The sequence below is a fragment of the Xyrauchen texanus genome, chromosome 10, assembly GCF_025860055.1.
Source record: "Xyrauchen texanus isolate HMW12.3.18 chromosome 10, RBS_HiC_50CHRs, whole genome shotgun sequence".
Lineage (NCBI taxonomy): Eukaryota > Metazoa > Chordata > Actinopteri > Cypriniformes > Catostomidae > Xyrauchen > Xyrauchen texanus.
In genome coordinates this window covers 41,635,009-41,779,187 of record NC_068285.1, presented here as the reverse complement: position 1 = coordinate 41,779,187, position 144,179 = coordinate 41,635,009, and the positions used below count along the sequence as shown (strand labels likewise).

Sequence of the window (144,179 nt, the reverse complement as noted above, 5' to 3'; positions counted from 1 at the left end):
GCTTTGACTGGGCCTGGCCATTTCAGACAGATGTTGATGCAATTTATTGCAGTCTACTGCAACTATTTGAAAACCAGTGTAATTAGAGGGAATATTGGATTTGGACAATGTTCTCATTGACAAGGTCTTAAATAAAGAAGACAAGCCAAACTACTAGGCTCAGAGGTGGGTAGTAATATGCTACATTTACTCCGTTACATTTAATTGAATAACTTTTTTGGGAAAAAAATTACTTTTAGAGTAGGTTTAAAACTTATATTCAGCAAACAGCTTCTTGCATCTTGCTTGTGAGAGATTGCTTAAATATAATATAATTATAATTGATATATTATCATCATTATAATGAACAATAAGTTTTACTAAACATTATGAGCCTAGTATATTTATTGCATGATTTATTTTTACAATCCACGGGTCCATAAATCGAGCTTTTATTTTGGCGGCACACTGAGTGAAACCCTTTTTGTTTTAGTGTATATTTCATGATAGTTTCTTACCTCTGAAAAAGCAGATTATTATACCCCTAAAGGCTGCGATTTAACAGACCCTTCACTAAGCTCCGCCCCCCTTGGCTACCATTGCACGCTCTGACTAGCTCTGCAGATTGCCGTGAACAGCATGGTATTTGCCATATATTTTCATAAACGGAATGAATAATATTATTACATGGGCTTGAATGAAGATTGACATTTTAAAGCATATTTATTTGGAAATTTTTATAAAATAAATTGTTAAATTACACAGTAAATTTGATTGAAAACTCTGCAGACTGTGAATCAGATTTGAGGCAAATGATCATCACAGTCACATAAAAAGAGAAAAGTGTCACTTGATAGCGATTACAAATCTCATAACATTAGAGTAAGTGAAAAGAACTGCTTATAGCATCTTATAACACACAAATTTTGCTGTAAACTTTTTATTTACTATCCCCTGTACTAAGACCAGAATCAATACGTAAATGAATTAATGTTAGGTTATTAGCTTTAATTTACGTTGGAGGAAATCTAGATGTCCTCGCTGATGCTATATACAAGCTCATTTGTGAATAAGAAATGACACACTTTAATCCATAGCATGCTCTTCTTAACATTTATTGAAAGATTTTTTTAAAAAGAAGGAAAAAAACATGGCGTGTGTCTTCTCTAGGTACCTTGTATCACTATTACAAGTGACCCAGCAACAAAGTTTTTAAAATCCCACTTAAAACTACTCAAACACACATTACTCCTAAAGTCTCTCATTGTAAAAAGGTAATGAGTAATGGCGGCGAGACAACAGTTGCTAAGACAGCATTGGTCAGAAATGCTTTTAAGGTGGGACTTAGTGAAGGGTCAGTTAATTAAACACATAGTCTTCATGTGCTGTGCGCTTTAAAATTAATGAATGCTCTGCTCTTTTTCATCTTCTGCACACACACACACACAAACACACAGAGCTCTCTGTTTTCAGCATATGAATGGCTTCACTGATTCATTCAACAGCGTGCAGCACATGCAGACTGTTTTAATGGGAAAGTTTATCAATTAATGGAGAGGCAGACTGGGGCTTGTTTGAAACACTCAAGGTCTGACGCAACAGGGTAGATTGACATCACAAATTCTTACTGTGTGTTAACTGATCAAACCACATACAGTATTTGTGAAAAAAGTCGGTGTGTTCTGCTGCTTACTACGCCCATTTTGTTTGCATTTTACAAAACTCTGGTGAGAACTGACTTGTGCTAAAAACATTAGCATTCATATCACTTTAAAACTTAAAACTGTGTAGCCAAATAGTGGAATTGCTTTGTGTCAATGAGAGCAACAAATCGTTAATTTTAGTGTCTGTCAAATTTGACAACATTTCTGTCCACAATGTAGAATATCATGAATTTTGTAAATGCCGTGGAGTTGCATCAGCTCCTTCAGAGCTTTGTGAATGGCTCAAACCCTCTGACAGCAGACTTCACATAAGAGCATCCTAGCTAGGCATGTGCATAGTAACCATTTTTAATGTTTAATGTTTTAAACAGTTATTTAGGTTTTTGTTGGGAGTCTGGACTCAGGAATAAAGAGCAGAATTCTTTTTTTCGTTTATTGCAATGTATATGCATCAAACACTACTCAAAATGGCAGGGCATTGAGTCCACTGTGACCTATGAGCTTAAATAACTCAAAACATGATATTAAATAGCACAACACATGAAATGACAAAATCACTCACATTAATAATTCAACTTTCACTGCCTGCAATATGGTATTCTTAACAAATGTAAAAAGTGTTATTTAAGTGGCAAACCTGATGCTCTGCCCGACATTTCTGTGAGCAGTGAACGCTAGGATTGTCATGTGCGTGGAGTTACACTGCTGCAGTTTATTAGCCTCTACAGGATGCTTTGATTTTGAAATGGTTTAGCATTTAACTTGTGAAATTATGGTCTGCACACCAGAACCAAAGGGATAAAAACACTGGCTTGCTGTTTGAGTGCTGAAACTTTTCCAGATGAAAAACAGGAATGTGGAGCCATGTGTAACACTGTACCAGTCAAAGTCATGCAGTAAAAAGAAATGATACGGAATGCAGGTGTCTTGGGATGCATTTATAAATGCATAAAAATAATTTTGCATTGAACTTGACATGATGTCTTAGAAATGTATTCCCTGCGCAACATTGTAAAAAGTGAGATGGGCGCAACAGTCAAAGACGTCTATCTAGCACATGTTTAGATAGAAAAACTATTGGTAAAACAGTGCAGAGACATGCAAAAACATGCATGAACAACATATATTTGCACATGTAGAATAACTAAATAGTGATTTTGGTATTCGAATACAGACGCCTCGAACGGTTTACCGAATAAAAACTATCTGTGCCTTCATGCAAAACTTTTCAGGTAATTTTACTTGAGCCGATTGCCAGAATATCAACAATGAGTCCTGTTCACACATGACCTCTAAACGGAAAAATCAACTATACAGAATTTGCCTATTGTAGACTTAGCGAATGCAAGCGTGAAGAATGACATATCCATGAGATCAGGTGCTTGCATCAGCGTTCAGCCATAAGGGGAGATTAACTAAAGTGAGAGCCGCCTAATGAAAGTATCTTTTGGCATGAGCATGAAAAGCTCCACCCTAGCTGGGTGTCTTTGAAGTGGAAGGATATGAACTGAAGCACTGATGCTGAATCAGAGATCTGTACAGACATGACGTCTACCGTGCTATTGTCCCATAACAGATTGTTACCAGAAAATAAACTCATGAATCTGATCTTAGATTAAAGTGCTACAACACAATTACAAACATATGTCGGACTAAAGATAAGCTCGGTGAACAGGGTGAGAATGAGATGCATATTACTTTGCGCTATTGCTAAACTTGAGTTAGTCTGCTATGACAGAGTGATGCTTTCTGCCTTTTCAATTTGCAACCTCAATATGTCAGCCATATACAATTCAGAATAAACTAGTTTTACGTTCGCTGAAGAAAATGTGCTTAAAACATATCCCCGTGTTGCTTAGGTGTTGTGGGTGGTTGCCAGGGTAAAAACAAAGAGTGTTTTTTTTAATTAGTTGCTGTTTGGCTGTGAGGACGTTATTAGAATGGTCTTGGTGAATGCTAGGTGGATGCTTACTGGCCCAGGTCAAAATAAACTACCCTTATGATATTCTGGTCCCTAAATGTGGCTTAGGTTCCTCCTTCAATGTAAGTGTAAGGTATATTGTTGCATGTTTTAGCATCCACCAGATGTCTGATGAGTTGAATCCAGTTGAGAAAAGTAATGGCACACTTTTCCTCAACAAGCCGCATGATTTGAGGTTCACCATTCATGTCCACAGCAGAAACAGTGCAAGACGAGTTCTTATGTGTAATACATAAGAGTTAAGGCTTTGTTCAAGTCCCTCAACTTCAGTATAAGCAATAGAATTATAGTGCTTGACTTAGCAAGCACCACTGATTAGAAATATTTATTTTGAGTTAGAGAGTGTCATCAGTCACAGATGATCTTCAAAATGAGATTCTTTAATACCCCCCCACCCCCATTGTTCAAAGAATGCAAATGGTACTAAAGGTGAGCCTTGTGGAACTCCACTGGAGAATGTCCTTTCCTTTGACACTGTTATTAACATATTACATCATTACGATAGCAGCACCTGTTTTGAGAGACCATAATAACAGGAACTGGGAGTAGTGAGCAAATCTGTATATGCAAAAAATGGAACTGGTTCTAAAGCTGAGCCTTGTGGAACACCACTAGAGAACCTCCTTACCTTTCATGCTGTAATGAAAATTCTCCAGCAATCGGAAAGCAGACAGTGCTAAAATCAAGATAACAGGAAACTTGGAGTAGAGTGCAAATCTGAACTGGAAAAGTCTTTCATGTAATAGTGCATCACAATAAAGCAAATTTTATAATGGTCTCAAACAACTTATGGTCATTCACAGGTCAGTAAATCTCTCATTGAGAGACACGCAATTTAACAATACTCTTCTAGGTTTAATCTAGCCCAAGATCATGAGGTATTCATCTGTGTAAGAACAGTGTATAGTAAAAGAGAGAAAACCTCTTTCTGTTGGTGTTACCGAATGGAAAAAATATGTCAGCTCAGATGAAAGCAAACACTTCATGTAATGAAGAGTCAAAGAGAGAGGTCGCGACATATCCTCTATCACTCTTTCTGCACACCACAAGGGGCTAAGACACTTCCGATCGACCTCTGGATAGATACATGTGATTCATTTTGAGGAAGTTAACAGGTGTCGGGCGAGAGAGGTTACTTCCTCCTGACAGCAAATGAAATTTAGTGTTTCTTTATATCTGTGTGCTTTTCTGGAAGCTTCACCTCACAGTTAATCCGGTCAGAGGTGGGAGAAGTTTATAGCAACAGATTCCGATTCTTTGAGTCTTGATGATGTTGCAGGTTAATCATTGGGAAACAGGAAAAGACAAAAGATATCGGGTTCCTAAGTCTATGTGTTTAACCACCAGGTTGGTGCCAGCTTAAGGGCTCTTCAAACTTACAGCATTTGCAGAAATTTGAAACAGGCTATTTGCAACTCCTAAGGAGCTCTCATTAGTCATGTTTCCATCCAAGTTCCGAATTTCATTTGCAGAAAATTCAGCATAATCGCAAAAAACAAAACAAAAGCGAAAAAAGCTGTTTCCATCCCATGTGTTTAAAATAACAAAATTGTAAAGAATAGAAATGAAAGTGAAAGTTAAAGCTACTGTGGCTGTTTTATTAAATGTAATAAATTTATACTTGCCGTTTAGCGCACAGACAAAAAGTGCTGATTTAACTATTTGCAATGTACCAAATGAACCGATATCTGTTCTTATCTTCCTGATCAACACATCAATCTAATAATGCTACTTTACCAAGATGGCTGTTATTAATATTTACGCATTTATACAAAGCAGTACACTTATTACAGGGACAATCCCCCCGGAGCAACCTGGAGTTAAGGGCCTTGCTCAAGGGCCCAACAGTGGCATCTTGGTGGTGCTGGGGCTTGAACCCCCAACCTTCTGGTCAGTAACCCTGAGCCTCAACCACTGAGCCACCACTGCCCCATGTTATGATGAGAAATCTGGTTTGATTCACTTTCACAAGGCAGCATCTCAAAACGGATCAAAATTGTGTTAATAAAATTCACATGTGAGCAAACTGTCCACTCACTGATCAGAATGTTTGTGCGCTGTTCTGTATTTAGCTTATACACTGATATACCAGTTAAAATGATAAACCTTTAGAAATGTGCAAATGGGTAAAACATTTTAGACCATTGTTTATGTCACGGTTAGGCAAAACGTCACCAAGTAGTACAGTGGTTCAAATCAGTGGTTGTGCTTCAAACAAACATTATCCATCTCTGATGGATGTGAGTTTCATCATGGTTATTTTTATCCGGCATTAGTTACTTTTGTATTATGTCAGCACTGAAAAGTTCCTTTTCCAATTGTAGAGTGAAACTGCCAGAACACAAAACGAACACAGCAAAGCCACCATTTCAAACCCAACACAGATTTAGAGAAAGAGAGAGTAGAGTTAGAAGGGTGTCCTGTGGCAACAGAGCCAAGGCAAATCCACAGCTTCACAGTTTGAGGATATTTACGGCACTCCTTAGTTACGGTTCTGTTTGGAACTTATGTACATGTTTCATAGCCCAATTGCCAAGGCACAATCCCCAAACCGCCACTCTGAGGAAAGAAATGAGACCGCAGCACGCTGCCTGCTGTTACATTCCTGAACCTCAACTTCCCCAACCCTGAGAAATCAAATCCCCATAAAAACAAGAGACCTCGTAGTGCACTGTAGCATGATAAGGATTCTATGTAGGAGATATCTGCACAGTTTTGTGAACCGCACAACAATTCTGCTGCAAAGCAAGCATTGTCGGAAAGCGCCAACCATGGAGGTTTTAACTATTCTGAGGTTGTTGTGGGATAAATGTTTTCATCTAGCAGGTAATTGTGGTGCTTGCTAAGGCAAGCATTCCTACTACTACTTTGAGTTAAGGATTTGAAAAAAACCCTAAAAGCCTTTGCATACTAAACGTGAATTTTCGCCGCAATTTCTTGCATAGTCCTATGAAGCCATTATCACCTGTAGCAAACTTTCGTGCATCAACAAAGCATGCTTTTTGATTTTTTACAGTGAGTGTGTCCATTTTTTGGCAATGAAATGCCCTGACCAATAAAATATCAGCTTTGGATCACATGTCAGAAGTTATCAAAACCAGTGCAACATGTGGCACTAAAGCACAGAAAGCTGTTTTAACAACCAAAAATAAACGCTAAAAAATAATTCAGTTTTAGTGCATAACTTCCAACATCTGCACCATATGTGCTGCGTTAATGAATGATACAGTACCTTAAATCTGTGGCTTGTTGAAGAGATGTGTACTATTCATTTTCTAAGCGACTTGACATACAATAAAACAATTGGAATAACCCCATAGACTTCTATTAAAGGAGCAGTCTGTTCTCATGAAGATTACGTGACATTGCCATAGTTCTCCTTACAAAATGGGGACTTTTTAGTAAAATGATATTACATGGTTCGTTACACGTATTGCGGCAGTTCCGTGGTGAAATGTCCACTGTATGGTGCAAAAAGCACATTTTAAATCAACAAAGCCTACCTCCATACCCCAAACCTTAAACCAAACTGATAGTGTCATGAAAAGCAAATGTGAGATAAAAAACACAATTACTGAAGCAACCAAGTTATTTTGTGGTGCTTCTATGACACTTTCGGCTAACGCGTCTTTTCAGGAATCGTACACCTGTCCTTTGTATCGCGAGTGCAACACACAATTGAGCAATTTGATTGCATTTGAACAAGCATGTTAATATAGTTGGTTATGTAATGCAGATGTTAAGATCAGTCTTACATGTGTCAAAGTAAAAGTTCCCCTTCTGTCGCTCTCTCCACGTTGTGTCAGAGAAGCGACACTAGGGGTCTCACTTCAGTGCCGATATTCACCTCTGAACTATGAAAAAAGGCCAATGAGAGTTGGCAACCAGTATTTGCATGTCCCGCCCCCGGACATACGGGTATTTACGTGGCGCAAATACGGGAGTTCATTCAGAAAATTTCTTCGGAGCCGATGGTCGTGTTTGCAGACTGCTGCGTTTTACACACCGAGTTCCTGCTATCCTCTGCTGCATGCTGTTGGATTCTACGGCGCACAACAGCGGCTTTCTCCTGTTTGCACGGCTGTGCACTTCCTGCCCCTGAGCGCATCGACAGTTGCAGACAAGAAAGATCTCTCACGAGTTCTTTCATTCATAAAAGAGTGATTTTATTTAAAAGAGTAATTTCCTCTAAAAGAGCAAAAAACACAGCGGCGTTGAACGTCCTTTTAAGGACGCATCTTTATAAAGATGCCTTTCCGCCCCTGTGTTGTTCCTGGATGCGGTAGAGTACTCTCCGCTTCCGACGGCCACTGGCGTTGTCTCGTGTGTCTGGGCAGTGATCACACTGAGGCTGCGTTTGTGCATGGTTCATGTTCTCATTGCGAGAAAATGATCATGACAACGTTGCGGTCGCGGCTTGCTTACAACCGTAAGCAAGCCACTCCAGCCGCCCCCCGCGTCGCTCCTTCTTCCCACGGGATTGAGGACGATGCGGCTGGCGATGGAGGCGATTCGGGATGGCAGCGGGTGCAGCTCCGCCGGTACGCCCCTCGGACCACCCGTGCCCGGCACGCTCGTTGACTCCCGTCCCGCTCGAGGTGGCGGCGACTCGCCTCACAGCCAGTCTGCCTACCCTCTTGCGATGGAAGCAGATGAGTTCGCCGCGACATCGGAGGGCGTGGGCTCTGATGCTGAGGGCTCCTCTGGGCTGCCGCCTTCGGGCTTGCACGCCCAGGAGGAGGCCGACGCACAGATGTCTGATATGCTTTCCCGGGCAGCCAACAGCGTGGGCCTGGATTGGAACCCTCCATCCTCCCCACAGCCATCATGGCTGGACGATTGGTTCTTGGGCGTGGGGCGCCACTCACAGCCTCGCCCCGGTTCCTTTCTTCCCGGAGGTGCATGATGAGCTGACGTCTTCGTGGAGAGCACCCCTCTCCACTCGTCGCACCGCCACCTGCTCATCCGCCCTCGCCACCCTCGACGGCGGAACGCGCCACGGGTACACGGAGATCCCCCAGGTGGACAGAGCTGTTGCGCTCCACTTATGTCCCGGAAGCACTACCACCTGGGGGGGGCCGCCCTGTACTCCCTTCCCGGTCCTGTAGAGCAACATCCACACTCACCGCGAAGGCCTACAGCGCTACCGGACATGCCGTTTCCGCCCTGCATGCCATGGCTCTCCTGCAGGTCCACCAAGCCAAGGCACTTCGCAACATGCACGGGGGTGGCCCTGATCCCGACACGCTGCAGGAACTGCGCTCAGTGACCGACCTCGCCCTGAGAGCGACGAAGGTCACAGCGCAGGCACTCGGGCAGGCGATGGCCACTCTGGTGGTCCAGGAACGTCAGCAATGGCTGGACTTGGTTGAGATGCGTGAAGCTGACAAGACTCGCTTCCTCAACGCCCCTGTCTCCCAGTTCGGCCTCTTCGGCGACACCGTTGAGGACTTTGCCCAGCAGTTCTCCCTGGTGAAGAAGCAGATGGAGGCCATTTCGCACATCATGCCACGCCGCAAGCTTGCCGCCACGGCCCAGGCCCCACCTGCTTGCCGAGGGCGTCCTCCCGCGGCCAGAAGACCTTCTGCTCCGCCCCAACCTGGGCCCAGCTCTCAGCCCCGGCGTCGAGCAAACCGCAGGAAGCGTACGCCCCCTGCCTCATGGACCCCTTCGAGGACCCGGAAGGCTCCCAAGCGTCCCTGAGACAGCGGACCCAGAGGGCGAGAAGTTAGCTCGGAGGTGGTAAGACCACTCCGTCCCCGGTGGAGGGCCGGGAGGAGAATCTTTGTTTTTTCATTTGCCGCACCCCTGACGGGGCTGCGGTACCAACATTCTCAATAAAAGAGCTATTTCCTTTACCTCTGGGTCACATGGCCCGCAAATGCCGTTCTCACGGCACTTTGCTTTCAGGCCTCAACAGTCTCGGCGCCCAGGATGCGGTGCTTCCGCCCTCAGCCCCACGACTGTTCCCCGGCCGGCCGGTTCAGGCGAGTCCAGAGGACGCCAGCATCAGACCTCCTCCTCAGTCACGAACCCGCCCCCTGCCGGGTGCGCGGAACAAGGTAAGTGCTTTGAGTTTATTCTCAGCACCAGAGCCTCGGGACGCCACAGCGCCTCCCGACGCCACGTTACCTGTTCCGCACCGCTGCGAAGCCCCGCCGGATGCGTCCAAAATACTCGTCCCTTGGTGCCCCTAGCACGGAGCTTAGAGGCGTGGCTTTCACTGCCCAGCTCGTCACGGTGGCTGCACCGGACCATCCGACTTCGATTACGCAATTCAGTTTGCCAGGTCTCCGCCCCCCTTCGTGGGCGTTCGTTCCTCCGCAGTGCACGGCGAACATGCCCACTCCCTGCGCGAGGAAATCGCCTCCCTTCTAATCAAGGACGCGATAGAGCCTGTCCCTCCGACCGAAACGAAGAAGGGTTTCTACAGCCCTTACTTCGTTGTACCCAAGAAAGGCGGCGGCATACGACCGATCTTGGACCTGCGAGTTTTCAGTCGGACCTTGTCCAAACTCCCGTTCAAAATGCTTACCCAGAAACAAATTCTATCTGGCGTCCGGCATCTAGATTGGTTCGCAGCGGTAGACCTGAAGGACGCGTACTTCCACATCTCAATTCGCCCTCGACATCGACCCTTTCTACGGTTCGCGTTCGACGGCCAGGCATATCAGTACAAGGTCGGCCTGTCTCTGTCCCCTCGCGTCTTCACGAAGATCGCAGAGGCGGCTCTTGCCCCGCTACGAGGAGCGGGCATACGCATACTCAATTACCTCGAGGATTGGCTCATTTTGGCCTCCTCGCAGGAATTACTGTGCGCACACAGAGACCAGGTGCTCGAGCACCTCGGCCGTTTAGGGTTTCAGGTCAACTGGGAAAAGAGCAAGCTCACCCCGGTCCAGAGCATCTCTTTTCTCGGTTTGGAGTTAGACTCAGTCTCAATGACAGCACGTCTCTCCAACGAGCGTGCTCAGTCAGTGCTGGAATGCCTCGCTTCTTTCGAACCAGGCACCGTGGTCCCTTTGAAACGTTTCCAACGGCTCCTGGGGCATATGGCATCCTCCGCGGCGGCCGCTGCCACTGGGGTTGATGCATATGAGAAGAAGAAATTGCCCTGAAGAAATTTCTTCCGTTGATTTGTGGCAAGCATGTCCTAGTCAGGACAGACAGCACCACGGTGGTGGCCTACATAAACCACCAAGGCGGAGTACACTCCCTCCACATGTCACTGCGTGCCACTCACATCCCCGGCAACCTCAATGTGATAGCGGACGCGCTGTCAAGGCAAAACTTGCCCGGCGGAGAGTGGAGGCTCCACCCCCAATCGGTCCAGCTGATTTGGGACAGGTTCGGCAAGGCCCAGGTAGACCTGTTTGCCTCCCAGGAAACCTCCCACTGTCCACTCTGGTATGCCCTCACAGAGGCTCCCCTTGGGACAGATGCTCTGGCGCACAGCTGGCCCGCGGGGCTGCGCAAGTACGCTTTTCCCCAGTGAGCCTTCTTGCACAGGTGCTATGCAAGGTCAGGGAGGACAAGGAGCAAGTCACTCTGGTGGCCCCCTACTGGCCCAACCGGACGTGGTTTTCGGATCTCACGCTCCTCATGACAGCCCCTCCCTGGCGAATTCCCCTGAGGAAGGACCTTCTTTCTCAGGGACGGGGCACGCTCTGGCATCCGCATCCAGACCTCTGGAATCTCCACGTCTGGTCCCTGGCCTACCTTCGGCCGTCATAGACACTATTAACCAAGCCAGAGCCCCTTCGACCAGGCATCTTTATGCCCTGAAGTGGCGTCTGTTCGTGGACTGGTGTTCTTCCCGAGCCGAAGACCCGCAGAAGTGGCGCAGTTAGGTCAGTGCTCGTGTTTCTTCAGGAGAGGCTGGAGAGGAGGCTGTCCCCCTCCACCCTCAAGGTGTATGCTGCCTCTATCGCGGCCCACCACGACACGGTAGACGGCAAGTCTCTTGGTAAGCACAACTTAATCGTCAGGTTCCTAAAAGGTGCCCGGAGGATGACTCCCTCCCGGCCTAACCTGTTTCCCTCCTGGGATCTCTCGGTCGTCCTTATGGGACTCCGGAGACCCCCCTTTGAGCCGCTTGACTCAGTTGGACTCAGGGCCCTCTCTCTCTCAAGACCGCCCTGCTGATCGCGTTCGCTTCCATCAAGAGGGTCGGGGACCTGCATGCGTTCTCTGTTAGCGACGCTTGCCTGGAGTTCGGTCCGGCGGACACTTTCGTGATCCTAAGACCGCGACCGGGCTATGTGCCCAAGGTTCCTACCACACCCTTCAGGGATCAGGTGGTGAACCTGCAAGCGCTGCCCCGGGAGGAGGCAGACCCAGCCCTTTCACTGCTGTGTCCAGTACGTGCCTTACGTATTTACCTGGACCGCACACAGAGCACCAGACGCTCTGAGCAGCTCTTCGTCTGCTTTGGGGGACAGCAGAAAGGGAATGCTGTCTCCAAGCAGAGACTCGCTCACTGGGTTGTCGACGCCATTTCCCTGGCTTATCACACCCAGGCCGTGCCCCCCCTTTGCGGGTCCGAGCCCACTCCACCAGGAGTGTTGCGTCCTCGTGGGCACTGGCTAGGGGCACTGCCCTAGCAGACATTTGTAGAGCAGCGGGCTGGGCAACACCTAACACTTTTGCGAGATTCTACAATCTCCGAGTTGAGTCAGTATCGTCCCGTGTTCTCTCAGGTACTGAGCCTGTAGAACTCGGTGGCACGTCCACGATCTGACCGGGTGAATCGCTTGCACCCAGCGCCCTTCCCCCTAACCAGGGGAAACAGTGCGCCTTCTTTCCCAGGAGATCCCAGGTTTGGGACACTGGTTGACTCCTCCCTAGCCCTCGTGGGTCGCAGTTCTGCGGAGGAACTCGCCGACCCAAACCACTGCAGGTACCGCAAGCTACCCTGTACTGGTATAGGTGCCCCACAGGTAAGGCCTCCTGTTCAGACTCCCCCTGTGTGTAAAACCACGGTTCTGTCCCCTCACGAGTTGACTCAGTGTTTCCCTTAGGCAGTTACAGCTGCCTCGGTTGCTGTGCTGTATGCTTCCCCCCTCTGAGAGGCTGGATCTACCACCGCACTACTTTTCCGCATAAGACCTAAGTATAGGCCATGCGATGTATTTGCCACTCAAAATTTGCCTCCCCTCCCGGGTAGGTGTGGCCTCCGCAGGGTCTTCTCCGCCCTAATAAGGGCTAAGACCCCCTTCCCTCAATGCGTGTAAGGGCCCCGGCCGTAGTTGCTCTATGCGAGAAACATATGGAGAAAAGAGGCCCAGCCAGGCTGGCCCATTCCCATGTTGGCGGCCGTCACCTTGTTCCCCCCTCCAGGGTAACGATAAGGAATCCTGATGGCTTAAATGGGGCATTGGGGAAGGGTACGTGCAGCCTGATACAGTTGGTCGTTCTGCACGTAGGAATACCTGCTCGCTCCTGTATCAGCGGATCACGTACACGGCTCAGCGCATGGCTCTTTTTAAGTGGACCCCTAGTGTCGCTTCTCTGACACAACGTGGAGAGAGCGACAGAAGGGGAACGTCTAGGTTACGTATGTAACCTCTGTTCCCCGATGGAGGGAACGAGACGTTGTGTCTCCCCTGCCTCGTCGCTGAGCCGAGCCCCTGTTGTGGCCGGACCATTTCCGGCTCCTCAGAAAAATCCTGAATGAACTCCCGTATTTGCGCCGCTTAAATACCCGTATGTCCGGGGGCGGGACATGCAAATACTGGTTGCCAACTCTCATTGGCCTTTTTTCATAGTTCAGAGGTGAATATCGGCCCCAAGAGAGACCCCTAGTGTCGCTTCTCTGACACAACGTCTCGTTCCCTCCATCGGGGAACGGAGGTTACATACGTAACCTAGACGTTTTTTGATGTCATAAGTTAGCATTATTTGAGGAACAGAGCGAAAAGTAAATGTTGATGAACGAATCTTATGTTATATTAGAAATGTAAGGGTTTTCTTAACTTCAGTGTTTTTGTGCAACCAGCAGAGGCTTCTTTTCTCTGAAGGTGTTTTACACAAAACCTCACAAGATTGACAGGAAATAGATGCAGGGAGGTGGTTTAAGAACAATTCTTAATGTTTATTTCTCTGCACCTGACACTTACATATTTTATGACCGTCTTTCTTTTAAACACTCCTTCCACACTATGACAATCTTCTTCTCTCTGTAATTTGGTAACACTGAACATTAAATTGAGGAGCTTGTCATGTCCTCTGTCCTGCAGGCTTGTCTTGCATGGCATCAGTGTGGTTGAGAAATAGTTTTGCAACAAAGCATTGGATTCAAATCACATTGAAAATCGGTTGTGTATGAGGAAAAAAAGCAAAGAAAAGTTATGCTGCAAAATAAATAAGACCTTTTTAAAATTCTGTACTTTTAGGTAACTAAAAAAAATAAGCTATTTTGTGATACTGACCATGTTTGCTCCTTTGTACAAAAGGTCAGATTTCCTTGCATTCACCGAAGCACACAAGATGCTCTTTGGATTCTTAAATCATCAACCTGGTCTCATAGAATCACGTTACTATACCTACATTTTTTCTAGACAGTTTTTTACGTGATATATTGTACCTATTAAAGAAGTTTCCTGGTAAAATAAACACTAGAGGCACTACAACAACAAAGACTTTTATTCACTTTCACACAAATCATGAGTTAAATGGCAAATAAGCAGTTCGATCTTTCATCACACAATGCTGTCTTATGACATCTGAACACTTTTACTATAACCCATATACATTAACTTCACTTCCATTGTAAGTGTCTCTCTGTAACATCGGTTTTTGCTTTATTTTTAATAAAAGGAGGGACAAGTCGAAATGAATTTTTGTGGTAATCATAATTATGCTAAAACTGCTGTTGATTGAGCCTAACTTGTATTGAACCTGGAATATTCCTTTAAATTGTGTGATATAGTTCAACTGATAAAGCATTGCACTTGCGATGTAAAGTACCAGGGAGCGAGTCCTTGAGCACGCAAATAGGCACGTGAAACGAAAGTGTCATTTCATATCTCTTTAGCTTTTTCTGTCACTATTGGTTAGGTTTAGGTTAGAGAGGATGGTTTTAACCCATTAACCCTAAAACCATCATCCGTTTGGGGGAACATTTAACTCACTTTTAGCGCCACACTGTGGACATTTCACCTCGGAACTGCCGCAATATGTGCAATGAACCTTGTAATTGCCACATTCACAGAATTTTCATGAAAATAGGCTGCAAATCACTCAGAGAGAACATTTGTGAAATTCTGAAATTCAGGTTCATGTTTCAATGCAAATTTTCACTTAAAAATTTGATATTTTGTAAAGCGCCAATGAATTAATAAATTAACAAATTAATGTATTTATTTATTATTTTATTCCTATATACTTATAAGTGAATTGTAGATGATATATTTCCTTATATACTACCCTAACCCCAAGACCCCTAACTCTTTTTAAACTTAACCCTAGGAACCATAATCTATGTAACCCCCTCCTGTTCGAATAGGTAGTTACTTAATCCCTTTTATTAAATACATTTTTACCAGGGAGAAAATTAAAGGAGACCTGTTCCCGAGCAAACCCCCCTCCACATTCTGGAAAACCATCTGGAATTGAAATATTTTCACCCCTCGCGTGGCATGACTTGAATCTGGTGGGCTACACCCCATTCTGGTTGTATTTAAAGATGGTCTCTGCACACTCCACTACAGTTCTGCAGCCTCACAGTGATCACCTACACACCAGAGAACCAAAATAAACGTGTGGAGTGTGTGTCTCAAGGAAACTCGCTGAAGAAATGGCTGGAACAACATTCATCAAATCCTGCATTATTGTCTTCTTGCTTTATCATATGGTGAGTCAACATAAACTGATGATATAGTGAATATTGCTGTATGAAATGCTACTTATGAAAACTCAGAATATACATTAAGTAGCTGATCATATTATGTAAGCAAGTGAGTTATTGTTTCACTTATGCATCGATTGGATAAATACAACAACCAGCAATAACACACTGTAACTAAACATCCAGTCTGCATGTTTATGGTTTGTGCTACTGACCGTATAGTGTGGCAGTTAGTTGGGGGTGTGGTTAAAATTGGAACAGTTGTTCTTGGTAATTGAGTTAATTGGCTCTTTTAACTAGGTGCTAATAAAGTTTCCTTATTAACATTTAATTTGGATTTTAAGTAACTGGTTTTCTTTTATGTTTGCAAACGTGCCTTGACGTGCTCAGAAAGAACTGTGATAATAATGCAAACAGCATTGACTGCAACGAAAAAGTTGTCTTCATTTATAACTCACATTGTTTACATTTAAGTTAAACACCCCAAAACATTTTTTTTTTTTTCAACAGATTTCTTTCTTTCAAACATTTTTTGTGTGGTTGTTGTCAGGGTTAGAGTAGTGTAATTCCAAAACATCACTGCTTGGATTAAACATCTGCCTCTGTAGTGAATGTTGTCTCCCCCTTGTGGTCATCACAGGTATTGTATATGGACAGTCCACTTAGATCACAGTGAAGAAATTATCACTGGAAACTGTTCTTGAGTTGATCAACTCTGTTATTTCTAAGAGGAGTCTGAACTATTTCTAAATTATTTCTTATAGTTCTGTTCATTCTTCCATGCAGACATTGTGTCAGGATTGCTCCCAGCCCTGTGACTGCCCGGCCGAGACCCCTCTATGCCCTGTAGGGACCAGTCTAGTCCTAGACAGCTGTAGCTGCTGTAAGGTGTGTGCCCGACAGTCAGGTGAGCCCTGCTCTCTCCTGGAGCCATGCGACCATCATAAGGACCTGTATTGCGACTATGGCGTCCTCAGTGACACTGAGATGGGCATCTGCATGGGTGTGTATATGAGTCTTCAGTTGCTTTTTGGAAATGTAATGCTAAAGTGTAAATTAACAATACAAAACATAATTATAAAAAAAAATGGAGTGAGGATGAATCTCACTCAAACATATCCAAGTCACATTTCACCCCAAAATCAAATGGAAAAAAAATAAAAAACAAAAACTGAATTATAAAGTGCGTCTGTAAGACCATTAAAGGTGTACTATGGCGTACACTGACACCTTGTGGTGTGGATGCTGCATTATTCCAAATCAAGTGTTTTCAGTTAAAGATGCCATTGTAGAAATTCACTGTGCACATTAAGCTAGGATTCATTTAATCAGTGAGTGAAAGTGTCCAATAATAGTTATCCTAACATGGCCCACCACATGAGTGTTTCAAAATGACTGTTTTTTTGACTGATGAAAGTTTGTTTCATCTTCACAAAGTTTGTTTGTGGTAACATCTAAATTTCATGATTTGATCGTTTAAAATATTATTTAACATCACTGAATCAACCTGACAACTTTATGTTACAACAATAAAATCAATTTTAAGGGTTAGATCAGGTAAAATAACTCCTTTACTACTTTATACAATGTAGACGGTAATGAGAACTGGTGGCAAAATTGGCTTAATTGTCATGATAATAATGTGACAATAGAAACAAATCTTGATGGATCTAAAAATGTACTTCTTTCTTTAACCAAAATCTAATTTCTTTCCTATGAATTTGGGGTTGAAATATGCCCTGAACATTTTCTTGACAGGTTTTGTTTGATTCACCTGGAAATGATGTTGTTGCTTCATCCATTACACTTCACCCCCTACAAGCAGCAATATTTCAACTTTGGGATTTCCTAATGTGAGTTATTATACCCAATGCAATGGTTTGGCTTCTCTTCTTTTGTAATGCAGCTCAAGAGGGTCAGACATGCGACCTGGGTGGTGTGATCTACCGCAGTGGTGAGACATTTCATCCCAGCTGCAAGCATCAATGTGTGTGCATGAATGGGGAGATCGGATGTGTGCCAACCTGTGCCAACAACATACTACTGCCCTCTCCGGACTGCCCCTACCCACGACGTATCCAGATCCCCGGCAAGTGCTGTGAGGAGTGGGTGTGTGACCAGATCCCTCAAGAAGACTCCTTCCAGTCAGCAATGGCTGGTAGGTCGACCGGCAAGTCAACCTTTTATCATTTTGCTTTCCTCTGCCTAAAAAGCTGTTGCCTTATGGAAGTAGAGCCATGACCTCTTCACTTTAAACAGCTAATATACAAAGCCTCTTAGCCTCTTTTAAAAGTGGAACGCTTTGATGTAATTTACTGTTAGCCTTGTAAACATTTAGTTAAAGAGATCTGAGTACAAATCTCACAACAGAGCTCAACGGCGAGCACCCACTTTCAGAAGCCTTGGTTCCATAAGTATATTGTCGTTCAAGGATTTTTATAAAAATTTTTGTTTTCAGTGAAGAATTTACTTTCTTGGTCCTGCCACAGAATAAAAAGTATATATATGTTTTAAATAAATCTGACTGACTGCAACTTTACAATTCAACTTTCACAATTCACTGTATCGTTATCCATACCATTCTTATTTAACTAGTCACGCTGCTTGAGAGTAATGCTTTCCATATTTATATTCGACGTATGATCATTGGTGCATGAATTTAACTCCCCTCTCTTACTTCAGTTTATAGAGAAGTGTCTCAGGGTGTTCTGCCTGAGAGCGCACGGGACAACTGCATCGTTCAAACTACTGAATGGAGTGAGTGCTCTGCCACTTGTGGAATGGGCTTGTCTTCTCGCGTAACCAATGACAACGAGCGTTGCCAGCTGGAACGACAGACACGCATTTGCATGATCCGCCCCTGCCATGCAGAACTGGAGAAGGACATCAAGGTAGGATGGTAGTGAGTACTAACCAAGGCCTGAAGCATACTCTACACAAGTACACGAACGCAAACGCTTCTAGCTACACTTCCTCAATTTCCCTTTGCCAAAAGGGACATTAGCATACATTTTATTTTTCTATGGTCAGTTTTATCAGGTCAAAAACTGTCATGGCAGACCAACAGTTTGAAATGATCTTGCTGAGCAATTTAGTTCAAGTAGACATGTTTATAGCTAGCTACTTGAATAAAAACCCATCCAATTTAATCCACAGTTTTCCTACCACTGGGCAGCACCATCATGTTTCCGCTGGACTGTTTTCTGGTTCCAGTCTCCATAAGAAGCAATGTAAAACTACCGAAATGAGCAATCCAGACAGAGAACAACAACCAAGTCTTAGTTAGAGTAAAAATGTTGGCTCCCATGTCACTGTCAAAAGACAGTCATCCCGACTCTGTATAGTGTCAGCACTATGGAGCCACCTTTTTATTTTGGCAATGTTTAGCAAATTGAAAATGCTAAACATCACATTATCTGCTAAAAACATACTCCAATGCAAGTGAAAACACTGGACATTTCAAGATCAAAACAGGCTACCATTATGAAATGTGGAACACGTCATCATTCAGGAAAAAGGTGGATAACAAAGACATTTAAACTCTATCGCCCCCTTGTGTTACAGCCAACAAAAAATGATAAAATGAGACTGTGTGTTTGCAATTTGTAGAGCATGTTTCTGGTCTTAATGTTAATTTTGTTGTAAACCCATAAAGAAACATCTTGTCGCATATTAAAAACACACCTCTTCCACTTCACAGAGAGGCAAGAAGTGTGTGCGTACCCCAAAGAGCCAGCGCGGGATGCGTTTTGAGCTGTCTGGATGCCAGAGTGTCAGGGTGTATAAGCCAAAGTTCTGCGGGGTGTGTACAGACGGCCGCTGTTGCACGCCCCACGCCACCATCACAGCCGAGGTGGAGTTCCGCTGTCCCGAGGGAGACTCTTTCAGGAGGAAGATGATGTTCATTAAGACCTGCTCCTGCCATTATGACTGTCCACGGGAGAATGATATCTTCCTCGCCTCCAACTCACGGAGAATGACTGGGGACTATGATAATGACATGTGAGAAGCTGTCTAGTGTAACACACGCACCCACACACACTGACAGTCTAGCACATGTCCACACGAGGCAGCTCCGTGTTTTACTGGACCCTGAGATTCTCACTTCCTGTGAGCATAAAAATCTCGAATGTTTGACTTTAAGTGGGCCTTGACTCTGACTCCACTGAACTTTTATTCTTTTTTTGTGTTTTGTGAAGCTCTGAAGTTATCTTGCTGTTTGACTGGTCATATATAGACTATGACAGACCCTAAGCACTGAAAACTAGACATTATGGACAATGAGTTCATATACACTTATACAAGTTTATTTCAAGAAGTTTTTCCTCAATACAGGAATACATTGAAATGACTCATGTAATCATACAATTTATATGTATTTTTTTATGTTTCATTTGCAAATTGTCGTTAGGGCATCAGTATTTACAATGATTTTTATTATAAAATGAGCAATAGTGTTTAACGACTGACCCTAATAACTCACTTTCAATGTTTATATATAATTTAAGCCAATTTGTCAAGCATTAAAATCCATTGCGAGTCCCAAAGTTATTTGGGAATAAAATAATCCACTACGAATGAGGCAATTATATGGTTTACTGTTTATTTATATAGAAAATGAATGGAAAGTAATTCAACAATGACAAATACACCTTGTGTAAATACTGTTAGAAGACCGTGTACAGTTTTGTACTAATTTATGTAAGTGTTGTTTAACTCTTCAATGTAGTTTTGAATTTGTACTGTATTACTCTGTGTTCATTGTAATCGCCTGGCAATGATCCCAGTGAAGTCTTTTCTGATGCACTTTTATTTGTTTTTCCAATAAAGAAATTATATTTTTATAAATATATTTTGTGTATCATTGGTTTATCAAGTTAAAAAGTTGGTGAACATTCAAACATTAAACCTGCATAACACAGTAGTCACAGAGGTTTAAAGAGGTTCTGTTGCTACATAATTAACACATTCATTATACAGTAAGCTCATGACAACAAATATAATAACAAAGCACTGCTTGTCCTCCTTTCCTCCAGTGCTTGTGTGCTCTGACATTATAAATGAATCTGAAGTTCTGACCAAACATTCAAATAACAATACACCTAAATAAATATGTATACTGTAATTTAAATATAGTGTTTCCCATTTATTGACTAGACTATGGAGGCCTGCCACAGTCAAAATTTCCCCGCCACGGTCTCGTAATGAATCAAAAACATTTTTACACTTCTCATCTAAAATATTTTTGCACTTACTAAGAGTTTGTGTTTTGCACTCTCTCTCGTGCACCAGTCAGTTCAGTCAGCTCCTCCGCGCTGCTGTAAACTCACGCCACACACACTCGCAGATATATGCACTGGAGTGCACAAAATCCTGTGGGAAACACTGAAATATGTATGCATTCATTTTAAATAATCAAATCAGATTTCTTTTTCTAATGACAATTCTGAAGTTCTCATTAGAAAAATAAGAATTTGAATTATAAGTATGTTTCACGTTTTATGTATTTTTGTTCATGTTTTGGGTTCATGTCTTTTATTTAGGAAGTCTAGTTCCCATTCTATATTCATGTGTTTCATGTGATTTTTTTGTGTTATAGTCATGTGTTTCCGGGTTATGTGATAACCTGTTTGTTCTTTGGTTGTCTTGTTACCCTTGTCCATGTATTTAAACCATGTATTTTGCCATGGTCCTTTGTCAGGTATTGTTAATGTATCGTTGTTTAGTTGTCAAGTCCAGTCCAGTCAAGTCCACGGTTTTTGGATTTCACGTTTATGAATAAACTGCACTTGTGTCCTTGACATCATCATCATCTTCATCTGCCTGTCTTTGCCAGCACATGCTACAGAATACCTGACTCACTCTGTGGACCCAGCAGTTCAGCTTATGCGCCTACATCAGGGGAATCGTCCCCTGGAAGAATACATAGAAGACTTCTGCGTTTGCCCAAACATGTTGTGTTTAATGGGATTGCCCTCAAACACTTCTTATGGGCAGGCTTGAATGAGCCTGGCGTTCGGAGTACCTTCAGCCTGGTGTAATACATCGAGTTCGCCCTACGGATGAGTGGTTCTTCTTTCACTGTGGAGAGGCTGACGAGGAACTATGCAACTATGTACCTTTTCATGCCATGTTACCACTTTTGCCTCGTCAACGGCCCTGCCTTGTTCCTCCGAGCCTCCGACTCCACCCTGGCCCTTCGAGCCTTCGGCTACTCTCCGAGTTCCCAGTTTCGCCCCTGAAGCATCTCACGGCTCCAACTTCCATGGCTCCACCTTCCACTGGCTCTGCCCTGGTCTCATGCTCCACGCCATGTCTTGCCAGGCCACACCCCACACCCTATCTCGCCATGCCCCGCCTCAAGGACCCCGCCTTCTGTTTTATAGTAATGTGTTTCCTGGTCATGTGATATCCTGTTTCCCTCCATGCTCATGTGTCTTGTTTTCATTAGTTAATTGTCTTGTTAACTCGTTCTCAGTTCTAGTTTGTCACTGGTTTAAGTTTATTAGTCTTGTTATCTTGTTTATATTTCTATCTGTCCATTAGTTGTCTTATTACTTGTCCATGTTTTTAAACCCTCATGTTTGCCATGGTTATTTGTCAGGTATTGTCAATGTATTGTTGTTTGGCTATTAAGTCTAGTCCATGTTTATGTTTCTGTTCATGGTTTTTGGATTTCACATTTATGAATAAACTGCACTTGGGTCCTTCACATCATCTTCATTTGCCTGTCATTGCCAGCACATGCTACAGTCAGCAAATATTGCTTAATTTACTGTCATTTCATTTCGTGAGTATTTAATATAAAACTTTAGTTGTTTTTTAAATAGGTTGCGAAATAGGTTAAAAAGCTATAGCAATGTAATTCATTTTTGATGTTGAATGTATGATTACAATTATAGAGAAATAATTAGTCATTTGCAGTGGATTATTTTTTTAAGTATTATCAAAGTAATATATAGTAAATGACCTAGCGCTGTAGATCACTACTGTTGATGTAAACTTAACATGGTAGCAATGCAATGTAAAGCTAAGAGGTGTGAGAATCCATGTAGTTTCATGGCAAAGCCATTCCTTTCAAATGTAGAAAAAGAGCAACAGTGCTTAATTTAGCTGTGTGGCTGTGTCTGAGGATGCACTGCTGCAGTTGGCCATGTTATTGAGGTTGTTTGGCTCACAGGCAGGCTGCAAGTTCAGTTAATCTGCAGAGTGGGTGTTTCTGTGCAGCTGAAGATCTATCCGTGTGCATTGTGTGATTTTGATGAAAATTCAGCTGTATGTTAGGTAATGGGGGATGATCACATTTATGTTGCTATTATGGGTCACGATCATAGTGCCACCAACTGGCAGCAGAAAGTATGGCATTTTTAACAGACTTTGAATAGCCCACTTATGTTTACATGATTTTGAAATTGTAAAGGGATATTTGATATCGTAAATAGTGTTGCCATGACAACGCATCCATTGTTATTCCTTTCTTCCTATTTTTGGGTGTTTGTGATGCACTTGCATGCTTAAAATATAAAAAGATATAATTTTGCACACACATCAAAGTCATTGACCATTAGGGCTAGGCAAATTGTTCACACATGGGCGTGTAAGACGGCCTCTGTAGCACCACCATTTTCACCTACAGTCAGCAAAATTGGTACATATGTAACGGGAGCCAGCTGGTAGAGAACTGTGCAGTGTGTAAACCTCACTCTCCTGACCTCAAGAGGTGCACTAGCGACTGACGCTAGAGGCTGTAGCCTTTAGCCTCCTTGTTAGAGCACCTGCCTCCCACGCCGGAGACCTAGATACCAGTCCCGTACGGAGCGGGTAGAACAAGAGCATCTCACATAAATACACTGGCTGTCCTAAGAACCCCTGAAAACATCAGAGTATTCTTTGGGAAGGTCAATAAAAACATGATTAGATGTTTCTTCTTTGTTTTTTCTCCAGCCATTCTAAGATTTACTTTTTGACCCAACTGTGAAAGTCTGTGTGTTTGTGTGTGTGTGTTTGTTTGTGTGTGTGTGTTCCTCTCTTTCAACTTTTTTTTCCTGTTCAGTATGCATGTTTCTTGTGAATTTAAAAGTGCTATTTAGTTTATAAGATTAAATTAATATGATGATGAAATTAGTATATTTGGGAGGAAATCGAAATTTGATTACTTTAAACCATCAGTGTTATACACCAGCGTGATTTATACTATACAGGTATATATTCAGATTTCTAACCATTTATTCTAATTTATACAGTATCAAAGTGAGTACACCCCCCACATTTTTGTAAATATTTGATTATATCTTTTCATGTGACAGCACTGAAGAAATGACACTTTGCTACAATGTAAATAAGTGAGTGTACATCTTGTATAACAGTGTAAATTTGCAGTCCCCTCAAAATAACTGAACACACAGACATTAATGTCTAAACCGCTGGCAACAAAAGTGTCCAAATTGGGCCCAAAGTGTCAATATTTTGTGTGGCCACCATTATTATCCAGCACTGCTTTAACCCTCTTGGGCAGCACTTTTCAGAGCTTCACAGGTTGCCACTGGAGTCCTCTTCCAGACCTTGTGCTCCTCCACCTTCCGTTTGAGGATGCTTCAGTATGTCACAGTACATGTTGGCATTCATGGTTCCCTCAATGAACTGTAGCTCCCCAGTGGCGGCAGCACTCATGCAGCCCCAGACCATGACACTCCCACCACCATGCTTGACTGTAGGCAAGACACACTTGTCTTTGTACTCCTCACCTGGTTTCCGCCCCACACGCTTGACACCATCTGAACCAAATAAGTTTATCTTGGTCTCATCAGACCACAGGACATGGTTCAAGTAATCCATGTCCTTAGTCTGCTTGTCTTCAGCAAACTGTTTGCAGGCTTTCTTGTGCATCATCTTTAGAAGAGGCTTCCTTCTGGGACGACAGCCCTGCAGACCAATTTGATGCAGTGTGCGGCGTATGGTCTGAACACTGACAGGCTGACCCCCCACCCCTTCAACCTCTGCAGCAATGCTGGCAGCATTCATACATCTATTTCCCAAAGTACAACCTCTGGATATGATGCTGAGCATGTGCACTCAACTTCTTTGGTCGACCATGGCGAGGCCTGTTCTGAGTGGAACCTGTCCTGTTAAACCGCTGTATGGTCTTGGCCACCGTGCTGCAGCTCAGTGTCAGGGTCTTGGCTATCTTCTTATAGCCTAGGCCATCTTTATGTAGAGCAACAATTCTTTTTTCAGATCCTCAGAGAGTTCTTTGCCATGAGGTGCCATGTTGAACTTCCAGTGACCAGTTTGAGGGAGTGTGAGAGCGATGACAACAAATTGAACACACCTGCTCCCCATTCACACCTGAGACCTTGAAACACTAACGAGTCACATGACACCAGGGAGGGAAAATGGCTAATTGGGCCCAATTTGGACATTTTCACTTAGGGGTGTACTCACTTTTGTTGCCAGCGGTTTAGACATTAATGGCTGTGTGTTGAGTTATTTTGAGGGGACAACAAATTTACACTGTTATACAAGCTGTACAGTCACTACTTTACATTGTAGCAAAGTGTCATTTCTTCAGTGTTGTCACATGAAAAGATATAATCAAATATTTACAAAAATGTGTAATATTCTAATTTCTAACTATATATTCAGATTTCTAACTATATATTCAGATTTCTAACCATTTATTCTAATTTATAACTATATATTCTGATTTATTACTATACAGGTATATATTCAGATTTATAACTATATATTCTGATTTATAACCGTAACACAGTTAAAGGATGGGCAAGGAGGAGGCGAGAACCGGCTTGTCAATATAAATAATATTTAATGAAAGTCAAAACCAAAACACACAAACATAAACACACACATGACGGACATGCCCGTAATTCTCTCTCTCTCGAACCGTCGTCACCGGCCGCCTTTATCCCTCACGCGCCTCATCAGGCCGATTGGGGACCGGGCACGCGATATTCCGACTCGGCCTGCAAATGGGGACTTTTCTGGCAGCAAATGGGGACACTCCTCCACCCCTGGCAGCAGCCCTACCACTCCGGGCAGTCGGGGCATTTCTTCCCTCCTCCCCTCGCGGATGGCGATCTCCCTCGACCCCTCCGCGTCTCTGGGGACGGCAGGGCACTCCTCCGCCCCCGGCGGTGGCTCCCTCGCTCCAGGCGGTCGGGGTATCCAGTCCCCACTTGCCCCGCGGACGACGGCCGTTCCCCGCATTCGGGCGGTCGGACTACTCCGCCACCCGGCAGATGGCAGCAGCGCTCCCCAGGGTGGACGGCAGTGTCGAGGACTCTGCGACAGGCATCCCTCCTCCCTCCCAGTTTCGGCACCAAAGTAACACAGTTAAAGGATGGGCAAGGAGGAGGTGAGAACCAGCTTGTCAATATAAATAATATTTAATGCAACTCAAAACCAAAACACACAAACATAAACACGGAAATGCCTGTAATTCTCTCTCTCTCGAACCATCATCACCGGCCGCCTATATCCCTCGCGCGCCTCATCAGGCCGGTTGGGGACCGTGCGCGCGATATTCCGACCCCGCCCCCCTCCGCTCCACAATAACTATATATATTCTGATTTATTACTATACAGGTATATATTCCGATTTATAACTATATATTCTGATTTATAACTATATATTCTGATTAATAACTATACAGTATATTCTGATTTATACTATACAGGTATATATTCAGTTTTATAACTATATATTCAGATTTATTACTACACAGGTATATATTCTGATTTATAACTAAATATTCTGATTTATAACTATACAGGTATATATTCAGATTTATAACTATATATTCTGATTTATACTATACAGGTATATATTCAGATTTATGACAAAATATTCAGATTTATAACTATATATTCAGGTTTATACTATACAGGTATATATTCAGATTTATAACTATATAAGTATAAATATATATATACTGGATCAACTTGGTGAAGGGCGCTGTGTGCAAGCGGAACACCTGGTCGGTTGTGCCGCGTTACCGAGTTCTACTGGCTTGGACCTGACAAAACACGGGACACGACTGACTCAACCCTGAGATTCTAAAATCTGGCAAAGGTATTGGGTGTTGCCCAGCCTGCTGCTCTGCAGATGTCTGCTAAGGAGGTGCCATGGGCCAGTGCCCACGAGGATGCCACAGGAAATAGCATCAATGACCCAGTGAGTTAACCTCTGTTTGGAGACGGCTGCTCAGAACATCTAGAGCTCTGCGTGCGGTCCAAATAGATATGCAAAGCACTGGGTCTGCCTCCTCCCGGGGCAGCTTGCTTGCAGGCTCATGACCTGGTCCCTGAAGGGGGTCGTAGGAACCTTGGGCACGTAGCCCGGTCGCGGCCTCAGGATAACGTGAGAATGTGCCGGACCAAACTCGAGGCAGGTGTCGCTGACAGAGAACGCATGCAGGTCCCCAACCCTCTTGATGGATGCTAACGCAATCAGTAGGGCCGTCTTCAGGGAGAGGGCTTTGAGCTCAACTGAATCAAGTGGCTCGAAGGGGGGGTCTCTAAAGGCCCGAGAGGACCACAGAGAGATCCCAAGAGGGGAACAGGCTAGGCCGGGGAGGGTTCAGTCTCCGGGCGCCTTTCAGGAACATGATAATCAAGTCGTGCTTACCTAGGGACTTGCCATCTACTGTGTTAAGTTGGGCTGCGATAGCAGCTACATACACCTTCAAGGTGGAGGGGACAGCCTCCCCTCCAGCCTCTCCTGCAGGATTGAATTGGCTAAGAGCGGCGCCCTGACCCGAGGAACCGATCGAGTAGCCGTGAGGGGGGGGCGGAGGTTTACAGTCCAGCCTCACGCTCATGGCGGCCAGGGAAAGCATAGTGGACATCTGCACGTCAGCCTCAGACTGGGCGAGCAGACCCAAAGGTGGCAGCCCAGATGAGTCATCAGCATCAGACACTGCTGTCACGCTCTCCGATGCAGCGGCGATGTCGTCATCCAATTCTGGGGGCTCAAGGGAGAATGCCGGCTGGCCGCGAGGCGAACCACACTCATCTTGAGCTTTATACTATACAGTTATATATTCAGATTTATAACAATATTTTCTGATTTATACTATACAGTTATATATTCAGATTTCTAACCATTTATTTTAATTTATAACTATATATTCAGATTTATTACTATAAAGGTATATATTCAGATTTATAACTATATATTCAGAATTCTAAACATTTATTTTTATTTATAACTATATATTCTGATTTTTTACTATACAGGTATTTATTCAGAATTATAACTATATATTCTGATTTATTACTATACATGTGTATATTTAGATATATATTCAGATTTATAACTATATATTCTGATTTATTACTATTTATTCAGATTTATAACAATATATACAGATTTATAACTATTTATTCAGATTTATAACTAAATATTCTGATTTATTACAATACAGATATATATATTTAGATATATAACAATATATTCAGATTTATAACTATTTATTCAGATTTATAACTATATATTCTGAATTATTACTATACAGGTAGGGCCTATATATTCAGATTTATAACAATATATTCAGATTTATAACTATATAATCAGATTTACAATTATATGATGTATAATTTATTAATTATTTTCGTCCAGTCTTTCCCACAAAATCCTGAAGTCTTGAACAAGGGCAAGATTCGTTTCTCGTATTTGAACCTACAACCTTTAATTTTCCAGCACAGGTTTTTCACCACCACGTTACACCACCCACACCTAAAGAAACGAATCGTGATTTCATGATTTTGAACATGTTTCAGTGCGCGAGCATCACCGGAGGAGAGCTGTGACGCTCTACGACAGCGCACACCATCGACTAAACGAGTGTTTGTATACTGGAAACAGCAGACAGGATACAGTGCAGCGCCTTTTCGTCGCCTCAGATAAAAACGTACAGTTTTTGATTCAAGGGGTTGTTATAATATCAACTTGTTTAATGTAAAATCAATGACGAGTGTCGTTATTTCGGTGAGATGCATCGGTGGTGCGGCGGATGAACGCTGAGGTAAGTGTGACGGTGATTGACAGATAATGTTGCTATGGTAACAGCAGTGACCGTTACGTGCGCCTCGCGCTGCCAGGTGAATCTGCGCGTGCTTTTGACAGATCTAAATAAAACATTCGTAGATTGAGCTGGATTTAGGTGCCGAGAGCGGTAGAGATGATCAGATATCTGCTCTTTGGTAGCACGGTTGCTTTTGCATTATTCTTGCACGAAATCTATCATTTCGTGTTTTTATTTGTAATGAAGCCTCGTGTGAAACCATTTCTGTCAGTTGCAATCGAATAGAAATAAACACTAAGCTCATTTTTTTTTTTAATTATTATTATTTTTTTGTTTGTTTGTTTGTTTTTTATGCATGTCTCAATTTTTCGTGTTATTAATCGTGCTACAGAGAAATGAGCAATCTCCTGCGCATGTCCCCTCATCCCGTAGATGATTGCTAGTCTCGTGCGCGTAGACATTAGGTCGAGATAATACATTACAAAAATCAAATATCAAATTACAAAATAGCAGTAGCCTGTTGTTTCTTAGTTATAGTTCGAGACAGATAATAAAATATCACAAATAGCTTCTTCTGATTTTGGCATTTGTTCACGAGTGCACAATTTATTGGTGAATGGGTTCAGTGGTCAGTTGAAACTCCTGCGCATTTCACCTTTATGTCAGGTTAAATCACAGGGTCAGGACTTGCATATTCATTGGATTTAGTCACATATTCTTGTGGCTTAATCCATGTATTGCTTAAAATCATATAACACATAAAAAAGTAGTTACATAACAACAATCAGAGAGGAGCATTCGTTTAGTTGGCTGAATGATAACAGGGCATCACAAAAATCTGAATGTGGTAATTCGATGACCTTTTTATACCAAACATACAATCAGATACAAGCACATAACACATGTGCAATACAATTAAAGTGTGTGAATTCACAGCCACAGATGTAGCCTACAGTATAATCAACGTTATGTAATATTTCAAAGTGCAATGCATTTTGACTGAGCTGTGATGGGATGATAAGTGCTAGAGGGAAAACAGCCTTAAAGGGATACCACACACAAAAATGGAAATTCTGTCATCATTTACACACCCTGATGTCTTTCCAAACCCATATGACTTTCTTCTGTGGACCACAAGAGTAGAAATGTTGAGCTGTTGATGCTGCTCACTTTCCAAGCAATGAAATGTAGCTGTAAGTCCCTAACTGAAAATAAATGTAAACCTGAAGATGTGCTTCATGTTGTAAAATCTAAATGTAATTGTTTTGTACCATGGTCTGTTCGAATACTCGAGTCTGATTGGATGGAATGTGTGTGTTAAATTAGTTTAATGCACAGGTAATTTGATACAGTTTTATTCACTGTTCTATATTAATGCGCCTTCTCTGCTGTCCTCCATAATGAGACATTGCGAGAGTTTTATGCCTCTGTTCAAATGACTTTCGGACGCGAATATGGTCTCAAAACAACCTTATCAAGTCATGGTAATTATCATACACAAAGGTGCAACGTATTTCATGAAAGAAATACAATCCCATGAAGAATTGCAAATGGTGTAATCCAATTTAAAACAATGGAAAAAAGCTAAACTATTGATTTAATGTTGTTTGATACAAAATGGTCAAATACATGCTAATATACTAATAGTTTGAGAGTGTAGGGGGACCGACTCGATTGCGTCATTCTTAGTGCTTCACGGAAGTGGGCGGTCGCTGCAGAGCTCTTTTGCCATGGTTTGTTTGCTCCGTATCTCTGATTGGTGGATTTTCCCCCTCAGGATCATGGGTAGTGTAGTTCGGCATCAGAAATTCCACTGTTCAACATGATAATAAAAATAAAGTTGAAATATAGCGGACTGATGGCTTCAGCTGAAGCATATTCCAGAGATTAACATCCTCGGAGCTTATGGTGGGTTTGTATTTGAAGGTTTATAAGGTATCGTTAAAAATCTATTTACCAATGAAAATAATTTATGTGATTATTACTTCCAGAACCAGACCTTTGCACTATAGCATATGTGCACAAGGTTGTGTTAGTCTACGTGAAGGCAACAAATAAAGGAGCAAGTGGCAACATTAAAGTAATCAAAAATAGATTCTTGGTAGCATATTTATTAGAAACATAGCTTTAAGATATAGGACATTCACACCGACAGCAATTTTGTGTGACAAAGCAACTGGAAGACAGTCATTTTCAAAGACAGTTGACGATTTCAGGTGACAAAAGTGAGAGCTACTGCTGACAATGTGATGAATCTGAGCAGAGTTCAGCTTTATGCAAATAAGTGCTGACCATGAAACCATCGTGATCTGCACTCAACAGAACAGAGACTCGCAGGCTTGAGAAGTGAAGTGGCTGTCAGTATGAAAGCAGCTGGTGTACCTGTCTAGACTGGTGGATTGTACACACTACAGTTAAAAAAATAACAATTTGATTTTTAATACTCTGGACCTTGTCTGTCCATCCATCTCCCAGAACCATACTGTTGATACAGCAAGCTTTCAGTTCCCACCAGAGGATAAATTCATGTTCTTCGTTATCTTTTGGAAATGGAATTCAGGGAAGCAAAAAAGGGCAAATTCTGGGCAACATTAAATATTGAACATTACCATTGAGTGATAAGAACAAGAGAAAGTATTTATAGAGACCCACCATATTCTCTCATTTACACAGTCTGCTGAGGTCGAGAAAATTGTATTTGTCCTCAGATAGTTAACTAGATTCATTCAGAGGAATGCAGAGTCCTAAAGTAAACTGAAAAAAATAAAAAATCAGTCTCCTCTTTAATATGATCAACTGACCTTTTAACTGACACACACTTTTTAATGGCTAGTGTCAAGTGCTATTTTAGCAAATCCTTAACATTTCTTCCATAATTCTAAGGCTACATTCACATAGGCAGAAAAAATTATTTTTTTTTGGACGCTGTCACTCAAATCCATTTAGGTTTTTGTTGTCTGAACAGGACAACAAATTCAATCTGATGTTTCTTAATGCGTCTCAGTCTGAATGGTCAGATCGGATTTCATGTGTTAATTATTCGTCATTTTTTGTGCGCAAAGTTGTTATACGTCAGGTTTTGCGACGAGAAAAACATACTGCGCTCTGAACGGCAATATGAATGCCTTCACAGGGCACTTTGAATTTAATACAATAATGATGGCCATGTAGTAGGATCATTACAAACTGAATTTTCAATGAAAATGACTTTTTATAGCAAAAGCGACTGTTGTCTGAAAAGAAACAATCTGATCTGGCCACATATAACTTGCAGGTTGAACAGTCACGGATTTGAGGAAAAATCGTTTTTTCCTGCAGTGTGAACAAAGACAGGAAACGCAAGCTCTGCAAAGCAATATCGCAGGAAAGTTCAAGTTTGGTCAACTCTGACCTGCATGCGAATCTGGATGACGAGAAGATGTGTGATCAAAAGAAGATCGAAATTTCACACACTGACCTCTTGGCTCAATAGATCATGTAAAATAAGGTCTGTAGTAAACATTACTAGAAGATACTTTTGTTCTACAGCATAATTTACACACTCATACCCCAAACAGGAATTTTGAAGCTGCCATGTTTTTTGTTTTTTTAAAGTATGTTTCTAACAAGTTGCTAGATAAGGGCCAGAACAAAACTTACAAGTGTCATTAACACAGACCTTATTTTACTCATAAACTGAAAACTCCCATTATGAAAACACATGACGAACTAGCCATCTGGGTGCGCCTACAAATTCTTCTTTTGGTCAAATGTCTCCTTGTCATCCAGATTCATAGGTCAACATTGACCAAACTTGAACTTATTTGCTGTGCTTGAACTTTTCAGGCTGGCAGACAGCTGCAGAGGTGGGAGGGGGCGATGAAGGGAAAAATTTAGCACAGCGGCATTTGATAGAAGATAAGACGATGAAATATTTGCTGACATGGGAACGCGCTGTCTGGAAAAAGTCCAGAAAATTACTGATGTGACCCTTTTCGGATGGGATTAAAATCGGTGATAAACTGTAGCAATTATTACATTGCCCCACTTGAATTATTGTTTATATCATCACATGGCTTGCTGGTACAGATTTTAGTATTTTGATTTTACTGATATGGCGGGGGATTAATATGAAGAAGGAGATGCATTTTTTTCTATTTATTATATTGACCTGTGCTGTTCGTCACTATTATAATCCCTCCCTCCCTGGTTTTGGCTTCTAGCAGGTGAGTACACTTTCCTGCTAGAAAGTGTACCCATAACCTTATGGGCTGACAAATAGCATCAGAGGTCAGAGTGGGCAGTGAAGGGAAAAGATTAGCACAGCGGGAAAAGCACTGCTGAGACTGTGGGAATGAACGATTCTCTCATTATTCGTTGCAAGTTTCTCATGACAGAAAAAGAGTACAGCAATGATCATAAAAATAGTAGGCTAAGACTAATTATCGGGACAAAATGTGCAGCTTATAAAATTTGGTCTGTCCCAGTTTTATCAGGGTTGGTCACTAGTTGGGATAGAAGAGAGTAGGCTACTGACCTGTTCACCTCAAGCACTGATGATTGGATGGTTGATCAAAGCGCTGGTTGTTGTACGGTGTTTGCAGAGAATGGTATTATTGTTTATAGGGAAATGGTCCCTCACCTGATATCGATCAGCCAGCTTCATGTGTGCGCTTCAGTGTCGCTGTCACACGGATCATGTGACATGCAATGCAAACTACAGTACATGTTCAAGCCATATTTCATTTTGGATAACTGTTCACTGTTTTTCAACCGAGTCCACTCAGTTAACTGTTGTTTCTTGACAGTGCTTCCTGCACCGTTGTTCTTAGGAAATTACCAATTATAGTTCAGAATTTGGCATGGCACCTGGGGTGGCCAATCAAATTCTAGGGGTGGACAGGGCCACCCAATGCTACCCATCTGGACACGCCCCTGAACAGCTCAAAGAGTACATATTTAAAAGCTGCATCATTTTATTGTTGCAGGAAAGTAGACAGTCAAGTCAAGTTTGATCTGTATAGCGCTTTACCAACACACATAGTTTCAAAGCAGCTTTAATGAATTTACGCTGTAATGTAGTCCTAATTGTGCAGTTTATATGAATAACACAATTGAAATTCATGCTTTAAGAATTATTTGTATCTAGGCCACCAGTGAGCAATCAAAGTATTGGGGAGAAACGGACCTTACAAAAAACCCTACAGGAATCCTGTGGGAATATTATAAAGGAACGGAAATCATTTTCTGCATGAATTCGATCCTGCAGGAATTGTCTTGCAGGCCATTAAAACACCTTTATTCCCTGCAGGAATATTGTGCTGGGTAGATTTCAAATCCTGCAGGACATGGCAAGTGTAAAACCATACTCATTGTGCAGGAGTTTTCTACAGGAACTATTTGGATGTATCCTGCAGGATTTGATTTCCTCTTGGAGAATCAAACTCACAAATACAACAAGAGTCAGTCACACCTAGAAAACAGAGAATTAAACAAGCTAACTAATTCCTGACAACTGTGAAAAATAGATCAAAACAATGGTGTGAAATGAGGTCCTAACAGTGTAAAATATATATAGCAAGTTTTTAGGTGGTAAGTGACGTGCACAGAAAGGAGGCTGTAGGGGTGCCGTTGAGAAATTTGGAACATGATTTCATGGGCCATCCCCTCCTGCAGCAGTGCCCTTCAAGGAAGCAAAAATGCAGTTTGAAATTAAATTTGCAAATTAAATTTGCCCCGGAACATCAAAGTGCCGTTGCCTCAGAAGAGTAACAGGTCAGATAAAAAGTCCACTCTATGTATTGTAGTCTATGTCCATCAAAAGAATACAACTTAATTGGTTTTCCGACATTGCAGAAAACTCTAATTTCAGACATTGCACACTTGCAGTGTAGGCAGCCTTTATCATTATAATGGCAGCGTTTGTGTTGCTTTCAGTGTAGAAAGAAATTCGGTACGTCTTAAAATATGGTCATAAAATGAAGGATCTGTCTGATTCAGCCAAAACTAGATTGTTTTTGTTAAAACTAAAAAGCCATTAAATTAATCATTTTCATAAAAAGTACCACGGTATTACTATTTTTTGTTTTTGGACATGTAGGCTACAGTACCAAGGTAATTATTCAGAACCATGGTATTATTATATTGACACCATCATTATACCATAGTTCTGCCACATTATTGCTGTTAGGTCCTAAATATTAATGCCAGAATTTTAGTAAAATATATTAATATGAAATGAGATGAAGAGAAAGTACTATAAAAATTGTCAGTTTTAAAAAAGAGGATGATGAGGTCAGTGTGTAGCAGAGATGTGAGAACATTAAGAGAATAGTGATGAGAGAAGAAAAAGACTTTGAAGTACTTTGGTTTTACCAAGGTAATACCATGGTACTGAACGATCATATTTCATGATATTGTAATGGTACTCCAAAGTACATAAGAAAATACCAAGGTTGTCTAAAAAAAAACGTTGCAATACCATGGGGCTTTTTGTGATAGATTACGGAATAGGTTTTGTAGCTCTCTTCACAACAACACAAGACATAAGTAGGTCAGTTCTTTGAAATGGGAGTTTATTAATTGGGCACGTCTCTGATGCATCCACTCCTAGCTCACGCTTTAGACACCCTTCATTCACGCCGTGAGAACTTGTTGGCTGCTTGCCATGAAAAGAGGTCCTTGAGTCTCTAAGAGTTTCCTAAAGTCCCTTTTTCAATGTCTGCTTAACTTCCGACATTAGTAATTAGGAGCTTAAATCCAATATAACAGAGCCTTGTGAAGCGTCTGCTCATCCGCAGTCCATCTGGAACTTTTCTACTTTTATTTCCGCTAAAGGCAGTGAAGCGTTTTTGCGCCATATTTAATTTTATCTGTTAACAATGAATTTATTATACAAGAAATAACCTCAGATTTGAATTTTAAACCTACATCAAATAGATTATTTATTACATGAACGTATGGAATCAATTATGAATCAATTATCAATTGTGCATCATAAACAAAATATTTATGCAACAGCATTTACACTCCCACCAAAATCACTCATTGACTCGGAATGTGGGATTACCTTCTAAACAAAGATGAAAGAAACTGCTAAATGTTTTGGACCTGAATGAGTGTAACCTTATTTATGTGACTTCAAGTAAAGTAACTACCTTGTGAATAGGCTTTTCTAGATAGACTGATCTAGTGAGTGCCTTTCCTTTTACAAGTGTAGTGTCACTGACTAATAGCTTCAGTTTTCGCACAATGACGTCTGCACAAGGGTGAGCTTCTACCACTCTGGCAAGCTTCCATTCATTTCTTTGTGCGCTGTCATCTTGTAGAATCACAATGTCGCCTACTTGTGAACTTCGTGATGTTCTTTGCCATTTCCGTTGTTGTTGGAGATTTAGCAGGTATTCCTGTTTCCATCTTTGCCAGTTCAACTTGGCCAATTCATTACCTTTTACGTAGATAGAGATCGTCTTTGCCGAACTGTCCCGGAGGAGGCAGAATGAAAACATTCTTTCGACGTCGCACATTATGGCTATATGACCCTTTCTAAATCGACATAGCTCTCCAACTAATGTGTTGGTCAGGTCAGGACCAGTTAAGAGGTGGTCATTTAGGGAGGTTGCTTGGAAGCGTGCTGAACAATCAAAAACTACACAGATCTTCCCTGGTTTGTGGGGATGGTAGACTCCATGGTGCAGAATATACCATGCTGGTTGGTTGTCAAGTTCGGGCTTTGGAACCCTCTCAGCATCTCTTTATTCAGCCTACTTCACAATCCAAAGGTAGTGGAATCTTTTCTGCCAATCGTTCCAGATGAGGCCATTTTAGAGCTGTTTTTGAAGTTGGAATATGTAACCTGTTCGCCGGTATGAACTCTCATGTGAAAACTGATGGCAATGGAATCCTTTTGTGTCGCTCTCCATGTCTAAAAGCGCATAGACAAGGATTTCCTGATCTGGTCGTTTTGTGCATGAGACCCAGACTGGTATGATTGTGGATGTTTGTGTGCTTAGGCTTTCTTGTGTAACAGCATTGTAATTGCTGCTGCAGCTATTTCTCTGTTGTCTGTTTTGTCCTTTGAATTGTCATCTCCCTTCGGAGTTGCAGATCTTTCTTTGCATGTATTGCATGTCACATGATATGTGTGACAGCGACACTGAAGCGCACACATGAAGCTGGCTGAACGATATCAGGTGAGGGACAATTTCACTATAAACAATATTCTTTGAACTTGTCATCATGCAAAAATGTTGGATGTCTCTTCTGACACCTTTCACATGTGCTCTTGTTATCACATCTTCTTGAATGATGACCAGTCTGCAAACTTCCAAAGCAAAGCTTCTCTGCACGCACAAACTTGACACAATCTTGAACTGTCTTCTCACCAAACTTTCTACACTTGGCTAGGACATGTCCTGTTCTTTAACAAAAGATGCATGATGCGATATTATTCTGTTTTGTGTTTGTGTTCAGTGTCTTTGCATGAATGGTTTGATTTTGTGGATTTTTTTGGTTTCTTGATTTCCAAACTCTTAAGTGCTTGTATAGAGGATACGGGATCGCAAGCGAGATCTGCTTCCTTTGATAGAAAGTCTACAAACTCTTTGAATTGTGAATTGTCCCTCCAGCGTTTACTTGTCTGACTTCCATAACCTTGCGGTTCCAACTGGACACCAACCAGTCTGGCAATTTCAGCAGGATTTTTTGATTCTCGTTGCAGTCGTTAAGAACTTCTAATGTCTTAAGGTGGGGCATTGCAGCTTCACAGCTCTTGAGGAAATCTGTAAATTCTCTTAGTTCGCAACCATCCTTAGAACTTATCTTTGGCCAGCCATGCAGCTTGTCTCTGAAGGACTTGCCAATTATAAATGGGTCTCTGAAATATTTTTCCAACAGCTGCCAGGCAGAGTCGTATGCTACTTCTGTGCATAGTAGGAAGAATCCTTCAATGGCTTTCCTTGCAGCTCCACCTAAGTACTTTCTTAGGTAATACAGTTTTTCGTTCTTTGGGATGTTTTTCCTGTCTATTAACGTTTCAAAAGATAGTCGCCAGTCTTTGAATTACAAAGGGTCTCCGGTGAACAATGCAGGCTCTGGTGTTGGAAGACGGTTGGCACTCATAGCTTCTGCTAGCTCTTTGACCAAATCAGAGCTGTTTTGCACTTGAGGCACAAGCATTGAAGTTGGTGGAAATTGAGATTCCCATTGTGGAATTAGGGTATCAGGATCTTGACTTGTAACCACTAGAGATTGAGGAATGAAAGGGGGACTTGAGGCCTGTAGGACTTGGGTCATGTCTGGCAAGAATTGAGGAATGTCGGCCAGGATGGTAAGGTCAGGAACTCGAATCTCTCCTGCTATTCTAAATATATACTTAAAACTAGTAGCATAGAAAACATGCACATTGTGGCATAGTTTCCTTTGCTGTTGCCTGCTGTTGTGTTAAACCGAGTGAATACTAAAGAAGACCCTGGTCTCTGTGTGAACTGATTATTTTGTAGAAATCTGTTGAGTATAAAACAATTGCGTGAGTGTATAAATTGGGAAGGAGTCAGAGTTGTGTTAATATATTTAACGTTTTGTTTTAAAAAATATATTTTTAAATAAATAATAATGAGAAGTGGCCTTTTGTTCCACTTGAGCCCCTGCCCCCAAAATGTCTGTGCACGTCCCTGCTGGTATGTACCTTTAAACAAGACATACACACAGGATGCATTCACGTACAAAAACCAATATGGAGCGCAACGAACTGGGACAGAACACAGCGATCTTTTGACGTGATTCAAACACGCGATGCTAATGACCCAAGCCGCGAGCAATGGCTTTAATGGTACAATCCAGATTATAAAGCGTCACCTTCACTATTTCTACATTATTCTTACGGGCGATGGCCACCTGGTCGAAATACGGGTGCCTTCTTGAATGCCCCCGTCTCCCTGCTCCGTCCATTCGGTGGCACCATTGACGACTCGGCCCAGCAGTCCTCAGTGGTGAAGAAGCAGACGGAGGACATTTCACACATCCTGCCCTGCCGCAAACCTGCCGCCAGGGGCCATGCCCCGTTTGCTCGCCGAGGTCCTGTGGCTTAAAAAAAATGTGCTGCTCCGCCTCAACCAAGAGTGGGCCCAGCTCTCAGCCCCAGCGTCGAGCACCCCGCAGGAAGCGCATGCCCCCCCGTCTCCCTGACCCCTTCGAGGACCCGGAAGGTTCCCAAGCGTTCCAGAGACGTATGACCCAGAGATCGAGATGTTTGCTCCGGAGTTGGTAAACAGACCACTCCGTCCCCGGTGGAGGGCTGGGAAGAGAACCTTCAGTTAAAGGTATTTTTTGCACATTTTTCACTAACAGAGCAATTTCCTCTTTCTGGATCACCTGGCCATTCTCACGGCACTCTGCCGCCACACCTTAACAGTCCCGGCACGCTGGACGCGGATCCTCCTCCCTCATCCCCATGACTGCCACTACAGGACCTCTTCCTCAGTCACTAACCCGCTCCCTGCCAGGTGTGCGGAGCAAGGTAAGTGCTTTGAGTCCTTTCTCAGCACTAGAGCCTCGGGACGCCCTGCTCCGCCCTGCCGGGTACATCAAAAGTAATCATCCCCATAGTACCCTAGCACGGAGCTTGGATGCATGTCTTTCACTTCCCAATCCGTCACGCTGGCTGGCCAGGACCATCCGACTCGGTTACGGAATTCAGTTTGCCAGGCCTCCGCCCCCTTCGTGCGTTCACTGTTAACAACACTTGCCTGGAGTTCGGTCCGGCAGACACACACGTGATCCTAAGACCACGACCGGGCTATGTGCCCAAGGTTCCTACCACATCCATCAGAGACCAGGTAGTGAACCTGCAAGCACTGCCCCGGGAGGAGGCAGACCCAGCCCCTTCGTTGCTGTGTCCGGTACGTGCTTTGCATACCTACTTGGACCGCATGCAGAGCTCTACATGTTCTGAGCAGCTCTTTGTCTGCGTTGGCAGACAGCGGAAAGGGAACGCTGTCTCCAAACAGAGGCTTTCCCACAGGGCCATGGATGCCATTTCATTGGCCTATCACACCCAGGCCATGCCCCCCTTTTCTGCGGGTCTGAGCACGCTCAACAAGGAGTGTTGCGTCCTCTTGGGCACCGGCCAGGGGCACCTCCCTAGCAGACATATGTAGAGCAGTGGGATGGGCAACACCTAATACCCTTGCGAGATTTTTTCAATCTCAGGGTTGAGTCAGTATCGTCCTGTGTTTTCTCAGGTCAGTGCCAGTGGAAGACGGACTGGCCGGGTGGATCGCTTGCACCTAGCGCCCTTTCCCTCGGCCGAGGTAAAACTGTGTGCTTTCTCCCCCAGGAGATTCTGCATATTCGGATCCCTGGATGATTCCTCCCTAGCCCTTATGGGTCCGCAGTTCAGCGGAGGAACTCGCCGACCCAATCCACTGCGGGTTCTTCAACCCTGTACTGGAATAGGTGCTCCACAGGGCAGGACTCCTACATTGACTCCCCCTGTGTGTATTATCCGTGGTACGGTCCCCTTACAAAAGTGGACCCATGTCTCCCTTAGGCCGTCCCAGTTGTCCTCCGGTCGCCGTGTTGTAGCAACTCCCCCCTCCTTGAGGCTGGATCTACCACTGCGCAACTTTCCACATGTCGCCTAAAAACCCATGTGATGTATTCACCACTCTTACCTCCCCTGCCGGGCAGGTGTGGTCTCTGCAGTGTCTTTTCCCCCCTGAAAGAATAGGAAACTGGGTAAGACCCCCTTCCCTTGATGCATGTAAGGGCCCCGGCCATTTATTGCTCTATGCGAGAAACATAGAGAGAAAAGAGGCCCAGCCAGGCTCGGCCCGTTCCCAGGTTGGCAAGCATCCCCTTGTTCCCCTGTCTAGGGTAACCAGAAGGATTCCGATTACTTTTTTGGGGCATTGGGGAAGGGTACGTGCAGTCTGACACAGCTGGTTTCCTGTGCACGTAAAATACCTGCCCGCTCCTGTGTCAGCTAGAGGCGCTATAGACGCGTTGAGGAAGGCGTCCTTTTCCATTCCTATTCTTTCAGGGGGAAAAGGCCATGCGGAGACCATAACCTGCTCAGACTGGGGAGGGGGGGGTAACTTGTGGCTAATACACACAGGAGTTGTCCTGCCTGACAAGGAGATGCAGGTCCTGCAAGCAGGGGGACCGTATCGTGGAAAATACATCACAGGGAGTTGCCTGAAGCAGGAACTATGCAGGTGGAGCCCAAGCCCAACACGGAGCACTCGACTCGTGGTGGGTCTTGTGGCAAATTCCTCCGTTGAATTTGCCGGCCAGAGGGCTAGGGAGGAAGAGGATCCAGGAAGTGAGAGCTTAGTGTCTAACCTGGGAATGAAGGCACACTGGATCAACTTGGTGAAGGGCGAAAGGTGCAAGCAGAACACCCGATCAGCTGTTCCGTATTACCGAGTTCTACCGGCTCGGACCTGATAAAACACGAGACAAGACCGACTCACCCCTGAGGCCAGTGCCCATGAGGATGCCACACTTCTCGTAGAGTGTGCTCAAACCCGCGGGGGGCACGGCCTGGGTGTAATAGGCTAGGGGACAGCATCAACACCCCAATGAGCTAACCTCTGTTTGGAGATGGCGTTCCCTTTGTCTGACAGCAGGAAGGGATGATTAACACACGGTATGTGCCGCTGCGCCATGCCCATCTCTGGACTTGAGTCTGAAGCCAGTGCTGAAGCAGTCTCATATTCCCTCAGTTGTGAGGTCCACTGCGAGTCAGAATGGAGACGTGAAGTACGCGTCCTTCAGGTCTAGTGCTGCGAACAATCTAATCCAAATGCAGGTTATAATTTGTTTCTGCGTGAGCATTCTGAATGGGAGTTTGTGTAAAGTCCAGTTAAGAAATTGCAGGTCCAAGATTGGCCGCAACCCACTATGGGTACGATGAAGTAATGGCTGTAGAGACCCTTCTCCATCTTGGCTGGAGGGACAGGCCCTATCGCATCTCTGAGTAGCAGGGTCATAACCTCTGTACGTAAGGTGCTGGCATTTCCGGCGCGCATGCAGTGGAGCAAATACCACAGAGACGAGGCGGGAGCCCGGTGAACTTAATTGCGTAGCCGAGTCGGATGGTCCTGGCCAGCCAATGCGACGGTTGGATAGCGACGTCCAAGCTCCGTGCGAGGGGCACTAATGGAACGTTAATTTTTGACGTACCGGGTATGGCTTCTCAGTGGTGGGGGGTAGGTAATAATGCGTTGGGAGGCAGAAGCGCGTCCCGAGGTTTGGGTGCTGAGAATGACTCAAAGCACTTCCCTTGCTCCGCGCACCCGGCAGGGGGAGGGTTAGAGACTGAGGAGGAGGTCCTGTAGGGATGTCTTTGGAACTCGTCAGCGCTGGCCTGCCAGGGCCGCACTGTGTCCGGGGAGCCGGGACTGTACGACTTTGGTGCCGGGGTGCCGTGAGAATGGCGCGCACCGGCTAGATGACCCAGGAAGTGAGAGAAATTTTATTAACAATGTGGGTACCACTGGCCGAAGGGGGTGCGGCAATGAAGAATAAGCAAAACAAGGGTTTTCCTCCCGGCCCTCCGCCGTGGGACAATCTCACACATCAGAGAAAGATGCAGAGAAAGCTGCTGGAATTCTCCGTAGATCCAACAGCAGTGCTTATTGCCAGTAGAGGTGAGTGGAACAGTGGTGAACTCAGCTTTGCTGTTGCACAACCGCTCGGCTCCGAAGAAAAAATCTGTCTGACAGTCGCTCGCCCGCTCCCCTTTATAACCGTATGCCTGGGGGCAGGGCATGCAAATTCTGTCTGCAAACTTGACATTGGCCTTTTTTCAAGTTCAGAGGTACGCAAGGCTCTCAGAAGAGACCCCTTGTGTCACTATAATCAACACAACGTGGGAACCCATTTTACGTACATTTGTTTTGTTATGCGTTTTCAATGGTCCTAAGTGATGTTAAAATATTTTTTTTATTTCCTAAGAAAGTAATTTGTACCAAATATGGTTATGAAAGTGTATGAGATGATCATTCTTTCATTCTTGGAAAATACAGTCCCACACGTAATTAAAATTTAAGCCATAACACAAAGAAATTGAACCACAACCTAATGAAATTCAGCTGCAACACAAATAAATTAAATCACACACAAATAAATTAAGCTTCAACACAAACAAATTAAACCACAACACAAGAAATTAAGCTGCAACACAAAGAAATTAAACCACAACACAAAGAAATGTATCTAATCTGTTTATCAAAAAGAAGCGAAGAGTCAAAAATGATTCCAAATTCTTAAATTTCTTTTGGAAGAAAGTGGACCTAACTGGGCTTCCAAGACAGGAGAGGAATACATGGGACAGTCTAAAATCAACACTTAAGTTTTACCTTAATTTTAACTGCAATAAGTTATTCTCCATCCAAATTTTAATGTCTTCAAGGCACTTCAACTGATTTTCAAATGGGCAGTTAGTGTCTGTTCTAACTGGAAGGTAAAACAGGGAGTCTTCAGCACAGCAGTAATAAGTGAAATTATATTTCCAAATAATTTAGCCCAGTGGAAGCATATAAAGGGAAAACAATAATGGACCTAATATGGATCCTTGAGGGACACCACATGATAATGGTGCTGATGACGAGGACAAAGTACCTAAATTTGCAGAAAAGGTCCTATCTTTCAGATAGAAAACAAACCACTGCATGGCCAGACCCTGGATGCCAACCATACACTCAAGGCATTTGAGAAGTATGTTGTAGTCAATAGTCAAACGCAGCGCTGAGATCCAACAAAACTATATATGAACATATGAGTCCAGAGCTAGCAAGGTATAATTTGTGAGGATCTGAAACTGGACTGAAACGTACTAAAATGTTTAGTGTTCAGGTAAGAGTGAAGCTGCGAATAAACAACTCTTTCTAAAAGCTTGGAAATAAAGGGCAATTCAGAAATTGGCCTGTAATTACTTTGTATTGCTGAATCAAGATGTTTTTTTTTTTTTTTAACAAAGGTTGCACTAGTCCATTAGCTAGGGAGCTATTGATTGTCTTAAAAACATTTTTGAAAACACATGCTGGAAGAACATCAAACTTGCAACCTGAACATTTCATCGTTGAAATTACATCAGCTAGCTGGGATGGGGAAATTAGTGGAATGTGAGACAGACAGCTGGCAGGTGGAGATAATTGTGGAAATGCCAATTTAGAAGGTAAAATAGTAGAATTTATATTTTTTATTTTGCAAATAAAATATTATAAAAAATGTTCACTGGTCTCTGTGGAAGCATCGGGATAGACGTTAGTAATAGGGTATTAATAAATCAATGATAAGAAATTAAACCAAAACAAAACACAACCAAATTCAGCCACAACAAAATTAAGCTACAACACAAAGAAATTAAGCCAGTTTTCTATAGCAGTTAACTACAGAAATGTACTTTTCTATGTGACATTTGGTTGCATATTATTGCTGACAAGTTTTCTCTGCCTCTCATTTTCTCTCTCATTTCCCGGACTGGAACATCCTTCATTGACTGCTGATGCCCTTGGAAATGGTCTGCTGTGATTGTGGTGAGTCTGTCAAATTTCTTCCACTTTTTACATTGAGATTTGGAAAGCTCAGCAGGAGAAAAAAAGAGAAAGAAATAAACTGGTCGTTCATTGCTGCAGGTCACAGTATGACTTACTTAGTGAACTTTATTTGATTATGCAGTGTGGCATCTTTATTTGCTGAATACTGAGTGTGTAAAGCACTAATGAGGTAAAATTATGTATTGCTTTTTAAACAGGCACAGAAAGTATCAATTTTGGTATTTTACTTTGACTTAAAGGGACAGTTCTTTTTTATTATTATTTTTTATTTATTTACTCATCCTCATGCTGTTACAAACCCATATGACTTTCTTTTCTCAGTGGAACACAAAAGTAGATACACCATCACAACTAAATTGTTCTGCTTGCTGCTTTTTTTCAGATACCAATGCGAGTGAATGGCATTGTCATTCAGTAGATAACATTAGATAGTGCTGAGACAGCGCTGTGCTAGGACTCAGTCTTTTGATCGGAGATCAGTCTTATCAGTCTTATGATCTCAGATCAGTCTTGATTATATGAGTCTCTGTTGTCAGATGACTTCAGGGTGATAAAGAGACTTAAAGGTTATCATCACATCACTATAAAAGACTTCAACAGTGTTCACACAGTGACAGATTGTGGTCACAGTGAACAACTGATAGATAAAGAGAGTGGAAGGCGATCATTTACAAGATATGGCTTAAGAAAGAGTGTGTACTTTCATTAACAAAAAGACTTCTCTGATGATGTTTACTTTAATAAAAATGATTTCCAGAAATAGCCTAATTCAGTCATTTTTTAAAATTCTGTCATAATTTACTCACCCTCATGACTTTCTTCCGTGAACAAAAAAAGCATATTTTATTGAAAGATTTGGCGGTTCTTTTCCATACAATGAAAGTGTGTCTGGACTGGGGCTGCTGAGCTCTATAAATGACAAAAAAGCACCATAAAAGTAGCCCATATGTGTCTTCTGAAGCCATATGATAACATTCTGTGAGGAACAGACCAAAATTTAAGCCGTTATTCACAATTAATGTTCCTAGAAAATGGGCTCATTCGCCACACTCAAATTTGGTGTGTGAAAATATGTTGTGTCAGGTTTGACATCAATGGCAGAAAACGTCATTGGTCCATCTTTGACATTATTGCCTGAATGGTCTTGCACTCACAATTCGGATAGCTTATCGGTATACAGATGTTGACTCAATGTCCATTTAGTTTTACCAGGTATACAGTGGTGCCTGAGAATATGGCCATTTCTGGAACTACATTCATAAATCTAAGAGCATATTAAACAAAGGCTTAATAGCCTTCAACAGCCCTCTCAGCATGACTCATGCAACTTAATTACGTTGTATATGAGAGAACTTTAATAAATATATATTCTAGTAGCTCAAAAGAGGAGAGAGAATTATTTTATGTAATAGTTTTATCCTTAGCAATGAGGGGAAAAAATATGTACATATCCAACACTGTTTGCTGTTAATTTTATTTGCTTCATATCGAGAACTTTATATAATGAGCACTGGTGTAGTTTTATATAGCATCAGGAGATGGCAGCAGAGAGTAAACAGTGGAAACGGAGGAACAGGTGGCCAGTGGCTTGAGCTCAGGATTAATAAATAACATGCAAACAGCACAGCCAGTCAGAAAACAACATCATCCAGGGAAAGACATGACCAGCGGGTGTTTTTAACACATCACCCTGTTTGCACCTTTTAAAAAAATATTTTCTAAATACACAACAATTTAAAATAATAAAATGAGACATTTGTGGAGATGATTTAGAACAAATATTTAAATAATATGAAATACAAAATGTTAATATGATTTAGATGAATATTAAAAATATATATATTTTGGGCCATTTACATTTATTTTACTTTGATGCACAGCTGTTAAACAATATACAATATTTCAGTTTTTAGGAATTGTATTATTATTCAACAACTTTTGAGCAGACTATTATAATTATATTATTAGTTCTTTTTCTTTCTACTTATTTATTCATTTCTGTTTTATTTCTTATTATTTACTTTCATTAACTTCATTATTAAGTAACATTCAAATATGAATATATGACTGTTTCTTTAAACTTCGGGCACTTTTAACACAGTGGACTTCTAGATAATAAAGTCTTGATAAAAATTATTTTTTTGTTTACATTTTATTTTTCTACTAGTTATGTCCAATAGTGTTTGTACATGCATCACAGGAGATTTATTTATTTATTTTTGAAAGTCATGTAAATTCCCAGCACATCTGTCAGGAATAAGAGGCAGGACCCAAAAGTTAGAAAGAGGATTTATGTATAAAAAAAACAAAAAGTAACATAAAACTCCCACAAGGGGGGAAAACAAACAGAAACTAGCCCGAAGGGGAATAATATAATTCAGGCTGGAGAATAACTTGACACAGGGCACAGGACCAACCGGATCGGGCTACAGGAACAGCGATGAAACAGGACCGACAGACAGGACCGACATGGGAGAACTATCAAGCGACTGGAAAGAAGACGAACTGGCACTGGACAGCAAACATGAAGAGACTAAAATAGGCATGACTAATAAACGAATAATAAGCAAACAATGAGGTGGGGTATGACATAAGACAGAGAGACAGGTGGCGATACAGAAACAAAACAAGCAACGTGCCCTCACAAGACAACAAAACACCCAAATTACATTATCGCTCATCGTCAAGACAACACGACAAAATATGCAAACAAAGCGACGCCACAGATTCTCACACTAAATGAAGCCTGAGCGTACATCATGAGGCAAACGCCACGCAATGCACACAACAGGCGACAAAAACATGACAGAACACCTGTGCGAGAATTCAGACAAATACACACCCCAGACCGAAGTGACCGAACCTCAGCACATGAAGACAGCTCGCGACCCAGGCACACAACGCAATGCGAGCGTGATGCGAGGTACAGCCATGTTTGCGAGAGACAGACAAACTATTGACGCAAGTGAATGCTGCCAAGATGACACAAGCGCAATACACCCACAACAATAACAGACAGACATGGAGCATGAGTGTCCGGATCCCGACACAGACCGAAACCGAACCAGACAGGAAGTCAGGACCCTGACACCATACTCCAGACACGAAACAAGACCGAAGAGCGCACGGCAGGGAATACAACCGCTCACACAAATACAGGCAACAAAACACATGATAGAACATGGGACGATGATGCCATGGTCCTGTCAGACAAAAACACAAACTGACAGAGTGACAGGACCGTGACACATCTCACATTCTGTCTTGTGTTTAATACAATTCTGTGCTGGAAATGACACTGATGAAAATGACATTTTTAATGTTTATAATTTTAAAATCAAGTGGCCTACCTCTTTGTCTTGCTAAGGTTAATTTCATTGCTAATATTTGATGTATCCTTGTAAAGAAGTTCAATGGAAAGGAGGAGGCGAGGACCGGCTTTTCAATAAAAATTATAATTTTAATGATAAACTCAAAAAGACAAACACACACACATGACGGACATGTCCGTAAACTATCTCTCTCTCCCACACAACCCTCCGAAGTCGGCCTTTATCCCTCTCGGAGGCTTGATGAGCCTGACAAGGGACCGGGTGTGCACAATCATGACAAGGCCCCGCCCTCTGCCCTGCCACATTCCTCCCTCGTTCTCTCAGGCAGGGGAGCCCCTGGCATGACGTACACCCCCCTTTCCTTGGGGAGGGGCGTGCCTTTTGCCCCATCTGCCGGCAGGTCATCCCCGTCTACCTGGACTAGGGAGGGGACAAGGGGAGGGAAACAGAAATAATTAAATAGGGGGGTACTTCCTGTAACAGTGCAGAACCCCCCCAAAAAACACTGTAAAATTTAAATGAGAGGGAAAAGGGCAACGCGGAGAGGCAGTGAGAGAGAGAGAGATAAAAAAAAAACACTTACTCACCAGTTCTCCGATACACCGTAGCTTGTTCCTCGGCCACTCCTCCACCCTCTAACAGATGACAGCCGCGCCTCTCCGTGCGGATCGGAGGCAGACCTCCAGCCTCTGGCGGACGGAACGCCCCGCCGCATTCTTGGGGAACAGAAGGGGTCTCCCCCGCCCCTGGCAGCGGTTCTCCCGCTCCAGGTGGTCGGCAGTGAGCCCCTCCCCGCTCGCAGTCGGCGGCCATCGTCGGCTTCCAGGTGGCCGGGCTCCTCGTCCCCTGGCAGATGGCTGTGGCTGCTCCGTTGGGGTGGACAGTAGTGGCGAGAACTCTACTACAGCGTATCCTTCCTCCTTCCAGGGTTTCGGCACCAGGGTAAAGAAGCCCAATGGAAAGGAGGAGGCGAGAACCGGCTTTTCAATATAAATTATCATTTTAATGATAAATTTAAAAAGACAAACACACACACGACGGCCATGTCCGTATACTAACTCTCTCTCCCGCACAACCCTCCGCAGTCGGCCTTTATCTCTCTTGGAGGCTTGATGAGCCCAACAAGGAACCGGGTGTGCACAATCACGATCTGGCCCCGCCCTCCACCCTGCCACAATCCTAAATACACACAATGAAGTAACGTTTGCAAAATTTCAGCTTGACTGGAAATTACGCATAATGAAACTATTCTGCTGACAAGTGACATTTACCTTGACATTTCTTTGTTTTCTTCAAACATCACTCGTCTGGTTTGACTTGGTTAACAAGTATACTAACTTTTGGAGAAAGATAAATGAATAATTAGTAGGGCCAACATTGTTTGATGTGGTGGAAATGTTGTATAATAAAAATAAATAAATAAAATGGATATAAATAATTTTAACACAATAAACACTGAATGTTTTTTGTTTATTTTACTCTTTGTTTAGGTTATTATAGTTTTAAACATGTAATAATTTGTATTTTTATAATGGATTTTCATAATTTAATATTGAATGTCTGGGTCTGGGACAAGGCTAAAACTATAAAATCTATACATAAAAGGCATTTGAAAAGTACCAAAAATAAATAAGGAAGGCAATTTGACAAGTTTCCAAGTCAGTTTTAACTTGACCATCATATAAATCATGTTTAAATCTATACATGTAAATAAAAATCAACCCATGGGACATGAAAGTGCCAGAAGTTGAAGAAAAACCCATACATTAAAATGCATGAATCACAGTTTAATTAATTTGCAACTGTTTAAATGCGTATTTTTTTCAGCTACACGCATAATGTAATAATGAAAAATGTAAGTTATAATAAAATGTTACTTGCATTAGTGTACCCAAATATAATGCAATGACAAAGGAATCAAGTTTTTGGAAACAATCGCAAAGGTGATTTATCATTTGTGATGTCCTGAAATGTCTTTTTATACAACTTACTACATTTTAAAACACAGTTAGTAGGTGTTCAGTTCAGAGCTGCGTATGTACAATCCTCAAAGCCTCTGCCACATAATGCTGTGACCATGTCTGACACGACATGATTCGTTCTCCGTTAGGAGGTCTATATACGGATGGGTTAGAGGTATTTGACTAATGATGTATTGGTTGACAGAGTGGTAATTAAGGGTCTCATACCCAGCTGGTGCCCAGTAGCACAGATGTTGATGGAGAAGATCTGGGGGCGGGGGTGGAGAGGCAGAAGGTTCTGGAAAGACGGGGTGGGTGGGGTGGGGTTTGTGTCATAGTCTCCCCTATGTCGTGTCCATCTCTGGGGACTTCAACTGTCTGGTGCTGTCGTTTTGTTTTAGCAGACGTATGGCGATGCACCTGCCCTTTACATTAGCAGAGGGAAGGGCCAATACTCCTAATGTTAGAAACCACAGGAAACAAAAGAGAGAGAGAGAGACAGACAGACAGAGAGAGAGCGAGAGAGAGAGAGAGAGAGAGAGAGAGAGAGAGAGAGAGAGAGAGAGAGAGAGAGAGACTTATACTGTTTAACAGGGAACTAACCCATTGTCCTTAAAAGAGCACCAAAACAGGCTTTTTAAGGTTAAGAGGTCCCTCTTATTAGTTTCTAACAAAAGCAATGCTATTTGTGGCATTTTTAAAGTAAATATTAATTATTTAATGAATTCTTAGAAGTGCAGTCTACATTATGCATGCATTTTGAGTTTAGTTTTATTTACACTAGAACAAACAATTGCGAACAAATAAATGTGCACATTACAGTTTTTGTCAGTGCAATTGTGTGGGCGGCACCATCATTCATTATTTACTAGTAATGATGGATGTTGCCGTGTGTTGAGGCCTGTGCAAACACACCATGTTTATTGTGTGGCAAGACAAAACGCTGAGATTGACTACAATCCTATGAAAACTTTATATGACCTCTAATAGCAGGAGACACACATGTTGCTGAATATAAACTACACCAGACAGTTTTCACCTGAAATTTGTGACATTATTTTTCTTTTCATTTTTTATTATCTATTTATTTATTTTTGTTGTGTGTGATATTTACTGAAAAATATTAATACTGGTGTTTGTTCATTTCTGTGGTATTTCTTTTTTTTTTATTTTAACTTTTGTTGTGGGTGATATTTACTGAACAACATTAATGCCACAATTGTTGTTGTTAAATTTTCAGTCAGTTCAACCTGCTGAGATATTTACAGACAGAATCCAGTTGAGCAACCTTTATCAGACATTTTATTTATTTATTTCAATAAATTTTTTTGATTCATTTTTGTTGTGGTTGATTTTAACTGAACAACATTAACGTCAAATGTTTTTGTTATTAATTTTTCAGTCAATTTGTTTTTGTTTTTTGTTACATTTTTAATTCAGTTTTTATTAGATTTTATTGTGTTTCCTTTGGGTGATAAGCAAATATTTACTGAAAAAATATGAATATAAAATTTGTTATCATTACTTTTATTAGTCAGTTCAACCTATTCTAGAAACAAAGTTGCAGCTAGCTGAGATGAAACTGTTTACAAAATGAGTGTAGTTTCTGAGTCTCCTTAGTTACGATGCTGTTGCTAGCGCCAGGGACTGAAGCTCAGTGCTCTCGCCTTTGATTGGCTCATCCCCCCCTGTGCTCATCTCCCATTGGTCACTTTTTTAAATACGTTTCCCTCATTGCATAGCTAGCTCCCCCTTTTTACTAGAATCTAAACACCGTTCAAAAAAAAAAAAAGGTTAGATAATATAGTACATGGGTTTGCCCGCCTGATCTGTGGAAAAGCAGTTTTGGGATATTTTGTAGTGGATTATTTCTACCCGTTGATGAATTGAAAAGAAAGGTAAGAGGGAAATCTTTCTGCAGGATTATGTATTGTGTGATGCTCGCAAGGACGGGAATCTGTTGACATTTTTTTTCTCCACATTCGGCGCCATTTTCAGACATTCCATTCACGCGCACCTGCTCACCCATTATGACTGACGAGTTCAAATTTATTTTGATAGACAGCTGTCAAAATACCACAAAAGGGTTAACATTACAGCTGTTTGATGAGTGTTGTGATTTATTGCTTTTGTTTCGGTGCACTGTTGTGGGATAGTCCGTATATCCCTTATGGATTGGTTAGTTCAGACTCCCAACACAAGTAAATGTCATATTTTAACGGAGAAACTAGCTTTCATTGAAAATCAAACAGCTTCTGACTGTAATTTGAGGTAACGGCTCGAGAAAGCGACCAGTCCCAGCTGCGTGGGAAATTGTCGCAAAAGGGAAAGAATACAGCGCATGTTTTCTTCAGACTATCAGCCTGCTGCCCCCCCTAAAACACTATGTTGCTATCTTATTGTTTATACTAAAGCTTGGTGTGCATAATACGGTTCTTACGCGGGTTGAGTACTGCTTATTAAAAGGCGCTCACGTTACCTTTGTTCCCCTTCTCATCAGTGTCTTTGTTTGTGCAAATTATGGATAATGTTTGATGGTTTGCAGGGACTGAACTGTGTTTTTCTGAAAAAAAAAAAAAAAGTTCAACATTTTGCTGTCTCTTTGCATCTTATGTGCATCCTTGGAGTCTATTGGATATGCATATTATGATATTTGGCTTTGCTAAACGGGATCTTCCATGGTTAACACTCTTGCGAAGTCAACAAATCACATGCAGTGAGTCCTGGAGACTTTACGTGGACTCCTGGTTAAAACCCACAGGGCATGTTATTGTAATCGCTGCCTTCAGTTTATTGTTTCTGTGCTTTGCCCTCAGTCTGCGACCATTCAAAAGTGTTATGCAATCAAAGCCCATTTATAAATGAAGTGCTGGAAAAAGTACAAAGTTGGAAAAAATACAGAGAAGCATAATAAAAACCGTCTTTTCTCCATGATTGAACAATGTTATGAACGCATGTGGTCTTCGTTGTTGTTCTGCCATGCTGCAAAAGCACTTGGGAATATGCATACTTATGACAGTATAGTGACATCCCCTTGTCTGCTGGGAATACACTACAGTTACACATTCTAAAGTCTTTCATGTAGTCTGTATGCTTACATGGGCAAAGTGCATATCATAATATAGTGCAGCATTTAAGTGGAGATGGAAGTTAAACGCCATCAAGCGTGTGCTTGTGAAGCATGACTAGCCATGTTGAATTAGAAATGTAGGTAACACTTCACTATAAGACGGAACCTTATGTTTTAACATTAATTAATGTATTAGGTATCATAAACAAACAATTAACAATATGCATTTTTTTTATAGCATTTATTAATCTTAGTTAATGTAAGTCAAACAAATGCAATTGTTCATTGTTAGTTCATGCTAGTTCATGTTAGGGATAATGTACAGTCAGCCAGTTGTTATCACACAATAAACCCTGACAGGGTTTGTTGTGAATTGGAGGGGTCTTGTTCTGTTGGGGTTTATTTTGTGAAAATGACCGTCTGACTCATTATTCAGCTTTTTACAAGACTACTTGCCAAATAAATAAATAAATGCACATGAAACATTGAATTGTGCTCAAATTGTGCAATTAGGTGGGAAGAAATAAGTCGCTTAACAGCTGAAATCCGCCTCTGGTTTGCCTCGGTTGTTACAGAGCAATATCTGACCAACGGATGGCACCATTGAACAATCAGAATCGAGTATTACAGAGAGCTGTGTAATAAAGTGTATTAACCAATGTTAACTTTAAAAAATTTTTTATTAGTATATGTTGAAATGAATAAATGATATGATTAATAAATGCTGTAAAAGTATTGTTCATTGTTAGTTCATGTTAACTAATGTTGATAACTAATATTAACAAATGCAACCTTATTGTAATGTGTTACCGAAATTACAGCTTTCTCATCACTGTGTGTGAGTTCATCATCCTGTTGCACCTGAAGTGTTAATTGTTCATGAATGTTTTATTGTTTGAGGCACTGGGTGTTATTATATTATACTCAAGTATAATATAAAATTATAGCCTATCATTTCAATTTTTCGATATAATATTCTTTAATATCGCTTTATTTATACTCATTGATCAGTGTTGAAGGTAGAAAACAAAATTTTATTCTCATAATCACATTTTGAATCAATTTGCTCTCTTGTTAGTGGCATCTGTTAAGGTTAGCATCACTATTACTACATCACTGTAATGATAGTTTGGTGTTTTTTTATGCTGACTTGTTTCAAATCACTGACAATTAATTACACAACTTTGAAAGAAATGTAAATATTAGCATAATTCTCTATGTCTCTACTTGTTTTCCATGTTTCAGGGTAACTGGTAATGGATAATAAGAGTAACAGATAATTGCTTTTATCAGCTGATACCAATGTTTGGGCATAAAATCGGTGCATTTCAGAGTCTCTTACTCGAAGTATTATACTTTGGCGTGAAACCCTTTCCTTTCAGGAGGTGAGGTGTGCTATTCCTAAAGTGTAAGTGTTGCAGGTTTTTGCTAGATAAATTATAAAATGGACAAAAAAAAAAGCCCATACATTTACACTGAAGGAGGGACCAAAGCCAGATCTAGAGACCAGAAGAAAAGAGTGAGTTAGGGAGGGACCAAAGCCAGATCTAGAGACCAGAGGGAGTTAGGGATGGGCTAGTAAGCAACCAACTAGCATCTGCATAGTAATGTGCTAAAAAAAAACCCAAACAGAACCTTAGCAACCACACAGCAACTTCCCGGCAGTGACTTTTACACAGACAAGCACAACTTACATTTTCTTCAGAAATATGTATTGCAATGAGATGATGAACTGCTTGCATTTCTAAATAACAATACATTTATCTCTCTTGAATATGATTTTGAACCTTCCTAATTTTGAATTTCTGTTAATATTCCCACTCTCAATGGAGCGATCTCCCCTATCCATGTGTCCATGGAGATCAGGTGCACTGTGGCACCCTGCATGACCATGTGGCCATTGACTGGTTTGATTGTTCTGAATTCATCCTCCTGAGCCCCAGTGTGTGTCTTTGTGTGTCTCATGACTCCTGTAAGGCACTTACCCTTACTACGGTCCCAGGAGGAACCTCTCTGTCCTCGTTAATTTGATGAAATTTGATCTGTCCATCAGCCCTTTGCTGGAATTGTGGAATCTTGATTGGGTCTGTCATATCCTCTTTTGTTTTTTGTTAAATACAACCACAATGGACTCTATGCTTGGCACGTAACCTACATATTTCTGCTAAAATCTCAGGGTGATAATAGGGTTGGGAACCATGAAATGGTTTACGTTCAGAACCGGTTCCGTTCTTTAAAATAATACAGGAATCCTATGATCTTCGTGACTTTCTGTTCCATTAACGGTATAACGTCCTCAAAAAGCACATTTTCCACAAGAGCCTCCAATGATCAGCATTACAAGTAACGTTTGTCTAGCTCTAGCGTACATTAACAACTACTAAGCGGAAGTGCGGATAAGATGTGGCTTGGCATAATGGTGCCGCTCATGGAGAAGTCAGAAAAAAGGTGGTTGAGCTCCAATAAGTTCAAATGCACACGATTTGAAGCTTGCAGAATGGACGAGCACTGCTGTTTCATTGTGCTTCCTCTGTGTGCAAAGTGTTTCAAGTACATAAACATCCAGTGATTGTACTGCAATTTACAAGTCAGGAATACAACAAAATAAGCCATTCATGTAACGGAGTACAAACAAACACCAGAAGATGAAGTTAGGGACTGTCCGTTGCTCAGCTGAGGTTTAAGTGTCATCCGCAGAGCGATGAAATGTCAATGAGAAAACTAGGCTATTCGTTACTTATTTTTTTATTATTATTATAATTACCCCTGAGTACACGATTAAAGCACCATATTCTTCTGAAAGAAAAAAAAAACCCAAATACAACTTTTATAAATGACGGTTATTCTGAAAGTGAAATACATATTATACTGGATAAATACAATAAACTTAACCAATATTGACCACTATTAGACACATTTTATGGTTAAAGTAAGAATCACTGTGGTAAGAAATACATTTTCGTTCACTTCTACATTTGCTGTGAAGTTGAAGTATCATCAATTGTCATATTATACAAACTTATAAAATCACAGGAATATACTTTATATAGCAATATAAACCATTATAATTACATGTGTAATACAGTCGAAAACAGGGACATTTTCTAAGCCAGTGCTGGCCTATGGTTTGTTAATATTCACCCTCATTGTGGTCGATATAACTTGAAATACACATTGTTAAACCCCTTCTCTTTACTGAATGAAGTAACTGCTGTCTAATGTCTGTAACTTTGTCCAATGTCATCTGCACAAACTCCTGGATGAAGTAGGAAGAAATAGTTTCCTGTGCTGCGTTGGATGTAAGCACGCCCCCTCAAGCAAAACGTGGAAGTGACTGCTTAGAGTCTATAACGAAAAAGTTGGAACAGTGTGGAAAATGATAATCAAAACAAAAAGGAGTGATATTGAAATTATATTCACCCTGTGCTATATTAGAAGCTAAGCACTACAACAACACAATATTTTAGGGTTTACCTTATGAATTTATTTTAAAAGTTTTTAATATAAACTAATTTCATATCAGATGATTGCAACACACTCCAAAAAAGTTGGGACAGATGATTTTTTCTTTTTCTTTCTTTTTAAAAATCTTCTCCCCTTTTCTCCCCAATTTGGAATGCCCAATTCCAAATGCGCTCTAAGTCCTCATGGTGTCGTAGTGACTTGCCTCAATCCGGGTGGTGGAGGATGAATATCAGTTGTGCCTCCGCGTCTGTGACGTAAATCCGCGTATTTTATCACGTGGCTTGTTGAGCGTATTACCGCGGAGACTTAGCACATGTGGAGGCTTCACGCTATTCTCCGTGGCATCCACGCACAACTCACCACGCACCCCACCGAAAGCAAGAACCACATTATATGACCACGAGGAGGTTGCCCCATGTGACTCTACCCTCCCTAACAACCGGGACAATTTGGTTGGTTAGGAGACCTGGCTGGAATCACTCAGCATGCCCTGATTCAAACTCATGACTCCAGAGGTGGTAGTCAGCATCTTTACTCGCTGAGCTACCCAGGCCCCTGGGACATTTGATTCTTTACCACTGTGTAACATCACAATTTCTACTAAAAACACTTATTAAATGTTTTGGTACTGAAGACAAAAGTTTTATAAGTTTAGCAAGCAAAATTTCCCCCCATTCATCCATTATGCAGGTCTTCAGCTGTACAATTGTACGGAGTCTTCGTAGCCGTATTGTGTGCTTCATAATGCACCACATATTCTCAATTAGGACAGATCAGGACTGAAGTAGCCCAATCTAGCATCTGATTTCTCTGCTTAAGCAACCAGGCATTTGTAATCCAGGAAGTATATGGTTTGACATTGTCTTCCTGGAAAATGCAGGGACATCCCTGAAAAATACAGCATCTGGATGCCAGCATATGTTGCTCCAAAGTTTGGACAAATCTTTCTGCATTAATGGTACACTCAAAGATGTGCAGGTTGCCCGTGTCATGGGCTCTGGCACACCCTCATACCATAACAGACACTTTCTTTTGCACCTGTCACTGATAACATCTTGGATGGCCTTTCCCTCTTTGGCCCGGAGAACACAGCGTACCACAAAAAAACAATTCCACTGCTCTGCTGTCCATCTTAGATGAGACCGAGCCCAGAGAAGTCAGTAAAGTCTCTCTAGCGAGTCAGTCCACTAGTGGATTTGCAGCTCCTATCTACAGGGTTTCTGTCTTATAAAGTCATAGTCTTATAAAGTCATAAATTGCCCTTTCGCAAATTAAAGCCTTAAAAAGGTCTTAAATTGGAGCAACGAGTCTTACATTCATAAGGTCATGTTATTAAATGTTGCATGAGGGATTGGTTTCTCATTGTGTTAAAGTCATTTTAAAGTAAGGAGTAATTTCTGGGCACAAATAGCCCCCATACAAAATTTGGGGTCTCTAGGACGCACTCTGTAGCACCATCTACAGTTCAGAAATTCACTTTTCTTTTGTGCATATCTTTTAAATTTAAAGTTCATGTTTTTATTGTCATGTGCGTATGCTAAAAAGTTACACTGTTCAATCAAATTGTTACTTAGTTTGTCAGCCCAATGTTCAGCAATAATAATAAAAAAATAAAATAAAAATATGACAATAAATGCAGATCATGGCAGCCATTTGTGTTTAACCATTTGTCCTAGAAATAAAATTATTTTTGAATGAAATTACGCTTCTCCTGTTGATAAATGCACAGTACATTAAATTAAAACTCCACTCATTACAGTGGCCGCCATCTTGGATTATGATGTTTATCATTTATTCACTACTTTTCCTTCAAACTTTGCCCAATTTGCCTAAACAGTGACTCCAGACTGATCCTAACAGAATGAATAATACATTCTGAAAAGTAATGTTAACACAAATGTAACATGATCGAAGTAAAACAGGAAGTGGGGCTATATCTTGGCAACTGTTTGTTGTATTGAAATTAAACTATGCTGTCAGGACCATGATCTGAGGGTACATGCAACATTTGGTGATAGCCCTACCTACAGGTCAAGAAATACAAAAAGTATATTTTTGCATGTAACTTTTGAACCATAGGTCCTAAAATCATGAGTTTGGTATTTATGGATTTCTTGGATCATGAGGATGTCAACGATACCCATATCAGCCATATATTATTTTTCCCATATCAGCCATACTGCCTCTCCTGCATATTGATAATTATCAAAACGTTAAATGTCTTAAGAATTCATTGTCAGATTTAGAAGAATTTGTGTATGCATCATTAACATCATGTCCTGAACGCACCTGAGCATTTTGGAGACAGTGCCACCTATAGTTCAAAAGATAAGAAGGTAAAAGTTTTTTACACATTCTCGTGGTTGAGGGCAGAGGTGTTCAAGCCTTATTATGTTACTTTTTTGTAAAATGTATTAAAAAGTAATGGACATCTGTTAAATTGCGTTTTTAAACTGTGAACTGTATACATAATTTATGACTGTTCTTGTGCTCCCTAGGAATTTCTGTTTACAGAATGATGTGATGACATATTGTTCCCTTGGACTTATTATCTAAATTTCCTTTAGTCGGTCTGAAAAAGGTCTTAAAAAAAGTCTTAAATTCACCTTCATAAAACGATTTTAGCATTCTGAAGCTTTTACATGACTGAGCCATTGCATTAGCCACGCCCCCTCATTCCAAAACCCGCCCTCCAAAGATAATTTGAAGGTTGTTCCCATGGCTGTCAAATTCAACAGTGGCACAATAGCGCCCTCAACTGACACACATAATGAATCATATCAGCCTCAATCATCCGCTTTAAATACAACACTATTAGAATGAGCAAATAGATTTACACGTAAAAAGCATCAATGTCTGCGGACACATTTTTGTTTGCTGTTTACAAAGTCTACAGCTGTCACAGATGGTGAGATATCTCATTACACTTATTTCATTAATATCTTTAAAGGAGTAGGAATATTTTTGTACATTTTTCCCTGAAAAAAATAGCTTACAGCCCATTTAACCCCAGAACTGCTGCTTTTCTTGTAATATAATTTTGCATAAATGTCGCCACAGTTCCATAATTTTTATGAGATCTGACTCATTGAAACATACTGTAACACAGTTAAAGGATGGGCAAGGAGGAGGCGAGAACCGGCTTGTCAACATAAATGATATTTAATTAAACTCAAACCAAAAGTATAAACAAACACACACATTCTCTCTCTCTCGAACCATCGTCACCTGCCGCCATTATCCCTTGCGTGCCTCATCAGGCCGATTGGGGACCAGACGCGCGATATTCCAACCCGACCCTGCCCCCCCTCCGCTCCACACATACCAACTCCCTGCATTTTTAATGTGTTTTCCTTATTTCTGTTTATATAGCATACATTGGGGTCAATCAGGCAAGAGTTTTCTGTGTCATTCACACTGTCACCGAGCCCAGGGTGAGCAGAAAGACAGGACTGTGAGACATCCAGCTGCTTGCTCTCGCTACATCAGTACATCTATTGAGAGAGAGATAACCTCTGTGTAATCCTGCACAGGAGCAAGATTAGATTTAAAGCGGCTTTCCAGTCTTAAGCTCGCTTTTTGCATCCAGTTACAAAAGCCCACAACAGTCAGCCTCTGTACTACACTGTTTACTCACTGTCTTTCTGACGTTTAGTGTCACTATCTCCTCAAAGTGTCGATGTGAGTGTGAACGCAGTGTAGATGAGATTCAAGGTGGGGTAGCACTGGGTCAAGATAAGTTCTATCAGAAAGTATCGAGATAATGGGAATAATATGAACAAAAACTTATCGACTGTATTTGGCGGAAGCTCTGTCCTACGGTTCAGGGCTCTGCTGCTGCATGAAACGTCAGATCCTGCCGAAGGCATTGACGGCAGGGGAGCGGAGCTAAACCCCGCCCAGGATGGGACCTAAACTGGTGGAGATGGGATGGGATGAGTTGTGAAAACACGGAAGTATGTGAACAATGAGAGTAGGGTTGCCAATTTTTAAGTTGTTAAATAAGAGACACATAAACGTGGGTGTGGAGTTGTGGGGGGATCACGGCCTAACCATGTCCTCCACTGTTTTAGCAATAAATGTGTTTAGATTTAATATGTGTTATTAATAAACATTTGATATCCTTTCTTATATGCTAAAATGAGAACTTTCCTGACCCATGACTTTTAAAAAAAATTCATATTTTTATGTTAAAAATATATTTATTTTAATTTTCTTGATTATTTGTCTTCTTTACCTTATTCTTATACATTTTGGTTGGTTTATATGTATTTATTTATTTTTATAATTTTATCTATTTTATTTTATTTGTTTCTTTTTTTTTCTTCTCCTGTAATTGTTTTTATGACTCAGTGATTGTATTCATATATTGTTTAATCTTAATGAACATTTATATAGAAAGAAATCCACAGTTCCCTTCTGTCACTCACTCAACGTTGTGTCGAATGAAGTGACACAAGGTGTCTTCCTGGGACGGCAAACGTACCTCTGAACCTGAGAAAAGGCCAATGTCGCGATCTACGGCACTTTTCTAGCTGGCGTTCTCTCTCTCTGCACGCTGTGCAGTCTACGCCCCTGGGCGCTTCGACAGCGCTTTTCACTGTTAAAAGAATGTTCTCCTCCTAAAAGAGTTTTGATTTCTCTAAAAGAGTGTGAGTTTTCCACTCACAAAAGAGCAATACACAGTGGCTTTGAACGTCCTTTTCAGGACGCGTCTTTTTCAAGATGCCTTTCTGCCCCTGTGTTGTTCCTGGATGCGGTCAATTTCTCTCGAAGACCGATGGCCGCCTTCGGGCCAACCCGCCCAGTCTGAGGCGGATGCGCAGATGGCCGATGTGCTTGTCAGGGCTGCCATGAGCGTGGGCTTGGACTGGAACCCTCCGTCCTCCCCACAGCCTTCGCGGCCCCGGGAGGAGGCAGACCCAGCCCTTTCGTTGCTCTGTCCGGTACGTGCTTTGCGTATCTATTTGTACCGCACGCAGAGCTTTAGATGTTCTGAGCAGCTCTTTGTCTGCTTCGGTGGACAGCGGAAATGGAACGCCGTCTCCAAACAGAGGTTAGCTCACTGGGTCGTTGATGCTATTTCTTTAGCTTATCACACCCAGGCCGTGCCCGCCCCCTTGTGGGTTCAAGCACACTCTACGATAAGTGTGGCATCCTCGTGGGCACTGGCCCATGGCACCTCATTAGCAGACATCTGCAGAGCAGCGGGCTGGGCAACACCCAATTCCATTGCCAGATTTTACAATCTCAGGGTTGAGTCGGTCTCGTCCCGTGGTTTGTCAGGTCCAAGCCGGTTGAACTCGGTAATGCGGTACAACCGACTGGGTGCCTTCTATCCCAGGTTAGCCTCTAAGTGCCGCTCCCTGGATGTTCTCCTCCCTAGCCTTCTGGCCTGTGAATTCAGCGGAGCAATTCACGTCCAGACCCACTACGAGTCACAGGTGCTCTGTACTGGGGTCGGGCTCCACGGGCTTAGTTCCCTTTTCAGGCAAACTCCCTGTTATGTATTCCCCGCGGTACTTTCCCTCTGTTGGCAGACCCGCGTTTCCCTTGGGAAGCCCAGCTCGGTCGCGGTGCTTGTAGAGTCCCCCCTCATTTGGCTGGACCTACCACCGCGCCATTTCCCACGTACGGCTTCACAACCCTCGTGATGTATTTGCCACATGTAACCTCCCACTACACTGGGCAGGATGTGGACTCCGCAGGGTCTTTTCCCCCTGAAAGAATAGGACCGGGAAAGACCACCTTCCCCAACGCTTTTCATAGCGTTAAGATAGCCCCAGCCGCTTCACGTCCTATGTGAGAGACATAGTGAGAGAGAAGACCGTGGCTGCTGGGCTTGCTCCCATGCTAGTCATGTAGCACCTGTTCCCCGCCTCAGGGGTCGGGGAATCTAAGGTCTGTATGTGACATCTCTTTGGGGGCGTTGGGGAGGGTTACGTGCAGCCGACACAGGTGCCTCTAGCACGCAGTAGCCTGCTTGCACCTGTCTCGACAGTTCACGTAACACGGTCAGTGCGTGCCGTTTTTATATGGGACACCTTGTGTCACTTAATTCGACACAACGTCGAGTGAGTGACAGAAGGGGAACGTCATGGTTACTGTTGTAACCTCCGTTCCCCGAGGGAAGGAACGAGAAGTTGTGTCCCTCCTGCCACAGCACTAGACTTACAACTGTAAACGGCCGTACCTTATTTTCGGCTCCTCAGTGTAAAATCCTGACTGGCACTTGCTGCCCCGCTTACCTTTATACCTGTATGTCTGGGGCGGGGCATGGAAATTCTGTCCGCCAACTTGACATTGGCCTTTTCTCAGGTTCAGAGGTACGTTTGGCGTCCTAGGAAGACCCCTTGTGTCACTTCATTTGACACAACGTCTCGTTCTCTCCCTCTGGGAACGGAGGTTACAACAGTAACCATGACGTTTTACCACACCCTCCACAGCATTAGCTCATTTTAGCGCAATGTGTGGACATTTCAGATGGTCCCTTACCCACCGTAGGGCAATTTACAAACTTATATAAATGTTAAATTAGCGGCCTGGAAAGATTTCAACATGATGCCATCTGACCAGCTTAAATACAGGGCAATTCACATCCCGTATTGATTCAATACGGGACGCATCATTTTATCTTTAAATACGGGACGGCTTTTAAAGTGGAGGCTGTATTGTGATTGGATGTGATGCTTGATGAATGAATCCTGAGATCTTACATTTACATTTTCATTTACATTTATTCATTTGGCAGACGCTTCTATCCAAAGCGACTTCCTGCTAGAACTACGCTTACGCTTACATGGATATTAAATGACTGTGTGCACATTGTACTGATGTGTTATAAAGGAATAGTACAGCCAAAACAATTGTAGCTCAACTGATAGAGCCTTGCACTTACATGCAAAGGACCGGGGTACGAGTCTTGAAGAGCTCGACACTTGAACCAAAAATATCATAGGAGTACCACAAAATGACATAGTTGCTTCAGCATTCACGTTATTCATGACACTATCGGTTTGGTTTAAGGTTTAGGGTAGTGAGGTTAGTTTTGTTGATTTAAAACTCAATAGAGCATTAACCTAAAAACCTAATCTGTTTGGGAGAACATTAAATTCACTTTTAGCACCACACAGTGGACATTTCACCTCGGAACTGCAGCAATACGCTTAAAGTTATTTTGCACAAATTTCAACACAGTCAAATTATTTTAAAGAGATGAGGCTGTATAAGTACTATAAAATCTTTACTACTTCTGCTCTATATTCCAAGTCTTCTGAAGCCATACAAAACATTTGTGTGAGGAACAGACTGATATTTAAATTATTACTCACTGAAAATCTTCAAAAGAAGAAGTTGCCAAAACAGCGCCAACCCGCATCTCAGAATAGCATTCTGAGATTATATTCTTCTCACCACATTACTTAAACCAGCCCATCTGGTACCAACCAGAGCATGTGAGCGAAGCGGAGCGGTGTGACGCTCAGCTCAGTATTCCGCTCTATGCACGTGCGCTCCACTCAGTCGCTCGCGTCCCAAGCGAACGCTCCACTGATGAATCGCTCACGCTCACCGGTAAAACAAATCCCGCTCAGATCCCGCTCAGACATAAAATGTCTCTGTAGGCTACTTGCTTTCTGTTTGTACTTTGTAATGAATATCTGGAATACATGTATAAATTACAGTAGCTAGGATTGTAAATAGAAGTTATTTCGGGGAGATTCTGAATAAAAGTCTGTTCAATTTATTCATTTAAATGCATTAAATTAACTTAATTATAAAACATGTCTAGCCCTTTGGCAAACTTGCCTATTAAATGCAATAACTGAAAAGGTATATTTGATTTTCGTTATTTTATTTCCTTGAACATAACTGCAGTTGCAAAACAGGCATATTAAAACGCGCACGCACACACAAACAAGATGAAATGCATGTAGAACTTCACAAAACACATCTGGACTATCATGCTCATAAAAGCACACACAGGTGAAATGCACTTAACAACATCTTATCAAAGCACACCTGGATGATTTACTGGCATTAGTAAAAGAAATGCGCGTTCTAAAGTTTAACTGCGGGTAATTGCGGTCTATTTAAAAACGTCTCAATCTTTACATCACTTTAGAATTTACTTTTAGAAACATTAGCTTGGACAAAGTATTAGGTTTCAGGCTCATGCGGTGTGCCCGGGACAGTAATCCAGTGGCGGAAAACACGCGCTGAGAACTGGGGAGTCTGGGGACGCAGGAGAGGAAAAAAAATATTTATCTCCCTTTGATTGGTAGTAGTTTTTTCTGTAAAAACTAATTTGCGTACATTATAATAGCGTACAGTACATTTTCTGTTGCCTAGGCCTACATCTAAATTATAGGCCTACCTAATTATTCGGGTCAGTTTTTTTTAAAATTTAAATTTAACAAGTGGTTCAATAACTTCTGTCTAATTTCAACTTAAAAATAGGCTACATCAACTACAATTATGTAGGCTAATTCATATTGTGAGTTGGCTATAGGTTATTTTTAGTTGCACTGATATGATGATTGCATAACGAATTAACAATTCGTTCCAACCTGACTTCAGCATGTTTTAATAATTAATTTCCTAATTTTATTTAAATCGTACAAAATTAACAATATAATATTTCGATCCATGTTTTAGTAAATCGTGACCACGTTGTAATAATTTGTTTCCTTGTTTTAATGAAACGAGAGTAGCCTACGAATTAGTTCAACATGGCCACGATTTACTAAACCAGGGAACGATTTAAGAATTTGTAGAAACAAATTTAATTCATGGCCACCCTAAATGAGAGAACGAATTCTTAATTCATGGGAAGTTGGGAACGAAATGTTAATTTGTATATTACAATATATTTTTGTCTGCATGTCATGAGAGGGGCTCAGTACAACAGCCTACCTTACCCATTTATCTATTAATTTATTTTCGAATGGTATAGGCTATAGCTCACCTTTTGCTGCACTACCATGTTTGCGTAGCACATCCTCCTGCTTTCTGGCAATGTGACGCTTTATATTCCAATATGAATCTTTGCTAACTCTCACAGTCTCTCCACACTCCCTTTCAATTTCTTCTCCCTGCTCGTTCTTAACTGTGATTTTTACTGTGCATTTATGCATAAGGCTCGCAACTTCCTTAAAACAATATTTGAACTCCATAACCAACCCACTATTGCTTTAGATAATTCACCGATTCTCGAACTAGCAAATCACAATAGGGCATTCCGGGTGGAGCGAGCGGCGCTGAGCGGACGGAGCGAGCGGAGCGGAATCTTCAGAAAGGCGCTCTCCGCTCAGGAGGAAGTATTACCGCTCACCTCCCCGCTACGCTCACGCTCCGCTACGCTCACATGCTCTGGTACCAACAATCATCCATGCGATTATCTAATCAGCCAATTGTGTGGCTGCATTATATAAAATCATGCAGATAAGGGTCAGGAATGTCAGTTAATTTTCACATCAACCACATGAATAGAATGGGAAAAAAAAATATTTTAGTTATTTGAACCGTGGTATGATTGTTGGTGCCAGATGTGCTGGTTTGAGTATTTCTGTAACTGCTGATCTTCTTGGATTTTCATGCACAGCAGTGTCTAGAATTTACTCTGAATGGTGCCAAAACAAAAAACATCCAGTTAGCAGCAGTTCTGAGGATGGAAATGCTTTGTTGATGAGAGAGATCAACAGAGAATGGCCAGACTGGTTTGAACTGACAAAGTCTACAGTAACTCAGATAACCACTCTGTACAATTGTGATGAGAAGAATATCATCTCAGAATGCTATTCTGAGATGCGGGTTGGTGCTGTTTTGGCGGCACGAAGGGGACATACACAATATTAGGCTGGTGGTTTTAATGTTGTGGTTGATCAGTGTATATTATACAAATATATACATATTTCTAAATTAATTTTCCCTTTAAGATGAAAGTGGCAGGTTTGTGTTGCTGTAGCTTTAAATATATTTGTGTGATGTCTATCCATGAGTTAAATCTGTGTACTGGCACTGTCAGTGTCATATGACTCCTTGGACTTGTGCACACCCAATCCTGGGGATTCCACTTCCTGTTTTATGCCCTATCAGCATCTCCTGCCCCTGCCAGCTACTCAGAGAGCAGAATTCCAGTGCTGGAGCTGTTATTCCTGGGGATTAAACCTGAGATTTCCAGCACACTCACTGTTACTTTTTCCTCTCACTCTATTTCTCTTTATCTCGACTAAACTTTGTAGATAAAGTTTAAAGCTCATGCCAGTGCTCTACAGTATTAAAATGCATGTATGTTTAAAATGTGTATTAAAGATCAGTCTTTTAGCCAGTCTCAGTCTCATGGGTTCATAATAACTCACACATAACATACTGGCTCACTCACAGCACTGGCTACCTTGGACAGCGCAGATACACTCTAATCTCTGCCAAGTTCTGTTGTTTTGAATACAACGTCCAACTACAGTAAGCCCAGGATAACAAAATTAGCCTTTTCTGGTTGAGTCCAATTTTATAGAAGTTTTGTTTAGTGTTCACTTGGGCAGACTTCAGTGTTTTTACAACACCGCAATAGACTGCAGATGCATAGTGCAGATTTTAAAAAGGCAGCACATATAGAGATTAAAGGAGATTTTACAGTTTGTTCTAGATGTGTTTTATCTGTAGTTTTCTGAACATACAGTACATTTCATTTAATCAAACATACTTTTGGTATCCAGTATCATTTACTTGACTTTTGGAGATTTTGTGGCTTTAAGTTAGGGTTGGGTAAGGAATTAAGAATGATTCCTGTTCTGATGTCGATTCCACTTTACGATTCTGGTTTCTTTACAGTTCCATTAACAACTCGTTTAGTACTTCTGAGGAGGGCCGGCCTGTTGGTTTGTGGGATCCTAGGTGAAATCCTTAAAAAAGGCCAACCGGTGTAAAAATTATCTAATGATTTAAAACATCCATAGAACCACTGCAAACATGATGGGTTTTTTTTTTAAGAGAAAGGACTTAAAAAATAAGCACTAGCTCGATAGATAACAAATAATGTATCCAATTTTGGGAGAACTATCCTTTAATTCAATAACCAGTCCAAGTAATGTACAAGTGTTTTTGATTTACTAAAAAGAACCGACACACAAGAGTCTTTCGTTCGGGAATGAGTCTACTGTACACTGGTCATGCTGTGTGTTCCAGTTCTCGGTTCCCATTTTGTCCATTGAATTGCTCTCTTCAATGGGAATGTGTCTCTCCCTAATATCAATATTTTAAAAGTTAAAAGGTGAAGAGTGTCATTTTTTGAAGTATGTCGAAGTGGCTCACATTCTGATATGATTGACCTCTTCATCTCACACGAGTGGTAAAGATACATATGTTTCAAAATTACTCTTCATTTCTTTAGAATTAAAACTTTTTAAATGAGGAAAAATTGCGGAGTGAATCTTTAAAGTTGAAGTGTGTAATTTGTTTTATAAAGAGCCAATAAACCAATACAATATAGAGGAAGAGTTTTGGAAGCTTGCATAAAAATGATCATTATTTCTGTAATTCTGTTTGGTACTAGTGCCACAGACATTACAAACTTCAGCTTTAACTGTGAAAATGGGTCAGATTCCATACTGAACTGCTCTTAGACCATACCATAAAATGTATCACGATTTCTAAAGGTTAAGCTGACTAGAATCTAGTGGTTTGTAAATGTGTGCAGATTGGATTTCAGGTGCATTCTTTATTCTGATCTTCCAGAAAATTGCAGAAAGAGACTAAGGATAAAGTGTGAAGATTAAAATTCTTGATGTGTCCAATGTAACCAGACCCTTTGAAAGTGACTCATATGTGGAGTCAATAATTGTTTGTACTTCTCAAAAGAGGGTCTCTGAGGGTCTTGGGCAGGTCAGAGGCGAAGGGTCTCGCACATGTTCACTTTTCATGGTCTCTGGGGGGCCAACACCCCCCACACACACACACACACACCATCTGTCACCTCTGCACCATCTGACAATATGAGCTAGCTGCTGCAAGTTTGTACAATGTTGTTTTGTATGTGTGTTTCCTGTTCCTGTTAGAGTGCATTGAACTATAACAAAGTTTTTGAGTGTATGTAGCAATCTATAATTAGATGAAGATGGTGTGTGTGTGTGTTGGATGCATAAGAGGATGATGGAGTGTTTGTGTGCAACTGTGTGTTTAGATGAGTTGTAAGTAGATGATGTTGTGTGTGTGGGCAGGCTTGTGTTTAAATGTGGATGATGTTGTGTATGTGAAGTATATAATTGAGTGAGCTAAAATAAGACAAAGTTGTGTGTGTGCACATGCAATTATGGGATAAAAGTGTTTTGGTTCACAAGAGCACTTGTGTGTGTGTTTTAAAGGAGTTTTAAGTGATGTTATTTGCATAAGAGAGTTGTGTGGTGAATTGATGGATGGCAGATGCAGCTGAGAGATATATCTGTGTGTGTGTGTGTGTGTGTGTGTGTGTGTGTGTGTGTGTGTGTGTGTGTGTGTGTGTGTGTGTGTGAGGGGAGGGTATGTTTAGGAGTGGATTAGTCTCAGCACAGCGGTGTTAGTGGCCACACAATCTAAACAAAAGCAGAACTAGATATAGTTTGTATTGAATGTATATTTTATTTTGTATATTGTTATTATTTTTATTAACATTACAGGCATCTTATTTTGTCACTGGTTTCTTTATTTCAATTTCTTTCTTTCTTTCTTTATTATCAGTACTAGCACAATTTGTGTCACCTTGTTTTTATTTAGATGCTTTGGAAATATAATATTTTAAACTCATCAATGTTTGTGTTTGGTAAATAGTGCTTGGTTTGCGAATAAAGGCATAATCTATAATGATTGACAGTGACTTGAAAGGTTAGTTCACCCAAAAATGGAAATTCTCTTATCATTTCTTATCTCATGATATCCCAGGTGTGTATGACTTTCTTTCTTCACCAGCACACATTTAAAAAAAAAAAAATAATACAAATATCTCAGCTCAGTAGGTCCTTAAAATGCAAGTGGATTGTGATTCGACTTTTAAAGCTCCAAAAATTATAGATAGTCGGCATAAACATCATCCAATGTAGCGGTTAAATTAATGTCTTCTAAAGCATTATGATAGATGATATGATTTTTGGTGTGAAAAAGATCAATATTTAAGTACTTTTTAACCATAATCCAATGCTTCCGTTACACTTCACGAGAGGGTGGAAATCACGCATTCTCTCGTGTGATGTATACGTGTTGCCATGTTACGGACGTAATCTCACGTCAAGTCTGAATTTCTGAAATTGTGCAAAATAATAACAATAATTTATTATTAATAATAATAGTATTATTATTAATTTAACAAACAACAAAATAAATGATAAAGTTTCAAACATTTTAAAACTTTTGCATATATGAATTGTCTATTTTAAATGACTGTTTTAAATGGTTTAGGGATTGTTTATAAGGCTACAGACAACAGTTTGCTTGAATAAGTAGGCTTACATTCTTACATTCAGAGAAAAGAGAAAAATGGTGAATACATCCATCTGAAATGGCATAGGAATAATTAATAATGTTTCTCTCAATCTAGTTAATATGGCAAGGAAATACCTAGCGTACTGACGGAGCTAGGGCTGGGTATCGAGTTTGATACATTTTAGGCACCGACCGAATTGCCTCTAAACAATCGAGTATCCAAAAATGTCTTGTCATTCGGTACCACCGGGAAAAGCAGTAATGATTCTGAATGTGTCAGAAAAACCAACAAGAGACTGTCTGAACATTTTGTTAATTTATAGAGAAATGCACATTATTGAGCAAACAGACGATGATCTCGGGGATCGACGATGGTCAAAGTGATCGCCAATAGCTGATGCCTTTGACCATGTCAAGACGATGTTTGGCTTGTTTTCCCATTAATCTATTAAATTATTATTATTAGACTATTATTATTATTATCAAATTAATATAACAAATAATTTTCCCGTAGACACAAAGACACACGTTTGAAGAAACACTCTTTATTATATTATTAAGTACAGATGACAGAAAAGCCGTATATGGGCATATATGACGCGCTAATACGGAGGCGTGCAGTCTCCTGGAACACACGCATCTAAGGATCTCACTCTTTGTTTCTGCCTTACGATTAGTATTTTTTATGAGTGCTGCAAATGACCGCAGACATCTCAGCTCAAGAGGTGCTTTGAGTTCAGTTCACTTTATTTCCACAGAGCGGTTTATTGTGAACGCAACTCTGCAGCCTGTAAAATAATACAAACTATATAAAATAATACAAAAACACATTCACCTCGAACCATGATTTATATTTCAGTGATTATTATCATCATTATAATTATTATTTTTACATTTATAACTGTTTTTATGTCTTCATTTGTGCAAGTAATTTTCCACCTGCATGTTTAGACAGATTCTTGCCTGGCGGTAAATGGAAAGGTGGTTACGATATATATATATATATATATATATATATATATATATATATATATATATATATATATATATTATTTTATCACTTTATTTATTTATTTGCTGTTTCGTTTGGAGTGCAATTTGAATTTAGAAATGTATTTGATTTAAGTTTTTCGTTTTTTAAATAAATTATTTAATTTTCAATGCAAAATCAATAAAGCTATGGAAAATTTTGAAGGAGGGAACTAAATGATTTTATTCACACACAATATATTTTCCTGGATAACGAAATACCCGACAGGTAGAGAATGCATGGATGAAGCCTCTTTACCAGAGAGATGTTCACAACTGTTGTAAAGCCATCTTTCAAAAAGTTGAACAACATATTTTAAATTCACTTATTTTTTTCCAGTTTCATTTGAACTTTTAGTTAAAATAAATAAAGAAATAAGTTCAAAGTTTGAAATCAAGGTGTCTTGCTTTATTGTGTAAGCTTAACCCTAACATCCAACCAGCGCTAATACTGGTGTTCATCGTTTTACTATGGAGTTGTTTTCGACCAAAGTACCAAAAAAAGTATCGTTTTGGAACCGGTATTGAAGTCAAGGTATCGTATCGGTATCGACATCGAAACTTTTTGAACGTTACCCATGTTGTTACAATGAGCAGCACGTCTGAAACCTGTCCAGTAGTAAATTACATGCACATATCCTCTCTTACTGTCAGCTAACAACATAAAAGCACCTCTTAGACATGTTTTTTGTGCCAAAAGTATTTTATTGATATCAAGTGTGAATATCTGTATAAAATATAGGTAAAACCGATTATTGGTCGATCTCTAGTTAGGGCTGTCAATTGGGCAGAGAATCTAAATTGAAATGTTTACCTTAAATATTTTCAAAATTCCAATTAAATTAGAATTTTAAAGTCAGCTGATTTTTAAATTGACGTTTTTCCTTGGTCCACAAGAGGGCGCATTGAATACATAAACCATACAGCACCATGTTATATTATTGCAAAGAACATTCCTTGATGTTAAAAAAATAATTTAATTATCAACTAATGTGCATAAAATAAATAAATAAAAAGCTTTTGTCATTCATATTTTCCAATTTTAAGTCAAAAGTCAAATGAGTTGGGTAAATGCTTCAATAGGCAGTCCATATGGTGTCACACTTGCACTGATGCCACAGTATACTACCCCAGACACAAACTATAAATACAGTGAAATACCACATTGTTTTTTTATTCATTACAGTTGTATGTAGAGTAGCAATATTCCAAGATAGCAGAGGTATTAGGCTGAACTTGGTGGTGAAGCTGCTCAGACTATGAGCACAGGCCAGGGGCTGTTCAATCAGAATGGAACCGAATGCGAGGATCTTGAGACACACATTTCCAAGTTGAACATCTTTCCTGACAAAATGTTTAAAAAAACTCACTGTTTAATCTGAGAAACACTTATTAGAGAGCAAGACGCAACAAACAATTACCTCCACCAACTCTAAGGGGCTGTTCACACCGAACGCTTTTGCAACCATCTATTTGTTTTTCTATGTAAACACGCGCTAGACAAACGTCTTTGTTTCCATTTGTTTTTGTTTATTCAGCGTCTCGGGCAGGACCGCTGTTTTTTAGATGATGCGTCTAATTATAAAGAAATTTAAAAAGCATCTTGAGACACCTGCTTTCTGTTAAACTGTATTTGTTGCGCTGTGTCTAGCCTTTTTTGCGCAATAATGTGATCGTCACTTCTTGGCACACATCCAAAATTCAAATGCCCAGTTTTAGCATTTGAATGTCCATTTATTTCTTAAATTCAACGAAAATTCGAATTTAAATTTGACAGCCCTAGTTTGTGTTGTTGTCTTATCAGCATATCTAATGTCTCTCTCTCTCTCTGCTCTTTAATGTGTTCATTTCAGACATTGTTGTTTCAGTAATCTGTGCTGTCACGACACCCACCCCTCCCTCCTCCACCCCACACCATTATTAGCCATGCACCGTATAAAAGCACCGTATCACAAATGCATGCGGACAGGCATTATATTGTCAGTAAACAGGATATTAGCAGCATAACAGGGCCTGTATGAGAGATAATGTTGGTTTGGGGGAGATACTGGTCAGCCTAGGAGGAAAAAAGCCTTGTTTTTTTTGCTGTTGCAGGGTTATAATAGTTTTTAAGTTTTGTTTCTTATTTCTGTTCTGCCTCCGCATTTTCTTTTCTTTTTTTTCCCTTCATTTTAGTGTAGAAGAACCCCAGTTAAAACTGGTCTGGTCACTTCTTCAGTAAAAGAAGAACCTCTCTGTTCTGCCCTATCAGAAATCCCCTGGACCGTTCTGCCGGCCCCACCCTGGGTTTTGTTGAATTTTATCCTTTTGTTTTTGTTCTTTAGTTTTGTTGGTCCCTGGATAATATCAGGATCCTAACACTCATGTTTTTGTCAGGATCAGGATCCTGTCACCCGTTTTAGTCTTTGTTTGGTCTTTTGTGTGTTTTATTTCTCCTTTCTCTTGTGTCTTGACTCCACCCCCTCGTTTGCCTTGTTAGCATCTGATCATTAGTTGATTTGTCTCACCTGTCCCTCTTGTTTTCCTCCTGATTTAATTCCCTTTGGAAATCTTGTCTTTTGCTGTTTCCTTGTTACTTGTCCCAAGCCACAAGGCTGCGTTATTGCTGTTATCTCCCTTTTGGGGTATACGCCCAGTCTCCCCTCGATGTGTGCTCAAGGGCTAGGTTTTTGTGATTAGGATGTGCTGGGTAATCTGAAGAAATGGACCTTCTAGGAGGTGGTTGAATGTGTCTGTCAATTTAAAACGATGGAGCTCCTACTCAGGGAATGGGTCCCTATCTATGACTATCCCACCACCCAGGTTTTGTTGGTCCCTCCTGCATGACTGGTGCAGACTAGATGTCGCTGGAACCCCCCATCCCCCCCCAAACCCAAACCCCACCAATGGTACAATGCCCACCCTCCCTCAGACTGTTCCACTGATGATCCCCTGGTCTGTCCCATCAGCACCTCCGTCATCCCCTGGTCTGTTCCTTGTCTTTCTGCTTTCCCTACCTAGCAACCACAAAGAACACACAAGCATTGTGGTGAGCACCAATCACATTTCCTCCAGACAATATAAATAATGTAGTTTGGCTAAGTAGAATTGGCAGATGCTTATTATAGAGAACAAAATCAGCATTGTGTTGAGCTGTGGTGTTGGTTTTGTGTGTTTGTGGCGCTGTACGGTTCAGTCATGGTAGAACTTGTGGTGGGTGTGTATAGTGTAGTTTGCTGGTTGAGGGCTTTAATAAGATAAATGTGGAAGTTGCGAATTTCACTTCCTTTATGGGCTAATTTCTGAATGCAATGTGTAAATTTTACGTTTGGCAGTTATGTCACATATACACACACCTGCACTCTCAATAAATAGTATGTTATATATCACAGTGTTTTTTTGGGGACAGAGGAATTATTAGACACATTTAATTACCTTTTAATTTGGTGTTAAGGGAGATAAAGAAATAGTTCACTCAAAAAGGAAAAACAACTTCTGAAGACTCAGTGACACTTTTATGATCCTTAAAGCATGAAAGTGGAGTCACTAACATATGTAAATTTTTTGGGTAAACTTTACATCTTCGTTCTACTGTAGCTGCAAAAAACACACATGCACGCACACACACACACACACACACACACACACACACACACGCACAATCTTGTTTAGTCTAGTGTGTTAGGGATGGGCATTTTGGTCTAGTTACTTTGGACTAATTACTCGAGTTCTCGAGGGGCAATGATATGAACATAATTGTATATATAATAACATTTCTGACAAACCTCGTTACTAAACTATTTGTTGTGTGTATTTTTTGATGTGAATGTGTGCAGTGAATTAGAGCAGCAACTTGGTATTTGCATACTGAATAAAATATTATGACCATTAATCATAAAATCTAACTGGATAAAAGCTATGCATAGTATATTCTGTATTAAAAAATATTCTATATGTTTTGTTTTTTTGTTTAGTTTTTTGCTATAAAGAGCACTAAGAAGAATTAATTTCTGAATTTGCCAAAGTTTTTAAGGCTCATGGCATGCAGTTAATAGCAAGTAAATTAGATATCCATGAGCAGAACGTCTCGGTTTCTTGCATAACATTGGTTCTTTGAAAGTAGGGAACGAGCCGCTGTGTCAGAAGCTGACACTATGGGAGAACCTATCAGGGGACAGGACTTTGAAACGTTATGCCATCATGCTGATTTTATTGCTTTGTACTTTGCTCTAATGCTGATGTCATTGTAAGCATATAAGCAAAGCCCAGCTTCACACCGATAGGATTTTCAGACTGAAGGGAAGGAGAGCATATCTGCCGTCCTGTGACAGCGAAAAATCTGTAGCTGCAGCACAGCTACACAGCGTCACAGTTATGCAAGAAACCGAGGTGTTCTCTTTCAAGAATGTAACTTCAATGCTGCGTCCAAGGCTGATGCTATGGGAGTCATATACCGTTACGCCGTATCACTGATGTGCAATGCCTACTAGTCATTATAGTGTAGTTAAAAGCATTGCTGTAGCCACACCTTCATGATGAGAAATAGGAACGAGGTGGAAATAATAAACCAACAGCTCGATGCCAACACAAAAACTAGTGATGTCCTGATCAGCTTTTTTGCCCCCGACCCTGATCTGATACTTGTATTTGCCTAGATAATAGATCTGCAGGCTGTTTTTTTGTTTGTTTACAAAAACAACTAAGTAAACAAAGTAACTAAAAGATGTCTTTAGCTTAATGCATTTAACTTAGCGCAGCTAGCATTTTTATAAAACTCACATATAAAATCAACTTCTACTTAATGGTGTAATAGCTTATTTTAACTTTAATATTCAGGTACAAAAATAAATCACAAATAAACTGAGTTCTGTATGGATGAATAGAAATCTTGCATACACTTACACTTACAAATGGTGTAAACAGCTTGACTTGAATCAAAAAATGTATTCCATAAAAACTAATTCCAAATTTCGCAATTCCACGTAAAATTGGCGTTACACTTGAAGAGGCCCAAGTTCAACAATAATGAAACGGTTATTAATAGTTATATTGTCAATATCAAAATGCCATTGTGACATACTGACAACCAGTAACAACCATGAAAGCATCACACACCGCAGAGATACATACAAAAATAAGACAAATATATTCATAACGAGCTCTAAAACTGCAGCTCCAGTGAGAAATCATTATTATCTATGGTCTGTTTACTCTATTTGAGTTTTGCTGTAACACAAATCACTAATTATTAAGCAAATGCATAAAGATATGGTGTTGTTATTGAAGGTTAAACCGATATATTTATTATTAGTGGTATTGTGACCAACATTAATCTGATTTAAATTGGGTTGAGTGACTGATGATGAGATATCGAGAGCAACTGAAGAGTGCATGGCTTTGACTGACACAGAGAGTGCTCATGTTAAAGAGAGTAAAGCAAAAAGCGCTCATGATTGCTCAAACAGTCTCCATCACTCATCACAACATCTGCTTGTCACAACTCATGTCATGTATTTGCAGTTTAATTTGTTTCTAAACCTGTTAGCAGCCTCTATATACTCTTCCTGTTCACTGTGCAACGAATCCAAATAACTACCGTAACGACATGTGAATTACATCATATCTGAAAGTTTAAATTCGTAAATGCTTAGAACTGCCAACAACTCACCCTCCATAGGCCATTCTGTCATGCTTCAAGGGATGAGAAAGCACTCATTCATTAGAGGAGAAGTGTATGTGTGATTGCCTGCAGGCACGATCGGCCGATTGAAGACGAATTATCGGCCGATTTTGTTTGTCGGTCGATCGATCGGGACATCTCTAGTTAAAAGCATTGCTGTAGCCACACCTTCATGATGAGAAATAGAAACAGAGGTGGAAATAATAAACCAACAGCTCGATGTCAACACAAAAACACTAGCCACGGCTCTGTTACACTTCACATTTAACATCTTCTCGATAACTCCCCTAAGCACATCTCCGCCACCATTTTGGAAGTCTGTTCCACTTTGATAAGTGAGCAAGGGAAGTTTCTGTTGACAGACCCTCAACCCCATGATTTTGACAGAGGGAGTATGCTTCAGGCAGCTCCATATCCCACAATGCAACTCGATTGTGACATAACAGCAGACTGCACTTCATAAACCCCACCCCCACACAACTCTAATGTATAATGGAAGTTAAGTTAATTAAACAGTTTAGATGTTATATTGAGGTTTAACAGCATAATTCTTACTGTTTATCACACAGTTATACCCTGTGATCCTTTCTCACAATTCATTCTAATGAAAATAATTAAACATAACGAGATTTATACATAAGCCTCTGAAATCAATCTCAGAAAACATTGTTTTCTCAGGTGCAAAAATCACTAAATAATTCCACAAATTGGCATCAGCCTTCAACGCGCTTCATGTGATCAAGGGTTAAGGGTGTTCCAGTTAAACCCACTGCACGTCTTCCGTCAGTAGTGGACAGTAGTGACATACATACGAGTCCATGTGATGGAGTGAAGTTTGCGAGGGAAGGGGATACAATTTTTAAATGGAACGCAGCCCATGTTGGGTAGTGGAGCAATGTCTCAACACCTATTCCCTGTTAACGGGAAAGGTGGGGAGAAGAGTAATCGCTGGGCCAAGGGCTTTGGCACAATGACACTAGCCGACAAAGTATTAAAATGTACACAGGGTTTGAAATAAACTTTTCACCCAAAAAGTGCCTGGTAGATGGAAAATTTACCAGCCAAAGTGCTTACCGGCCAATTTATTTTATTGCATTTTACAAGCAGATTGTACCAATATAAGAGACTTTTTTAAAGAATTTTATTATTTTATTATTTATAAAATATTTAATTTCTCAGATATTCCATTTAGAATAATTTTTCAGATTGTTCACTTACTCCAACAAAATTAAATTAGTGTAAAAATACATGTTGTCATATGAACAACCAGTAAATTACTCTTAACACAGTAACAGTCCTTGGTTTATTTAGAGTGTAAATATCCCGAAATAAAAGTTAAGCTCAATCGCCAGCATTTGTGGCATAATATTGTTTACCATAAAAATATATTTTGACTTGCCCCTTATTTTCAATTTTTTAAGAGCAAATGTCTGGGTTACAGTGAGGCACTTACAATGGAAGTGAATGTGGCCCATTTTTGAATGTTAAAATACTGTTTCAAAAGTATAACAACAAGACATACATAATATGTGCGTTAACATAATTTTCATGTGATAAAATCACTTACCTTTTCTGTTTGATGTTATAGCCAATTGCCATGACGATTCAATATTAACAAACCATAAAACCCCAAATAGACTGTGAAAATTTAAACTACTTTACAGCTCAAATAATCCATAATTTTTAACAGAAGAATATATATATTTTTTTCTTTTTTTTTTTGGTTAAGCTCACAGCTCACACTTTAAAACTATAGAAATCCCTTCATGTTTCAATTTGTTACAAAATTATCTAAAATAAAGCATTTTAATAAAAATATTTTTTTTTATTAAATATCCAGAACTGGAATAAATTAAAACGTGTGAATTCAAGGAAAATCTTCCCCTTCACCCATTCCAATCTGGTGGCACACAACAACGTACTTTGTTTACAGTAGGCACACCTGACACTATATAAGGAGAAGGAGGCATAGAAGAATACATTTCTTCTTGTGTGTATTTCTCACAGCTGCAGATTTAAATTAGTAAAGGTGAACGAGACTTGAGAACTATAGTCTTCCATGCACTTTGTGTACCACTGCTTTATGCTTTAAAAGTCTGGCCTGACTTGACATGCAACTACAGTCGGAGGATAACTGAAAATGTTCTGACATTCACCACATTTTAGAAACATTGACAGATATTTCTAAATGCTTCCTGTAATTTTGACTGAAATAAAATAAGGTTAGATATCTGTGTTTCCCTAGTTTAGAAATGTTCCTATTGAAAATAATGTAAATAGGGATTTTAAGTGACAAAAAGGAGTGAAAATAAAGTAAAAGTGCCCTGTGAACATAAAATAAGTTCACCAAAGTCTAATAAATGAGTTCAGTTAGTTCAGTCTAGTTCATACGTCAAATATAAATTTATCAGACAGCGACCTGTGGCCTGGATTGTTTGAGTGCTCGCTGAAATCAACCTCAATGAATCGGTTGCCTGGGCAACCCAGGTCAAGCTCCGTCAGGTTTGGTTACAGGCTGCTTAAGACCACCTACCCAAAAATCTTGTTTGTTTGTAAATCTGCTGTGATGTCACAAGGGCTTGACAGCACGCCAACTGAAGATAAGCTGTTAGTCCGCACAAGTACCTTGGATTAGATTTAACACTGGAAAGTGTGATCTTGTGATAATTGGATATGCTTTTACTGTTCATTTCAAAATAGACTGTTACGGTCTCAAAAAGTACACAAGATCTGGGCATAGTCACTTTATCACTAATGCTTTACATTATGTAAGTATTATGCAACAGTGGATTTTACACATGCATCGATCCAATAACCAACGGTCCAATGTTATCGATACAACGCATAAATTATGATATAGACATTTTTTAAGATGTACCTTTATTTAATACTTTCATGTCAGCCACATCCTTACGCATTTCCATCAGGCGATGAAGCAACCGTATTACATGAATTTGACTTTATGAGCATTAAATACGCTTTTCATGTGGGACACGGATGTGCGTGGGGTCTTTGAAGCCAAATTGTGCTCTGTTATCCTTGCGCACACATCAACCGGGCTTCCCGCGAAATGTCAGCTCCATTGACAAGATCAGTGCAAGCACGTCAACCAGCCACTCCTTAAAATGTGAGCTCTCGTGACAAACGCAGAGCAGCTCACATGCGCGATTAATTCAGGCTTTCGTCTATATCGTTGCGCATGCGACCCATTTTAATTTTACATAACAATTGTGAGTGAGAGTTGTTGGCTGCTGCTTTCCCCCTGATTGGTCCTTCCTCTTCCCTTGCAGGGGTGGGGTTCTTCTTCGTGGAGAAGAAGAATGACTGGCTTAGCTTGTATTGATTATCGGGGGCTGAAGTGAATAATCGCTATACATAACCGTTGATATCTTCAGCTTTCAAACTCTTGCAGGGGGCATCCGCATTTATGAAGTTGGACCTACGCATTGCTTATCACCTGATTTGGATCAGGAAGGGGTATGAGTGGAAGACAGCTTTTAACACCCATAGGGGGCACTTTGAATATTCGGTCATGCAGTTCGGATTGGTCGACACCACCGCTGTCATCCAGGGGTTCGTGAATGACGTGCTTCGGGACATGGTAGATCTATTTGTTTTTGTTTATTTAGACGATATTCTAGAACCATTTCTAGTATGTCAGGCAGGAGCTTCAGCGACTGCTAGAGAACCAACTGTTCGTTAAGGTGGAGAAGTGTGTTTTTCATACATAATCGTTCCGTTCCTGGGTTTCATCGTCTCGTCCAAGAGGGTGCACATGGACCCTGTTAAAGTTAAAGCAGCTTCTCATTGGCCAGCCCCAGACTCCCGCAAATCTTTGCAAAGGTTTTTGGGGTTTGCTCATTTCTACCAACATCACACCCCTGATGGATCTCACCTCCACCCTTACTAAGTTCTGTTGGTCCTCGTGGGCAGAAGCCACATTTTCTGAATTGAAAGAAAGGAGGTGGATGTGTCAGAGGTTGGGGTTGGGACTGTCCTGTCTCAGCACTCTTCCTTGGATGGGAAGATACATCTGTGTGCCTTTTCTCGCAGCATCTGTCCCCAGCCGGACGGAATTATGAAGTCGGTAATAGGGAGTTGTTGGCTGTCAGACTGGCCTTGGGGAGTGGTGTCACTGGCTAGAGGGTTCGGGGGTACCTTTTGTGGTCTGAACTGATCACAAAAACTTTGAGTATATATACAGAGCTAAACGTCTTAACTCTAAACAGCCTTGTTGGGTGCTTTTCTTTTGCTGTTTTGATTTTATTTTGTCCTACTCTACTGGCTCCAAAAACACCAAGCCTGATGCTCTATCCAGATGTTTTGAAGTCGAGACCTCCACCACCCCTCCGGATACCATCCTCCCCGCCTCCTGGGTGGTGGGCATGGTGTCCATGGAGTCTAAAGTTGGTTCAGTGCTGCATAACACCACCTTGCTTTTCCGGTGGGGCCACTTGTCCAACGTCACCTGTCATCCAAGGGCTGTTCTTACTCAGGCGCTCATTAGACAGCGATACTGCTGGCCGTCGCCAGAGGCGTTTCCAGCATTGAAGGACATCCGGAGCTTCAATGTGAATTCTTACCCACTTCTTTCGGAAAAATCCCCAAAGCCTCATTTGCTTCATTTTTGCTATCTTTCCTGCTAACTGCTGTTAACTCGACACTAAGTAACGTTAGTTGATGTCAATGACTGTGCAAGCTCCTCCCCTACCTGCTGCATATTCAGCAGAGAGGAAGAAACGGAGTCGCCCATAAGCTACCGACAGCAAAGGAACTTATTCTATAGGCTAGATTATGCCTATGTCTATTTTTACAGGCTGTATGCAGTATGTGCAAAGCCAAAGCACAATGAAATAAGGCAACTTATGATTTCGGGGGTTTACATAGGCTATTGTCCGGTTTCATATTTGTCAGTCAACTTTTCAAAATACATTCGGGGCTACACTCAAAACATTCGGGGCTGAAGCCCCGGCAAAATCGGCTGCCGCCGCCTCTGGCCGTCGCTGGCGCAGGACGTTCGCCGTTACATGTCCACTTGCTCTGTTCGATCATTCCAGCTGAAGTGCTGCGGGTGAGCAGCACTTCAACGCCATTAGGTCCCTGGCTAAATCTACCTCACTCTGTTTTGTGTTCGTCACTCGATTGTTTGTTTGAGTCCTGTTGCTTATCGCTCTCTCCCTCTGCCCTAGTATCATGTTCTGTTTATTTGTTACCAGTGTGCGCCAGGATTGTTGTTACCATCCTGCCTGTTGCCTCGTCTCTTTTGACACTCTCCTGAGTTTCTACTGAGCAATACTGCACCGGAACTGCTCAGCACACGACCGTTACTCACATAAGCCTACGAACATACTACTCTTTCTGGATTCCTTGAGGATCTATACTACATGACCACTACGCACACAAGCAGTCAGTGCCGGGGTTCCCTGATTGAAGCATTGCTGTGATTGTTATATAAATATCAGCTCATTGTCTCAACACTTGGATCTTTTGTCTCATCCTTCCTGAAAAGAAGACCTTGTAATGCATTTTGTGATGCATGTATTTTTTCTGAAGTCTTCGTTGATTTTAGAAAGTAAAAGAAACAATGACTGTAAAGCAGTTCAATTGAAAGGAGGAGGCGAGAACCGGCTTGACGACATAAATAATATTTGAATGATTAACTTAAACAATAGACAAACACACACATGACGGACATGTCCGTAAACGATCTCTCTCTCCCGCACCATCCTCCGCAGTCGGCCTTTATCCCTCTTGGAGACGTGATTAGCCTGATAAGGGACCGGGTGTGTAGAATCCCGACCCGGCCCCGCCTCCGCCCTGTCACAATGACGTTTATGTTGTTGCTGATATTTCAAAATGAGTATTTACTAGGGCTCTCGATTTAAAGTGTTAATTCAGTAAAATTACATTCAAAATACATTAATTGTGTATTGCTAACATTTATTTGAATAGTAAACAGTTATGAATAGTTCTGTTGTCTCTATAAAAGATCATCATAACATATTGCTTATTCATTGTAGCAGTGTGTGAATAAGTGTGTGCTGCATTTAAAAAAAAAAAAAAGATTGACCCTGTTACTAGGCATGATCGGACGATCACCATTCACAGATTAAGGATGATGATCAATTAAACTTTATATGTGTAAGGTTGTGAGTTTTGATGTTAGAACACAACAATTGGAAAAAATTGCACTCTTGATCTGAAGGAAATGGCACGAATGCCAATGTATCAATATATGATTATGTCGGCACAGCACAAATGTTGACCTTTAAAACATTTTTATATAACAAGCTAATTTTTTGAAGTGTTTTGTTGAACATGTAATTATATTCAGTGATTTAAAAAAAAAGCTGAATTCATGACATAAACTGTAACCTTTGATCCCTTCTCCTCTTCTCACAGTGGCTGCCATGACGACAGACGAGGCGGAGAGCGTTAATACGAAACAGGTGTGCGAGCAGCAGCAGGAAGAGGAGAACCCCGCTGCCCAGGAGCCCAGCCCCACTGACACAGCTCAGGACCGCCCCTCTGGCCCTTCGTCGCCCCCTGGGGGCTCAGAGGACGAACAGCAGCTGAAGCCGCGGCAGCGCACCTCCACTGGCCGCGGCCTCTCCCGCCTCTTCTCCTCCTTCCTGAAGCGCCGCTCGCAGTGCTCGGAGGGTGAGGGGGTGGAGACAGAGAGGGTCCGGGAGTCGGAGGGCCAGTACGAACCCAAAGCTCCCATTGCGGACCCCGAACCAGAACTTCGCATAGAAGGCGATGTTGCTCTAGACCAGCACTCAATCAGCAGTGCTGAAAACCAGGTGAAAAAGAACGACTGATGTGTCAAATGTACCAGGCTTATAACCCACATAGGTTGAAGTGTCTAACAAATACTCAGATTTCAGGTTAACAGAAATATTTTTTTCTATGTCTTATCCTTAAACTCTTACCTTCAATCCTAAATATGTGGTTACAGAAAGTTTTGCTGCTGGTCGTTCTGTGCTTATTGAAATTCAAAGCACTTCCCCCAGTGGCCAAAGCTGGAAGTGATGTTGAATGTATGAGCTTCAGTTTCCATGTGAAATGTTTCCATTGTATAAAGGTGTCTGGAATTTTTACTGTCAGGCAGAAGATGGCCCACTCCCATATCCCTAATCCTGACCATATGAAGCCTGTAAGGCTGAGCAGCATGCCAGGAACAACTTCAGTCACCTTTTTCCCATCTTGTGTGAAATGGCCATAGAGTGGCCAGAGTGGGTTGTATTTTAAATTATGCAATACAGTTCACATGAGTGCATATCTTGTTAAAGGGATAATTCACCCAAAAACGTACATTCTCTCATGATTTATTCACCCTCGTGCCATCCCAGATGTGTATGACTATCTTTCTTCTGTAGAACACAAACTGAGATTTTTAGAAGAACATCTCAGCTCTGTATATCCATATAATGCAAGTGAATGGGTGCCAACATTTTGAAGCTGAAGGGGGGATGGTGCTTGTTTTCAGTGTATCAGCTGAATGGGGTTGATTTTAGTGCACATGAACTATCAGAAAATAATGTGCAAAAATGCCTTATGGCTTTGGCAAGCAAATTTCACATTATTTACAGGCACTATTCTTGTTCTATTATATCTTATCTATTATATTATCTGTAAAAACTGTATCACTACGATTTTTTTCCCCATAACAGTGCCAACTATTGATCTTCCAGTGTAAGTGTAAACATAATGAAATACTGATGCTGTAAAAGAAACATGTGGTCAAATACTTTCACGATATTACTTTAAATATGATCTCAGAATGATCTAACCATTATTTTTAAAGGGGAAAAATGGCACAGCTTAACATAGTTGAAAAGAAAGAAGAAGAAAAAATGTATTGAGCATTTTAGGGGGAAAAAAATGCGAGCACATTTTAATTTTAATAAAAGCTCGTATTTATTTTTGTTAATCAATATTACCCATTAGAATGTAATGGTGATAAATTACTTGCCTGTCCCTTGGCAAATAGGCACTGGCCGATTAGTATACCCACTGGGCCAATCAACAGTGTTCGTTCCCCCATGTGTCAGTTTCAAAATCTGCCAGCAACCTTATCAGTAGAAAATCAGATTTTCTGTTTTATTAAATCTCATTTCCCATCATCATGTACAGTATACTGTATATCAGCACCATCTTGGCATCAACCATTGAAAAACCTATATCAGTCAATCACTGCTTAAAACATTAAAAAACTAATGAGCATAACTAAAATAATGCTCATCCTACTACTGTGTGGGGTTACTGAGATTTGAGTTTGACCTGAGTGTGAATAATTTTGAATGTAGTGAGGGATGTATAACTAGATGTTATTCCAAGGCAACTGGCCAGTAGAGCTTTGCACAGCTCATTTACACACTTGTGTATTAAGTTCTGAGGTTGTGTGTCAAAGCTTGTTTATACACCTCTCATCTGTTTCATCTCTGAAGAACAGCAGAGTACGCTAAAAGCTTTCTGAGAGGCTGTTCTTACTCAACGGCAGGTATTTTAGGCATTTCAAAATGCTGTCAACATGCTGCAGCTTTTTCTCTATTTGCTAAATTTAAATTATTAATTCTGTGAGCTCATCGTTTAACTATACTATAGTCAGGAGTCTTGTCTTGTATAAAGATGTTCCAAAACCTATTGAGCTGCCAACATAGACAGCATTTTAAGACATCACAAGTACAATCCAAATGAAAAGCTGTTCCGAAAGGGAGGCGTAATAATGCTGCCTTTCTAAAATACTATCTTTTGGCCAAGTACTAAGGCAGCATCATGAAGGCATTCTCAGAATGCATTACTACAAATTTGACAGTATAAAAATGCTGACTCTGATACCTGACCTTGTTAAATGTGTTTTGATTTGCTTCATGGTAGCCTGAAAGACTTGTCCTTTTCAAACTTAAAACATTTACTTGAGTCCAAACCTGTATTCGATTGTCCACCTCTGTGCCTGCCCATGCCGGTCTACATTCACTCTGCATTACATACAGTTTCAATTTAATTCAATCTGTAGTATTGAACACGAGTATCATTGGAAGCACTTTATCCCCAGTTTTGGGAGTAATGTGATAACAAAGTAATTAGTTACTGTAATATAATTACTTTCTTACTTAAAAAGTAGTGTAATACATTACATTTCAAATCTTTTATTACAGTAACTGACTTTCAATTTAGGTAATTACTTTATACATTTAATTAATGTAGGTCTGTTTGCGTTTCTATGACAGCTAAAGTATATGTGACAATAAATCAGAAAATACAGATTTTATTTTGAAAAAACAAAAATGTTTCAGTGTTTTAGAAAGTAACGTAAATGTAAAGTAATTAGTAATATGATTATTTTTGACGAAATATCTAGTAATCTGATTACAGAGATGTAATTAGTAATTTGTTGTGGATTATTTTTGGATTCATTTACCTAAATATTCTTAAAGGAATAATTAACCCAAAAATAAAAATTATTTTATAATTTACCATCACGTCATTCCAAACCCGCATGACTTGCTCTCTTATGTGGACCACAAAAGGAGATGTTTTAAAAATTATAATCTAATTGTAGTTGTGATGTACTTTAAAGCTTAAAACAGGATCCAAAATGATCATAAAAGTTGTCCATGTGATGCTTGCATCATATTCCAAGTCTTCAGAAGGCATTCAATATGTTTTAGTGGTAAACAACCCATAATATAAGTCATTCTTTTGTGAAAATCTTGATGTCCATTGCACACTAATCAGCGCAATGTGAGAGATTTGTTCACAGTGATTTTCAAGTTTGCATGAGAACTTGTGTTGTTTTTAGTGCTAAACAACACAATTTCTCATGTGAACACGTGAGCCACTGTGAATGACCTTATAAAAGTCGTCCCTGTCTATCCCTACTAATGTAGTGGCATACAAAATCCTGATTTGACCATTGTTTGGAAATATTGACGATAAGCTAAGCCTTAGATTGTTTAACGTGTCTTATTTTGTCTTCCTCTAGCAAGTCGTAGCAGATCAGAAAGAAAACGCAGAGCTGGAGTCTGTAAAGGGAGAAAAGGGGGAGAAGAAGGAGAAGAAGGAGAAGAAAGAAAAGAAAGAGAAGGAGAAGAAGGAGAAGGCAGATAAGGAGAAGACTGAGAAGAAAGAGAAGACAGAGAAAAAAGAGAAGGCAGAAAAGAAAGAAAAGAAGGAGAAAAAAGAGAAGAAGGACAAGAAGAATGAGGACAAGGCCAAAGCAGATGAGGCAGAGAAAGACAAGGAGCGAGAGAAGGTGAAAGAGAAGGAGAAATTAGAGCCCAAAGCACAAGATGCAGCAGCAGCAGAAACAGAAGCAAAGGATGAAGGAGAAAAAGAGGCAGAGAAAGAGGAGGAGAATGCTGTGGTGGTGGTGAAGGAGGAGGCGGAGGAGGACGAGGACGAGGGAAAGAAGCAGAAGGCATCTCGCCGCCCCAAGATCATGCAGTGCAAAGTCACACTGCTGGATGATACCTTCTTCGAGTGTGAGCTGGATGTAAGCAACACACACACACACACACTCACAGCGCACATATAACCACTGCTTTTGTTGCTTACCGAGTGAGGAGTATTGTTGTCTAGTCCCGGGAGAGAGACTCTGAGACTCTAGTGTTGCTCAAGGGCTTTTACTTCCTTTGCTAATTATCTCTCAAACTACAGAGAGACTGTCTCTGCTGACGTGACAGTTTGTTGTGTTTTTGTTGGCATCTTTCTCTGTGGCTCTGTCTCAAAACCGACTTACCTGACTCAGCACAGACAACATCCTAAGCGAAACAGAACCTTACGTCAGCATGTAGCTAGCTATGCTTACAAGTCAATGACTCACACAAAGTATTGCTCAATATTCACAGGTTAATTCTTGTAGCCAGCCAAGCTAAGTCATTGTTCAAGACCAGCTTAGTGGCTTGCCAAGTCCAGAAAACCTCTTTAAGATGGTTTAAATTCTTTTTTTTTTTTTTTCTGCAGAGCTTACAGTATATTTGCCAAGCTAAGAAGGAGATACTCTAGTCTCTTACAAGAACAAAAATGTATATCACTTATCAATATTGGATGAATTCATACTTCCTTAATTAGCTTTAACTATTTCATAATAACCATTATGTTTTTGAAAAAATATATAAAATATATTCTATATAATAAACAATTTCCTTAACTGGTATATATATATATATATATATATATATATATATATATATATATATATATATATATATATATATATATATATATATGTTTTTTTTTTGTTTTCTTTAGTTTTTTTTAGTAAAATTGTCTAATGGTTGGTTAGATTGCCTCAAATTTTGGAAAAAACTGTATTATGAATCTTAGGAGCATAACTTACCTACAGTTATTGCATAGTCTTACAGCATCAGACTTTTGACTATCAGCAAAGTCTATTGAACAATCTATCAAGGCTTGGTCCACTTTAGACTGACCAAGTACTGCCCACTTATATAAGAAGGGACCATCTGAGTGACATGTAAAACACAATGCGTTGCTTTTATGTGATGTTCAGGGACGGGTAAATCTTAAATCGACGCTAATACAATAACAGACCAGTGTGCAAGTTGCAGCTCATTCAAATAATGACACAACAGTCTCTTTAAATTATTGCACATACAGCAAAGACATTTTGATCCGAATTTCTGTTCAGCTAAAATAAATAAGGACTAATTATTATATCTCTAAAAACAAAGGCTTGTAATATCTTGCTTATTATACTGCTAGCTGCCTCAAACTATAATCTTTAAGATTCAATGCTGTATAAATGGCAAACTTTGGCAGATACACGTGAGGAATACTACAGGTTTTGTTTTTGTTTTTTTTGGTTTGCTTTAAATAACAGCATTTCTTTGTTTCCAGAAACATGCCAAAGGCCAGGAGCTGTTCGCACAGGTGTGCGACCACTTGAATCTTCTTGAGAAAGACTATTATGGCTTGGCTGTATGGGAGACGCCAACTGTAAAGGTGCCTCAATCTTTTAGAGCTCTCTCTCTCACCCTTTTATTATTACTTACACTCAGTCTTTTTTCACAGCCTGTTTTCTTCAGTCTTTAGCATTTTGTCAAATGAATGTGTATGTTTTGTGCTAATGGGCATATTGTTAAATGGCATTAAAATCTACATTTGCTTTCTTCACCCTTTCAAGGAGTTGTGAGTACATTAAAGCAGTTAGTTAAAGTATTGTTTGTCTTTCAGACATGGTTGGACTTTTCCAAGGAGATCAGACGGCAAGTACAAGGTGAGTAGCATCATGCTGTTCAATTATTTGGCATGTTACAGAGATATAGTTAGTAACTTAGTAACACCCAAACAGTGCCCACGGAACTATCGAGGATGCCCTAGCAATAAGCCATATCACCCTAGCAATGCCTGATAACCTATAGAAACACCCTAGCACCCTCCAATATACTACCAGAGCTTCCTGGCACCTATGTAGAACACCTTTTAGACCACATGCAAGGCCCTGGCAACCATCCAGAACACACTAACAATGCCCCAGGAACCATTGAGAATGTCCTAAAAACCAACCAGATCACCTTCACAACCATCTAGTAATGCCCTAGCAAGCACCCATATCATCTTAGCAATGCCTGGTAACTACCAGTAACACCCTAGCAACTACTTAGTAATGCCCTAGCAACCATGTAGTATAGAAAACCATAGCGACCTCTTAGCAATGCTCAAGCAACCACCCATATCACCTTAGCAATGCCTGGTAACCTTTATAAATGCCCTAGCACCCTCCTAGAAACTACTAGAGCTCCCTAGCACCTATCTAGAACACCTTACAGAACACCCTAGCAACTACAGCCATGGCCAAACGTATTGGCAGTGACATACATTTTTGTTTTGCATGTAAGCAACACACAGTAGTTTGTCTGAAGTTGTCTGCTTCAGTTGTTGTGGTGTTGATTCACATTGTTTCTAGATTATTTTGCAGAGTGATCAGATGCATTTTAAATAATTGCAAAAAGCTTCATTGACCAAAAAACTTTATCACAAAAACCCAAATTTCACTGTTTTTTTGGCCCTAGCACAAAAAGCTAACATCATTTCACTAATCATATCAGCAGCACCTGGGAAAGTGTGAACGAGTACTAGTCAGGTGAAATCACTCTATTATTCTGATTGGATTATAAAAGCAGACTGATTGCTATAAAAGGAGGGAAGAAGTGCTTCCAATCATTGTGTTCTTGTTGGCAATGGTTACCTCTAAAGAAAGACGTGCAGCCATCATCGCTTTGCTTCAAAATGGCCTCACATGCAAGGAAATTGCTGCAAAGAATATTGCACCTGAAAGAACCATTTACCGGATCATCAAGAACTTCAAGGAGAGAAAGGTTAAACTGCGGTGAAGAAGGCTTCAGAATGTCCCTGAGAGTCCAGCAAGCAGCAGGACCGTCTCCTCCTGAGGAGTCAGCTACAGAATCGTGTCACCACCAGTGCAGAGCTTGCTCAATATTGGCAGCAGGTTGGTGTGAGTGCATCTGCATGCACAGTGAGGCGAAGACTTTTGGACAATGGTCTTGTGTCAAGAATGGCAGCAAAAAAGCCATTTCTCTCCAAGAAAAACATCAAGGACAGACTGAAATGTCACAAGGCAAGAGTGATAATGAAGTGGCTCGGAGATCATTACATTGAAATTTTGGATCCGTGGCCAGGCAACTCCCTGGATTTTAATCCCATAGAGAATCTGTGGTTAATCCTCAAAAGGCAAGTGGACAAGCAGAAGCCCACAAATTGTGATCAACTCCAAGCACTAATAAGGCAAGAATGGATCGCCATCAGTCAGGATTTGGCCCAGACACTGATATCCAACGTGCCAGAGCGAATTGCAGAGGTTATGAAGAACAAAGGTCAACACTGTAAATATTGACTCTCTGCCTTTATTTAATGTTTTTGCCAATAAAAGCCTTTAAAACTCATAAAAATGCTTATCATTGTTTTCCAGTATACCATAGAAACATGTGAAAAAATAATCTACAAATACTGAAGCAGCAAACTTTGCAAAACACAAAATATATGTCACTGCCAATACGTTTGGCTCTACTTAGTAATGTCCTAACAAACATGTACTATAGAACACCTTAGCAACCGCTTAGCAATGCCCAAGCAACCAACCATATCACCCCAGCAATGCCTGGTAACCATCAGGAACACCTTAGCACCTGCCTAGCAACTACCAGAACACCCTAGCAACCACTTAGTAATGCCCTAACAACCATGTACTGTAGAACACTTTAATGGCCGCCTGTCAAAGCCCAAGCAACCACTCAAAACATCCTATCAATCCTACTTCACTTTAACATTGTGGTAGAGATTTTTGCACAAACAAAAGCCCCTCACATTTTCATCAAAATCCCTGCTGAAAAGACCAGCATTGCTGGTCACCAGATTATGCTGTTTTTTGGGTGCTGGTCCCTCAGCGAAGAATGCTGGTGACCCTACCAGAAGTTTTTAAACTAGCTTAACCCACTTCATAAGAAAGATCATGCTGGTCAAGCAGCTTCACCAGCTAGGTTTTGCTGACGAAAAGCATGGTAGACCAGCATAAACCAGCTCAGTTAGGGAATTGCATGCTGGTTAAGCGGGACTTTGTAGCAGAGATTGTGAAAATCTAGTATTCTTTGCAGTCATCTCTGTTTTATATCTTCATCTTTGTATTTGTCTAGGCACCAATTATGATTTCACATTCAATGTGAAGTTCTACCCTCCCGATCCAGCTCAGCTATCGGAGGACATCACCAGGTGAAGATCACTTCCATTTCCATTTTACTTTTAACATTACCTGTCCATGCTGTCAAAATTCAGTGATATACACTCGCTCAATTATATTCTGATCTCCAATACTTGCCAGATTAAATCATAAATAAAATGCAGAGCCTCCTGCTGTTACTAACCAAGCGCGCAAGCTATTCTCTAGCCAGTTTCATTATCACACTCATAAATTACAAAACCCCTTTTACCCTAAATAATTTTGGCAGCACACTAACATCATCTTTTGCTTTACTGTTGTCATGCAGTTTTAGACTGAACTGTATATGACATGATCCAACAAGCAGTGAATTGTCATGTTGGCCTAATTGACGTGGGTTTTTGAGCAAACAGTGAAATTATTTGTGCTGTGCAGGTATTATCTGTGTCTGCAGCTGCGTAAAGATATCAAGAGCGGTCGCCTGCCCTGCTCTTTCGTGACTCTGGCTCTGTTGGGCTCATACGCTCTGCAGTCTGAACTGGGCGAGTACGACCCGGAGGTCCAAGGCACCGACTATGCCAAAGAGCTCCACCTGATCCCAGGACAGACAAAAGAGCTCGAGGACAAAGTCATGGAGCTTCACCGCACCTACAGGTGGTCATGACGGTTTCTGGTTGTTGATGTGGTGATCATTTTGATGTATGTTAGGGATGGCACAAGTTCTCAAGTGAAAGCAGTGATCGATCATGAAAACACAATGGATTCCATTCAGTAATATGTATTTTTAGAGATGTTTGGTTTAAGAATTTATTCTGTTTTTCTGTAGGTCTATGAGTCCAGCTCAAGCTGATATGATGTTCCTGGAAAATGCCAAAAAACTTGCCATGTATGGGGTTGACCTCCACCAGGCAAAGGTATAGTATATCAACAGAAAGCACTTTCAATAAATGGTGTTATAAATAAATGCTTTTCTAAGTAGGGGTGGGAAAAAATATAGTTTTTCAGATTAATCGCGATCTTCATTTGAACTTGATCTTTTACTTGATGTCCAACCCTCTACTACAATGTGAGGAAATAATTAGCATTTGCAACCAAATTTCATGCTATGTGACTAAATTGAATATATTTGGGAGCTTGCTGGTAAATGTTTAGATTTCACTCACCAGTAATTGTGTAGGTTAGTCATGAAGTGTTCAGCAGCAAGATCCTTTCACAGCGTGTTGAGAGTAAAGTTGCTCCGTGTAATGTGTGTCCAAAGACAAGATCCACGCAACCCATTTGTCATTGAATACTGTCTCTTTTATTACCCTTTCTTTTCTTTACAGTCAATTGTTGATCAAAAACAACAACTACAAAAAACAACAACATTTAATTTAATTCCAATCATGTATCGCACAGATGAGGTAAAGCCTCATTCGAGTCTCTCTAGTTAACATGCACTCATTTAAAGGCGCTGTTCACAGAAATGCAGTTTTTTGTAAAAGAGACAGTTCTGGTTTTAACATGTGTTCAACAAATCAATGTAAATACTTGTAAATAGCACAAATTATGCAATTTAACAATTAATATCTAACAAAAATAATGTATGAAATATAGTATCTTATTTATTGATTGAATACCTTTAAAATACTATTTATTTTATATGTAAGCAAAAGGGACATTTAACTTAAACAAACACATATAATTTGATATTGAATCGAATCGAATCGAGAGCTTGTGAATCAGAATCGGATTTAATCGGTAAATCTGTATCAATGACCAGCCCTATTTCTAAATAATATGTTTTGAAAACTGTAACAAATGTATTAATATATACAGTACAGTATATTTATTTATTTATTTTCAGATTTGGCCAAAATTGAATTATCACTCAATGGGTGAATGCTAGTTTGGGACCAAATTGTTGTAGTTATTGATAAACATATTTTAAACTTATACAAAAATACATATTTGTAAATGTATTTTTAAAGTCAGCAGCAGTGTAAAGTGATTTAAAATGTATTAAAAATTACATATTGCAGTTAGACTTTGGACAAAGTGACTTTCCCAGTCATTGATTAAAGACCCTGCTTTATGTGAAGTCATGAATTTCAGTTGTCATAAAGACATCAGTTTGACACAAGAATGAAATGTCCTTCATATATCACTTGAGCAGAGTGCTTGTGTCTATCCTGATAAAAAGCATTGCGTGGCCTGTCATTGCTCAGATTTAGCTGCTGAAATCTGTTTGCATCAAGCCATGGATTTAAATAAATTATGAAATTCAGTATTTTAAAAGATAGGGCAGGGACGCCCTCTGGTGGTAGAGCGATGTGATTACAAAACGTATGTTTGTAGACTGGGGCTATGTTTGGGAATAGCATACTACCATACCACTCTTAGTATTTCTGCAGTATGCAGCGCGTGTGTGTATGTGTGTGTGTGTGTGTGTGTGTGCGTGCGTGTGCGTATAACTGCAGGCCACTCTCTTACTAAATGCTGAATAATGATTCACAAGAGTTGATATCTGCAATAAATTTTGTTTTGATTTCTCTCAGGATCTGGATGGGGTGGATATAATGTTGGGTGTTTGCTCCAGTGGTCTGATGGTGTATAAAGACAAACTGAGGATTAATCGTTTTCCCTGGCCCAAAGTTCTCAAAGTCTCCTACAAACGTAGCAGTTTCTTCATCAAGATCCGGCCATGTGACGTATGTGTGCACACACTTAAACACAGAAGAGTTATTCTCATGAAAAACTGTGTTTGTTCAGGTCACATGAATTAGATATGTTTATAAATAATTATTTTGTTTGGTTTATTTTTGCACATAAAAGGGGAAGTCTGAAATTATTGTAAACATTCATTTTATGACGTTTTTGTATATTTTATGGCACAAAATAAATGTTTTCCTTATATTTCTTTAGATATTTTCTGGAATAAGACTTGATAAAATCTCATTTCCGAAACAGAAAAGAAAAAAGAAAAATAAATAAATAAATACAAATAATGAATTTAACTTAAAGCTCTAAAAATATTTAACTGTAATTTAACAATAATTATATCATTTGAAACTCATATGTATTTTTGCAATTTTAACAATTGTTTCATATTATTCAGATAAACTTTAAATATATATATATATTTTAATTTTACATTTAAAAATGTAATTTGTTGAGGTAATGAGAAATGAACTGCAAATTGTTGCTAAATACTTTAGATTTTTTTATAGCATATGAATATGCATGTGTATATACAGTAATATAGTTTTGTTGTTTTTTTATTTTTTGTTTTTACAATAGATGGAACAATATGAAAGCGCCATTGGCTTTAAACTGCCCAACTATAAGGCTGCCAAGAAACTGTGGAAAGTGTGTGTGGAGCATCACACATTCTTCAGGTAGGAATACCAAGCAATACATTAAAATGTAGCTTATAAAATGCATTTGGCATATTCACGTTTTAAAGGTCCAGAACCTGCTCTGTAGCATTTTAGTTTCACATAAAATATCAATCAAGGTTTCTTGCAAAAGTAAAGCCATAATTTAGGTTTAAATGCTAATTTTCCAGGAACACAATTTTTACAAGTTGCAAACACTTTGTGTTATGAATCCTGTTCTGACACATTTCAGAATGCAATGATTCATAGCTAGAAGCATGTTCAGTCATATATTTTTGTAGAGTATGTTTTGGGTCATAGAATTAAACAAGCTGATGGTGCCTTAAAAAGTTTTATGTAATTGATCTCTGTTACGATTGAACCTCTGCGTACTGGCATAATTCACACTGTTGTTCATCAGTGAGGGCCAGGTTGCTGAATATTGTTTGGTGTTGATATGTAAATGTTGTATGTTAGCGCTGTGCTATGGCGCAAAGGCTGTGTGCTACGTTTTATCAAATTTTTGTGTGAGTGCTAAATCTACCCTCAATTTTCATGCCAGCGCAGTGCACAAGTGGGTGTGGTTGGGAGCGTTTGTGCTATTGTGGATGTATTGCATGTTAATAAAGTGCCGCAAAACGCAATTTGCTATTTTCCTGAGAAATAGGTCATTGCAATAAGACATTCCAGAAGCAGGTTTAATCTCGCCGTGAAGTTCCTGCATTTGCAGTTTGGAGATTCCACCAGCAGGTGCTAATATAGTTCATGTTCAAACTCTGAAAATATACAGTAGTGGATCATCAAATTAAGTCCTTGACAATCACAGTTGTAGCCGTTTTATGAAATGCAAATGTATGAAATTTGTGTTATAGGTCATGGTTTATTTTTCAGTTATTGTTATTATTTTTACATTTACAATTGTATTTCTGATCTAATTTGTGATCTAATCCACCTGTTGTCGTAGAGTGATTTGTAAGTCACTGCACTTCAATCCACTGTTTGGATTTGGTATTATTATTTTGACCATTTGTTATTTTAGTTATATATTTTTAATTTGAATTGTGATTTGAATGTATACATTTTTTGGTTTAACTTTTTCGTGTTTCACTAAATTAATTTAATTTTCCAAATCAAAATCGATTTTCACTGTTATTACTAGCCATGATTTCTTACAGTAGATGAAAATTATGAATAATTCTCACATTCTCTATAATTTAATGGAGCGTACAAATCCTAATGAGAGCCACATTTTCTGTGTATAAAAGGAACGTGTCACTGTCATAGAAATACACCTGACATTCAACAAGGAGATAATGCACAAAAGAACATAATTCATTGCATACAGCCCATTTACACTACCAACTTCATATGAATGTGCTTTCTTTGTTTATATCACTGGTGTTTGAGGGAATGGACTGTATAATAGGACGCAGATGCTGCAATAACCGGAGAAGAACATTGCGCTAATGGGCTGGGTAAAGTGCAATCAGAGTTAAATTGCACTTTACCCAGCCCATTAGCGCAATGCACGCATAATTTCACCAAACCCACTTGACTTAGCCTAGACTTAGCGCATGCTTGCACGAAAATATCCAAAACTTCATGGCCATGCCCATTGACTTTGCTTTTATGACGTATAGAATAGCACTGCGCTTAGTGCTAGTGCTCTTAAAATCAGGCCTTCTGTATATTATCAGAAGATGTAAGCACACTCTTGTGTCTCAGGTTGACGTCCACGGAGGTGGCCACAACTCCCAGGAAGTTCCTTGCTTTGGGATCAAAGTTCCGCTACAGCGGGCGTACCCAGGCTCAGACCCGTCAGGCCAGCTCCATGATTGACAGACCCGCCCCCCATTTCCAGCGCTCTGCCAGCAAGAGGGCGTCCCGTAGCTTAGATGGAGGTATGTCAACATCTATGGGATATCACTTTGCTGTATTCTTTAAATTTGCTTTGGTAATAGTGCAATTGTGACCGCAGTGATTCTGGAAACATTCATCAATTAATTTTCTCTGTAGGGATTTACAAAAAATCTTTTAAAACCTTAACCAGACCAACCAGCTACGAGATAAATGACAATATTACAAGAAAAGGCTAAAAACTTTTAAAAATCAGAAAAGAGATAAAGGTACAAGACTGAGTGAATTAACTACAATCCCATTGTGAATGAAGTAATCAAATAAAAAATGCAGATACAACTTTTGCCTTAATGTCATTAATTATAAATATATAAACAATATATTTAGCATTTATTGCAAAATTATTCAAATATGTACAAATAAGTAGCTGTAGAGTATAGGATGACTGACTCAATTCTGTGGTTCGCAATGTTTCATGCTTCATTTTACCGTGAAGAGTGAATGTCTTCTCTGATTGGTGGAGCTCTCTTTAGGATTATGGGTAGTGTATTTCTTTACCAGGAATTTGTCTATTTATAAACAATTTAAATGAAGTTTAAATTCACTCTGACATATGGCTTCTACAGAAGCATATATCATCACCTAACAACCTCAGAGCTCAGGATAAGTCTGTCTTCAAAGGTTTTATATGTTAACGATAAAATATAATTTCTCTATGGAAAAAAATGTATGGGACATTTACTTTTTTTCTGATGGCCCACGGCTACAGCCAGTCAGATTGAAAATGATGGCACATGATTGGCCCTTTTGTTGGATTTTGGACAATCGCTGCCTGTTGCCCTCAGGTAGTTTGACATGAAAAGTTTGACACCATTTGTAGCTCTTGTTGCCATCTCATTTGCCAAGATCTCTGTTTTTACCTCTCTCTCTTGAGCTCTCTCATGCAGTGCCCTTGGAACGGCTCAGTCTCTTTATGTAACTTGTACTGCAAGCATCGGTTTTTATTTGGACTGTTTTTACCTGCTTTACATTGAAAGACAGAGAAGCTCAGCATTTAAGATATTCCCTCAGTGTTCCCAGCATGCAATTCTAAAAACAACCTGATGTTGAACTTTCACAGATCTTCCATTTCTGCTATGACAGTCCCATGACTGAGCTTAAGACATGTTGAAAATAATAAATGTCTGATTTATGTATAAATGTGTCTCAGCACTAAGCTTGCTGAGCTATACGTTTGACCAAACCTTTTCAAAAATTGTGTCTGATATTAAAGCCAAATAAAACTGTATTTTTCATTATTATTTTACTTTCATAATGTGACGTAGAGTATATTCAAGTAAAACAGGATACTCAATTAGACAAAATGATAGCTCAGTATATTATCCATCTACGTATAATTGATTGTATTGTGAAAGTTGTCTAATTTAATTTTAAGGATTGATAAATAATAGTTATTACCCAGTATTTGCATGTGCTATGTGTATTTATGTGCTTATTAGCGTATCTAGTTGTTAGCTTAGCCACAGAAATTGACTGGGATGAACTGCAGGTTTTCTACCCGACATAATGTTTCTAGCTTCAGTTACCAGTCGATTGGGGTTGAGTCTAGCAACAGGGTATTGTTTACTGACTGAATTCGGCCCAAACGCAAGAACAATTCCCAATTGGTTTTTAAAAGTTAAGGTTAATAAAACGTGTAATTGTTGATTTCTTCTAACGGCATTTTGAAAAGGATTTTTGTTTCTCTCTCCCATCACTCGGCCAGCAATGGTCTCGACCCCGGATAAGAACGCCCGTCCTGTTAGCGCTCCCATCATGTCTCCCATCTTCCTGGGCGATGCGGCCCCTTCCCCAGTGGTGACATACGTCGCCCGCACGGACCGTAAAGAGACATCCACGCCCACAGGCCGCCCGCGATCCACTGAGAGAAAGAGTGAAATGAAGACAGATGCACATGTGACAGACAGCTCCAAAACACATGGCACCAAAGCAGAGGGCACACCTGAGATCAAGGTACACACTCATAAATGCACAAAAGACACTCAAATATATATTCACTTTTGATATGAAGTCATTAGAAACACATTTTCAAATCATAATTTAAACAATTGTTTTAGAACATTTCAGTGCCTAAAGCACTGCAAACCTAACCACAGATTAAATCATTTATACAACAATCAAATAATTCATCTGAAGTACTGACTCATACTTGACCATTTAACTACTGACCTTTTGCTAAGCCCCGCCTCCTTGGTTACTGTTGCTAGGCCTGGCAATCTTTTCTGCTAGCTTTGTCAAACATGGTGGAAGAAGTGATGAAATTGTGTGAATCACCTCTGGAATTATAAAATAATGTCTGGATTATCTGTGCCTTCATTTCCAGTAGTTATATCTAGTTTCTAGTGTATCATAGAAGGCTACATTCAAAATGTGAAATTGGCCAAAGTAATGCATAACAGAGAGGTTTGCTTTAGAACTGGGGCACATACTGTACTTATCGCAGTCAGATTAAAAGAGAGGAGCCTCATTTGATAGTGAATAATTCATTTGTCTAAGTGAACAGAATTACTCACTATGGCCCTATAAACTCCTTGTTAAAGTGATAGTTCACCCAAAAATTAAAATTCTCTCATCAACTCACCCCTATACCATTTCAATCTCATATAACTTTCTATCTTCTGATGAACACAAGCGAGGATATTTTGATAAAGATATGATGTTTATTTTATTTTTTTGTCCATACATGCTCCAAGCTTCAAAAAGGATGTAAAGGCAGCATGAAGGTAATCCATATGACTCGAGTGGTTTAAAACTATCTGAAAATGTAATTTCGACCAAACTGGCCAAAATGTAATTTCGATGAAGTGCGAGCGAGCTTCAAATCATGACTACAGATGTCAAGATTTATTGTGAATAAGCAGTTACATTTTGGTCTGTTTCTCATGCAAAGCCGATTGGATTGCTTCAGAAGACATGGATTAGACCAGTTGTATGGAGTCGCATGGATTGCTTTTATGCTGCCTTTATGTGCTTTTTGGAGCGTAATTTTTTGACCCCATTGACTTGCATTGCATGTATATAAATGCATCATATCTTCATTATAATTTTTTTGCTTGTGTTCTGCTGAAGAAAGAAAGTTATACACATCTGGGATGGCATGAGGGTGAATAAACGATCAGAGAATTTAAATTCTTTGGATGAACTTCCTTTAACTAATCCTTTAGTAGCGCCATTACTGTTAACTGAAGCAATACATCAATTGATTAAATAAAATGTATTTATTTATATATATTTATTTGGAGTAAATGTTGTTTAAGAAATAGCTGACCGTTCTGAAGATTTATTTAGAGGTTAGGAAAAGGGACAACAATACTTCATGTATTCTCTCTTGGCCAAAGCTTGTGTAATGATATGGCAGACACAACAGTTGCTTGTAGGATTGAACAGTAGCGTTTTCAAGTTTGGGCTTAGTGAAGGGTCAAATGCACTCTTATGGATAAAAAAGCAGCTTCATACACAACCATAAATGTAGTCTTTTGATAGCAAGAGGCCTTTCTTGTGACCTGAAATGCAAGAAGGACATAATATTATAATATTTAGGTGCGTGTGAGAGAGTAAGTGTGTGTATACTGTCTCTGTGCTGCTGCAGACGGTAGCCCGACGAGAACGGCGGCACCGTAACACCCCGGTGGTGACGGCCACCAATGGGGAGAGAAAGAGCCAGGTTTGTGCTCAATTTCAACCAATCCCAACAAGAGCATGCATAACAGTGGACTTACAGTACTTTAGTGGGCATGTTCACTAATGCCATTACTACTGTGACCCCAACAAGTTTTTGAACACTGAAGTCAAAATATCATCACTTTTCAGTGCCATTTTTGCAGTTTGTTTTAAGCAACAAGTGTCAAGGTGAAATCAGTCACTCTCTTTATAATTTCTTCTCCGTGCAAGTAAATTTGTTGCAAAATGCTGTGTTTTATTTAAGCATCGTAGGCGTCATACTTGACAATTTAAAAATTGAAATTCTTTTTAACTCTAAAAAGAAGTATTTTGCAAATGCAAAATACAAAAAAAAAAAAAAAAACCCATATGCAATTATTATAAATAATTTATGCAATTAATAATGTCCCTGGACCCGAATAAAGAATATTCCTACCATCGATTAAAGGTCTTCACGGGCCTTAAAATTAATCCTGAACCTGACCCGTACCCGAGACTGTGTGGCCCGACATTACCCGGCCTGAACGATATTGTCAGATGTTAAGCCAAAACCCGAAATCGCTTACTATCTCATTTCTTCTCCTAGCAAGTACTGTATTATTTTATTAAAGCATATATGCATATTCGTAACCGTAATGAAACCTTAAACATACAGTTTTAACAAGTCACAGCAGCCCCTCAGTACACCTTGAGCAGAAGCGAAAAAAGCATTGACTTACCGTTTATTTGCTGAAACTTCACCTGGGGCAGAACAATCTGGAATAAAACGAAACAATGCAACAGACCCCTCTTTACAGCCTGAATCTTTGTGACAACTGCGCTAAAACAATCTAAACAATGCGTAAAAATTTAAACAGAGCGCAGGTATCTCGACATGCGTTTTTGACAATTTGATGTTCTTTTTACTTGACATGGTGTTTAAAATATGCCGATCCTGCACGAGACGCTGAAGAAAAAGCGAGACGCGGTGCAAATTTCAAAGATATCCGTCCAGCATGTGTTTAAAAACTGGGAAAACAGAACAGACGCAAACAAAACACATTTGGTGTGAACGGCCCTTAACTCTTCCGTTCGCGCGTGTCTGATTGAGAGCGCATGCGTGACAAGTATGGTAAGCTTGTTTATTTTTTCATTAATTATAAAGCCGAACGTGAAGTCCTGTTGAAAAACTGACCCAAACGACAGCACATGATGAGGACGCATTCTTCAAACACGGCTGGACAGAGCACAATTCCAAATGCAGGGATCTCTAGGTGTGTTTTTCTGAATTTCAAACTATGCTTAACTTGACAAAGTGACCTAAAACTGCTGTTTATAACACAACACAAACAAAGTGAGACGCTCAAAATGCGTCCGTCTTACACATGTGTACATCTATCTCAGACAGATTGACAAATTCAACTGCAAAATGGATTACTGTTGACTGTAGGCTAATGATTGGTTTATGTTCAGTAATAGAGAAACAAACAATATATTGCCTTCTAAAGCCTCTTTTGTATGGTTTCATAAATGCTTTACTCGTCATTTGCCACAATAATGTAATGAATTTGAATTATCTAAATTGTTGTAACTATAATATATATTATATTTATACTTATTTAAATACTACTATTTAGTCATTATATTATTATATTATATACATTATACATTATATTATTGTTATTCTGTCTCAGCAAATGTTTACATATGTGATTAATTGTGATTAATTCAATTAATTAATTGGCAGCTCTTGCAATTTTTTCGATTAAAAACTTTAATCCATCAACAGCCAAATCTAAAGCAATTACTTTTATACATTTTAAGTGTGGTTTAATTATTCAAAAACCTTTTGGGGCCACTGTATGCAAAAATGCTTTATGCAATTGACAAGCAGTGATTTGACTTTCAGTGACTGGTCAATATAACCTGAACCATTAGTTTAGTCATCTTCTTAGTGCATGCAGTATACTAGAAGACATACATTCACTAACGGCTGTAAAATAATTAGATCTGATTTAATAATTGTGAGTGTGTTTGGGAAGAGATAACATGTATAATGGACACTCGCATGTTTCCATCTTCCTTCCCCTCGTGGGTCCAAACAGTCGCCACGGGCGGACACAGAGGTGGTGCGCATGAGGAAGGTCAGAGCTCATTCCCTGCACTGGTATCACAGCATGAGGACGATGCCATCGCACTCGTCATCTCCTCACTGCCCATGTTTGACAGGAAAAAATATCATTTTATTATTTATTTCCATCTGCTTTGGCTGCATCTTGCTGTATTGCACTTGTATAAGTTTGGCTGGATGGCACTGTTGCTGTCGGATATGCCCGTTTCAGGCTGCGACTTTTGAGTCAGCATGATATGAGGTTTACGGAATCAGAAAAGTGTCTTGATACCCTGCAAGAGTGGCGTACAAATGAACCTTACAGCAGTCGCATTGTTTTTGTCGCATTACCTCTAGCACACTGCAGTATCTCTTGTCATGCTGTGTCTTTTACATAGATGCAGGCCAACATTGTTATAGGGGCGGCAAACTGTGCTGTCCTGCGGTTGAAATGAGTCATACTTCCTTTAGAACCAACGGTGATAAAATACAGAGAAACACTCACATGAACGTTTACATTGAAATTTTTAGTTAATAAACTTTTTTTATAACCATACAGGCCACTTAAGCATATTTAATAAATGCTCTGGGTCCAAAACAATATCTGCTTTATCGACAGGATCTGTGGCATGCTGTCATTTACCACAGAGAGTCATTTTGACTTGTTCTTCAGTTTGTTAAACCAAACAAAAGTTGTGTTTACAGTAATGTATGGACAATGGACGTCTATTGGGCAAGGGATTCCATAGGGTTTAAAACAGAAATTTGTACTTCATTTAAAGCACTTTTATTAGTTAATCTGTACAAAAATGGGTTATCTGAGCTGTAAAGTTGTCTTTGCACATATTGTGTGAAAGTTACTGGTTTACTGCCTATACATGGTCATGACAGGAGTTGAAAGACTGGATAAAGCATTGCACAGACAACATTTGAAGGCAATTTTAACACACAAGTGTTGTCTGATAATGTTAACAAATACGTATACTTATATTGACATTGAGTGTTTTAATGTTTAAACATTTGCAATGCGTTGCCCCATAAACTTCTATTGTAAATGCATTACTATAAATGCAAATTTTGAAATATTTTAAACTGAGAAACTAGTCAAAATTATCTTCTGTGGTAAGTGACAGCATGGCAAAGATTTTCTTGATAGAATTTAGCTTGGACCCAGAATTTTTGGTTGAGTTGAATTTCTGTTTGACTGATGCATTATTTCTTTTTCACTTTTTAAAGGAACATTCCGGGTTCCTTAAAAGTTCAGATCAATTGACAGGTTTTGTGATATAATGTTGATAACCACAAAAATGTATTTCGACTTGTCTTTAAAAAACAAAAGCAGAAATTTAGGTTACAGTGAGGTACTTACAATGGAAGTAAATGGGACCAATTTTTGGAGGGTTTAAAGGCAGAAATATGAAGCTTATAATTTTATAAAAGCACTTGCATTAAATCTTCTGTTAAAACTCATTTATTCTTTGAGCTGTAAATTTGTTTAAATTGCCATTTTTACAGTCATTTTACAGTTGTTTGACATTATGTTGTCATGGCAAGGACATTGTAAAATTGGCTATAACTTTACACTGAAAAGGTTAATAATTGATTTTATCACACTAAAAACATGTTAACAAACATATTGTTTATGTCTTGTTGCAATACCTTTGAAACAGTGAATATTTAGTTGTTCAAAAATTAGCCCCCATTCACTTCCATTGCAAGTGCCTCACTGTAACCCAGATGTTTGCTTTATTTAAAGGAAAGGTGTTAATCAACATCGTGCGACAAATGCTGTTGATTGTTTATCTTGTATTGAACCTGGAATATTCCTTTAAGAACAGAAGGGATCATTTTTTTCAAAAACATTTGAACAGCTCAACAGCTTAGAGCTGCAGAACAAAGTCAATGAGATGTTTACACTTTATAAACCTCTATGTATATACCATAGAAAAATCACATAATTATGGTCAAAATCATCTAATATTCAAATTTAAACCAAGATGATCTAAAAGGCAGTTCTAAGACAATAGTTCAGATTATCTCAAATGCATCAAGACTCTTAAAGATGAATATGGTGTTTCACAAATTCCAGCAAAGAGGAGCTAGTGAATATTTTAAACCGTTCTCATTACGCTTTCATAATTTTACCCATTGCACAATTATCCTTGACCTTTGACCCCGTCACTGTGCCTGGCTATGGCTCTTGTGGTTCATTCATATTTGATTTGACCCCATCACGTCCCCACATACTGAATGCAACTGCAAATCAAACCGTAAAAATGACCCAAGAATCATTTCGCAGTTTTTTTTACTACGTTCAAACACTGCCAACTCTGTTTTCTTCCTGTTCTTCACAGAAAAGAGCTAAGAAAATTGAGGGTGAAACTATTTATATCAGACATAGCAATTTAATGTTGGAGGTTTGTATGGAAACTCTAGAATTGTTTTGTTTTTGCTGCTGCATGTCTCACTGCATGAGATTGTCTGTTTCATCTCGCTTCATTCTTCTCACCACGCTCTCTCTCTTTTTTGTGTTTTGTTTTGTAGCTTAACCCTAAAGGCTTGGCATGCACTATTTACCTCACTAACTCTAATGCAAGTACTCACTTCTATTTATTCTTTTTTTTGTTTTTCTAGCACTATTTACTTAAATATATGATTGGCATTATTTTTTGCTTTGAGACGCAGTACTGTTTTTTATTTTTTTATTTAGCCAGCAGTTTGATTGAGAGTCATTCATAAAAGCTATTCATGAAATACTCACTAATATCATTTTTGCTAACACTGACAAGTGCATCTTTAGATGTGATTCAAAGCATTTTAAGCTCTAAACATAAATGCTTTTTGTTTACTCTAAAGAATCTATAATTTTTCGAATGCACTGAAAGAACCCAGAGTCATTTTTTAACTCTGGCTTTTCATACAGCAATCCTGGGTTATCTTAATGTGATCCTGAGTTAAAAGCCGTGCTAACCTCCTTTCAAAATGTACCTTAACCTGGAATTTGTTTACCCAAAGATGTTAACCCAGGGTAAAGCATAGTGTGAAAAGCAGTCCACTTTTCAGCCCTACTTATTTCTTTTGCTGTTATTTTTTTTACTAATGCAAGACATTTTATTGATTTATTTGTTGTGTGATCACATTATTATAATGTATAATCTAGTTGTGTTAAATATTGTACAGTTTGTATAGTCTTTCCCGGTTATATATTTCCTTAGTTACAATAAAGGCCATTTCTACTGTTGTCAGCATTGTCCTTGTGAGTTCATAATGAGTCTGTTATTGATATGGAAGACTCCTGTGACATCAACCCCTTCAGTCACCCCATGACCTCTTCTCTAACCCCTATGACCTCTGTATCTAACCAAATATGATGTGTAACACTATTTGTCTTTGATATATAACACTGTTCGTCTCTTGGCCTTTAAGATGAGCACCCTTGTGCACACTGCTTGGGTAACAGATGAAAAGTCATCAGTTAGTTCAAGTTCATGTGATTAATTTGGTGCATGAGTTTAAAAGTTTTTAGATGAATATACATTTAGAGACAAAGAAAATATGTACCATTTGACCCATGTCTGAACCCAAGCTTTGTGCACATCGGAGCTTGAATAGTGTAATTCATGTTTTAAATCTAAAAGTGGTGAAACGCTCACATGACTACCACCTTATATGCTCCTTTCTCAAAACAGATCAGCATTTAGAAGATTTAACAGATTCATCAGAATTCATTGGAGTCAAAAAAATAGAAATTAGTTCTGTTCCAAAACCTAGTCAGCTGCCTATAATTTTTAAGGCATTAATAAAGTATTTTAGGGTGTGAATATATTTACTGAAATAGTTTGTTCCCTCGCAATATGTTTTGTGTTCCCTCTTGCTGAATGATTATGATTTTTATTAACATACCTTTTAGTTTCCCTGTATTTACTTTCCCTCGCAAACTATTGCGAGGGAAAGTAAAACATTGTGATTGCAAAGGAATGCAAACTATTGCGAGGAAGAGCAAACTTATTGTGGGAGAACGCAAAAGAATACAAGGGAATGCAAAACGTATTGCGAGGAAATGCAAACTATTGCGATGGTACTCAAAACTTATTTCAAGGGAATGAAAACTTGTGAGGGAACACAAACTATTGCGAGGGAATGTAAAATTTATTGTGAGGCAGTACAAACATTCTTGTGAGGGAATGAAAAACTTAATACAAGAGGATGCAAATTATTGCAAGGTTTTGCTAACTTTATTCTGAGGTAATGCAAACCTTATTGCGATGGAACGCAAAACTTATTGCGATGGAATGCAAAACTTATTGCAAGGGGGAAGCATAACATATTGTGAGGGAATGCAAACCTTATTGTGAGAGAACACACACAGTATTGGGAGAGAATACAAAACTTATTGCAGCTGAATGCTAACTATTCCAAGGCAACATAAAACTTATTGCGATGGATTCAAAACATTGTTTAGGAAATAAGGAATTCAAACTATTGCAAAGAATTCTAAACTAATTGTGAGGTAATGCAAACTATTGCGAGTGAATGTAAAACATATTGTGAGAGATGTTGCAAGGGAATGCAAACCTTATTGCGGGGTAATGCAAACTATTGCAATGGAAAAAAAAAACAGATTGCAAGGGAAATGGAAACTATTGCGAGGGAAAAAAAACAGATTGCAAGTGAAATGGAAACTATTGCGAGGGAAAGCAAAACATACTGTTAGGGAATTCTAAACTTATTGTGAGAGAAGATGAAGTATTGCGAGGGAATGTAAAATATATTGCGAGGGAACGCAAAACTTATTGCGAGGGAGCACAAATTATTGTAAGAGAATGCAAAACGTATTGCTAGGGAATGCGAACAAGTGCAAGGGAACGCAAAACTTATTGTGATGAAACGCAAACTATTGTTGGGGAGTTCAAAACTTATTGCGAAGGAACGCAAACTATTGCGAGGGAACGCAAAATGTATTGCGAGAGAACGCAAACTGTTGTCGAGGTAACGCAAAACTTAATGTGAAGGAATGCAAACTGTTGCGAGGTAACGCAAACTGTTGCAAGGGGACGCAAACAATTGCGAGGGAATGCAGACTGTTGTGAGGGAATGCAAACTATTGCAAGGGAACGCAAAACTTATTGCAAGGGAACACAAACATATTGTGAGGGTATGCAAATCCCCTAAAGAAGTTATTGCTAAATGTGAAATAATTCAGTTTGTGTAGCTTTGGACTTGAACATTGCTTGAAAATATTTGGCCAAGTTGAATGGTTTTAAGCAGTTTGGCTCTGTTAATTTTAACTGGCAAGTGTCTGTCTGAGGTCTGTTATTATAGATGTTGAAGGCTGGTTTCTCCTGAGAGTGTTTCATCATGCCTGAGCTCTCTGCAGATGTTCTGTGGGTTACTGAGACAGAAAGCAGTTCTCTCCAGTTTACTACTAAAGTCTTGCCCATCTGCTATGTGCTGCCATTATATCAGCTGAGATCTTCGATTCTGTCTTCCTCTCAGTGTCATTAATCATGGTCTGGATCATTTGTTTTGGCAATAACAAACTCCTTCCCTCTGACATGAATATTCATAGCATCATAGCTGATTACCTGCCGTGACCGAGAGGGGAATATAGGAGATGATTCAGAAAAGAAAAAAAAATGCAGCTAGAAGATATTGAAAGTGAAAAGGAGAGACCTGGGTCTTGGTGGCCCATGAATGATCTGTAGAATGTGTGATTTTCATGACACTGAGCACTGTTATATGCACATACTAATATGCTGATAACTACCAAAAATCAGCTTGTTTAATAAATCTGAAAATGCTAAAACTTTTACTTGAGATTAAAAATCACTGGGTTATTCTTTGCTTTTGCACAACTCACATTAGAGAAGCCAGTAAGAACGGCAGTAAAGGTGTTTACATGTAACGTGAAATCAGGGGCAAGATTTGCAGTATCTGTGCCTGTCCAGATTGGTTTATTTTTAAACGTTTATGACCTTAACACAGTACAAGAACACTGTTTGTGATATTTTCATGACCTTGCGCATTGTTGGCTTGCATAATCTGTGTAAGTTTGTGCATTTAAACGTGCTCTTTCACCAGTGTGACTAGGGATGGGGATTGAAATGTAGCGATTTTGGTCCAGATTCCAAACCCACTTGGTTCCTTAATGATGCCATTAATGATTCTTTAAGTACTTTACTGGAAGCTCCTCTCCAATCATTTATTTTAACTACACTGCAAGTCAAAAGTTTGGACACACCTACTCAAATCTTAGTATTACTAATCTCCACATTTTAGATTAATAGTAACAATATCAAAACTACGAAATAAAACAAATGGAATAGTTATGTAGTGACTGAAATGTTAAACAAACCAAACCTACCTTGTACTGTATTTTAGCTTCTTCAAATGGCCACCCTTTCATTTCAGTGAGTGAATGAATGATTCTTATGTTTAATTATTCATTAAATAGAATCAGCTCATAAGAGTCATTTGTTCATGGTCAGACTACACTAGTCACTCTTTTTGCAGTATTTCTCATCACATTCATTTCAGACTGCTGGTTTACTAAAGTACTAACTAAAAAACTAGAACATAGAATAACTAGAACATAGTTAATAGAACAGTTAAAGGAATAGTTCACCCAAACATTATAATTCTCTCATTTATCACCTTCATGCCATCCTAAACTCGTATGACTTTCTTCTGTGGAACATAAAGATATTTTGAAAGATGTATGAGATGTTTTTGTTCATGCAATGCAAGTCAATGGGGTCCAAAATGTACATGCTGGATTAGTTGTTCAATCCATGTCCTCTGAAGCGATATGATAGCTTTGGGTGAGAAACAGAGCAAAAATTCAGTCCTTATTAACCATAAACCTTTGTTCGTCCAGCTCTCCAACGCACATTCAAGAAAGAAGTTTGTTTGCGTAAACTGACGTGCGCGATGCAACCGGAAGTTCCTGTGTAAACATGGAAATGCGCAGGAGAGCATTGGAGAGCTGGGCGAAAGTGAAGATGTTTGGCCCAAAGCTATCATATTTCTTCAGAAGACATGGATTAAACCACTCAAGTAGTAGGGATTACCTTTATGCTGCCTTTATGTCCTTTTAGGTGCTTCAGGTTTTGGTTCAAGGTCCATTGACTTGCATTATATGGACAAAACACATCATATATCCTTCAAAAATCATGCGAGTTTGAGACATCATGAGTCAGTAAATGATTAGAGAATTATCATTTTGCGTGAACTGTTCCTTTAAGGAACTGGAACCGTTAAGTGGAAACTGAAACAAAACCAGAATCGCCAATTTCTTTACAATTTTCATCCCAAGTGACGCCTCCGAGATGGTGATTAATATCAGTGATTCATATCAATCATCAAACTAACAAAATCTCTTTGTCATTTCTTCCTATTCTCAACCTTCCTGATCTCACAATCTAACTATACCTCTCTTCATCTATCCTTTCTTTCTCTCTGTTTTCTCTTTTTTATTTTACTCTCAATTCCCGATATTCTTGTTTCGCTTCTTTTGACTATCACTGTATACTTCCTTTCTGTCTGGATCTCTCTCTCTGTCTCTCTCTCTCTCAGGATGTGGATAAGACACAGACAGAAATCCTGCGTCATCACACCAGTATCAGTGAGCTCAAGCGGAGCTTCATGGAGTCTGTTCCGGAGCAGCGGCCTAGTGAGTGGGACAAGCGTCTGTCCACTAACTCGCCCTTCCGCACTGCCAGCATCAACAGCCAGCTGCAGCCTGACGTGAGTGCTAGGGTTACTCAAGGGTTAAAGGTCACACTTTAACCCTTGAGTGGTGCCTTTGTATGCCTCGTTTATGAAGGCAAAACTCAGGTGGATCTTCAGTCTTGCGCACACATACTTGTAAGATCACAGAGTGTCCTGTTTGTCATCTCATGTTTCAGAGGCGCTACCTTTGTGTAAATGAGTTGCAGTTTAATCTGAAATGTGATATGGAGAGGCACTGACTATATGCATGAGTATTTAAAAACTTTGTGTTTGTGTGTGTATGGACACGTTTGCACACAGGTGAAGACGCCCCCTCTCTTGCCCTTACACACAATAGCGGGGGGTCTATCAGAGGTAAACACTCTTCTTTGGTCCTTATTGGCAAGGCTGTGATGCAACCACACCACAACAGACTGACGTTTCTTTATTTAGATAAAGAACAACACAAGCAGAAGCTCAAATGCCGCTGGACTCTATAGCTTGGTCAGAGCAGGAGATCTCCTCTCTATCTCTGAAAACTGCTAACTGCTTTGCGCTTTTATACCTGACCTTATATATTTTCTGACCACGCCCTCTCCCAAAGCCCCGCCCCCTCAACTGCTGCTCCTCTCTGAATGGCTACTGCCAGCTTTCTTCTGCTTTGATCTTCAATCGCATGGGTGGATTACACTGCATAACGAAGCTGCATGAATCTGTGATTTACAAAAGTAGGTATGAAAGGCAAACGGGAAAAGCAAAATTGTGCCTCCTCCTCATCACTTCATTGTCTTTTTTCCCTCTTGTTCCTTTCCTCCATGTGTTGACATGTTCATTCCTTCCCATCCTGTTTCGCAGTGCTGTCCTTCTCTCTCATCCACAGCTCTGTCTCTGCCTCGTTCCTCCTCCTCTCCACAAGCAGGCGTGTCCAGAATCACCAGAGAGTGGCTCGCCCGCACACCCACGGCCCTACTCTGCAGAAGCCTATTACATCATGTACCAGTCCCAAACCTAAACGCACTAAACGGTCACATTACAAACTCTTCTAACCCCTCTTTTTAAATTAATTCTCTGGATTAAGGCTGGCTGATTACCTGCTTGACATCATGCACTTTGTGGAATATTCCTGGTTAAAGCGATAGTGAAAATTAATTATTGACACTCATGCCATCCCAGATGTGTATGACTTTCTTTATTCAGCAGAAAACAAAGATTTTTAAAAATAATTCTCTATAGGTCCATACAATGCAAGTGAATGGTGACCAGAACTTCAAAAGCAGATAAAGGCAACATAAAAATAATCAATGTGACTCCAGTGGTTTAATCCATGTCTTCAGAAGTTATATGATAGGTGTAGGTGAGAAACAGATCAATATTTGAGTCCTTTTTTTTACTGTCAAGCTACACTTTCACTTTTATATCTGAAATTCACATGTGGTGCCTGTTTTATTTCACATTCACATCTGAAAGTTAAAATGGAAATTTAGAGTAAAAAAGGATTAGATATTGTTCTGTTTCTCACCCATTCCTATTATATCACTTCTGAAGATATGGATTTAACCACTGGAGTCTTATGGATTACTTTTAAGTTTTCTTTATGTGATTTTTGGAGCTACAAATGTCTGGTCACCATTCACTTGCATTGTATGGACCTACAGAGCTGAGATATTTTTCTAAAAATCTTAATTTGTGTTCTGCTAAAGAAAGAAAGTCATACACACCTGGTATGGCATGAGGCTGTGTAAATGATAAGAGAATTTAAATTTTTTGGTGAACTATCCCTTTAAATACAAGCTAAGCTCTATTTACTGCACCTTTGGCTTGTTGTTGATTACCATAGATGAAAATCAGAGAATTATGGCTAACAAAGCACTAAAATTACTTGTATATTTGCAAATATTCACAAATTACTTTTTAAAAAGATTTAACTTTTTGAACACAGCTGAGTGTTTATTTCTCAAAAGCATATTTCTGATATCAAATCTGTATTTCTAGCCCTCTGTGGGAACATAGTAATCTGTAGTTTAGCACATCCTCTGTTATCCGATATGGCATTGAGGATTTCACTCTGTGGTCCTGTCTGTTTTTTGGGTGTTTCTCTGTGACAGATATTTGCACTGCCAAATCACATGTTTTTCTGCCAAATCTGAATATCAATCAGGTCTGCTTTATACCACCGACACCATAAAAACACTCTAGGCCTCTGCTTCAGTCAATTTTGCCTGCTTGAATCACTCTGGTGTCCTCTGTGTTCAGATCCTGAGCTTGATATTCTCCCAAAATCCTCTACTACCCCTCATAAACCTCTATCACCCATCAATCACTCTCTCCTCCATGTCTCTCCATCACCCCCTCCACACATCTGTTCAATGTTTTCTGTCTCTTTTGCTGTCCCGTTGCCATGCTCAGAGATGGAAGTGCGCGGCGGACATGCCGTGGCGAGAGCAGGTAAGAGTGAGGTGGGCACCTGCACCTGGGGGGCCGCCACTCCTGCAGCATATGGAGGAGGATGAAGATGGTAGTGACGAAGACAAAGACTTTGAGACTCAAGGACATGTCTACCAGGTCTCCATATCTGTGCCCACAGAGGAAGAGAGGAGTGTTGCCAGAGTTTGTCAGCTGTACCCTGTGGTACTGCATCAGCCTTGTGTCTCCGTCCTGCTGAGCGGCCTGCTGGTCATGATGCTGATGCTGTGGTGGCTTCTCTTCATTTGAGAGACAGTAGAGGAGATGAAATAGACATGAGAGAGGCAGTAGCCACTTCTCACACTGTTTTTGTCTGGATAATGAGACCGTAAGGACGGAAAGAGTCTAAAAGGTGTCTTCCTGGATTCTTCTTTGTTTTGCTTGGATTCTTAAAGGAGATGGTTGGCATTTCATTGTTTTATACTATCTTTATTCTGTAACATGAAAATTATATTGGATTCTAGGACGTAAAATTGTATTCATCAAAGCCAATGCATTCACTCAACTTTTTAACCTTCCTTTTCCTTCACTACTTAAAATAACCATTTTATTGGCTTATTATGGTGCTTGCAAGACAGTATAGTATCTATTTATTTATTTTTTTCCCCTAAGTAAAATGGGTTAGGTCAACCTCTTTTCTTACACGCTTTAATCAAACTTTGTTTTACAGATAATTTCGGTCTTAGTTGTGCTTTCTATTACCTATGTTTTTTTTTTTACTTTTAAGTAATCATTAAATGCCATATTTAAGGGCTGTCGATTTAATGCGTTAATTGAGTGAGATTAATTATATAAAAAGAACGTGTTAAAAAAATTACATAATTAATAATGAGAATAATTCTTATAATCAGAAGGACTTTTTAAACTATTGAGCAATTCAAACTTGAAATACCACCTGTTTTCAGCAGGGGGCAGTAAGAGAAACTCCAGCTGTAGATTACAGATTGACGAATTCTATTGCATGTCTATGTTCAATAAAATGGAAATAAACCATATACAGTACTACCTTTAAAGCCACGTTTTGTATTGCCTTATCAATGCTTTACTCATCTGCCATTAGAATGTATTGCATTTTAATTATCTGAATTATTTTGAAATTGTTTACTGTGTAATTATACAATTTTTATATATTGATTTATTGTTGTCGAGAGGCTTTCTCAGCAAGTACTTATTCTATATATGATTAATTGTGATTCATTTGATCAATTAATCTGTATATCATATACATCAATTCGATTAAAAATGTTAATTGACAGCCCTAATGTCAAATTTTTAAAAAAATCTCCCATTCACTTTCTAAGAATGCTCTGCATTCAAATTCTAATTTACAAAAATGTCATCATCGTACTAATATTTACATACAGAAATGTGATTGGATCTCTTTTTCCATTTATTTTGACTGTATATCGAATTTTAATTTTGTTAATGCTTTTTCTACTTAACTATGGGTGTATTCTCGTGCACAGTGATCAGAAAATGCACACTTGCCACATGAAAACTTGATTTTAACTGCTTTTTTGCTGCCTTGCAAGCACTGGTATTTCTTTTTGGACACAAATCTAGTTTCAGGTCACTACTTTCTTGCTGTTGAGCTAGTATTGTTTCTATTTGCTAGCTGTGTCAATTCTTCACCAATGACCACTGTATTTCTCTGGACAGCTTTTCAGCACATGGTGCACTTTGCTTCTCCTTGCAGATGTAAATCTCGTGTCCATTGCCATTGATGCATGTTGAAGTGGACATCTCTGTATTACAGCCAACAAACTACAGTTTATGTCTGTATCGGGCAAAGTTTAAATCACAAAACTCATGAATTATGATATCGTACTGTTTTTCTACCCTGGTACACTGTGCTCCACCATGAACCAAAAACATTGTTGTTGCTAAGCATTGCACCATTGTTGTTGGTAGGATTGTCAGGCTCTTGCGTGATACAACAATCACAGACTTTGCACATGTTGACATAATTCATAATGAAAGAACGGAGAGAGGATGTATGTTATGTTCAATTATCTATCTACAGTTGTTTGTGGTTTATGATTTAATGTACATGGATTTACCAATTAAAGCAACTGTTCCACTTCTATTCAATGATAAACACAATCATGTACAGCACAGTAAATAAAAATTTGAGAAGAGGACATTTATATGAAGTTATATTCATAGTAATCTCAGCCTCAAATGGCATCCCCACATTTATAGACCGTGTGATGCATAATCTATACAAAAATGGCAAGAGCTGTCTGAAATAACAAGCTACAATGTGATTGGCTGCCTTTTATGCTACTTCCGAGCGTAAGGGTGATATCTGATATCACAAGATATCCATGACCAGAACTGTTCAGTTGAAGTCATAAGTTTACATACAACTTAGCCATATACATTTAAACTCAAAATTCCTAACATTTAATCAGTCAGTTATGTCAGAATAATAGAAGAGAGAACGATTTATTTCAGCTTTTATTTCTTTCGTCACATTCCTAGTTGATCAGATGTTTAAATACACTTTGTAAGTATTTGGTAGCATTGAATTTAAATGGTTTAACTTCGGTCAAACATTTTGGGTAGCCTAAATAAGTTGCTGGAATTAGGATGATGTTCTTCAGCTTGCAGGCCTCACTTTATTTCATATAACATAACGATTGTCACTATGGCCAAAAAGTTAAATTTTTGTTTCATCAGACCAGAGGACATTTCTCCAAAAAGTAAGATCTTTGTCCCCATGTGCACTTGCAAACTGTAGTCTGGCTTTTTTATGGCTGTTTTGGAGCAGTGGCATCTTGCTTGCTAAGCAGCCTTTCAGGTTATGTCGATATAGAACTTGTTTTACTGTGGATATAGATACTTGTCTATCTGTTTCCTCGAGCTTCTTCACAAGGTTCTTTGCTGTTGTTCTGGGATTGGTTTGCACTTTTCGTTCCAAACTATATTCATCTCTAGGAGACAGAATGCGTCTCCTTCCAGAGCGGTATGATTGCTGTGTGTTCCCATTGTGTATATACTTGCATACTATTGTTTGTACAGATGTACATGGTACCTTCAGATGTTTGGAAATTGCTCCCAAGGAAGAATCAGACTTGTGGAGGTCCACAATTCTTTTTTTGAGGTCTTGGCTGATTTCTTTTGATTTTTCCATGATGTCAAGCAAAGAGGCACTGTTTGAAAGTAACATCCAAAGGTACACCTCCAATTCAGTACACCTCCTATCAGAAGCTAATTGTCTAAAGGCTTGACATCATTTTCTGAAATGTTCCAAGTTGCTTAAAGGCAAAACTAACTTAGTGTATGTAAACTTCTGACACACTGGAATTATGATATAGTCAATTAAAAGTGAAAAAATCTGTCTGTAAACAATTGTTGGAAAAATTACTCATGTCATGCAAAAAGTAGATGTCCTAAATGACTTGCCAAAACTATAGTTTTCTAATGTTAAAATTGTGGAGTGGTTAAAAAATGTGTTTAAATGACTTCAACTGTATATTCTGCTTTAGAGTTATCTCTGTGAGATAATAAGTGCTTATTACCTTTTTGTGGGCAGAAATTCTGATCACAGGATCTACACACATTTTTCCACTAATTTCTTTTGCAGATTTCAGTGCAACCATTTGCTAGAGATTTTATCTAGCTCCACATTTACTCTTTGATCTATGCAGGGTAGTAAGGACATATGCCACATTGTTTTTGTTTGGATCCAAAAACAAGAAATGTGCATAATCTGAGTCTTATTTTATTTTTATTTTAAGTGGATGGTGATTTTTACGGCCAAGTTCATAAAAGGACAAAAAGCATAAAGCTTAAATTATACTAGTATATAGACACGAACACTAAGCATATGCGTATACGATGCGTGATGCAAATTTCGTCATCAGCAGAGTGCTCGAGCGCTGAACGTGTGCGGCCAGATATTTCTGAAAGTGCAGAATGCGCATGTGCCTGGAATTATTTGCACTAATTAGTGGGTCCATAAGGTGGACTCCTGAAGAGAAGTGGTTCAGTATCCCATTGCAGTCGTAGCACGCATGCACCAACTGCCTGTGTATGCGCGCACAGGCAAATGCTGAGCGTTTGACTGTCAGCAGACGCCAAGCGTTCTTGTCAAAACCAAAGTATAATTTGACCTTTAAAGTAACTTATTGAAAAACACACAACATTTTTCCCTCTGCCATAGCTCTCAAATCTCATTCGTACTTCCGCAAATTCAATACAAAACAGATTTGAGAACCGCGGCGGAGAGAAAGAGTATCAGTGAAAAAGATACTTTCATTTCAGCATTTTCTTTTTAAATGACTCTTCTGGTTTCAGTCTCTCTTCTCGTCCTTTCTAATGATTACTTTTGTTTGGCCTCTTTTAAATGAGCTAATAACTGTGTGAAAGAAAACTCGCAGGCCTCGTAACGTGAGCTGTCAAAGTGAGCTGTTCTTTTGAAAGCGCCACATGGTGAGTCCAATGCTTGGCTCGAATCTGACATTGTGTTCCCGCCATACATCTGTCAACCTGACGTTCTCTTTATTGGATGAAAATAATATTTGACTTCCAATGTGCAAAATGTTTCTAAATCAAAAGCTTTTTTGGCAGTGCGCCTGAAGATAAAAGATTTGAAAGAAAAAACAAAGCAATTTGTGGTGGTTTTAATATGCATGAACTGTGTATGTGAGCTGAGCATTATAGGTCATATGCTGGGCTCCTGTTGGGTGATGAAGGTTACATTTATGTAGGTCCTCTCACTCCAGGTAAAAATCATTTAACTTAAAGTTAGCACACTTTTGCATTAGTAAATACAAACCCTTCTTGGATGAATATCTGCACACCTGTCTTATAGATGACTGTAAGTTGTCCTTTAGATTCTTCTTCATTGGGAGGCCAGTTTTGTGCAGTGTATTATCATTTCAACATACATTTTTATCATTGTGGGTTGTGTAGTGAAGTTTTAGCTCAGCTGTGGTGGCCATTTCTTCCACTTATAATGTTTAAGGAATCAAATCAGCGTGCCATATGTGGCTTGTTGAAGTTTGCAGAACGATACAAATTATGGATTGGAGAGGATGAAAGAAAATGAAACAATTAGAGTAACTCTGTTGTTTGGTTCGAGAGCTGATTTTCACTAAAAACCCCTTAAAGGAGAAGATTAATTTTGCATTTGAAGCTGTTTTTATGAGTTGGTCAGCAAAGAATATTTGGCTTACAATACAGTGCAATGACTAGGGCAAGGGTTCCAGATGGTGTTAGTAATTGCTGATGTGTGCAGGTTAAGTTAGAGTAGTGGGAAAAGCAATTCTCCACTCACTCTGTGTCTTGACTCCTCTCACAGTCTCCTGTGGTGAAGACAAAAACTATCACCATTTCTGATGTCACCAACTCACTTCGTGGTGAAGTCACTACCAAGGACGTCCCGATAGTGCACACAGAGACCAAGACCATCACTTATGAGTCTGCACAGGTGAGGGGAGTCTAGGACACGTACTCTGTATTTTGCATCAACCGTGTGTCAGATGTGTAAGATCTGTGGTGTTGCTGACAGCAAGTGTGTTTCTTCACTGTCAGGACTTTTTTTGGTCTTTGGTTAGTTCTTTGTTGTTTTGTGCCCACTTTTTCTGAAAGTGTTGTGCATTGCATGAAAAGAGAATTAAGTTAACACTAATATGCACAATATATCGGTATTGGTGCATGTATCAGTATTGGTACATAATGAATTTAATACTGAGGATGTGAAATATATTGGTATCAGTACATGTATCGGTATTGGTACATGTTGAATTTAACACTTAAGTATTTAAAAACTCTAGGGTTGAAGACAAAATTATTAGCCCCCCTGTGAAATTTCAATTATTTTTCCTAAGTGATGTTAAACAGAGCAATGGGATTTTAACACAGTATTTCTTATTATATTTTTCCTCTGGAGAAAGCCTTATTTATTTAAATTTGCCTGGAATTAAATAATTATTTAAATTTTTTTAAAACTGATTGGCTACGGAACCAACCACTGTTATACAATGACTTGCCTAATTAACCTAACTCGCCTAATTAACCTAATTAATCCCCCAAGCCTTTAAGTTGCACTTCAAACTGAGGATTAGTATCTTGCAAAACAACTAGTGAAGTAATATAAAACTGTCATCATGGCAAAGAAAAAAAAACATTTTAGACTTGAGAAAAAGAATTGTTAATGCTCACAAAGCAAGAGAAGGATATGCACATTTATCAAAGCGTTTTCATATGTCAAGAACTGCCGTGAGAAATATTATCAAGAAGTTTGAAGAGACCCACACAGTGGAGAACAAGACTGGCAGAGGTAGGAAGTGAAAGATCTCAAAAACCTTGGAATGAAAACTGGTGAGAGAGGTTTCTAAAGACCCAAGACCAACTGCCAAGACACTAGTGAATGATTTAACCAAGTCTGGGATTGATGTCTCAACGAAGAAGTCACTAGAGCCCTGCACAGAAATGGACTGCGAGGTTGCAGACCAAGATAAACTCCACTTCTGAAGAAGAGACACCTCCAAACTAGACTGAAGTTTGCCAAGGACAACCTAGAGAAAAATTATGCATACTGGAAACGTGTCCTTTGGTCAGATGAGACAAAACTAGAGCTATAGAGATGTTGCCTATGTTTGGAGAAAGAAGGGAGAGGCGCTCAACCCAAAGAACACCGTTCACACAGTGAAACATGGCGGTGGGAGTATAATGCTGTGGGGATGTTTCAGTGTGTCTGGAACTGGGAATCTCATCAGGGTTGAAGGAGTCATGAAAAAGGAAGATTACGATTAGATTTTTAAAGGCAATCTGCAACAAAACTTGATTTGGGTCGACATTTCGTCTTCCAGCATGATAACGGCCCAAAGCATACCTCACTTCTGGTGAAGAACTACCTCCAAACGAGCAAAGTGAACATCTTGACTGGCCTACACAAAGCCCAGACTTGAATCCAATAAAAAAATCTGTAAGCCACACTGAAGAATAGAGTCCATGCCAGGAGACCAAGCTTGAGAGATTTGCTAAGGAGGAATGGGCTGCGACTCCTCAGGAGAAATGCTTAAAACTTGTTGAGAACTACAACAAACGACTAAAGGCTGTTATCAAGCAAAAGGGATACACTATTGACTAATAACATCAGAGGGCTAATCATTTTTACCTGTAGATTTTTATATTCTTGGATATAATTTTGTTTCTATTTGTATTATAAACACTCTATAAGTTGTCTAAATAAACTATGTTTAGAAATGCTATGTTGAAAAAAAAAAAATCTTGCTCCATTAAACAGCACTTGGGAATTATTTGATAAATAACTAAATATTTCATAGGGGGCTAATCATTTTGTCTTCAACTGTATATCAGTATCAGTGCATGTATTGGTACATATTGGTATCTGCATCAGCCAGTTTGTAAATAAACGATATTGGTTGATATTAGATATTAAATAAGATAAAATTGGATATTAGTACTGGTACATATGCTGTTTAGGTGTCAGTATATGTTTGGATCTATACTGACCAATATTAGTGATTTTTTTTTTTTAATTATTTGCATATCAGTGAAAAAAAATGTTTTTCATTGGTCGATATTGGATAGTTAATTGGCTGGTATTGAATATTGATATTGGCACTTACTGGTATCCAAAAATGAGGATATTAGTGATTTTAAAATGACTGGCATTGATTGATATTGGATATTTTAAAAGCTTATAATGGAAATTTAAGGGTTTTCTGGTATTCAAGAATAATTAAATATTGCCCGTAATCCATTAAAATCACTCCTAAAGTGCATTTTTTTTTTGGTCAGTTTAACTGCTCAGTAAATCCATTGGTTGTAACTCTCAGAGCTCTGCTCTCTACCCAGAGTCACCTGTTTTTCAAAGGCTGTCTAGCCAATATCCCAGACCTCCAACCTTTATTAAAATGAGTGCTTACTGTATTTATCTCATTCAAAAAGTACCAGATTTCAAACAAATAAACATTTCTACATTTTTCATTGTGCACATTACAGTGAAGTCATATGTGATCGTATAACATTTTAAACAATTTAATATCGGCCATCATATTGGTTTTTGTCCAAAATATGAAACTAATTATTGGCTTTTAGGTGCCAGCAAAATTTCCATTATCTGTGTATCTCTCTTACTGTGGTAAAAGGATGTGCTTTAGGGAATTGCAATAGGAGAATGGGATTAATGATGGGGATTGTAAGTATTAGTATTCTAACCAGGTGTATGTGTTTGTCTTCTAATAGCCCAATGCTCTGTCAGAGAAGGAGTCTGGGATGTTGCTGAGTGCTCAAACGATCACATCAGAGACTGTGAGCACCACCACCACAACACAGATCACCAAGGTAACTACAGTATCCTTCACAGATTCATTGACTGTTACTCCGTATGTGGCTCAGTACTGAACACCTGGAGATAAGGGTTTACCAAAGGTGTTTTAAGTTACACTTGCACTTGCAATGACATGAAAGAATCGTCTAGAAATAGAAGTCATTTGGTTAGGACACTCTTTAATACTATTGTACAATTACATTTTCAAAAAGAGATACCAACCCCTATGTTAAGAAATACACCTAACAAAGTATATGTTACACTTTTTGGTGAAATCAATCTACAAATGGCTTACTTATAGTTATCTCTGCATATTTAGCTGGATTACGAAAGAGAATGTTCACATTTAAATAATTTTCAAACATCAGCTTTAATTACAAATGTTGCTGACCATTATCTTCCATTTTGCAAGTTAGCAAAGAAGTACCATACTGCCTTCTTCTTGGTTCTTGGTTCAGCAGCGAGATGAGATGTTTGTGTCTTTCTGGCTCCTATTCTCTACTTTACATCTCTGTTTAGACGGTGAAAGGTGGAATCTCAGAGACCCGTATTGAGAAGAGGATTGTGATCACTGGAGACACTGAGATTGATCATGATAAGGTGAAATGACTTAACCACCCATAAATCATTCTGGTCAAGCTTAAAGGTGCACTCAGTAATTCTAATCCAATACACTTTTTGTCAAATTCGACAAATATCACCTCACAGTCTGCTAGCTGTCCATTCTGTGTGTGGAAAAAAAATCTAGTATTTGTACACAGCCCTGGCTCTGTAAATGGGACAAAAACAAAGTCCACACAACACTAATCCAGCCAATCAGCAGCAGGGGGTGGTTCTTGGGCGTGCACAGGATGGGGGATGTGGTAGAGCGAGAGGGAAATTAATTTGAAGAGCGTTGGCTAATCTGGCTGAAGTGAACTTTCTCAAGGGGTGTGTTTGTTTTGGCAGTTGAGTTTGAAAATCAACAGTGTTTCTCAGGAATTGCTGTGTGCACCTTTAAGAAACCTGGTGGTGACACCAGTGCAACAGCATCCAAAACACAACATATGCTGGTGACCAACAATGCTGGCCTTTTCCACAGGGGTTTATTTTGTCGACTTTTAGGACAGTATAATACAGATGACCTCAAAGCTAACAGACATGGGGCCCTATTTTAAGAGCGCTAAGCGCAGTGCTATGTGATAAGTCATGCGTCCCAAGTCTGTGGACATGGCCATGATGTTTTGCGTTTTTCGTGCAAGCATGCGCTAAGTCTAAGCGCAAGTGGGTTCGGCTAAATTGTGTACGCAAAGTGCTAATGGGCTGAGTCAAGCGCAATTTAATTCTGAGGTTCTTCTCTGGTTTCTGCACCATCTGCGTCCTTTTATATAGTCCATTCCCTCAAGCACCAGCGATATAAACAAACACAGCACATTCATAAGAAGTTGGCAGTGTAAATGGGCTGTATGCAATAAATTAGAAGAACTGAAATGTGGACTTACGTTTTGTGCATTATCTCCTTGTTGAATGTCAGGCATATTTCTATGACAGTGGCACGCTCCTTTTTATACACATAGAACATGTGGATGTCCTCAGGATTTGGTTGTACGCTCCATTAAATTATAGAGAATGTAAGTAGTACTAATCACATTGATCAAGTGACACAAATCATGGCTAGTAATAACAGTTATTGTATCAGGCTTTGGATTTATGCATGCACATCTGGTCAATTTTGCTTTAAAAATGAAATATATTTATCGGAACAGAAAAAAAATATGTTAATACAAATTAGATCATATATAATTTTGTAAATATAAACATAACAATAATAATAACTGGAAAATAAACTATGAACTTAAGAGTTTAGTACAAATCTCATACATTTTTGTTTCATAAAACAGCTTCAACTGTGATTGTCAGGGACTTAATTTGATGTTCCACTATATTTTCAGAGTTTGGACTTTATTACCACCTGCTGGTGGAATCTCCAAACTGCAAATGCAGAACCTGAATGAAGACTTAGTGCAATAATCTATTTCTCAGGAAAATAGCAAATTGTGCTCTGCGGCACTTCATTAATATCCAAAAATCCACAGTTTGCACACATACACACACAGATTGTGCAAACACTCCCACCCACGCCCACTTGTGCTTTGCACTGGCACGAAAATTGCGCTTAGAATTAGCGCTCTCACAAAAATAGATCCCATGAACTGAAAGCCACAAAACTTTTTAAATGTAACCTGTATAATTGCTGCATGTTATGGCAGTCTGGCGTAAACTCGGTCCTCTCTGGTCAGCAGGCTCTCGCTCAGGCTATAAAGGAGGCAAAGGAGCAGCACCCTGATATGTCTGTCACTAAAGTGGTGGTGCATCAGGAAACCGAGATCACACCTGAGTAAGACCTGTATTAGACACAAGTGAGTATCCACCAGTAACATCGGCGTGTGATAATAGCTTATACATTCCACACAGGAACTTTATAACACACCTGCTAATGTCAGGTGAATTCAGAGAATGTACCAGTTATAAATACTTTTAGCCAGCAATGAAATTGTATTTTGCATAATTGATATATATAAACCCGAATGTTGCTGTTGTGATTTAGTCCTTCATATTTTAATAAAAAAAATTATTAATTTAAAGTTGCTTTACAAGCTGTTCACACATTGGCAAAAAAAGGTGAATATTACATGAACAATTTTACATATTGCACCTTTAAACATGTTGGAAGACGCACAAGTCTTGGCAAATATATATTTTTGAAAAATTTGTCAGTATTTGTAAACAGTAAATCGTTTGCATCAGTAAGGGTTAGATTATGGTAAATAATGGTATGTAAATCGTCTGCAATTATAGTGCCTTTTTAACCTTTACGGTATTCAAAGCGCTTTACACTGTGACTCATTCACCCATTCACACATTCATACACCAATGGTGGCAGAGCAGCCATGCAAGGCGCTAGCCTTGGGAGCATTGGAAGCAACTTGGGGTTCAGTGTCTTGCCCAAGGACACTTCGGCATGTGGAGTCATGTGGGCCGGGATTTGAACCACCAACCCTGTGATTAGTGGCCGACCCGCTCTACCACCTGAGTCACAGCCACCCCAAAAGTTAAAAAAGATTATCATTCTTACAGTTCAATTTAAAAAATGTATTATGTCGTAGTGCTTAATAATGTTAACAGCCAACTTTTTTTTTTTTACTCTCCAAACCATACCTGCCAACACTCCCGATTTGACCAGGTTTCTCCCATTTTTCCACCCCTCCTACCGCTGTACTCCCCATTTACAATTCCACATCCACATTTGAAAAATGATATGATGTAATTTGTTCCATAAGCTGGCCAGATGGCATCATAGTGAAATCGTTGCAGATCGTTAATTTAATATTGATATAAGTTGTACATTTTTCATACGGTGGGAAAGGGACCGTCTGAAAAGTCCACACATTGCAGTAAAACTGTGGATTTTTTTTTTATTGAAAAACAGAAGGTTCAATATAAATGTTCAATAAGATGTACAACATTACACAGATCCAACAATGACTGAGTCATAAAGACAAGAAGTACAGGTGAAGGAAAAAATAAAGTAAATAAAATAAAGAAGATTTTTTTTTTTAAATACATATGAACCAACACCGATGTTTACATATGATCAAATCAATATAATTATTTTATTCATGGGTCAGGAATGTTCTCTGCATATTAGACAGGATATACACTTTTTATTATTAATAACTCAAAAAACATTTAATGTTAAAACTGAAGGATGTGGTAATACAAGGTCAATTTCATGGTATTATTCATCTTCAGTGTAGTATTACTGACCGGTACTGTCACTCCATATACACATATTACACAGTCTGTGTCGTGTACCTACCTATTTTTCACAATCCAGTGTTGGCAGGAATGCTCCAAACTCAATTTTCGATTGCATTTGGGACAAGCATTAATTTGGACCCTGATTCCACATCTATAATTTCATTCTCATAACATGCGTTCCCTTTTAATATTTCATGCACCAAGTGTCTTTAGCAGTGCATTACTGCAATACTTTATCCTATTAAAGTGTCTATTTCAGCCCCTCTCTTGCTCTTTGTGATATAGTGGTTTGTGAAAGCAGCCCTGCTTTATATGGGCTTGTATCAGTGATGAGCTCCTCTCTCTGATTGCTCTGGAGGCCGCTGGGTTTTTGGCATGTATCTAAATCTCACCCTCCCCTGGGCAAAACCACTTACAGCAGTACTATCTCCCATACTACATTAACCCCATTACAGTGGCTCTGACATTTTGCCTTTTTGGAACAGTGAGGAAATAGCAAGATAATACAGGCTTACTACTAAAAAAATAAAGCAAGCATTGATGGAAACCCTTCATATTAGGGCAGTTTTGAGGAAGAGGCCAGGGTGGCAGTGCCCCCTTAAAAAAATCAGATGAGACAAAAATTGACAGTACAGAAATGACAATTGATGCATAAAGTACATTACAGTTCAAATTATAGTCACCATTAATGGTGGAGAAAATGAAATGAACTTCAGTAAAACCACCAGGTTTCTCAGATAGCACCATAATCCCGATATATTTACAACCCTGATATATGCATGTCAGAAATGTGTAGAATAATAAGACTTGTTTTCAGAGAATAAATCTTGAAATAGGTTTATTTTGCTTTCCCCATTGGCAAATAGTTTTTTTTATTTATTATTATTTTAAGCATAAATCTCATTAAATTTAGTTAGATGTATGGTTAAAGCAGTACTCAACTTAGTACTTAAGTACTGAACTTTTAAACAGAAAACAAATCAATAATATTTTTGAAAAATATGTTTAAAAAGATGTACACATGAGATGAAGACTGCGCTGACCTTCAGTTAAGAATGTTCCGCATCAATTTCAGCATCATCCCACACGATTTGAGCTACAGACATGAATAATTGGCTTGTGCCGTCTCGTGCAGTTTAATGAGGTGTTGGGTACTATGACTTTTAGATGTTATCATGTACATACGAAGTACAGTCAGCGGCAAAAAAAATCCTATAGACTTAACATGTCATTTGAGACTTAGGGGTGGGCTCATTTGACTTGGGCTAGCAAGCAATCTTTTAGGATCACCCTTGCAACTACTACCCACACCCTTGCAATATGCCCCAGCCATATCTCGGCACCAGATCATTGAGAGACACCTATCAATAGACCTATCTAGTTCTACATATGGTGCTTGGTGCACATTCATGAGCGGCGCATGTTGAGATCAGACGGCTAGCTGAATAAAACTAGCTTTATCTTAATAATCCTTTGTAATTGGATGCTTTCACTCACAGAATCATGGCTGACTGCAAATTGTACATTATTTCTGCAATGGCATTGGTAACTTAAAAGTGTTGTCCTTGTGTGATGCCTCACCTACGCCACTAGGTGTAAGTGTGTCAGCTCCCTCTCAATGCTCAAAGCGTTCAGTAATAACTCCAGCTCCACTCCGGGTTTTCAATTTGGCCAATTAAATTAGCAGACAGGAACTAACTGTTATGTAAGTCTCATGATGCATTTATGTCTTGTCAGAATTACTGTAACTATGAGATGACAACTCTAGATTCTACTCCGCATGTCCGCAGACTGAAGAATTATTCATTTTTATGGCAATGCTGATAATGGCAAAAACGGATCCATGTGTTGCTTTGTTGTTGATGACGACAAACAATAATTCCTTAATTCACCTCTATATGTTCTTGCAAAATGATTAAAAACAGAGAAAGTCCAGGAGATAACTGTGGCTACAAGAAGTAAGGGATAATGTACAGTTAGCCGGTTGTTATCGTAAAATAAACCCTGACAGGGTGATCAGGAGACTTGAATTATCCTAAAGGGGTTTATTTTGTGATAACAACCAGCTGACTGAACATTATCCCACTGATTACACAGCTATTAAGCAAATAAATATATAAATGGACATAAAATATGGATTTGTGTTGAAATTGTGTAATTATGTCTATATGTTATAAATTGCTGAACAGCTGGAATCAACCTCTGATTTGTGTCAGTTCTGTCAATGTTTATTTTGTAATTAATGACTGACTGCTCATTATGCATCTTATTACAAGTCTACATGACAGTTAATAAATAAATGCACATGAAACATTGATTTGAGTTGAAATTATTTTATTTGCGGACCTGTAGAGATCACAGTGTTCTAAGAAGTAGTAAAGATGACTCGCAAATACCCGAATGAGCAGTTTGATATGTGGATGTGCGGTTGTTCCTCAGAAATATCAGACCTCTAGATGGCGCCATTGACCAATCAGAATTAAGTATTCCAGAAAGCCTTGTAATAAAATGTAGTATCAAACAAAAACAAATGTAAAACATTCTTTAACTGTGGGGGTCCGCTGCCATTTTAGTTGTTACTTGAAGTCACAGTGGTCATGTCAAAGCTTTCATAGACCACATCGAAACCAATCCGCATGCAGCAATGGAGAGATTTTACAAAACGCTCTGTTTTTGGTGAAGGATAATACCGCTCTGGTGTAAATGGTCTGCCTCCGAGGTTACCAAAGCACTTTACACTGTGTCCCAATCACCCATTCACACACCAATGGCGGCAGAGCTGCCATGCAAGGTGCTAGCCTGCCATTGGGAGCAACTTTGGGTCTTGCCCAAAGACACTTCGGCATGTGGAGTCGTGTGGGCCAGGAATCGAACCGCCAACCCTGCGATTAGCAGCCGACTCGCTCTACCACCTGAGCCACAGCCGCCCCTGTGTGAATTGACAAAATCAGTGCATTTTCAAATGTGGTCATAGATTTTACAACTTGCAATGTTGAGTTCCAAGAAGACGTGAATGGTTTTTACAAGTCACAATCTAATAATTACGGTAATTCCGACATGAAAGCTCCATTGATTATGTATGCAATGTTGCTCCTCAAGTAAACTGATCTTGTTCTAAAGACATTAAAAATGATAATAATGAACAACAAGACCAGAATACTGATTAAGAAACGTTATTTTTATATATTTTTGGGCTGTTAACTCTTTAGTAAATCTGCATGGCCACACTGAAATGTATAAGTTTCAAAAGCAAATAATGTCAGTGTTAGGGCTGTAATTGTGGTGTGTGAGGCGCTGGGCATCTGGTGCTGTTTAAGCAGATGTCAGGGTGGTATGTATACACCAGAGGATCATGGGTGAGGCTGCCCTGCCGGTGTGTTGTCACAGTGCCCTATTTCGTGCGTGCAGAGACCCGTTAACCCCAAACACCCCTCCAATGTTTACTCCAGCCAGAGAACGCTTGTTTTCTCATTTATTCTCCATTCTTTCCATGTGGTTAAGATCTGCATGCCACAGGCATTCCCTTTTTCCACTACTAACTCTGTGACCTGTTTTTGAGGATGTGTTTACCTTTTGCCTGACCAGAAATGTTTGTTTACTTATGTTGATTGTTTATCAAGATCTGATCTTTTATGCAGGGTGGAAATCTGGGATCAATTGGTTTTTGAATGTGAAAAAGGATCCCTCGTGTCCAGCCCCTTCCCATCAGCCTGCCATGCCCACCCAGTTCCCCCACGGACAAACACTTCCTGTAGCAGCACACACACCACCAGCTGTGACCGCCACATTCCAGACCCTAAACATCTGTCAGACCTTGAACATCTCATTCTGCAAACTGAGCCTCTTTACATTACGCCGAACCAATAATTCCAAGGAACAAAGGCGAGATCTCATCCACTTCTCGGCACCTCGGACGGACTTTTCCAAAAAACCTGCCTGACCTCTTCAAATGCAGACATTCGGTGACGGACTAAAACAAGTTAAAAATGTTTTCTAAAAACAAATTTTTATCTCCAATTCAATGATTTTTTTAAGATGGATTCCAAAGGGATGGTTTAAACATTAACAACTGGGTGGTGGGAATTTAAAGGACAATTTTCTAAAGTGTCAAATTGTTCTTTTTTAATTGAATTTTAATTTATTTTATTCTTGCAATTGGTTGGTTTGGCCTCTGATAATGTTGTGACAGTGTTTTCGTTGATACAGGGCAAAGGAGTATTTTTTTTAATTATCTAAAACACTTAAAGGATAAGTTCACCCAAAATGAAAGTTCTGTCATAATTCTTTCACCCTCATGTTTCAAAGTACATGTTCCAAGAATGATTTTCTTTCTTCTGTCACCATGTAACACGAAAGAAGTTTGCATCAGTATGAAATGGTCACAGTGTCAAGCACAAGCATGACAAAAAAGCCCCATAAAAGTATTATAAAATGTGTCCATATGACCTGTGCACTATATACCATGTCTTCTGAAGCTGTATGATTTTCTGTGAAGAGCAAACCTTAAAGGGATAGTTCACCCAAAAATAATAATTCTCATCATTTGCACACCCTCATGCCATCCCAGATGTGTTTTACTATCTTTCTTCTGCAGAACACAACTCTGTAGGTCCATACAATGCAAGTGAATGGTGACCAAAATTTTGAATCTCCAAATTTATATAAAGGCAGTATAAAAGTAATCCATAATACTCCAGTGGTTAAATCCATATCTTAAGAAGTGATATGATAGGTGTGTGTGAAAAACAGATCAATATTTTAGTCCTTTATTACTGTCAATCTCCACCTTTGACAAGTTCTGGTCAGTTGGTGGCGATATGCACAAAGAATGTGAATCACCAAAACATTATTGCAAAGAAAAATGATGTGAAAGTGAAGATTTATAGTAAAAATAATGACTTAAGTATCTGTTTCTCATTCACACCCATCATATCATTTCTGAAGACATGGATTAAAACACTGGAGTTTTATGGATTACTTGCCGATTTTTGCATTTTGGAGCTTCAAAGTTCTGGTCACCATTCACTTTCATTCTATGGACCTACAGAGCTGAAATTCTCTACTAAAAATCTTCATTTGTGTTCTGCTGAAGAAATAAAGTCATATACATCTGGGATGGCATGAGGGTGAGTAAATGATGAGAGAATATCCCTTTTTATTAAGTTTGTAGTTGCTGAAAATCTTCCCCTCCAGCTCTCAAATCTCATTTACATTTATTATATAATGGCACTTGAAGACAGAAAAAAGAAAACTAAAAGAAAGTTTTTAGGACAATATTGTTGTGAGTAAATAAAATGAAATTTTCTTTTATGGGTGAACTGTTCTTTAACTCCATCTCCATTTTGTAAAGTCCCATGTTTAAATGTTCCTACTAAATGTGAAAGTATAATTTTGTTCAGTTTTTTATTGGGTATAAAAATAAGGTGTTGTTATCTTTCAGAATTCAGGGCCAATTTCAAACGTATTCTTGTGTTTTAAACTTCTATTACTTTTCATATTGCTTGTATGATTTTTCTTTTGTTTGTTGGTGTCGTCCTGTCTCATCAAGAGTAGGGGTTTAAATGATGGTTGGGGGTGGGGGATTGTAGTGAGCCTACATTCTATGTTATTTCTATTTATTTTCATCAGTTTTTGTTTCTTGTTTGTGTGTGCTTTGCATTTTAGATGCCCTGCTCTCTTAAATGCATCTTTGACGTTTTTGTATTAGATAAAGCATCCCGAACACCAGCTCCTGACAGTTTTTCAATGAGATTTGCAGGGATAACTTTCATTCATTTTCAGTATATTTCTACTTTTCTACTAGAGGGGGCAGTATGTTCTTACCCATGAGCTCTAGGAAAAAGTATCCACGCAACCTAGAGTGGTTTTAGGTGAATTGAAATTGATTAGCCAGAAATGGTGTTAATTAGTGATTATTGTAATTAAAAGTGGCTGAGAATAATCTTTTGTATAAAAAATAAATAAAAAAAAGACTTAAAACTGACTAGATGGATTCTATGACAATTAAAATGCATTCCAGTAATTCGATGAGTCATTCTAACCTAAAAATTCTAATTTTTTTAACGATCAAAATAGAAGATTCTACAAAATCTAAGTTGGAAGTTTGTGGATTTTGTATTGTGCATCAACACTGCCAACAGCGCAAAAACTCTTGTGGTAAAACCTACTGCCCCACGTCAAGCTGACGAGTTCAGCATGTCCAGTTTTAGATGTCTATTTTAAAATGTTACGCTTTTATAATAGTTCAGGTAGTATCCTGTACAGAGAGCAAGGTGTCGTAGTTCGTTCAGTGTGTTGTTTTCTTCTTGTGGCACTCCTTTCCTCTGATAGTCTGGGGTGAAGAAAAGAAAGAACTTGTACGTTTATCCTCAGAGATTCTTTTTATTCTCATTGCACCTTTTCTTTGCCATCACTGAAAAAAGACAATTGTAAAATATAGTACCATGCACTGAATAAACTCCAACTTAGACATACCATCGCCACTGTTTCATGAGTATATATTCTATGTACAACATTCTTTATCAATCAAGTCTTTTTTCCTTCCAAGCTGCCTTGCTACCCAGTCAGCTGATGACTTTCTGTGAAAGCATCTTTACAGGAAACTTGTTTGAGGGGAAGTGATGGGAACAATTCTAGGGGCCCACAAAAATTTCTAAATTGTATTTAGAAAAAAGATAAGGGGCCACCAATTCATTGCTTCGGCCCTGGGAACCATAAAGCTACATTTGATTATCAACACTGAAAAAAATAACTATTTTCATCAATATTATTCCATATACATACAAAGTGATATGATAAGTAAGAAACCGATTCATATTTAAGTCCTTTTTTTCTATAAATCTCCACTTTCGTGTTCACATTCTTCTTTTGTTTTGATGATTCGCATTCTTAGTGAATATCACCACCTACTGGTCGAAGGTGGAGGTTTATAGTAAAAAGGACACACTTATCATATCACTACTGATGACATGGATTAAACCACTGGAGTTTTATGGATTATTTTTATGCTGCTTACTTTAATGCTATAATATCGTTGTGTTCAGCAGATAAAATAAAGATATACACATCTGGGATGGAATAAGGGTGAGAAAATGATGGGAGCATTTGACTTTTTAGGTGAACTATCCCTTTAAACTGTGTCCAAGATCCAATATGAACATTTCACCAGCCACACTGGTTAATGGCATGTGAATTGAGGAAATATATGGGCATATTTGCACCTGTCACGAAAACATGAGAACTAGTGCTGTCAATATTGAATAATTAGACATGCTGATTAAATAATTGAATTCATTGCAATTTATCACACAATAATAATAATATAATCAATACATAATAATACAAATGATTATAATAGCCTTTATTGTAAATGTATTATAGTACATTGCATTATTGTGGCAGATGAGTAAAGCAATAACTGGACAATACAAAAAGTGGCTTTAGATGTCAGTGTAGGTCTTTTTGTTTATCCTCATGTAATTCAACATAAACCTATCACTGGTCTACAATTCACAGCAATCACATTGCAAGTTTGTCCGAAGTAGACTTATACCACGTCCACACTCACAGTTCCCACACGTCCTGGAAAACCTGGAATTTTGCAATGCAGTTTTCCAATCATGGAAATGTAGAAAAATACCTAAATGTCCTGGAAAATTATTCATTTTACTGGAAATATTTCAGTATAATAAAATGGTTTGACTGTTGACTGCTATCAATGTCCAAAAACATTGTAATGATCACTGATATATATATATATATATATATATATATATATATATATATATATATATATATATATATATATATATAACTCGATTGCTCATGACATCATATCAATGAAGCCACTGCGCCACCATATTGCAATGCAATTGCATTATCATTCAATCACCGATTTGATATCTGAAATCTGCATGTACATCCCTACAATGCAAACATCCTTCACATGTAATGATTTATTTATTTAAAGTCAGGAATGATTCTTGTGTCTTGAAAGCCCGACTGAGTTATGTGTATCAGTATCCACCTCTAACTAACTTAATCGGCAAACAGATCAGCTGAATGTAAACAAGTTCAGTAAAACTTTTTTTCATCAAAAAGTGCATTTTTCTCACAGTCACTTGAATAAAAGAGCACGCGCTCTCTCCCTCTATCACACGCGCAGTGGGCGGCGGGTGCTGAGATTGAGGGAGACATTCAAGGTGGTTAAAATTAAACTGATTTAGTGGTTTAAATGGCAAATTAACACGTATTTATGACGTGTATCCATGTATGACTACAGAGAGCACTTCAATATGAAAACAAGCTAATCCCGGGCATTTAAGTCAATTTAAAAATCCCAGTCTGACTTTTTTAAAGTCCCTTTCAGGGGTAAGGACATATTGTCACACTAAACAAGCAGATATTTCAGCTTCTCCTACTTACATTAAAATTGTGGACAGTTTTGTCGCTTCCTTTGGTGATTGTTGTACTGTACTGATAGACTGAACACCGGGGCAGGTGAATGCTGTGACATCGTGATCCACGTATCTCCCAATAATGAACATTATATATAATGAGCAAATGAAACATGATTGTCACTACAGGGTGAAATGCGATTGTTGTATCCAGAGGTCGGAGATGGTGAAACGGGGGCTTTTTCACTTGTCAGTCATTGATGTTCTATGACAGTTTGGGCACACCAAGATGGCCGCTCGAACTCTTCCGGTGAGGTTAGGTATCCTAACCCTAACCCTAAATTTACCACTGCGTCAGCGATCCAGTTTTATAAATATATATTAATTGTAATGATCTGGACTCGGAATAGGAGTAAAATGCACCAATTTATATAGTTTTGTCATTGCCGGCAGCTGTGCATTGTGCACCACAGAGGGGTTAGTTGTCAACATAGTGTTAATGTAAAATAAATAAAATCGAATAAACCCAGATGTTCAGAAATAATAGAATAATAAAACTGCAAAAAAAAATGATTCTTAGCCAGTGTAGGTATTCATTTTATCTAAACCTAGTCTATATAGAATGTTATCTAGAAATCAATATTTATAAATGATCAAGTTTATCAATAAAGTACTCATTGCATATGAAACAATTTGTGTGTATATTCATAAACCCCTGCAGATAGAGACGTGCCCTCTAGTGGTTCACGCTGAGCAGTGTAGCAATATGAAATAGAATCCTTTATTTTGGTCACACATTATAAACACAGTTTTTTGCATATATACAGTGAAATGTATTAGTTTTCACATATCCCAGCTAAGCTGGGGTCAGAGTGCAGGGTCAGCCATGATACGGCACCCCTGGAGCAGATAGGGTTAATGGCCTTGCTCAAGGGCCCAACAGTGGCATCTTGGTGGTGCTGGGGCTTGAATCCCCAACCTTCTGGTCAGGAACACTGAGCCTCAACCACTGAGCCACCACTGCCCCTACCTAATTTATCATAACAATTCAACTCGCAAAGTTTTTCCAAATGCCAAATGTTGGCTATAAATGCAGTACACTTGAAACAAGTCACAGAACAAAGCAATAATTAGCGATCAATCTGAATCATCATGGTAAAAAGAGCGCCGCAAATTTGATTCTCCCATATATAGCCTCTATATGATTTGAAATGAAGCGCAATAACTGTCAAGTAACAAGCGCATTTTTATGGGTAAAAAGAAAAGAAAGGAGACTGTTCATCATAATGTTCTTAAGCCGGTGTACACCTGCATGATGGACGAAGCTGAGCTACAATCACCTTGTGTACAATCATACTGGGAACATTACCCCTGTGTTTTATATCAGTCTCCCTAACCTGTATAACCTGTCATGTTCATTTGAAGCACCCCACACATGTGCAGCTGATCAGATCTGGAGCGGCATTAAGACAAGCACTATAAATTACTTTTCTCTTCCTTATTCTGCCTTTGGTGGATTTACAATGTATCTAACTATAGCATTTGCAATATTTTTTGCAAAATCTCGATGGCAAGCTCTTAAATTTGCCCCTCCATGATACTTTCTGCTGCGCTTGTCATGTGGAGGGCAAAGCGCAGCTTGAAGCTGGTGTTGAACTGACTGATTTTCAACTGTGTGTATTTTACATAGTGCACCCGTTTTTCTTTTTCTACTTGTCTACATTTCGCATTTCAACCGCAAGTTTTTGTTTTCTCCTCTATGTTTTATATGGATTATTGTTTCAGTCTCACACTTCTTCTGATCAGGAACCACCACAACAACAGCAAACAATTGCATGAGGGATTCAGATCAATCTCAAACCCTCACTGCTCAAGAACCACCACCACAACTACAAACAATTGCAGTAAGTCATGGCATGCACTCGTGTTATCACTTCCTGTACTGCATGCCACATGTTTACTATAGCTTCTTCCATCAGCAGTGAGGGATTTACATGTGATAAATGTAAGGACTTAGTCAGGCTGATGCAGAAGTTTAATAAGTAAGAGACACGCATCCGAACATTAGTCAGTGAGATTGTAGATACTTTTTCAGATGTGGGTAGAACAGCGAGTAACACACGCACTTTGGTTCTGGCTGTAGAGTCCCCGCAGTAGGGCGTTAGGGTGACGTCTCTTTGGCATATTCGCTCAGCAAAGCAACACCACTCTCCCAGGAACTCTCTTCCTGTTAGGATTTTCAATCGATTCTCCCCACTCAGTGATGCATCCACTGAGAATCATGTTGAAAGAGTCCTTGTTATACATGATTCTATTGTAAGGAACGTGGAAATAGAGACTTCATACACCATTGATAATTGCATTTCTGGAGCCAGAGCATCTGACATCAGATCAAATTTACAAGTGCTGGCTAATGCTAAATGTAGATTTTCTGCTAAATTATTATGTCAGCATCCGGCAATTCTGACTGTGCTTCCATGCTGCCCATGCCTAAATCCACAACTGACTGAATGGCTGGATGTCTGGAATTCTCTGGTGTCTGGAAAATAGCATAGATTTATAGACAATTGGAAGAGTTTTTGGGGTAGAGCTCACCTGCTAAAGAGTGACAGACACCATCACTCCAGGGAAGGTAAAGCTCTCCTCTCTAGTAATTTGGCTCATAGTCTTAAAGTGATAGTATTTGACTAATTGGGGCCCAGGTCAGGAAGCAGACAGAATGGCTTAACTATCCATCTGCAAGCTGCCTTGAGACATCACACAGGTCACATAAACAACAACACATAGAGACTGTATCACCTAGATATCAAATAGAGACTGTGTCTGTTCCCCGAACTACCCAACACAAACCCCTCATTAAATAATTTAGAAAAACAATTATTAAGGTCAAATTTGAAAATAATAAAAAACGTAAGATAAACATCATATAAAGGTAGGGCTACTAAACATTAGATCTCTTTCAACTAAAGCACATTTGTAAATTAGCATGGTCGTTTTCCCCCATCCAGTTCCGAGATGAGACCGGCTCGCCTACCAGACCCAGGCCATGCCCGCCCCCTTTCGGATACGAGCACACTCTACAAGGAGTGTGGCATCCTCGTGGGCACTGGCCAATGGCACCTCTCTAGCAGACATCTGCAGAGTGGTGGGTTGGGCAACACCCAATAACTTCACAAGATTTTACAATTTCCAGGTTGAGTCGGTCTCGTCCCATGTTTTGACAGGTCCAAACACGTAGAATTCGTTAATATGGTACCGCTGGCCAGGTTTATCGCTTGTGCCCTGAGGTGAAAATGTGTGCTCTGCTCCCCCCAGTCAAGTCCACAAGTCACGGACCCTTGGTGCGAAAACATAGTGATTGAAAAGGCCACGGCTGGCACGGCTTGCTCCCATGCTAGTTATGTCGCTTCCCTCCCTCAGGGATGTGGGGAACTATATACTATTATACGTAACTATATACGTCTTTTGGGGCGTTGGGGAAGCTTCCCTGCAGTCTGATGCACCTGCTATTTTCACAAGCAACAGCTTGCTTGCACCTGCATCAGCAGTCCACATAACATGGTTCAGTGTTGTGTCGTTTTTAGATAGGGACCCCTAGTGTCACTATATCGACACAGCGTCAAGTGAATGACAGACGGGGAATGTCTTGGTTACTGTCGTAGGCTCTGTTCCCTGATGGTGGGAAGGAGATGTTGTGTCCCTCTTGCCACAACACTGTACTAAGCCGCTGAAATGGCCGGGACCGTACCCTCAGCTCCTCAGCTCAAAACCTGTCTGAACAGATGCACGCTTCCCTGATTTTATACCTGTATATCTGGGGAAGGGGCATGCAAATTCTGTTCGCCAATTTTCATTGGCCTTTTCTCAAAGATAAGAGGTAACCGAGGCTCTCAAGAGAGACCCCTAGTGTCACTACATCGACACAACGTCTTGTTCCCTCCATCAGGGAACGGAGGTTACGACAGTAACCGAGACGTTGTCAAATCCTCTGCTTTTCTCCTTATTTATGCTTCCAGATATTATCAGGAATCATGAAATAGGTTTCCACTGTTTTGCCGACGATACCCAACTTTATATTTCTTTAAAACCCAATGAAATTTCACAATTCTCCAAATTAGCAGAGTGTATCAATGAAATCAAAGATTGGATGGCCAGAAATGTCCTTCTACTCAATTTAAAAAAAACAGAGGTACAAATTATTGGACCAAAACGTCTAAAAATATGCTGCAAAAATAGAATTTGACTCTCGTTGAATGCACTGTTACATCATCTTCTACAGCGAAGAACTTAGGTGATAAATTTGATTCCAATATGTCCTTATCAGGACATTAGTCATTAATCTTATAGTTCAAACTAAATCTTTGTTTAAACACTGGCCCTTAACACTTACTTAGTTTACTAATTTTTAAACATGATGTGCACTACACACTAAAAAAAACTAATACTGGCATTATATTCATGCTGTTTAGCCAGAGGGGAACTGACCCCCACAGTGAGTCTGGTTTCTCCCAAGGTTATTTTTCTCCTTTAACCAACATCTTTTGGAGTTTTGTTTTCCTTGCCACAGTCGCCTTCGGCTTGCTCACTGGGGTTATTAATACAATTATTATTTACTTATTTGTTCATTTGTTATACACAATTCAAAATAGTGATGATTAGATATTAAAGTTTAATTTTCTGTTGAAGCATGATTTTCTGTAAAGCTGCTTTGAAATGATGTGTGTTGTTAAAAGTGTTATACAAATAAAAATGATTTGACAAATGCAAACAGCATGCAGCAAGGGGTTCTGTGGTATTAAGACACAATTTCCTGATGTGGTATTTTTTCTTAATACTTAAACACTAGTGCACAGGTTTGGGAGGATTACTCATCAAATATATTCCAGTACTGAATACTGATTACTGAATACATGCTGTAAAATGTGATTTATAACATACTTTGGATTGGTTCTTCAGCACTGGCAGATATTGTCACTAGTTTAGATTATAAACAAGAAACATTCTCATTAAGAATAGGCTTTTGCAGTACTTAGTATATTTGCTAATATCAGTATATTTCTAATATCAGATTAACATTTTGGCCTAATATCAAGGGTCTTATTAGAAAAAAAAAAAAAAAGATCTAATGTGAAATATTTTGATAGAATTCATTATGATATACCTTGTAACAGATGTACCGAAGGGTTAGAAATAGCATTTTAGCTATGCATGAAGCTAAATGTTCACAAATGCTCACTTAAAAACCCCACATCTGATCATTTCTGGATTCTATTCATAGAATGAAGCAGAAATACATTATTTGTACCTTTCTATACAATTCTAAAGGCTATTGTAATTATTTCTCATATGAACATCCTTTATTCTTGTAAAAAATACACAAACTGCATAAAAACACAGACTAACCATATATTGTTGTATGTGTGTTTCTAACTATTTTCTGTTAAACTGTATAAACGTGGTAGTTTCTCTATTTAGCTCTTGAGAAGATTCTCATTGACATCATATCCATCTTTTCACTCATTCACTCATGTGAACGTACACTCTGCATACTTATGACAATGTAACACATAAAAAAGTGTATAATGTCTCAGTTACGTGAAGCGTAACCCTGGTTCCCCTGAGTGGGAATGAGATGCTGCGTAAACCCATTGGGACATGCCCTGAGTGTCACGTGGTCTGGAGCCCTTATAGAGGCGCTTAAGCAATGCCCCTAGGGAGCTATGTCATGGGCTCCATAAAAGTGATCGCTTCATGCCATAGAGTAAAATTTTCTGCATGAAGGCAAAAGCCTATGCAGCTGCTAGAGTACGGCCCGCTTGCGCAGCATCTCGTTTCCACTTAGGGAACCAGAGTTACACTTCATGTAACTGAGACTTTCCCTTTCGTAGAAACTCGAGCTGTGTAATCGCATTAGGAACGATATACATTCATGCCATGTGAACAGTAGCTGCAAAATGTCTACGCCCGTGTAGAAAGCATATAGCAGTGCACAAGTGAGCTAAAGTATCTGGGGGGGGATAGAAAGCCTGAAAATTAATAGTATGTGAGAGAAAAGTAAGAACGACCTTGGGCAAGGCTGTTTTAAGAGTCAGAGACTTATCAGCGACTGTTGCCAAGGGCTAAAACGGAGCACCCGAGAGTGCCTCTAAAACAACAGATATATTCCATAAAGGAATGCAAATGGGATGAACAGGTAAAAGCCTGCATACCCCATGCATAAAACAGGAGAAAAGAGAACGTCTACCGACAGCGATTCCATTGATAAGCACATGCTCAGCCGCTATAGCGGCAACATAGACTTTAAGCCTTTATGTTTTATGTGTTATCTTATAAGACACTGGCTTCTTGGCTCACAAAACACACTTTGATTGTACACTACTTGGCTCACTAGCTCATAACTACTTGTCTGATTGTGTTTGTGTAAAGCAGACATGTTTCTTTCAGGATATGGGCATGTTTTCTTCTCTAATTAGCCACTTTCACACATGATACCTGTTAAATAGCTGTAAATTTGGCAGATAAACTATTCTGGTAAACATACCCCAATCTGGAGAAATGTACTCCTTTTATTCTCTTTTTCACAAATCATGAGTAAAACGGCAGATAAACAAATATTTTCATCTTACATTTGCTTTTTATTACCCTATTGGTTATATTTAGTTATGTCTAAGGTTTAGGCTTGGGAGGTACATTTTGTTAAACACAATAAAACATGAATATTAAAAACCTTGCATTTGCTTTAAGCACCACACCGTAGACATTTCATCACATTTAATTATCAATAAATTGTAAGATGTTTGCACATTAGCCTTCTCTTGCGTGAAATCAGTTTGGGGATTGTTAAAATTAAACTGTTTGTCTTAAAATATATATTGAATTAATTTTGAAAGATATCATGTGTAACAAAATCTGCAAGAATGAATGTTACTTTATATAGCACTTTTCTAACACTACTCTCAAAGCACTACACAGTGAACAGGGGACTCTCCTCAACCACCTCCAGTGTTCAGCATCCATCTAGATAATGCAACAGCAGCCACAGTAGGCTAACCATACACCAGCTATTGGTTAAGAGAAGTGCACTGGGATTTTTAATGACCGTAAAGAGTTAGGACTTTGGTGTAACATCTAATCCAAAGGACAGTGAGTTTTTACAGTATAGAGTCCACATTATACTGGGGCATTAATACACACACTGACTGCAATGTTAGCACCCCCTGCTGGCCTTCGTAATACCTCTTTCAGCAGCAACTTTAATTTTCCCCAGGAGATCTCCCATCCAATTACTGACCAGGCTGAACCATACTTAGCTTCAGTGGGCAAAAGGTCTTGAGCTACAGGGTGACATGGCTGCTGGCCGCTATTTCTACTATCTTTTGACATATAAGAGGTCATTCAAAAACTTTTAATAGAAAAAGAGCATTCATTTAACCCAGGCTGTTGAAATGGATCGTTTGAAATTTGTGGAGCTTGTGACGTCACAAGGACCAAATACATCATATGCATATACAGTACATGCATATGACTGCCCCTTCAGCAAGATATCATTTTTCACAGACTATTTTTCATCATTGCACCCTTGGCCCTGCCCACTGGTGCTCAGTCACACAGGTGAAGACGAGAGAGGGCCTTCATGGGAGATTCATTTACAGCAAAGGGAACTTACAAAGGACACCTTCATGTGCCTATTTTCTACATAAACATACACTAGATGAGCGGCTTTGAGCGTTATCGTGCATCTTGTGCCACTTTGAAAAGATGCAAATTCAGCTGCGGCCGCTGTCTGGGAGAAACACATGCTGTTCTGTGTGTATACAAACATTGAAGATGTGAAATGTCACTCCTGTGAAGCCAAGCATCTTTGCCTTGGCCTGCTGAAGCCCATTGAAGCACCTTACATCACCAAATCTGCGTGTATTTTATATGTTTTTGGTTTATATCAGTGTGGATTTCTTTAGAACCAGTCATAATATGATATAAGCTTTGCAAAGGAACTGAAAGATGCAGCAGTTTAACACTACCAGACCTTTGAGTAAACGGTTTCATTCATGAATGTTTCAAATGTCATGACTGTTTTAGTTGCTGTGCTTAAGTGAACAGTCTGATACATTCAGATGAAATGTGTTGGCTGTACGTTATGCGTTAACCCTGAAATTTTGTTTTATAAATTATAATATGAAGTTTGTTAATTTTCTTCCTATTGAGTTTAAAAAATGGCTGTATTTAAGTTACTGCATGAAGTTAGACAATACAATCAGTGGGTGTTTACACTGAAGCCTTAAAGGGCTAGAGGGCTTAAAAACAATAGTTTCAGACAGAGGGCCAGACACAGGGTGGAAAATGTTCAAATATTATTGACTGTTTTGGTGCACAAAACAAAAATAAAACTGTACTAACATTTTGTTATGTTACAGCCTTATTCCAAAATGGATTAAATTCATTATTTTCCTCATAATTCTACAAACAATACCCCATAATGACAACGTGAAAGAAGTTTGTTTGAAATCTTTGCAAATATATTAAAAATAAAAAACAAACCAAAAAATATATAAATATTCACAGCCTTTGCCATGACACTCAAAATTGAGCTCAGGTGCATCCTGTTTCCACTGATCATCCTTGAGATGAGTCCACCTGTGGTAAATTCAGTTGATTGGACATGATTTCAGAGCACAAACCAAGCCATGAAGTCCAAGGAATTGTCTGTAGACCTCCGAGACAGGATTGTATCAAGGCACAGATCTGGGGAAGGGTACAGAAAAATGTCTACAGCATTGAATGTCCCAATGAGCACAGTGACCTCCATCATCCGTAATTGGAAGTTTGGAACCACCAGGACTCTTCCTAGAGCTGGACGCCTGGCCAAACTGAACGATTGGGGGAGAAGGGCCTTATTCAGGGAGGTGACCAAGAACCCGATGGTCACTCTGACAGAGCTCCAGCGTTTCTCTGTGGAGAGAGGAGAACCTTCCAGAAGAACAACCATCTCTGCCGCACTCCACCAATCAGGCCTGTATGGTAGAGTGACTAGACGGAAGCCACTCCTCAGTAAAAGTCACATGACAGCCCACCTGGAGTTTGCCAAAAGGCACCTGAAGGACTTTCAGACCATGAGAAACAAAATTCTCTGGTCTGATGAAACAAAGATTAAACACTTTGGCCTGAATGGCAAGTGTCATGTCTGGAGGAAACCAGGCACCACTCATCACCTGGCCAATACCATCCCTACAGTGAAGCGTGGTGGTGGCAGCATCATGCTGTGGGGATGTTTTTCAGTGGCAGGAACTGGGAGACTAGTCAGGATTAGGGGAAAGATGAATGCAGCAATGTACAGAAACATCCTTGATGAAAACCTGCTCCAGAGCACTCTGGACCTCAGACTGGGGTGAAGGTTCATCTTCCAACAGGACAACAACCCTAAGCACCCGATTGAACATCTCTGGAGAGATCTGAATATGGCTGTGAACCGATGCTCCCCTTCCAACCAGATGGAGCTTGAGAGGTCCTGCATAGTAGAATGTGAGAAACTGCCCAAAAAGTAGGTGTGCCATGCTTGTAGTATCAAGACTTGAGGCTGTAATTTTTGCCAAAGGTACTTCAACAAAGTATTGAGCAAAGGCTGTGAATAGTTATTTACATGGGGTTTTTTATTTTTTATAAATTTGCAAAGATTTCAAACAAACTTCTTTCATGTTGTCATTATGGGGTATTGTTTGTTGAATTTTGAGGAAAATAAAGAATTTAATCCATTTTGGAATAAGGCTGTGACATAACAAATTTGGAAAAGTGAAGCGTTCTGAATACTTTCTGGATGCAATGTATATATATATATACATACATACATACATACATACATACAGTGTTGGGGAGTAACGGAATACATGTAACAGGATTACATATTTAAAATACAAAAACGGTATTCCACTACAGTTACAATTTAAATCATTGATATTTAGAATACAGTTACATTCAAAAGGTGTTTTGATTACTGAAGAGATTACTTTGTATTTTATTGTTATTTGTTTCATTTAATATTTAGTCCTTTCAGATGGAAAACATTTATACATATAAATGATGCAATCCAAAGTGCATGTGAACAGCGGTGAAACACTTTCTTATGATGTGTTACATTCATACGAGCAGACATTGACTTCAGTAAGTTTGGAAGAAATAGAAATAAACATTGTGTATACTGTCAGCTTTACGATAAGCTAAAATTCTATTTCTAGCCATTTTACAAGCACATGTTACCAGGCATGATTTAATTATTTTATCACGAAAATTTATTTTAGATCATAATTTCTTTTTTCTAGTGAGACCTTTGATATTAGGGCAAAAATCATATTCTTGATAATAATTCAAACAAACTATTGTTTTCCTGTTAAAATATCTAAAAATCCTTAAAACAAGATCAATTAGATTTATCTTGTTTTAGAAGCAACACTGCATAATATATTTATGTTTTTCAGAGAATGTATTTTTAACATGTGTATTTGTCTTACTGTACTGATTTTTATAGTCAAAACAAGTGAAAAAATCCACCAGTGCTGAAGAACTAATCCAAAGTATTTTGAAGACGTTACTGACCTTGAGTAATCCAACGGAATATGTTACAAATGACATTTTACAGCATGTATTCTGTAATCTGTAGTGGAATACTTTTCAAAAGTAACCCTACCAACCCTGTGTGTGTATATATATATATATATATATATATATATATATATATATATATATATATATATATACTACACTCACCTAAAGGATTATTAGGAACACCTGTTCAATTTCTCATTAATGCAATTATTAATCAACCAATCACATGGCAGTTGCTTCAATGCATTTAGGGGTGTGGTCCTGGTCAAGACAATCTCCTGAACGCCAAACTGAATGTCAGAATGGGAAAGAAAGGTCATTTAAGCAATTTTGAGCGTGGCATGGTTGTTGGTGCCAGACGGGCCGGTCTGAGTATTTCACAATCTGCTCAGTTACTGGGATTTTCACACACAACCATTTCTAGGGTTTACAAAGAATGGTGTGAAAAGGGAAAAACATCCAGTATGCGGCAGTCCTGTGGGCGAAAATGCCTTGTTGATGCTAGAGGTCAGAGGAGAATGGGCCGACTGATTCAAGCTGATAGAAGAGCAACTTTGACTGAAATAACCACCTGTTACAACCGAGGTATGCAGCAAAGCATTTGTGAAGCCACAACACGCACAATCTTGAGGCGGATGGGCTACAACAGCAGAAGACCCCACCGGGTACCACTCATCTCCACTACAAATAGGAAAAAGAGGCTACAATTTGCAAGAGCTCACCAAAATTGGACAGTTGAAGACTGGAAAAATGTTGCCTGGTCTGATGTCTCTCGATTTCTGTTGAGACATTCAGATGGTAGAGTCAGAATTTGGCGTAAACAGAATGAGAACATGGATCCATCATGCCTGGTGGTGGTGGTGTAATGGTGTGGGGGATGTTTTCTTGGCACACTTTAGGCCCCTTAGTGCCAATTGGGCATCGTTTAAATGCCACGGCCTACCTGAGCATTGTTTCTGACCATGTCCATCCCTTTATGGCCACCATGTACCCATCCTCTGATGGCTACTTCCAGCAGGATAATGCACCATGTCACAAAGCTCGAATGATTTCAAATTGGTTTCTTGAACATGACAATGAGTTCACTGTACTAAAATGGCCCCCACAGTCACCAGATCTCAACCCAATAGAGCATCTTTGGGATGTGGTGGAACGGGAGC

At 39.6% G+C, this 144,179-nt stretch overlaps 2 protein-coding genes across 11 annotated transcripts; both read left to right on the top strand.

Annotated features, from left to right (window-relative positions):
- Window positions 1–15,313: 15,313 nt before the first annotated feature.
- Window positions 15,314–20,322, top strand: LOC127650551 (CCN family member 2-like). 2 transcript variants are annotated; one of them, XM_052136033.1, is made up of 5 exons: window positions 15,314–15,478; window positions 16,259–16,475; window positions 17,379–17,630; window positions 18,155–18,363; window positions 19,173–20,322. In XM_052136033.1, the coding sequence occupies exons 1-5, from the start codon at window positions 15,422–15,424 to the stop codon at window positions 19,476–19,478; spliced, it is 1,041 nt and encodes a 346-aa protein (XP_051991993.1). In that variant the 5' UTR covers window positions 15,314–15,421; the 3' UTR covers window positions 19,479–20,322. The 2 variants fall into 2 exon arrangements, with proteins under 2 accessions (XP_051991993.1, XP_051991992.1); XM_052136032.1 differs by having other exon boundaries at window positions 15,315–15,478; window positions 17,379–17,642.
- A 30,807-nt stretch (window positions 20,323–51,129) lies between these two features.
- Window positions 51,130–130,499, top strand: LOC127650561 (protein 4.1-like). Of its 9 annotated transcripts, none has more exons than XM_052136054.1 (21): window positions 51,130–51,248; window positions 82,425–82,825; window positions 86,011–86,520; window positions 87,888–87,992; window positions 88,224–88,266; window positions 90,701–90,776; window positions 91,159–91,377; window positions 91,550–91,637; window positions 93,261–93,413; window positions 94,003–94,100; window positions 95,805–95,980; window positions 97,702–97,949; window positions 99,586–99,660; window positions 101,741–101,779; window positions 104,100–104,162; window positions 109,321–109,491; window positions 117,227–117,355; window positions 120,142–120,240; window positions 120,746–120,826; window positions 122,509–122,625; window positions 127,666–130,499. In XM_052136054.1, the coding sequence occupies exons 2-20, from the start codon at window positions 82,433–82,435 to the stop codon at window positions 122,605–122,607; spliced, it is 2,865 nt and encodes a 954-aa protein (XP_051992014.1). In that variant the 5' UTR covers window positions 51,130–51,248; window positions 82,425–82,432; the 3' UTR covers window positions 122,608–122,625; window positions 127,666–130,499. The 9 variants fall into 9 exon arrangements, with proteins under 9 accessions (XP_051992014.1, XP_051992013.1, XP_051992015.1 ...); XM_052136053.1 differs by having other exon boundaries at window positions 122,506–122,625; XM_052136055.1 differs by lacking the exon at window positions 101,741–101,779 and having other exon boundaries at window positions 122,506–122,625.
- The last annotated feature ends 13,680 nt before the right edge of the window (window positions 130,500–144,179 follow it).

Coding starts and splice junctions, on each gene's coding strand:
- LOC127650551 (XM_052136032.1), top strand. CDS start 15,422: ATGGCTGGAACAACATTCATCAAATCCTGCATTATTGTCTTCTTGCTT. Junction 15,479..16,258: donor TCTTCTTGCTTTATCATATG/GTGAGTCAACAT, acceptor TCTTCCATGCAG/ACATTGTGTCAGGATTGCTC. Junction 17,643..18,154: donor AATGGCTGGTAGGTCGACCG/GCAAGTCAACCT, acceptor CTCTTACTTCAG/TTTATAGAGAAGTGTCTCAG.
- LOC127650561 (XM_052136053.1), top strand. CDS start 82,433: ATGACGACAGACGAGGCGGAGAGCGTTAATACGAAACAGGTGTGCGAG. Junction 86,521..87,887: donor TCTTCGAGTGTGAGCTGGAT/GTAAGCAACACA, acceptor CTTTGTTTCCAG/AAACATGCCAAAGGCCAGGA. Junction 109,492..117,226: donor ACAGCCAGCTGCAGCCTGAC/GTGAGTGCTAGG, acceptor CTCCTCTCACAG/TCTCCTGTGGTGAAGACAAA.